This window comes from Chironomus tepperi, unplaced genomic scaffold, assembly GCF_022539635.2.
Source record: "Chironomus tepperi strain 1889 unplaced genomic scaffold, CSIRO-AGI_Ctep_v1 contig_363, whole genome shotgun sequence".
In the NCBI taxonomy this organism is placed as follows: Eukaryota; Metazoa; Arthropoda; class Insecta; order Diptera; family Chironomidae; genus Chironomus; species Chironomus tepperi.
In genome coordinates this window covers 300,528-444,706 of record NW_027226485.1, presented here as the reverse complement: position 1 = coordinate 444,706, position 144,179 = coordinate 300,528, and the positions used below count along the sequence as shown (strand labels likewise).

The 144,179-nt window shown below is 31.0% G+C and overlaps 1 protein-coding gene across 2 annotated transcripts; it reads right to left on the bottom strand.

Annotated features, from left to right (window-relative positions):
* Positions 1-39,082: 39,082 nt before the first annotated feature.
* Positions 39,083-106,501, bottom strand: LOC139095185 (tubulin beta-3 chain). 2 transcript variants are annotated; one of them, XM_070646460.1, is made up of 3 exons: positions 106,196-106,501; positions 41,398-41,506; positions 39,083-41,321 (listed from the first exon to the last, which is right to left on the bottom strand). In XM_070646460.1, exons 1-3 carry the CDS (start codon positions 106,250-106,252, stop codon positions 40,126-40,128), a joined length of 1,362 nt encoding a protein of 453 aa, XP_070502561.1. In that variant the 5' UTR covers positions 106,253-106,501; the 3' UTR covers positions 39,083-40,125. The 2 variants fall into 2 exon arrangements, with proteins under 2 accessions (XP_070502561.1, XP_070502560.1); XM_070646459.1 differs by having other exon boundaries at positions 39,084-41,324.
* Positions 106,502-144,179: the final 37,678 nt, after the last annotated feature.

The following is a 144,179-nucleotide window of genomic DNA, read 5'->3' as shown; positions in this document are numbered from 1 at the left end:
CAATACTGCTGAAAATTGCATGACTACAAACTTTTTTTGCTTCCTAAAAATAAATATTTGTGTCTTGTTTCATTTACTTCATGATATTTCTTGTGATAAGATAAGAAATGCTTTATTCTTAATTGAAGCGCTTTTTTGAGGAATTTGATTTCATTTGTAGATTGATGACTGGTCTGACGGACGGACTGTAGCAACTAATGATGTAAAATATTTAGGTTAATGCTGTTAATGCATCAAATGCCTGATGATTTATTAGATTCCATATAAAGAAATGCAATAGATGTAATTTTTCAATGCACAGACAGACTTAATTGATGAAGTGAACTGCTTGCATATAAGTTTTAATTGTTGAAGTCAATGTTGTGTAAGTTTTTGCAATAATTAAGGCAGTAAAATGTTTATTTATGAGTAATTGATTAGTCTGGTCCAAAATGAATAATAAACTCTGATTCAAATATTAGTTAGCCCTTGAAACGTGCTTGAGTCATTAAATTAATATCATAAAAATGTATCACATCATAAATCATCTTGTTTAAGTATACTATCTGCTACTATCTTATATGGATCTTAATTCGTCTGAAAAAAATTCATTTTCTGGATCCAAATATGCAAATGCGAGAAATGGCTCTTTTTCAACATTTCTAATTCCTAGTTACTCATTGTACAACCTAGAGGAAGCTTCTCATTCTTCTGTTCTTAAACCTCTTATCCCATATATTTAGTACCGATTCTAGTCATCCACACTGATTATAGGAGCGCTTATTAATCAAACAGTTTAGCAATTGTCTAAATATCCATTCCATCTACACGCATTTCCTAATATCCAAGCATGAATCAGGGTTCTATTGCTTCCAAATACAACCATAATGCACAGTTTGAGTGATTTCCAACGAAAAGCTTCAAAAGCGTCTTTTCTATTAACTTGAGACATTAATCTTACTGTATAATGTGCATACAACGAACGGAATCGTTGATTATTGTTAATAAAACTTTGTTTATAAAATCTCATGTCGTCATTTCGTACAAATACAGATAGCGTCGCTCATTATTTTAGCACTTGATGTACAAAATTACAAATAAAGCAAGAAAAAAAAAATTATGTCACTGCATCGTATAGACACATCTGTATGGAAAGTTTAACTGTATGACAAGTAATTTATTGCCGCTCATCAAGCCGGCAAGTGATGTAATCTGTATATGTGTCGTGCTTTATATATTTTTTGCACATACAATGTTGCAGCATTATACTATTGTACTTTAGCTATGACTGTATTGTTATGATATACTCACATTTTCTACTCGGAAAGCTCATACATCATCATTTTGTTATTTTTAGAAATCGAATCGAGCTTGTTTAGTAGAAATAAATGTTAAAATAACAATAACAATATGTATGTGACCACTACACGATTTCTGAGCATCTATGACGACCATTGAAGATGTATCAATGACAAATGATTAAAATCGTGTGCTATGTACAATTATTTAACTTTCACTGTAATTTGGATTTTAAAAGAAGTCTTAAACTTTCTACTTTCGTGTCGAAAAATTGTGTACTGTTTGGAGTTTTGAGTGGTATTAAAGTTTTTAATAAGCAATTAATTTTGAGTTAGGGGTTTTGTGCATTAAGCCTTTTCAAATTTGAGGGTTTTTTATTGAGAGATTAAAGCAATTATTTTTGGAATGTTGGTGGGAAAGTTCAGAGTCTAATGTGAATATTGATTATATCGACATAATGAACATCTGGAAAGTTATTGCTGTTCTTTAAGGATTGTTAGACACTGTGTCTGCTTTTGCGTGTTGCAACAGAGCGCGCATGAGTTGTTAGAACTAGACAAATTGTCCATTTAGACATGTATTCGAGAATCTGTGCTAAGCAACTGATCCTGTGAGTCGCCACACAGTTTATAATGACATAGCCCAAAATTCGTCTCATTTCACAACACATCCGTCATAAATAAAACAACAATCAACAATGATCTGCAAAAAAAATCAAAACTTATAATAATTTCACTGGCACACCCAAAACAATTCATATCTTTGTATCATATCTTCATAAAATCGCAGCCCGTATACAATCATCAAATCCTAAATTCCGTTACAAGACAATTTCATTGATTTCAGGTCAGAAAAACACGTTTTATGCACAATTTTGGGGAAACAATCTGTCGATTAATCTATAAAGCTATTAATTTAGTCGCTCCAACTGTATTTGACAGATCATTTTATCATAACTGACACCGCATCATGTGGGAGCAAATATCGAGAAAAGTTAATGAACAACTGGCTTGGTGTGACTTCTTTTTCTTGACTAAGTACCATAAGCTGAGTGTTTACAAACAGATACAGAAATTTCAAGACTTTCCATCCTACTTCAAAGATCTAAAAGGAACATTTAAGAAGACATGCAAATAGACGTTTGACAGTCAACAATTACCTCACAAAATAGTTTGTCATTTTTTGTGGGTCTTTTCACAATTTTTACAAACTTCATTTTCACTTCCAAAAATGGACATTTTTGGTCAAATTTAAAAATATAATTTCATTTGACTTTATGTCTTGTGCCTCATATTCTTCATCCGATCATGACTCACATTAAAGTGATCTCAAAGTCATTTATATTAGACATTTTTGAGAATATTAAGCAAAACGGAGACAAACAAAACAAAGCAATTTTCTCATATCTTATCAAAAATCATCGACATTATCATTAACCATAAAAGTCATGAATTAAATGCTGAACCCACGCTAATGGCTTCGACCGATGTTTACGAAAAACTTCATTCCATTCAATTTAAGTTTTTTTATAGTGCTGCGCTGATAAGTCGAAGATATTAAATGATTTTCTTCATTGTGACTTAATTCAATTTCGACACAATTGTTGGAATGGCTTTCGCTAATTCACTTTTTTTGGTAATGAAGTCATGGGTGGCTTGATGATTCTCATATAAAACTCGGAAGTTTATATCACATATTATCAGATATTAAAAGGATTATGATTTAGATAACTGATTAGACAAGAGACTTTGGAGCTTAGTTTTTTTTGGAATTAGGCTAATTGATGTCTTGTGATTAGAAAACAAGCGTGGGTAGATGACAATGCTCAAGGGTAGAAACATAGGAAGATGTAAATTTTATGTTCAAGAACAAGTTTTTATTAATATTGCTAAATTATATTACTTTATGATCTGTGTACAACTAGCTAACTTACCTGCTCAGCTCTTAGGCAGATTTTTTTATTGCATTATAACTTTATTACGATATCCGAGCAGCACAGTGCAGTCACTAGGGTGTCTTTAGGTAGCTACATTGACGGCAAGTCTGATTTGATCTAATGCCAACCGAATGCGACAGCTATAGATGCAGTATTTAACAATGTGGCGATTTTTACAACAATTATAGATATTCGGCACGTTGTGCTACTTGGGATAATCAAGTGCCATGTAATTATAAGAAGAAAGAATTTGTAAATAGGATAATTACTCTATTAATCCCTAACTTACTTGGATCTAGATCTAAGACTGATAATTGTTCGAATCATTACCATAGATCTAGCTCTGTGTTCTCTAAGGAGCTAAATCGACTGATATTAATTACAATGATCATCAACTTCATAAAAAATCATCAATTAACAGAATAATAAGCAAAAGACATGCTGTATCATAAATACAAACCGCCAAGCACTTCACGCCATGACAGAAATTTCTCCTCACATTACTAATGATGCCCCTAAGCAAAGTCAATTTTGATTGATCACATTAATTGCATCTCCAGGATTTAATTTCTCTCTACATTTTCTTTGTGCTTCTGATAAATTAAATTTGATAAATTGGCATCGTCTCTTGTTGTCATTTTGCCCTCCATTGTCATTCATTAACCTCGCAATTCTGTTTTTGTGATTTCTAACAAACAATTTTGACTGCTTTTTCTTCAAAATGCCTTCAATGCCTTGTAGTTTGAATTATTTAATTACATATAGCACAATAGTATGTGGGAGAGAAATTAAAGGCAATCAACCAGTCGCGAGCTAAAGTACATTTCTTTTCTTTTTTTGTCAATCAATAATTAATGATTGTCGTTTCTGTATTAAGAAACTTTTTTTTTTCGAGCACAAAATACACGAAATAATGATGAATTGATAGTTTTAGGTTGAGTGGCCTACACATGTAGGGGAAGTTTGGGGATTGTGTAGCCATTGTAAGTCTTACCTGACCTCTTCATCTTTACCCTTAACAAAATGAATATAAACAGTCAGAAAATGTTTTGTAAACATAATAAAGACCTAACTCCTCCTCTTAGTCAGTCATTAAATGCTACATAATATATAAATGACCCCCCTACGCGCTCATACATGAATTTATTATGACACGGCTTATTCGCTATCGATGTTTACGTTCATTACCATTATTTTTCATGACTATTATTAGTGGACATATATGATGGATTATTAAGACCATAATGATGATCATGATTGTCGTAAATGGATGTAAATATCGCACTGTTTGGCAGATGTTTGGAAGGTTTTGCGATATTAATCTTTAGAAACTAGAAAGCTTGATGGAAATTTCAATGATTTTGTCAGTTCATTCTTACAAAAACTGCTTAATCGACTCCAAAATCTCATCAAAGCTGCAGGATGACTGCAAAACAAAGGTTTAATTTGTAGAGAATAATATGGACAAATCCCGGGACATACTTAGGACACAAACCCGTGCAAATACTTTAATGACGAGTTATAATCCACCAATTAGTTCCAAAAGGAATTAATCATCATCATCTTGTATTAACCTCTCATTATGCCATATAATGTAAATTAATCCATCAAAAATATACTCCCATCACCCCTGCACATTAGCCAAAACATTTATTTTTAAGTGTAAATCATGACTTTATAAGGATGTTCCATAAAATTGGAAGGAATTAGCCAAACCTTTCTATCACTTAAATAATTGACGATTTTATCGATGCTATTGAACTTTCAAAGATAGTTTTATTGACAGAGAATAACAAAATCGTTCAAAAACATGCCGTGCAGCTATTTTTGGATGACCTTACCTTTCATTAAAAGTTCAACGACTTACTGAATGAATCAAAATGTCAAAAGTCGAAAATCTAAAGCCTCTTTTTAATTTAATTATATTATGAAAGTATGGAATGAGTGATAAGTCGTATGCAATTTCATTTGACCTTAAACTTTTTTGAATCATTCGTGTCTCACACTTCCAAATGATGATGATAATGAAGAGCTGACAAATAATGATAACCTTTGGGTAAATGGGTACGTAATGTCAGTTTACTCATCATTAGTGTGGTACAATTAATTAAAGTGGAATTTGGTTTAAAACTTTAGGATTTTTTAAGGCAAGTGATGCTTAGGATTGAGCAACTGGAAAGTCTCTTTAGAGTTTCTGATGGCGGATATTAATAATTCCACTTCCTTGACTGCACACAGGAATGTAACCCCAAAAACACATCTGTTGTCATACCTACATATTCTCCCATATAATGGTGCAACTTAAAATATTTACAGTTTTCAGCAATAAGCGCCAATGTACATTCCAGCACCACATGTCATTCTTCTTCAATCACATATCGATCATGTCTTATTTTTCAACCAAACCCTCACAACAAAAAAAATCAATTTAAACCAGCCGACATATTACCTTTCAGTGTGATGCAAATAAAGCATAATGATTGAATTTTGACAGTTTTTCGACATGTCCATCATTGCAATATATGTCCATTAATATCCATACACGCATACACAAAAGACCTTTCGCTTGTGAGATCATATCGCAAATGTTAAAAAGAAAGTCACTCATGACATGTTCATAAAACTGACAATAATTTTTTATTTGGTTATTGCACATGTTCATTTACATCATGTTATAAAAGTACTGTCTTCATTTCACGTGAATTATTTAATTAATTAAATTAAATTCCTTAAAAATAATTCAGAATGACTGAAAATAATTTGGAAAAATAAGGGTGTAACATACGTAACAAAAATGTGTGTATGTACGCATTTTGAAACTAAATCCATTAACATTAAAACATAGCGTGATGAATGGTAAAGTACTTAGGCTTAAAATAATTATGGCATGTGCCTTATAGTTACTGAATTGTCACCACGCATAACCTCGATTTCTTCTTGTATTACGAATACAGAAAATATATGGATGGGCTTAAATATGACGACTGAAATGGTGTGATATGAATGATTTATGGATGTTAGGATTGTAATGTTGATTGTTTTAAGGGATTTTGGAATGTGCTGTCGGTCTGAGGAGGAATTTGTTTGTAAATTCTTTCAGGACTCTTCAAAACTCATTAAATATTGAAGCTATATACAAAGTTCCTGATTTGTTTCTGCCATACCCAGCAGTACTTAGCAGTCACTACTAAACAAGTTAAATGCCTACTAAAAATTCAATTCAATGACATAAAAAATCCACATAAAAATTTCCTTCAAGGACTTTCAATATTTTCTTCAAATTTACGTCAGTTCAATAATTTACAGACAGTTTCACATGTGTGTCTCAAATTTTACAGTCGAGTAGCTTCACATAGCAACTAATAGCCACACTTGAATGTCAAAAAAGTGATTTTGTGAAAATCTTTTTTGGCCAATCCAATTAGAATATTATGAATGAGTATCATGTACGCACATTTACTCGTATGTGGATATGGCCGCACCTATGCTAATAAAAGTCATACCAAATTTGTGCCTTGTTTTTCTCCCCTGATGACTGAGACATAAAAACACACATAAGCAAATATAAAGTAAACAAGAAGGTGCATACAAATTGTAGCTTCAATACACTAATTAAGGCAAATGTCCATATGCGGAATCATTTATCGCTTATAGTGTCGGGAAAAACTAGAAATCGTGTGAGAATACCATATAGATTATCCATAAAAAGTAGGTCATAGTGACAGATGGAATAAGCGCACTTTATTTGCCATACAATCATAAATCACTTGATCAAGTAGACATATCAACTGTGCATAAAATGTGAGAGTTGCAACTGTATTATATTTTTATTGCGCCCACATGATATGTTGAGTCTTTAAAGCAGAGTTGTTTGATTTTGTTAAAAAAAGGTTGTAAATGTTATGAACATTGTTATTCATATTTGTATCAAGTCATTGTTAGGCTACAGATTTTGATTTTGGATTTTGAATCAGGATCTTGTAAGTCCTACATAAAGTAGTGTTTGGGGAGGAATTCGATACAATCAGGCCTCAAGTTAGAGCCACATCCTCCTCCAATTTCTTTTTTTCTATACCGTGTGCCTTCCCAAATAGATTCTGACGAGTCAAGAAGATGAAGCTTATAGTTTGATGATCAATTTACTATTATTTCCAACTTTCTCTGCGGTTGACGAGTCTCTGTTGACAAATGAACAAATTGGCTTACAAAACTAAACCATCAATATTTTATAGACCATTTGAAGCTATCAAACATAAAAATCCACCAGCACCACCTCTATCGTCCGCTCAATATTTATTTCAACCGTAGTGGACCAAAAAACTTTTTATTTTTTTCTTATTAAATTGAGTTTAATTGTTCACATCCAAATTGGGATGAATTTAGCTGTATTCAGCATGTACATTCGCACGAATCGAGTTTTTTTATGCTCAAAACATTTTTTGTTTAATGTGGATATAAATCTATAAGTTTATGTACATATATATATATGTGAATGAAATTCGTAGGCCGTATATGGAAATGGCGACAAGTAGACGTTGTTTGTGTTATTTCTTTTATATGATGTAATTTCATCACGATAGCTCGTCTCTCTCTTGACTTTGCCTTTCATGCTAAAAGCTTACACAAAAAAATATGGCATAATTCTCATGTGAATTCGACAGGATATACGAAACTTTTTCATATTTCTGCTTTATCGGTTGCCAATTTTTTTAAGATATGAGAAAAAAATATAAGATTAGGGATATTTACATAATGATCATTGGATGCAGTGAGAAAATTGACAGAAGATGGAAATTTGAAGCATAAAATTCTTTATTATATCTTGAAAGGAATCAAAATGAAGAAGCAATTTTTTGGCATCCAATAAGGAAAATGAAATAAATAAAATAAAATTTTTATTGCTATTTTGTACAGATTTTACCTTTTTGGAGGTGGAGATGCAATCGTTTTGTACATGCGTGCATATAAAGGCTAATATAAGAAGGCATATTTTATGGGTTCATAGTAATTTAAAATGGCAAGAAAAGGATCTCTTAAATGGGCAAAATGCAAGTTTTTAGAAAGATTAAATGTGCAGACAAACAATTTATACAATCTAGGCTACTGATTCAGCAACACTTTAAGATGAAAAGCGTTTTGTCTTAGTATTAGCACCACATATGACCCAGATAGCTATAAGCAATTAAGTAAGACAAGAAATCAAAAAATCTGACTAGAACTGTATCCTTAAGGGACAGAGGACCTAAACATGACTTACTGAGGCTGTTTCTAAGGAAATTCTGATTTGCAGCTTATTTTCAGCACTTAAAATTCTTCAAATACCAATACACCCCTAAATATGCGTCATAGTCCACAACATCCAATTCCATCTTTCATTCATTTTTCACATAAATAAAGTCTCCTCATACCAGCCCAAACAACATTTATATCCAATATCTAGGAAGGAAAAAATGGAATTCAAATTATTAAAAAATTCTTCTTTTATTGCGGAATTTATGTGACATAAGGAAAGCAGATAGGCCAAACAAATAAGAAGATGAAATGTCAATACCAAATAAAGTCAAATAAAAGACAAGCAGAAAATATTTGAACGACACACCAAAAAAATCAATAAATTTTTAGTTCTTTTGGGAGTAGCATGAGAAATATCATTTTTAATTAATTAAATTGATGAACGTCAATGCGGCAAATGAGATGACAACATGTTCATTAATTATGAATTTTTTACAATCGAAGATGTTTTATTTGTTACAGAAAATGTTGTTCATGGTAGTTATAGATAATGGGAACTGATAAGGACATGAATTTTAATTAATACATGAGAATTTTTTTAATTAATTATTTATTGGGTTACTTGGTGTTGATTATGGATGTATTCTGGATTGCTTGTAATGTTGCCCTGGATATTTTAATGGTTTGCAGCAATTTCTAGCTGAAATATGTGCTAGCAGGCAAAGAATGTGCTTTCAAGAGCAGAGTAAGCTGAGATCAACGCTCACGAGCATTTTCATCTAGTGTATTTAAGGTTAGCAAGCTCTTGAGAGTTTGATGACTTGAAATAGCTACAAATGTTCAAACAGAAATGAGAAAAATGCCTATATGTCTGCATCCAGTACAAATTACTCCTTCATTTGACCCCCAAACCTCCCAAAAAAACAGTCTCCTTGACAATCAGACCACCCAGTAGACATCATGAAAGTTTCACATTTCTTGAACTTCTCAATTATTTTTAATTCCATTTTTATTGGATTGTCGTGTAAAAAATAAGAAACTTTTGGCACAAAGAAAAGTAAAGTTGAAACAAAATAAAAAGAAATTCGAAACGACATGAAAGCTTTTATCCTTCATTTATTTTTGGTCTGAATTTCCTCACAACAAAATATATAAAAAAATAAGAAATTTCTTTCCCATTCTGTGTAATTTCCTTAAGCTATAAGCTTTCCTCCCTTCACCCGACCTTAATAGACCGACCGACATCATCTAATCGAAAAACTTTTCACCTTGTACTCGAATTACTGCCATTCCACTGATGTGGTTGGGTATGAGAAATGTGTATATGCGACGTTAATTCAATGAGAGTTAATGCTTGGATGGAAAAGTTCTCATTAAATTTATTATAATGTGAAACATTAATTTTGACTATGAGAATAAAATGTGAAGTCTCATGATTATCTATTGCCATGCGATAGATGGTCTGATATGAGGACATGATTGCTGATTTATGCAGAAATAAACGTTGGTATCTTCTGAAAATAGAATGTGTAGGACTTACGTAATTTTCAAAAGGTATAGAGAACACTCAGTTGGAAGACTATATCTAGCCTTGTACAATCCACAGTCAAGGATCTATAAGATAATTTTAGCTTCCAAAATGTGTCCAATATCAAGAAATTAATACCAAATTTGACTTATAATCTTCATATGTATTAGGCTAATTATTTGTAAATAAATTAAAATTCAATCAATTTGTAATAAATTCTAAATTCAAAAGGACTTACAACTTAAGGATTAATCAGTATAAAGTTTGTGGCCTTACATTTTAGTCCTCAAAATCAAAACTTATTGAAAAATTCATTTCAAAATGAAAAACTTACTTCTGTTAATTTTTATGAATCCTTTTATATTCGTAATAAGTCAAGTAAATGAATTAGAATTGATGGAAACTAAAAGAACTACAAATGAGAGCTGTGTGATTGTATCCTATTCGTTCAAGACTTGTGATGGAACGACATTCATTTACGAGATCGGTGAGAAATTCGTAATATCATTTCAACGAAAGATTTGCGTATCCAGCAATGCCTTTTGGTTGATTTTCGAATCAAAAGATCTTGGAAAATTGATAAAATCTAAAATAAACATTAATGGCAGATTGGAAACCGAACAGAACATTTTACTTCGTTTTAAACTTGATCAAGTCTTGTCGATCCTGTATAGCTGCTACTACGAAGTCTTCAATCAGATTTATCTGCAAATTCACATTATAAATGCATCTTTAAATCGAGAAATTGAACTCACAACTGATGAGAATACATCTGATAAATATTCACAGAAACTTTATGCTGATCACAAAACGGTTTTGAATAAGGATGACGAATACAGAGAGATCGATTCCGATGATATTGATAGATTTTTTGAAGACTGCTTTTATGAATCCAAAAATTATTTTTATGGAATTTTGGCATGTTTTGGTTTCGGTGTCTTGTACTTGATCATTTTGTATTCGTCTAGACGATTCGTTTCTGATGATAATTAGAATGTTTGCAAGTCTTTATATTTGTTGACTTTGATCACATTTTCTTAGAGTATATCTTAAGGTAGACTAGAGATTACTGTTAAGGATCACCTGTGGCACAGGATTTTCTGTGAAGCACAATGGATTGATGTTTGCAAATCACAATTTTAAATGTATAAATCGCAAGATTTAGTAAAAACTTAATGTTTCTAAATGTATTACTTACTTACTTACTGGAACCATGCTCCGACTTGGAGCCTAGGTTATTACAAAAGGCCTTCCATCTGACTCTGTTACTGGCCACATCACAAAGCTTGTATAAATTCTCTGTTTTGACATCTAATTGACATTCTTACTGTTCTACGCCAAGTTGCCTTTGGAAAGGGCGTCTCTTTCCTTGTGGATTCCAAAGAACCCATTTACGACACATTCTCTAGTGTTTCGTTTTCGTAGCGTGTGTCCTATCCATCCATACTTTCGTTTGAGGACTTCCCGATTAATGTCTTCCTGACCAGCTCTTTGCAGCAGTACTTGGTTTGACGGCCAATCATGGATCACCAGTCCACCATACTCTGAGTATATGTCTATAGCAGCGATTCACAAAAACCCGTAACTTTTGTTGTATGTTTGTAGTTACAAGCCACGTCTCGCATCCATAAAGCAGCACCGACTTGACACATGACTTCATCTTCAGTGACTGATGATGGTGGAATATGTTCGACATTGCACCTCTCGCCTTCTGTATCCTTTGGTCCACGTCCTTCTTCGACCGCCATCTGCTGAGATGTTACTGCCGAGATACGTAAAATGCTCAACTCGGTTTACGACTTGTCCGCCGATCAATGGGCTATTGTTCACTCGAATCTCTTCCGAAACAAGATTTTGCTGATTCTATTCAGATCAATGCCTTTTGGTTGATTTTCGAATCAAAAGATCTTGGAAAGTTAATAAAATCTAAAATAAACATTAATGGCAGATTGGAAACCGAACAGAACATTTTACTTCGTTTTAAACTAGATCAAGTCTTGTCGATCCTGTATAGCTGCTACTCGTTTCGATTGGTTCCACGAAGTCTTCTTAATCAGATTTACCTGCAAATTCACATTATAAATGCATCTTTAAATCGAGAAATTGAACTCACAACTGATGAGAATACATCTGATAAATATTCACAGAAACTTTATGCTGATCACAAAACAGTTTTGAATAAGGATGACGAGTACAGAGAGATTGATTCCGATGATATTGATAGATTCTTTGAAGACTGCTTCTATGAATCAAAAAATTATTTTTATGGAATTTTGGCATGTTTTGGTTTCGGTGTCCCGATTATTAGGTGGTGATTCCAACATGTACTTGATCATTTTGTATTCGTCTAGACGATTCGTTTCTGATGATAATTAAAATGTTTGCAAGTCTTTATATTTTCTGACTTTGCAACACATTTTCTTAGAGTATATCTTAAGGTAGACTAGACATTACTGTTAAGGATCACCTGTGGAGAATCCCAACTCCTCCACTGTGCTCGGTTTCCTTTCCAGATACACAGGATTTTCTGTGAAGCACAATGGATTGATGTTTGCAAATCACAATTTTAAATGTATAAATCGCAAGATTTAGTCAAAACTTAATGTTTAAAGTTTCAGTAATAAATACCAAATTTTGTCAAATTTGAATCGTTTTTAACAAGTTTTTAATGCGTTGTTGTAAGTGTTTACTATTAAGGGTTTTAAGGCATTGAAATTATTTTGTGTGGAATTCCAGGATATTCCTTCATATTCAATTATTGCATTTTGATTGAATTTCTCTGGAATGTCTAAATGTGAATTTAATTTGATTTAGTTCTAATTCTGTCAACTTCAATATTGAAATCTTAATAAAAAGTGCCGAAAACTTAACTGCAGACATCAGTGTGCAAGAAGTGAAGTAATAAATAAGAAGAAAATAATGTTTGTTAAATTCTCAACAATAATCTTAACAGTTTCAATTCTACTAGATCCTGCAAATGGAAACAGCATGAATATGTTTTTCAACTATTCATCTACTGAATATGAAGGACGACATGTTATCGATACATTCAAAATTAATTTTATTAATCTAACATTTCCACTTAATTTTAGTCATAATGATTACATGTATATGCAACAAATCTCTAATCAAAACACTTCTGGTATGAAGTTCAGTCGTTCTCGATATTTAGTAATCAAAATTGATGAAAAAAGATGGAATAAGTCAATGATATTAGCCAAACCAGTGCATTATATTTGCGATGACAAAATGCTTTATCTTGAAGTTGATATTGATGATGTCCTTAATGAAGTTTATAAATGTAAACATCGAGTTTCAGGATATGTAAGCCGATTTAGCTATTGCCAGGCACCTGAAGGAATCGATAGTTACAATAAAATGTTTATTCACTGGTCACTTCTGAACAAGAGAGATACTTTGTTCAATAATGAAAGAAATTATCAAAAGTTCTTAATGGAATGCAACTCAATTTCAAGTATTTTGTACTTTATGGTAACTGGAGGAATTTTTACTTTGTTCTTTGTTGTTATGATGATCACCTTTTGGTACTTGGAAAGAATTAAAGCAGATCAAGTTGTTCCAGATAATATTAATAAGAATTCCATAACCATGGTCGCACCAGTTAACTAAATGATCATCGCTTTTGTGGAGTTTTTTGAGGATTTATAGAAATTTATAGAAATTTTGATGTTGACAATTTCTACCCGAGTGATACAAATGAAGGATCTGCCATGAAGCTTTTAAGACTTCATTAATCCTCTTTCATTATCATTCAATCGATAGAATGGACTTCAATTAAGAGTTATTAAAAGAGTTTTAGTTTAGTCCATGGCGAATGCTTCTTCATTTGTGCCGCTCGGGCTATAAAAGCTTGATTAAAATTAAGGTTAATGATTGTCGTGTTATTGTCTTTTGATTGACGTAATAAAGCAAAATTCGATTATAATTCTGTTTACTAATCACAAACGCTTCATTACAGTATAAAAATAATTTAGACTTCAAGAATCAAACCATTTTCAAGTAATATTTTAAGCAGGAATAAGAACAGAATGTTCCTTAGCAAAATCTTAATAATTTTCCTTTCATATTTTAAATCAACATTTGGAATTGAAGCAAATATGTTTCTAAATTTATCAGAAATCAAAAATGAAGGACATATAACAATTGCCGTCTACGAAACAAACATTATAGATAAAATTTTTCCATTACTTTCAGGAATTGATGAAAATTACATTATATTAAATGTTTTTGGACCAGATTCAAAAAATCATTCTTTTAGGAAATTTTTAATCTTAAAAATTGGTAACAATCTCTGGAATTTGAAAATGGATAAATTCCATCCTAAAACTAAAATGTGCATAGACGAAGGCGTATATGAACTTAACATAGATACAGTCCTTAATGAAGTTTTTCAATGCGAAAATCAAGTCAAAGGATACGTAAGCCGCTTCTACTTTGTTGAAAAAGGAAAAAGTGATTTATTTAATTCATCAATGCCTGGACTATTTGAATTTGATTTATATTTTTATAACTATTGGCTCATTACTCATAAAGATTTCATTTTTCTTAAAAATGATAAAAATTACAAAGTTTTTTTAAAAGATTGTCATTCCATGCCTTTTAAGGTTTACTTTTTCATACTTGTTGGTACTTGGTTGTTGGTTATTATATTGATGCATGTGGTATTGTTATTGATTAGTAAGACTAACCTTTGCAATCGTAGAGGAACAAACACAATAATAATGGTTAGACCTGCCCAATTTCGTGAAACGAATTAATTTCCAGATTCTTAAATGTTAATTCCGAGAGGACAAAAATACGTTAGAACTAGTGAAATCCATAGTTGACTCAACACAGTTGATATACAAGTAAAGTTCGCTAAACAACTACAGGCTTGCATTTTAGGTTAGTCCATAACTGTAATCCTGCAATTTAGGAAAAATCATATACACACCCTGTATTACCCAGAGCCTTGTTTGACTCCGCCCACTTTGTGACTTGAATTGACGGCGTTCACCACGTGAGGGTGAGATTGGAGTTAAGCTATGAGCGGATAAAGTCACATGTATTACGCATTTACCACAAATTAACCCGAAATAATCTTAAATATTCTCAAATACCTACCTAAATTTATGTAAGAAACAGTATCTGATTTTAAATTAAATGTGATTAATGGATATTTAATAATGATTGTGCTTATGAAATGTTCAAATAAATAAAAAAGGATCATTAGTTTTTTAAAGGGAATTCAATTTATTTATAGTAAATTATTCCTGCTTAACATTTCAGTTTGTGCAGAGTTGTTGAGTTTTGAACTTCATTTTGAATTAGTTCTTTGAAACTTTCACAATGAAAAGCTTCGTAAAACTATTTCCAATTTATCTCATGATTCATAATATATTAGGATTTAGTCCAAATGTATTGCTGAACATGTCGAAAATTGAGATGGATTATAAGAAAAATATTTTGGCTGTCGTCTATGACTTGATATTTTTAGATAAAACTTTTAAAATGTCAATTGGATCAAAAAGTCGTGTGACTCTTCAAGAATATTTTATACTTAGAGAAGGTTCATTGTACAAGTATCAAAATATAACTTTTAATACTGAAAATGGTTATCATTGGAGTCACAAATTTAATATTGTCTACAGAACTGTTCCTTGTTCTAAAATTGCAATTTATCAATTCAACATGAGTGATGTTTTAAACGACATATTTAAGTGTTCATCACAAGTTACAGGATATATTAGTCGATTTTATAGTAATAAAACTAACTACCGTAAAGTTACAGAAAGAATATTTAATATAAGCATTCAAATAATCACAGAATATCCAATATATTGGTTGATCACCAAGAAGGATTTATTTCTTCACAACAATAAGAGAAATAATGAAAAATTTCTACTAGAATGTAATCAACAGCCAGAATTTATAACTTATTTATCAGTTTTTGGAATCTTTTGCATTATAATGTTTGTTCTAAACTGTGTCTTAATATGCTATACAAATTAATTTGATACAATCAAACTTGTTCATTTTGCTTAAGCATTTATGTAACCACTAAAATTTATTTTTAGATTGAAACATTTCAAAACATCTGTAAGATAAGGTTTTAATCGGTAGATATTTAGAATTAAATTGAATAAAGTGTGTAAAAGGAACAAAAAAGGATTAATTTTTGGTCAAGAATTATGATTATTCATGATTATGATTATAAGACCTGTATTTGCTCATTTTTAGATCCGCAGGATTGCTGTTTTCGGCTGTACTTTATTTTAGTTGGCTGCAGGCCAGCAATTTTTGTCTGGATTTTTGGCCTAACCCTATAAGAATGTCTCAATCTGTGCAACTAATGATTTAATCTTTATTGAATGTTGCTATGTCTTTTTCAATTTCATAGAAAACCATTCAATCGATTCAATAGAATGAGCTTATTAAAAAACACTTATGAACGAAAGCTTATCAAATTTGATTTTAATTGAACAATTTTCTTAACTTCAACTTCTTAAGTTTTAATCTTTCCTTCATTATCAATCTTTTCAACTTTAGCTTAACACGGTTTTCTTCTAAAACTGATCATTTCAAAAAAATGCTGTCAAGAATCATCAAAATTGCAATATTTTGCTCAGTTGCAGTTCATACAGTCTGTTTTGAAGCAAACACTTTGATTACCTTTAATTCAATTAATAAAAGCCCAACATTAGTATGTGCAACTTATAATATTTATCAGCTAAAGGAAATTCCATTCAAACTTTTAAATTATGTGACAATGACTTTAACTGAATCAGTCAATCCAAAAAACCATTCAGAAACTCAGTTCAATTTAGTGATAAATTTTAACGATCAAGTTTTTAATAAAACATCACCAAATAAAGATTTTGAAGCCTATCCTGCAACAGATCAACACTTTTTTGTTTTAAAGTTTGATATCGGGGATGTATTAAGCACGGTTCATAAATGCCATAAAATTTCCAACTCATATGAAAGCAAGTTTTACTATTTAGATAATGAATATAATGAAGATCCTGATTTAGATCCAAATAACGTTCCATTTATGAATAAGAGTTACATTCTCTGGGTCATAGCTAAAAAGGATACTTTACAATTTGACAATGAAATCAATTTTGAAGAATTTATTAAGGATTGTCATCAAAAACCAAGAAATGTTATTTTAATTCCACTTGCTTTGATACTTGCTATGGTTGCGTTGGGAGTTGGAGTGTCGTACTTTTATAAAATTGTAGCCAAACCCAAAGTTTCCCCGAAATAATTATCAATAATTGATTAAGTTTCATCTAATTGGAGATAATCAAAGCTTGAAGTCTCAAATCGAGTTTCCCTAACAGCCAAAGAGCATAATTGATGGGATAGAAATACCTTTGCAGTATCTAAAAGTGGTCTCTTTGTCTGTTTGGGTTTGCATACAAAATCTGAGCCTACTTTGAGCACTGGATTTGATAAAATATTGATAAATTATTTCTATGGAATGTCATTAATTTTTTTTTTGAATTTTTCGTCAAATTCGAGTGAAATTTGTAGTAATTTAGATTAAAGAAGGGTAAAAGACATAATTAATTGTATCATTAAATGTAATGCACACTTGAATTAAGTTTGTCTTGTAGTTGTGTTCACTTAAATTACCTTATTACATTGTAATTGATGTCTAGATTTGAAATTCCTAAAGATTAGATTTAAATTACATTTATTTGAATAAATTACATTTATTATGTTAGAATTATTTGATTCAATTGAAACAAAAACAACGAAACTTATTGAAAAGAATCATTTGAAGACATAACATCAAGTGAAATGGATATACTGTTGAGTAAAATTGTCTTTTTGATTGTAATTTTAATGTATTTTGAAAGTGTTGATGGAAATTTAATAAATATGATTCTAAATCTATCAAAAACTGAAGTAAATGGAGATACATTTATTGGCACTTATGAAACGATCATCATAGATGACCACTTTCCATAGCTTCTTGGAATATATGATTACATCGAATTAGAAGAAATTTATGAAGCAAAAGCAGACTTTCCCGAAATTTTGGTAAGATTTAAAATTGGAGATAATGTCTGGAATAAATCAATGGATTATTATCGGAGTAATTCTATATGTCTACTATATGGATTCGAAGTCAATATTGACGAAATTCTAACCGACGTCTATCAATGCAAAAATCAAATCACAGGATACAAAACTCGATTTTACTACTCAAACCAATTGTACAATAATTTGTATAAATTTAAAGTAGATAATCAAGTTATAGTAGAATTTTCCAGGAAAATCAATGTTTATTTCCTAATCACCCATGAAGATTACGTTTTGTTCAACAACCTTTATAATTATAAACGGTTTATAAAAGAGTGTCATTTTGTGTCTTATCAAGTTTATTGGTTCAACACTCTATGTTTCTTTATGTTATTAATAATGTTAGTGCAGATCATGTTAGTTTTTGTAACAACTGCTAAAAATTCAAAAAACTTTATTGGAAGAGCTTCAAATAGAGTTATCAAAGTGAGACCAGCTAGATCTTGTTAGTTTAAGCCATCAGAATTGTAATCTGGTCAATATAAGTTGATTTGATAAATGTTTTGATTTAGTGTTTATGTAGAGTTGCCTAATTTATATTATAGCTTGTAAAATTAAGTTAAGGACACTTGCAATCAAGAATTACTTTTTAGTTAGTCATCAAACGATGAAATTTGAATGTAATTGATCGTTTTCTGTGATTAAACTTAGACATTTGCAAGATTTCTGACACAATCCTGAGTGGATAAAAACCGAAGTAGTAATCATTGACTAGACTTTATTTCCACTTAGGAATGTTAAATCAAGTCAATTCCGAGTTCCTACTTGACCTAATACCACCCCATCTCCTCCTAAATAATTATAAATACGTTAAACCTCCCCATTTTCACCTACTTATTACAATAGTTATCATTAATAAAATGTACAATTATATTGAAATTGTTCATGTACTTTGTCAATGTCAATGTGCATTAGTATTCTGCATAATTGTATTAATAAATAATTCAAATCTAAAAATTTCCTCCTTTTTTGCAATTTTCCATCGACAATCAACAGTTCTTTTTTTCATGATTTTCATTCGTTTACATGAACAGTCATTGGATTGTAATGTGGAACCACTTGAAGGAATGAAACAAGAAAGAACAAAGAAAAAATCGATAATTTTATTAGAGCAATTTTTATGTAGTGAATGTGCGTAATGCATGAAGATTTCTCCTCTTTTTCTGCTTCACATTTTCGTTCCTCTACACATAACCAACATCTTTCTCATTGTCGCTTTCAATCCTCATGAAGGGTTCAACTTTTCCTTATTTATATTTCATTTATATGTAAGTGAGAAGAACATATTCAGCAGCAATGGCAGTACCATAGAACTAAAGCCCCTTTGTCAAGTTTTATTACCTTCCTGTTCATGTACACGAATAGATATATACAGTATGAAGTTTCTTTCCGTTTTTCATGTCGTTGATGACTCATCGTTACAACAAAAGTAAAGCGAAGAAGAGAATGTGAATGTACAAGAGCACAGGATTCTTTTTGAATATCGTACGATTGTATGTACAGTGGATGCGGATGGAATTTTTATGGGGGTTTATAAGGTATGGATTTTTTTTGGGGTTTAATCTTTTGATTTGATGAAAATTCTTAAATTAAGGAAAGGGATTGTTTCATTTTTCATAGTCAGAGGCATGTCAGGTGCTGATTTCTTGAGTAAACAATGGATATTGTCATTACTGTAGCAATGATATACATAAGCAAGTATCAAGCTATTGTGTATGGTAAGGAGGAGTTTGGAAATAGTAGAAACAATTGTAGAATCAAGAATCAAGCCGAAAAACCGATTTCGGAGTTATAAGCCTTCCGGTCTATCAGTTATAAGTTGAATTTGCTGTCTGACATTTTAGATACTTCTTAAATTAGATCCCAAAAGTGAACCGTCTGATAAATATTTCAAATAAAATTCACAACATGCCAGAATGTCACGACCTTTTTCACCTTGCCTGCAGCTATCTATAAATAAAATTCACCGGCCATAGCTGCAAAGGATACAATTTCATCAACGACATCCTACTGCATCTACACAAATCACCGTCTATCAAATTTCATCGCTTTTTCCGGTTCGACATTTATCGATTTACTGCTAAATATGTTCTTTATTGGCATCGCTAGGTGACGTAGCCTTTTCCGATCCTCAATATTTTTCTGTAATTTACTTCCTTTTACTCTCTATAAAATCAATTTCTAGTCAATAAAGTATTAAAAGGCAAAATTTATTGTTTTTATTACTGCGAGAGAGGAGAATTTATTGTTACTGCATGATTATCCTTGAAAGGTTCGGCTGAATTCTTATTTTACTTCTGCGGTATATGTGAGAACTTTTAAAGGACATAAGGAAGAAGATTATAGGCTTCGAAAGTTAAATGATATAATGGAAAGTAATAAAATATTTATATTTACATGAAGTTCTAATTTTTCAGTTGCTAAGTATGGGAGGTGTATTTATGGTCAAAGCTTTACACGTAGACACATTGAATTGTGGTTTTTCTATGGAGAGTCATGTCGTGCTGGATGAAAAAGCTAGCCATTGTGTCTGGAATCGGTTGAATTTTTATGGATTAATTTTTTTCACCAGGAGTTCGTTGGAGGTCCATTTATAAATGATGTCTGGCTGAAAATAAGATTCTTTAGAAGTACAGCCTGTACAAAGCTATATGGAAGATAATAGTTGTCAAAAATGGTGAAAATGACAAGACTATTGCAATTTCTACGATTCTCACGACAGTCTATGACCATAAATATTATATAAATTTTGCCAATCCACTCTTCACTTAACATCAATTCTCAGCCTGATAATCAAATTTAAAATCCATTAAAATTCCTTCAGTCCAAATACTAGACAAATACACAGAAAATTCAACCCAAAAATATTTGTGCTTTTCATTAATCTACTATCATTTTATTATTCCATCATGCAAAAAAGGATTATGACTCATGAATAATAAATAGTGTGCCACAACTCGTTCATGTACCCTCTTTATGTCTTCTTCTTCAAATGACATAATAAACAACGTAAATGGAAAAAGTTTAGTAAATATATTTGGTATTTTTTTGGGGAGTCGAGCGAGTTGTGAGTTGGGTGACTATATAAGGGAGGTATTTTGGGTACAGCATTAGCATATTCAGGGATTCTTCTCATAGACTGCTCAGAAATGCATGGCATGTGCTTAAAAACCCTAAATATTGTCACCCTAGCCACAAAGATAAAGCAAAAAAAAGTTCTTAAAAGCATCCGCACAGAAAAAGGATGAAATGAAAAATCTGTGATAATTCCATGTGGATCAATATCTCCAGCCTCACATTTTCATACATTTATTCTTTTAGAACATTTGTTGCTGGCAACTAAGTGCCATAATTTTTTTTCTGCCTCAATTTTTCTTTTTTCATACTCACTCTATTTTTAGGATATCAACTGCGCAAAAACTGTTCATTCTTCTTGTTGTTCTTTTTTTTGTGCTGTGCAAACAGCAGCAGCATAGCAAAAATGGAACTTGTGTATTTCCCGATGACTCATCGCCCCGTCGCGTTTCAAAAATAATCATGCTCGGTGTATATGTATAACATATAACATTATATGCTATAATAAAGGAATCAGGGAATGGGAAAATGGATGGGAAAATTGGGAAAGCTAATATAATATTGGATAGACCGTGCATGACCTGTTGTTTGACTCCATTCTTAGGCTAAATTCATGGATAATTGCAGTTTTGAGAGGTGATTGTACATTTTATTGTATGCCTTTCTATTTCATATCCTCTGCTGTATTTATTTTATTGTAATTATTGCTACTGATGATGATGATGATTTAGGTGGCAATGGCTTGGGAAAGAAACTTTATGTTGGGTCAAATATGTCGTGCCTGTAATGAAATTTATTTTACTTGTGTTCTAGATATGGAAAGTGTGAAGGGGTTAGGGATCAAGTTAGAGGATAATTCCTGACACTTAAATTTTTATGAAGCTTTTTAGTGGCTTGAAATGGAATTTTTAATGGATTTTGAAGTAGTTCCTGAATATTTTGAGTTGTATGGTTGATTTACTAGCAAAACATGTAAAAATTGTGTGGAATTCAGTCGATTATGCATTAATTTAGCAGTTTTAATGCCAATTCTTACCAAGTCTAGTATCATAAAGTCCTTACTCTATTCTTTAAACTATACCAGCCAGCTTTACTACTCATTAGCATAATTATTCCAATAACTCATACACCAGACATGGTATTAACATATACAACATATTCCTTTACAGCAACTAAGTCTCTATCCAAATGAGGCGAATAATTTTGCTTATGATTAAAATCTTTTCAGTTATTATGAAATATTTGGGTCAATTGATTGTCCAGTCATTAGCGTAACACGTCGAATCCATTCTATGTTCGTGAATTTGATTGATCAGAATCAGGTGATATAGACTTAATAAAGAGTAATTTTGTATAAAGGAAATTAAAATATTTTTTCCTCAATTTCCATCGGCCGAAAGTAATTACTGTTGGGGATAGTGGACAGCCTTTCATGTTGATTGAATAATCATATTTATCATGATTCCGTGACTTTACATAGAAATTTATTAGTAGCAATATATTTTATGACATGGGAAAATATTGGCGGAAGGTGAAAATCTTAAGGAAAAACCATTTGTCACGTAAAAGCTTCAACATTAAGTACAGAAATTCAAAAAATTCGAAAAATTTTGCTTCTTTTTCCCCTGAAAATTATTTTTTGTGTCTCTCTCAAAATTTTCTCTCAGAGAGAAATCAGCAAGGAATGAAAAGCTCATGAACCACTCCTTGTGGAAGCAACTACGTGTTAAACAGTGGCGTAGAATGTAGCATGCTTGAAAAATGATGATTTTGTTGTTATTGCTGACACGTGGCAAGGAAAAAAATTCTTTTGAGAAGATTTATTTGTTGGGGTTTTTGATGTTATTTTTTATTCATGAAATTCGGGTGAAATTTTAAGAAAGAACAAAAGTCACTTAAGGATATTAAAGATTGATGCTTTAATGTGCTGCAGATATATCTTAAAGGGGAGCTAATATCAATTTTTTATTAATTTTCCAACTTCAAAAATGATAATTTTCAATTCAGTGATCATCCAATAAGAAAACCTGCTCCATTTTCCATCAATCACAAGCTCCACAATCTCAAGGATATTGCTTAATGAATTGGATAAATATTATTGAAAATATCCTCATCTTTTACTACCCCCAAAGCTTTCTTATATTGCTTTTGAATGCGGAAAAACGATTTTCCTTCTTATTACATTTCCTGAAAAAATCTTCTTTTCTTGCAGGCTGAAAATAAACATATTATGTATAAGCTTTCTTCTCACATACTTGAGAATACTCTTCAGTTTAACGATTTTCTCGTGCTTATAATTGCACTCTTGTTGATATTGTTCTTTCATGTTCTTTTTTGTTTAAATATCATTAAGGGAGTGTCATAATAGCTGAAATTAGATATGTAGTTGAAAAGTATTTTTAATGGGTTATTGTTGACTAGCTTTTTAGGCTTAAAATGTATTTTTCTAACCATACGCACCAGAGACACGGTTTACAGCCATTTTTCTTGAAAAAGTGATTCACATACTAATATAAATTGATGGGTTTGGGTGTAGTGATTAAGTGAAACCTTCTTGTTGGACTATTAGCAGCAGCGAATCAGTTATGAGCAGATAGAGCTCGAAGTCGACTCGAATTTTGTATGGAATAGTCGACTCCATACAGAATTCTAGTCGACTTCAAGCTCTGTGCGCAGATATGGATCCAAAAGATTCAAAATTCCATAATTTCATCGACAATCCTAAGTGTGAAACTTATTTAGAATACTTTATTCTATACATCAATTCTATAAAGTCAACTAACAGCAATCCATTTAACTAAATGACACGATGTAATCAAATATGCTTATCACATTCAAGATCAATGACCAAATTTACATAATGTTGATAAATAATCTCCAAAAATTATTAAGAGTGACAGCAAAGCAGTAATAAGATGATATCATAGACAGTCAAATCTAAATATGTATTATTTTCATGTGATATCAAAAACTGACCTTTTTGTTCATACCACATGCTAAGAATACATCAGCAGCATTTTAGAAATGAGTTTCAAGATGCTATAAAGCAAGCATGATTAATAAATTTCCAAGTATTGAAGATATTTTTAGAAATTTTTTAAGTATCATCATGAACTTTGGTCAAAGAATGCAGAAACTTCATTTAATCAAAATCAAATTTAGAGTCTAAGACTCAAAACAAAAATTCATAAAAGAACAAATTATTCCCACAACAGAAGCATTAAAAATTGACGTCCAAAGAATTTAATTCACCTGCAAGAGAATTTCTCATTTTTTCTCATTCTCATAAACTTTATTGCACAGCAACACTAAAAATAAAATTGTGAAAGAATGGACAATACATAAAAAATCAAGCATAAAATTCAAGAACATGTAATTCAAGAGTCTTACGAAATCACACATGAATGAAGAGAAAAAAACTTGAAAATTTTAAAGAAAATTAAAAAAGAATCGAATATAAAATTTAAGAGCTGTACTCAAGTATCGATTGAGTTTCTATTACAGTCATAGACGAATGAGATGAATTTCATCAGTTAATTATGTGTTGAGTAAACTAACGGAAATGATCAAGAAACGCTTCTTTCAAGAAATGAAAAAAAATTTCATATTCCAAATGATTTAAGCTCTACTAAGACGTAGTGGATTACAACTGTCTGCATTGTTTCTTTTCTTCTTCGTATTGAGTATGCTTGTGATGTTGTTAATCTTCTGAGTGATTTCTCAGTTTGTGCTGTAAATTCACAGAAAATCTGAAAATTTCTTTAATATTTTTACAAAATATCATTTTAAATTTGAATAAAGCTTGTGATTCACGATGGAAAGAGAATGTATGGAAATTTATGTAAACACATGGATTTTCAATCAAGCTTTAAATTCATGTGCATACATTATTATTGTCAATAACGATACAAATTAATAATGAGATGGAAAATTATGTCGATGATTTCAATTTTATTAGTCTAAATATGGACTGAAATCCATTGACAGTCAAATATTTCATGTGAAATTGAGTTTGATGACATTTGTAGGATCATAAATATATTCATTGTATTTACAACTTTATTTTGTGACTTTAATATTTTATCTAAGTAATTAATAACATTTCACTGTTGTTAAAATAAAGAAGAAGAAGTGGAACTGCTGTGTAAGAAGAAATGACGTTTGTCAAATGACTTTTCAAAGTCAAACTAATTTTCTTGTCGTTCTCAATACACAATGGTGGTTGATATTTAAAAAAAATTATGATTGTGATTTGGCTTTTGATATTAACAAATTAGAAGAAAACGAGTTATTCTTTTTTAGGGAATAAGACTTTATCAAAACAAAATAGAAGTCGGTTTACAAATTGATGGCATAACTGTAAGATTTACGTATTTGGGAGTTATTGATTTATTGATCTGGATTAATATTTCATTTTGGATTATGATACTGGAATGTTGGATATTTTATACGATTTTTAATGAATTAATTGTGAGAAATATTCATGAAAATTAATTAAAGTCTCTCTTATTGACAGAGACAGTATTGGACTAAAGACTGGCATTTGGCAAGATATGGCCAGCAACAGAGCCAGTTTTAGGTGACTTCTAAGTGACGTCACGAAGCACAATTGAATTTCAAAGTCCGCAAACTATGTACTCAATAGATTTTCACATTTTTTAAAGATTTTTAACAATTTTAAATCTAGTTTAAAAATTAACATGCAATTCTACAATAACAGGCAACTTTGGAGACTACAGAAAGGCCACTACGGTACCTAAAAGTTGTCTCATTGCCTGTTAGTTATATTGGAATGATAACTAATGTTAGCTAAATGTTTCAAACTTTCTATCCGTGATAAAACATTTTAGAATTTAAAATAAACATTTAGAACAAGCTTAAAGTTTTCTATTTGCTCCCTCAATTAAGTTTTGTTCTTTTTTTGTAGACAGCTTTCAAAACTTTTCTTTTCATTTTAATTTTAATTTTATTTTAAGGCTCTTCTGAATTTTGCCTTGTCATTCCTCTTATCATCTATAATTTCACACCTTGTTGAGTATTCTTTTTATTTTGTACATGAAGAAGTGTCAGATTTGTAGGTAAAATGACAGAGTTGGTAGACTTGGCTGATTTTGTGTGGGTTGTAAACAGTGAAAAGCTATTCGAATCTGATTTGATGGATACTAAGTCGGAATGCTTGGAAAAATGCAAATTTTGTCAAATTTCGATTGATTCATTCAAGGAATTTTCATGAAATTGAGCTAACTTTAGTCGACAAGTCCATTCAAAATCAACCTCAGCTTCAAGCTTTAAATACAATTTCTAATATTTTTTCTAACACCTTATCCAGCACCTCTGCACATGAATAAATGTTTCTATCAACAATTAGTTCAAGCAAGTGACATCATGTCCGTGAAGATGACGAATTTTCGAATTAAGAAATTTCGGTTGTGAGCACTAAATTGTGTGTAATAAGAACTGCTTCTCATCGCATTACTTTGGGGCTACAATTTTTTGTTAAGGTAGATGGCAAAACAATGGTGTAGAATTTCATCATTTTTTAAAAATTGAAAGTGAGATAAAATGGAAGTGATATAATAAGGAAATGATGATCTGGAACCATGGGGAATTGAGTATTGAATATTTGGAATTTGATACTTATGCTGGAAGTTTGGATTTAGATTATTTTTATTGGTGTGTTTTATGTTTTTTGCTTATCAATAACAGTAAATTGACTGTAAATTGAGCTTTGATGTGGTTTCTATGTTTGGTCATATAGTTAAATAGAGCTCGAAACCGACTCAAGTTGACCTCATGGAAAAGTCAACTGAAGTCGACTCGGATCCAAACAAAATTTGGGTCGACTTAGAGTTCAGTAATCAATATTTAAAGCCTTAGCCTTAAAACTGAATTAAAATCATGCAAAAAATCAAATGAGCTAATTTTGGATATAAAAAGGCGATACCTCATCTCACACGTATTACAATTAACACAAAGCATCTAACCATCAATTCTTCCTTCATATCTCAAAATACATTATAAAAAGTTATTTAATTGTTGAGTCATTTCATTTATAGATTTCTCAATTAAACATCATTTAGGTATATACACAAAATAAAATAAAAATTGTGTGCACAAAAAAGTGCCTTAATGATCGTCAGACGCGATGCGATAGTCATGCGGCATTGACCAAAAAAAGAGAGAACATGCTTCAGTAAACATTAAAATTGTGCCTCCATCATGACCATATTTTGACATAAGAACACTCACAATTCACCTACACAAACGCGCTCGCGACGCTAGCAGAATTAAAATGAGAATTTGTTGTTGTGCTAAACATGGTTCAATATAATTTTGGGAAGTTGGTATGAAAAGTGAGGGAACTGATTTGAGCAGTTTGGGTGTGTATTCTAGATTTTGTAAAATGTCTTGTGAAGTTCGTCTGATGCGCTCAATGCTCTTTAATGTCTTATCAAGCTCACATCGTTTAGATCTTATTTTATTCTATTAAATGCGCTTACTGCACAGACACAGTGCAAGTCCTACTTGTTTGCAAACAAGAAAAAAGCGACATATGATTTTTATTTATGGTCACGAAGAAGTCTCGCAAGTTTTAATGCACATTTTCGGTCAAGAACTTCCAAAACGATTTATTGATCAATTGAGTTTTTGGAATTGACGTAGATTATTCAATTTAAAAATAGAAAAGAAATTAAAATCCAATTTTCTATTTTTATAGTCGAATAAAATTGCCGAAAATAAATTATCCAATTTTCCGACTCATCCAAAAAGCCACAAAAATTCTTTAAAAATTTAATTTGATTCTAAAATTTTCTTCTTTTATTTTCCTGTCCGTACTTAAAATAGCTCTAAGTATTGCAAGCAGCTAGGGCAATTTTCGTTTTTCTTTTGCACCAAACCTCATAGAAGTGGATTTATGTGATTTGAGTACAACGTAAAAAAATTAATCAGCACAGTGTAGTACAATTCGTGTGGTTCTTAATAGCTTTAAAGGAAAACACATTTAAAATTTCCCACTGATGTCGTGACACAAGCTAATGCATTTATATGGAAATGAATCGATTTTGCCGATTAGAACCATATTGAGTTTCAGGTGGAGATCGGTCTGGTCGAATGATATGACTAAGCAGCGATGAATATGGTAAAATGTGAGGACAAATTAATTTTTGGATATTCTTGCTTGATTTATTGGAATTAATTTTTTTTGAATGTAGATTAGTTCCAATTTGTAGAGATTATTGGACAATTTATTGGATTTAAATGATCGTTAAGCAGTCGAAGTCCCTAAAATATGACTTTTAATCAAGTCTGGGGACTAAGTAACACTAAAATTCATTCAATTTTGTAGACAACACGCCAAATGCAACTATGTGCCTCAAATCTGCGTCATACAAACCTCATCTAGCTACCCAATACAACAACATGCAATAAACAGGCTAGCTACCCGAGAATATTCAAAAAAAATTTATAGACAGTCAAGATCACAGCAGTAAATGATTTATTTCTGTTAATTTCCATATTTCTTCTGATGCATGCTACTGTAAGTATTAATATTCTGTAGTAATGACATCATGTGTCTTTCGATTCCATAATAAAATGAAAAGTGGCTGCTTTGGTGATCACACATGCAGTCAATCACGTGAGAAATATTGCAGGTTTGAGCAGGTTGAGGTTTCATACGATTTGGATAAGTTCTCTCAAATCTCATTAGATACACAACATTCTAAACAATTTCTAATGATAAATCTACAATCACAGCCAACTCCAATCAAGACATCACATTCACAGAAGCGTAAAAAGCAAATAAATTATAATTATCATTAATTCAAATAATAGATGTATGCGTGTTTCACATTAATAGCTTTGTTCATTCTATTAGCATTAACTAATGTCATACAGAGACAATCAGTAAAGTTTTTGTGGATGAAAGAAGAAAATTTTAGAACAATCGTGCAGGTTCAGATTTAAATCGTATTATGTTTGTTTTTTGATATTCATTGATATATATATTTACAGACTGTCAGCACATACGTCGACTTGTTCACAATATAATACATATAATACATTTTTCGTACAGTCACTCAGCACAGATTGTTTGTCATTTTGATGAAAATTCGCTCATTTTAATGTCTAATTTACTTGGTCATGCTTGGCAAGCTTTTCACTTGATGTTTTTGGATGAAAAATGAACTATACATGTGCCAAATTATTTTCAATGGAAATGAAAGTCTAAAGACAAGCAATTCTGGATAGTTTGTTAATTATCTTGAGAGCATTGATGTTTATGAGGTTTAAGTGGATTCTGTCAACGAAATTAAGCTTTATGGGAGTAGAGACTGGATTAGGAAATGTTTTTGATGTTGACAGAATCGATAACTTTGGGAATATCGTTCGGATGTTAATTATTTAGAAGACATTTATAGTAAAATCATTAAAATTGAATGAGCCTACCTTAATTTCCGAATCCTTGACGAACTTCTTAAAATAATTAATTCATATAAATTATTTTGACACATTTAATATTCTCAATAAAAAAAAGTCAAATTCAATATTGAATAGGTTAATAACCCTTAACAAAACATACATAAGGACACCATCTTTAACATATTGCACGTATGACTCATTATTATTAACATGAGAATAACAAACACAATGAAATATTTAGTATGTACAGTAAGTTTACTAACATTACTATTTTGTGAATGGAATATAATAATTGCTTGCGTGCCTTAATACTTTTACCTATATCTATACTATTATTATCAACAGAGGTAGACAAGGGGAGGTTTGGGGTCAAAACCTTTAACTTGACTACAATTTGCTGTGATTTTTCTAAAACAATCCCTAATTACCTTCATTTCTCGCCTCAATACGTCCCTGATGACAATATTTCAATTTCATTCGTCCTACATTTGCATGAAAATTGACATACAAAATATATGTTTCTATTATTTTAGTGAAGGATTTGAAGAAAGATTTCTTATTTCATTCACACTATAACGATTGACGTTTATTACATCATATCGATATATTTACGACCATAATTTCAATTTCCAAATATAGACAGCAATTACTTCAACTGCTTATTAGTAAAAGTTCATTGAAAACTAAAAGTTATTATCTAATTTGTATCATCTGAAATGTATTATTACAGAATTTCTCATGGGTGGATGTCTGACAACGAGTTTAAAATAAGTAGGCTCAAATACTTCTGGCTTACAATGTTGTAACCGATACATGACACAGAAATATACTGCCCGTTTAAGAAAAAAAAATCAATTTTCAACCTTGAGTGTGCCTAATAAATCTTTACATTTGCTATTCAGTATTGATAAATTCTTTATAATGCATTCAGCAATTTTTTTATGCGACTTTTTCTTGGAAATGAGTAAGAGAGAGTTTGCTATTGGATCTATGATGAATTGAGCGCTGATTCAAGTGGAGATAACATTTTTGGATGTAGATTTCGTGTCGAATAAATCTGATTTAGAGATTATTCATAGATCGCGTCGATGACAATAACATTTACAGACACTTAAATGACTCTAAAATTGCCTTGAACGAATTTGCCATTGTTTAGAAGCACATCTGACTTATAATCCATAAACCAGCCATATTTTCCAGCTTATCAACTAGTGGCTGGCCATTCACCAACCAATCTTCTGGTTTTATTCAAAAATCAAGCGCAATCATTCCTTCCAATACCAAAAGAAACCATCCATAAAGCAAAAAGCCTTCAACATTGTAAGACAAATTACCAAAACTGAATAAAATGTTTCCAAAACATAAATAACAAAAAACATAATAATTCAAGAAGCCGCACACGATCATCAATGGTAGAAAGTATTCTAGAGATGTCTCTTCATGTTACCGTCGATTGATAATAACAAAATACTTCCATCAAAACAAGAAGAAAGAAGTTAATAGAAAAAAAAATAAAAAGAAGAAACCTGACTTGACAGTGTAGAAATTGTTTATGTCAATAAAAGGCGATGAAGTCATGTATGTAAATTAGAATGAAGAAGAAAATGAGTTAAAGCAATTGCTAAGACACTCAACTGTCGTTATTATGGAAAAAAGATTAGAATTGAGTACCCTTGAGGAGATTTTGGAGACATTTTGGATGTACAAATGGAAAATTGACTTAAAATTCATTAAAAAATTCAAATTTTTAATGTCAATTTCCCTAAAATTCTACCCAAAATCCCCACAAGGACGTAATTTCCTTTACATCCCACAGAGGAAATAATCTAAACTAATGTGAGTGCGCACCTTATGAGATAATACGGAAACTATATACGCACACATATATTTGCATACATTTATTGTTTACAACTGAATATGACCAAACTTCCACACAAAAAAAAACTTATTTTCCTCCCTCATTTCAAATAATTTAAATTAATGAGGAAAGAATTGCTGTTTTCGATCAAATCAACCGTGAATATAGTAAAAGAATCAATAAAACACACTCTATATGGCAGGTGTAAGTTCGATGACGTCACACATGATGAAGTTCGCGATTGAATGAGTTTTTGAAGTTTAAAATATTGTGTGGAAAGAAGAAAAATGAAAGGAATTTGAATAAATTTGCTGAATGATTGTAGAATATTTGTTTTAAAATTTGATGTTTATTTGAGGTTAGAATAGTTCATTTTGTGTTATAATCGATGAAATTTCGTTTATTTCCAGTTAGTATTCTTCAATTTCAACTAAAGGCTCGTCGTATTTACCCAAAAAATTCGACCCAATCTCTCACATCGACCATCAAACAAATAAAGCCGGCAAATATTCTCATAACTGCTCCTCAATTTATCACTAAATACATCTTATCATGCACACAAAAGACGTGATAATGAACAAAAATCATCCAATGATTCTCTAACAACATCCGATGCTAATAATAAGAACTGCTAAATTTTTATAAAATTAATGAAATCGACCCTTCATTCTTGCCATGCTGTACAATTTATTATTGTTTTTTTGTGAAAATATTTATTCTTTTTGTTCAGCACGAAAATGGGTTTTTTCAAGGGCAAAATAATGATTTATGAAGGGGTGTTCAGTGACTCAATGCTACTCAGAAGTCGTAAACAACCCTTATAATTTTTATTTCTTTTTATTTTGCACATGCTGCGGGCATCAGACAGTGTAATTATTGCAAAATGATATTTTATTTCTAGAATTTACATAGAAAATAGAAATGGGAATAGGAACCGATCAAAAATGGATTTGGAACATGCAGGAACATGCTAGAACTGACTGAGAATGTTAAATAGGTTATGTAGATGAAAATGAAGGGTCTTGGAAGTGACGGTAATCGGAGATTTACTTCGTGATTCAAATTTTGTTGATTTTTGAGCATTTTATAAAATAAGGGTGACATTGAATTTTTGGGTGTGATGAATTGAAATTATTCGGCTTAAAGACATGAATGTGTGAAATGATTTGAAGTCAATAATTCGATAAGTTGAAGTGAATGAACTTCTATTTATTCAAAAAATAGGAATGAACCCCTTTAATACGTGTTTTGTCAAAAATATTTATTTTAAAAATCATTGAGTATTGCTGTTCGACCAAAAGACATTCAAAGACTGAAGATAATGTATACACAGTTTCATTTAAGCAGTGGAAGACTTCAAACTGCAATTTTTAATTAATTTTGCTCTAAAGTTTACAAAACTAATAATAGGAAATTTTGTTAATTAACCTATTTTTGTGTAAAATATCAATAAGATATCCAATCCAAGAATTATACGTGATATTATATACAAAATATTAAAAACTTACCTTAACGAAACATTCAAAAATAAATTTAACGTTTTCAAAAAATTCAAACAATTTTAAACGAAGAATTCTCATGCTTTTCAACGAAAAAGCTTCAAAAAAGCTCATCTAAAAATTCAAATTCCAAAAATCCGTTAAACTAAATTCATCTAAAATCAATTATTAACGCACACATAAAATGTTAAAACGAAAGACATTAGAAAAAGATTTTCCACGACGATTTTTCCTTTTTCCCTTTCCTTCTTCCTACCTCTTATATACAAAACGTGACGACTTCAGACTCATAAAATGCGAAAGCAAAACTAAAGCAGGAAAAGCTTTAGCAGGCAAAAGTCATAGAGTCATAAGAATTTATGTCTACAATAAAGTTTCATAAAAGCACTGAAAATCTGAAGCATTCTTTTCTCAGGATGCTATATTAAGGATGAGATGGAAAAAGTGAATATTTGGATAAAAGTAAAAAGAACCATCACGCACATATATTTTTTTATTTATTCTTTTATTAAGCTTTTTACTCCCATATTGTTTAAATACAAAATAAATTACAAAGTAAAAGACAAAAAAATAATAATAATAATGTTAAAAAAAGTTAAATGAAAGACATTTGAGGGAAGAAAAGACTGTTATTTTTATAAATATTATTATTTTGAATATAAATTGAAAATTGACTGCTGAATCTTGTGCACTTTTAGCTTTATATTCAAATTTTTAATGTCAATTTCCCTAAAATTCTACCCAAAATCCCCACAAGGACGTAATTTCCTTTACATCCCACAGAGGAAATAATCTAAACTAATGTGAGTGCGCACCTTATGAGATAATACGGAAACTATATACGCACACATATATTAGCATACATTTATTGTTTACAACTAGACATGACCAAACTTCCACACAAAAAAAAAAAACTTATTTTCCTCCCTCATTTCAAATAATTTAAATTAATGAGGAAAGAATTGCTGTTTTCGATCAAATCAACCGTGAATATAGTAAAAGAATCAATAAAACACACTCTATATGGCAGGTGTAAGTTCGATGACGTCACACATGATGAAGTTCGCGATTGAATGAGTTTTTGAAGTTTAAAATATTGTGTGGAAAGAAGAAAAATGAAAGGAATTTGAATAAATTTGCTGAATGATTGTAGAATATTTGTTTTAAAATTTGATGTTTATTTGAGGTTAGAATAGTTCATTTTGTGTTATAATCGATGAAATTTCGTTTATTTCCAGTTAGTATTCTTCAATTTCAACTAAAGGCTCGTCGTATTTACCCAAAAAATTCGACCCAATCTCTCACATCGACCATCAAACAAATAAAGCCGGCAAATATTCTCATAACTGCTCCTCAATTTATCACTAAATACATCTTATCATGCACACAAAAGACGTGATAATGAACAAAAATCATCCAATGATTCTCTAACAACATCCGATGCTAATAATAAGAACTGCTAAATTTTTATAAAATTAATGAAATCGACCCTTCATTCTTGCCATGCTGTACAATTTATTATTGTTTTTTTTTTGCGAAAAAATTTCTTCTTTTTGTGCAGCACGAAAATGGGTTTTTTCAAGGGCAAAATAATGATTTATGAAGGGGTGTTCAGTGACTCAATGCTACTCAGAAGTCGTAAACAACCCTTATAATTTTTATTTCTTTTTATTTTGCACATGCTGCGGGCATCAGACAGTGTAATTATTGCAAAATGATATTTTATTTCTAGAATTTACATAGAAAATAGAAATGGGAATAGGAACCGATCAAAAATGGATTTGGAACATGCAGGAACATGCTAGAACTGACTGAGAATGTTAAATAGGTTATGTAGATGAAAATGAAGGGTCTTGGAAGTGACGGTAATCGGAGATTTACTTCGTGATTCAAATTTTGTTGATTTTTGAGCATTTTATAAAATAAGGGTGACATTGAATTTTTGGGTGTGATGAATTGAAATTATTCGGCTTAAAGACATGAATGTGTGAAATGATTTGAAGTCAATAATTCGATAAGTTGAAGTGAATGAACTTCTATTTATTCAAAAAATAGGAATGAACCCCTTTAATACGTGTTTTGTCAAAAATATTTATTTTAAAAATCATTGAGTATTGCTGTTCGACCAAAAGACATTCAAAGACTGAAGATAATGTATACACAGTTTCATTTAAGCAGTGGAAGACTTCAAACTGCAATTTTTAATTAATTTTGCTCTAAAGTTTACAAAACTAATAATAGGAAATTTTGTTAATTAACCTATTTTTGTGTAAAATATCAATAAGATATCCAATCCAAGAATTATACGTGATATTTTCACAAAATAATAAAAATCACCTTAACGAAACATTCGAAAATAAATTTAACGTTTTAGAAAAATTCAAAAAATTTTAAACGAAGAATTCTCAAACTTTTCAACGAAAAAGCTTCAAAAAAGCTCATCTAAAAATTCAAATTCCAAAAATCCGTTAAACTAAATTCATCTAAAATCAATTATTAACGCACACATAAAATGTTAAAACGAAAGACATTAGAAAAAGATTTTCCACGACGATTTTTCCTTTTTCCCTTTCCTTCTTCCTACCTCTTATATACAAAACGTGACGACTTCAGACTCATAAAATGCGAAAGCAAAACTAAAGCAGGAAAAGCTTTAGCAGGCAAAAGTCATAGAGTCATAAGAATTTATGTCTACAGTAAAGTTTCATAAAAGCACTGAAAATCTGAAGCATTCTTTTCTCAGGATGCTATATTAAGGATGAGATGGAGAAAGTGAATATTTGGATAAAAGTAAAAAGAACCATCAAGCACATATATTTTTTTATTTATTCTTTTATTAAGCTTTTTACTCCCATATTGTTTAAATACAAAATAAATTACAAAGTAAAAGACAAAAAAATAATAATAATAATGTTAAAAAAAGTTAAATGAAAGACGTTTGAGGGAAGAAAAGACTGTTATTTTTATAAATATTATTATTTTGAATATAAATTGAAAATTGACTGCTGAATCTTGTGCACTTTTAGCTTTATATTCTTGTATTTTGAACTGAGGAGATGGTGAAAAATTGAGGGGGAGGTTGGATGATGCAAGGATGAGTTTTTGATGATTTTTTGGATCTTTTCAACTGATTGAATGATTAAATTGCATTTGAGATAGATTTGACAGCTCGAAATTCGGTCAATACTGCCGTATTGTCTCCTAATATTGTCACTCTCTCCCCGAGTAAAACGATGAAACGAATTACATTTGTTCTGTTCGGGCTCTTAATTTACAAATGGTCTTGCAAAAATAATATCAAACGCAATTAGAATCGAAAATCATGAGAACTAAACTCCAATAATTAGCTATGTTCTGTTGAAAGGATGATCAATCTACTCTAACTGAAGTGCAGCTAGAACAGGTGTTTTTTTGAGGGCCTTGTTAACCCTCAGCTTTACACATGCCTTTCAATGTTTAATCAGTTTCGAAGTTGACAAGAATCTTAGATGCAGTCGAGTAGACTTTTTCATGAGTCATCCGAGTCGACTTGAAGCCGTGCTTGAATCTCGACCATAAGCTAATGCTCGACCATAAGCTCATCCTACATTCCAAATACCCTCTCTTCAAACTCCTCAGCACTAAATGCTTTTGAAAAGTTGTTGAAAAAATTAAACTATTTTTAAAAATTATAATGATAAACTAAATACAAACGAATAAAAAATGTTTTTAATCTGATTTCTGACAAATGCTACTATTCATAGAAAGCAGTTATGTATTATGGGAAAAAAAGAAAACTTTTTCAATATTTCATTCCGAATTCAAGAATAAAATTTATTTTCTTGATAATTAAAAGTTGTTTTACCTTTCGACTCTTTGGACTTTGCTGTTTTTACTTCTTTTTTTATTTCATAATAATTCTTTTCTGTATGCGGTCGATGAGTAAAATTATGAACTGGGTGTGAAATTCAAATTTTGGTTTTTTCTCCTTCCATTTCTCTACTGTATATGTGCGAAAATTAAATAAAGAATTCTTTTTTATATAAATTCTGAAAAAATCTATTATTCAGTCTTTTCACTTAAAAAAGAACGTCTAACTGTTCGTCCAAAAGTTGAAAAAAAGAAACGTGCCCTTCCCTCTAATCCAATGTTTTATGTCAGTATCAATTAGTTTATTAATTAAATTTTCTCCTCTTCATTGAATACAAAAATTTAGTTTTTGTCAAAAAAGAAACTTTTTTTCTGTCATCTTAATTAATAAAAATATTCTCTAGATCCAGATATAAAATAACTACTATTCTATAATCTAGTTTTAAAGGCGGGGATATATGACGAGATTTTGCAAATTAGTAAACGGCAAAGTGCGAGTAGGAATGGAAATTGAATGAAATGCAGTGCAATAGATTTTTGAGATTTGGATTTGAAATGATTTTTGAGAATAAATTTGAAATTAATTCAAAATTTGATTTCTTGAAATTTAAATTTGATGTTCTAATTTTGATTCTTGATCAATTTGTCAGAAATCTTGAAGTCGACTTAGATTTTGAATTAAAAGGTCGATTCGACTTCAGATGAAATTCAAGTCGACTTCAACTCCAGATTTGTCAACAAGAAATTGTTGAAATTCCTTCTAAAATCAAATTATTCATTCCTTAAAGTGCTTTTAGACTCAAATTTCAAACAAAGTCTCAAAAAATATTATTCATAATCTTAAAATCTACTTCATTTGAAAATTCATATTATTTTCTTAGATATCTACTTAAGGCAAACATTCTAGATGCTCTAAAATGTACTTTCGAAAATAGAAAATTCTTCAGAAAATTCAAAAGAGGGTTAAAAGCATTTTCCAAATAAAATTAAATTTCTAACGAAAATGTTTATCAAAACATTTCTATTTTAAATTCTTTTTATTATGAAATCTACTCTCAAATTTTATTACATCCATCAAAATGCGTTAAAATTTCTTCGCTTCCTCTTTCCATTTGCATTTAAATTGATAGAACTTTCAGTAAAGATCCATTAAGCTTTCTCCATTAGGAAAATTTACTTTTTAAATTCCATAAAAAATTTTATTTTATTTTCTGAAATAATCCTTTTGTAAAAGTAGCACCATATACATATATATCTCATTGTCTCTTATTTCTGTTGGCACTAAGCCTCGAAAAATATTTTTAAATGAAACTTTCGCTTAAATAAGCTTATCCTTTCTCTCCCACCTCAGCTCTTTTCCAAGTGGGCGAGTTAAAAAGTGTTTTTAATAACAAAAAAAAAGTTTCAAGTTTTTCCATTAAGCTTTTTTGTTTTATTTCTTTTCTCTATAGCACTTTGCCATTTTTGCCATTGCTTTATAGTGCACTTGGAATTATTTTTTATTTCCTCTTTTCAAGTTTTTTTTTTTATTTGAATTCTTATCCTCAACTAGGTAAGATACATTATTTGTGCCAAAAATGTATAGTGTTATGCAATTCAATTAATTCTACGTACAAAAAAAATGTCTAGACTTTTATGGGAAAAATGAAGAAAAGATCTTGAATATATAATGATAATTATATAAAAATATTGTTTGTGAAGATTTTGTTGGAATTTTTGCTGTTGAAAATTAGTAAGTTTTTAAAATTTCAAATTTAAAACATATTTTTAATTTTAATATTTCAATTCCTAAAAATTTTAAAATTTCAAAATTTAAATCATTAAAAATTTCAAATTTTAATTATTTTTTTTAAGTTTTTATTTCAAAAGATCTAAATCTAGAAGTACAAAATTTAAAAAAAAATTATAAAATGTTTACAAATTCTCATTTTGAAATACAAAGACAAAAACTTATTTTTAAATGTTAATTGTTTCAAAGATTTCATTTATTAATTTTAAATTTTAGTTAATGTTTCATAAATCTAAATTTGAAAGACAATTCCATAATTTTAAATATTAATGAATTAAATTTAATTCAGATTTTCAAATGTCATTTTATAATTCAAATTTTATTTCGAATTAGAGTTTTCAAATTTCATTCAGAAATTTGAATTTTTAAAGTTGTTTCAATTTCAAATTCAAACTCTAAATTATTTAAAAGAATTGAAAATTCAAATATTTCAAATATTTTTTGTTAAAATTTTTAACTTCAAGAATTCTTCTAAAATTTAAAAAGTTGGTTTAATTTAAACATTTTGATATTTAAAAATTTAGATTTTTCCCAAACTTTTCATTTGATTTTCATTCTTTACTTAACTTTTAACATCAAATTTTCAAAATAATTTAATCAAATATATTTTAAAAAGTATACCAAAAGTCCAACAATACCTTCCCAAACAATCAATATGCTTATTGCTTCTACATATTATAAATGTAAATATTTAAGATGTAAATCATCACGTGGCTGACTTCAAACAATATCAACCAAACGTGACTTTCTTACTTGCTCGCTTATGATAATTGATGTTAATGATGCTAAAAAAACGATGAACCGTGATTTTTATTTCTCTTTAAAATTAATTTTTCAATACTGAAAACTAGAAAAAAAGAAAAAAATCTGACGGGGCGAAATTCTTACTGTCGGGCAATGAAATTAATCATTAATTTTATATAAAATTGTATTGAAAAATTTAAAAAAAAATTAATTCAAGGATTGGACACTTAAAATTCAAAAATCCAAAAAAGTTTGCATTAATTTCAATTTTCATTTAAATTTCTTCAAATGTGTCCAACCCTTGAAGCTTTATAAAAGGTTTTTAAAAAAAATTGAGAACACTCGATTTAAAATAAATTTTTTTTTTTGCCTAAAGGATTCTCTTTATGTCTGTTTATTTTATCTGTTTCTGTTTCGAAAAAAAAAAACGTGAGAAGTGATAAACATGCTTTACGTGATTTGAGTGAGAGAATATTTTATATATTTATCTCGTAGGAGGAGCAGTAAAGTAAATGAAAATGGATTTAAATTAGAAGTAAAATAAATGTATTGTATTAATGTTGTGCTGATTGTTATTGATATTTATGATACGATATGATTCAATTTATCATTTTTGTGTGTGTACATTTATAGACGCTATATTTATATCCCTGAAGGGGACGTCAGCGTGCACTTGAAATTGACTTTCTTTTTCTTGATAATAAATAATATCCTCCTACCATTGATTCTCTCGTCTCAAATCACAACGCATATTTTATACATACACACACATACATAAATATGATATAATAAAATTTATGAAAAAAATATTTATCGAATTTACACGCATTCACCATCATGTTCAGTATCGTCAACTTCGGCATCAAACTCATCATCAGCTGTTGCTTCTTGATATTGTTGATATTCACTGACAAGATCGTTCATGTTGCTTTCGGCTTCTGTGAATTCCATTTCGTCCATACCTTCACCAGTGTACCAATGTAAGAAAGCCTTACGACGGAACATAGCTGAGAATTGTTCGCTGATACGTTTGAAGAGTTCTTGAATAGCAGTAGTGTTTCCAATAAATGTTGATGACATCTTCAATCCCTTTGGTGGAATGTCACAAACGGCTGTCTTGACATTATTTGGAATCCATTCGACGAAGTAGCTGCTGTTCTTATTTTGTACAGCAAGCATCTGTTCATCAACTTCTTTCATTGACATACGTCCACGGAAGACAGCAGCAACTGTAAGATAACGACCATGTCTGGGATCGCATGCAGTCATCATGTTCTTTGCATCGAACATTTGTTGTGTCAATTCTGGAACAGTTAATGCGCGGTATTGTTGTGAGCCACGTGATGTTAATGGTGCAAAGCCAGGCATGAAGAAGTGAAGACGTGGGAATGGAACCATATTGACAGCCAATTTACGTAAATCGGCATTAAGTTGACCAGGGAAACGAAGGCAGGTGGTGACGCCAGACATTGTCAATGATACTAAATGATTCAAGTCACCGTAGCTTGGATTTGGCACCTTTAATGTGCGGAAGCAGATGTCATAAAGTGCTTCATTATCAATGCAATATGTCTCATCGGTATTTTCAACCAATTGATGAATACTCAATGTTGCGTTGTATGGTTCAACGACTGTGTCTGATACTTTTGGTGATGGAAGTACCGAATAAGTATTCATGATACGATCTGGATATTCTTCACGAATCTTTGAGATGAGTAATGTTCCCATACCAGATCCAGTTCCACCACCAAGTGAGTGTGTCAATTGGAATCCTTGCAAGCAGTCACAATTCTCGCATTCCTTACGGACAACATCGAGAACGGCGTCAACAAGCTCAGCACCTTCGGTATAATGTCCCTTTGCCCAATTATTTCCAGCACCAGATTGTCCAAAGACAAAGTTATCAGGGCGGAAGAGTTTACCATAAGCACCACAACGAACGGCTTCCATCGTGCCTGGCTCTAAATCCAAAAGGATTGCACGTGGCACATACTTTCCACCTGAGGTACGAGAAGCTGCTGAAAACCAGAAAAGTAAATTGTTCCACTGTTAAAAAAGATCTTTTTTTATATAAATGCATTAATAATCCACCTGATGCCTCATTGTAGTAAACGCTGACGCGTTCCAATTGCAAATCGCTTTCGCCTTTATAAATGCCAGTCGCATCAATTCCATGTTCTTCGGAAATGATTTCCCAAAACTATAAAGACATAAAAAAATGTTTTTAAAATTAATAATGATTCCAGTATTGAATATAAAAAATGTCATAAAAGAGGATGTTGTCAATATTCGCTGTGGGGGAAATAAAAATGACTAAATATTACATTTGTAGTAATTTATGCGATGGAGATGGGTAAGGCGTTGATGACGGTTTGTCTGGTATGCCTTGATATTCCTGTTAATATTCAAAATGTTCAAAAAATTGGCTAAAAATTGATAAAACTCAATAAAATTCAATAAAATCCAAATTCAAAGGACCAAGTAATAATTCTCAAAAAATGCGCCTTATGCACCTACCATCAATCCACTTCCATACCATATTTTCATAAGAAACTGAAAGTGTCATTGATGTGCCTTTTCCTCAAAGCTACAATATTATGAATTTCATATAAATTCTAAATAATTCATTTTATGCACATGTTTATGGTTGTTACCATGCATGTGGCTTCATGCCAAAAACATTTCTTTGCCATACACAGAATACAAAATAATATCAAATGCAATGTGTGCATTTGACAAATTATTTTATAAAAGCTCCTTTTTAAAATAATTATTCTATTTTTTGACCTAAATTTTAATTTATAATGAGCTATAAGTGTGAAAAGTGCTAGAGTCCGCCAATGTTAAACACATTTAATTTATAGTTATTGTCTTGATTTTTATATTTATTTCACTCTCATTTTTTTTGGGTGAGAAAAATAACTTGCCATTTTTTATTTCCTCATTGAAAAGAAGAAGAAGAAGAAGAAGAAGTAAGGAGGAAAGATGGGAATAGACACTAAATTATAGTCTTGTGAGATTTAATGTATAGATACTTCAGGATGAAATATAGTTTATTGGGGTAGTTTGTGTTGAAAATAGAATTTGAGGGTTTCTTGTGGGAAGTATTATGGGAAATAAGGTCGATTTTTGGGAAATATTTTGTGATTTTTCCATGAATTTTGATTCAATTTGCTATTATTTTGAGGTTTTACATGGAAAAACTGTTCTAATCTAAATGAGCTTGATTAAGTATGTTTGAATGTGGTCAATTGCGCTTAGCATGAGCATCCTCTTGGTCATAGACATGCTCTTAGAACAGGGGTATGATTGTAGATCTTCTTAGAATTCTTCGGGTACACAACCTTCATTTCGAAGATTTAGGAGACATTATTGAGCATTGGGGACAATAGGCTAAGATTTATAGCCTATAAGGCATCAAATTGAGTCAAAATGCCTCCTCTACCTCTGTGTAGCTTCAATTTCTCCTAACATGTTCCACAATCTTCAGATTATTCCCCATAAACCACTATAAAATTCTCACCACATAAAGTACCAATATTTTACAGCTTTAATTCATTCCAAAGTGGGTCAAGGAGTTTAGCAACAAAAAAATAAACATTTTACTTCCTCATAAACTCTTTTACTAGTTTTGTCTCGACAATTTCATATCTCAATTTACAATAACTTTTAAACTTGGTATTATTATTTACTTGTCTTGAGAACTTTTCCATCCATAACAAAAACAGTTGCGATAATCAAGAGATATAAGAGATTGCTGAATAAATTTCTGATTTTTCAGCTACGAAAAAGTTAAGCAAATTTTTTAGAGAAAATTGTGAAAAACTCAAGAAAATTAAATTTTCCATTTCTTTGAGTAGCAAAATCAATTACAAAGATTTTTCCACAAAATAGACTTGGGGATGAAAAGTTTTTTTTCGTAACAAACTTTTGGTGAAAATTCCTTTTCGATTTGGTCAGTTGATGATGTGCTTCAAGCTTTATATTTTTGTGTGGTAAATTTTATTTTTTCCATTTCAAATTTAATAAAATTATTCATCAATTTTCAAACTTTTCTTACAATTTTTCATGGATGGAAAATATATTTTCTTATCAAAACATGACAAATTTCATCAACGAAACATTGGGAATCAGAGCGAATGATTTTGATAACGAGATTAGTTACAATATGGATACTTATTTACATTATAAATTTTTTGTGTCTATAGGCAATGGATGGAGGGATAATGAAGGGAAATTGATTGCTAAAATCCAGCAAAAATGAATTCAGTCTTTTTGATTCTGGAGCTTTAAATATTGCTTTTAAGACACAATATGGTATTGACCGTAGTCACCTGAGTGACGCATGACATTTCATTTCGGATTCGATTCAATGTCAGTCTCGCCGGATTTCGGATCAATTAGCTGACTTTTTCTGTTCAAAATTACTCAATACTTAAAGAATAATTCCAAGAATCTAAGAACATTCTGAATCCAAAACATCTTTAAAACACAATAATTGCCAATATCATCCCTCGATACAATCCCAATTTGATGTTAATTTAATTGAGAAACTTGATATTCTCCAAGTATTTTACCCCAAAGGAAATTTAAGCTCTTAATATGATCAATATTTCGGTAATCATAGAGACCGCTGTGAGTATTTTATAAGCATGACTTTGTCACGTTCAAAAAGATATTTTCAATTGAAAATATTTAATGGTACATCAGATCGAATAGCTTGATTAAGTTGCTTGCAGTGTGAAATTTTATAGAAGAAGGAAATCAATTTGAGTTGCCATGAGATACTTTTAAAGCTATTCTCACAAACTTAAAAATGTGCTTTTAAGAATTGTCATTAATTAGACTGCTGTTGGTGATTAAAAAACCTTTATCGCTTAAAACTGACTAAGATTATAGCTTGAATAAGGAATTTCTTAATTTTCACAATGCAAAAGCTCTCATTTAAGCATTTTTGTCCCTCTAGGAAGTAGTAATCTTAAAAATACTTTGAAGGTTTAGAAATAAGAGCAATCTCATTAAATTAATTGAAGCTTTAATGCTCTTCTGAGAAAAAAATACGGATTAAATGAATTATAACCTTAACAATCCTTAAAGTTCCACTCGAATGTTTGAATTTTAAAGCACAAGCTTCAATATTGACTCAAGACACACTCGAGTTATAATTACCACTTATCCTTGTACCGGTTTCATAACTTATTTCCATAATGGACATTTGAATGACCATTAAGAAACATTGAATAGTCAAATAAACTTTTTTCTACATTTCATTAATATTTATTTTAGTGAATCACAAAAAAAAAGTCATTTCAGAACTTTATGTAGCAAAAAAATACATATACAAGACCAAATAGAGCATGGAAATGAAAACAATTTTAGATTTTTAATTATTCATTTTCAATTTTAATTAGAAAATAGAAATAAAAGACAAGAAAAATGGTTAAATTTTCTGCTACCAGTCTTGACTCGAATTGAGAAACTTTAAATTGTTCCACAGTTGATTGCATCCTGTAATTATGTCATTGTGCTGCTATTGTAAGAGCAAGAGTGCCAATTAAAGTTCTTGATTTGCTTCTTCTTTCTCTTATTGTTTTGCAGACAATTTTAAATATTTTTTTCCTTTCATATGTTTTTCTGTAAGTTTGGAATGAGTTTGGTAGAAGATCCGGAGCGTATTTTTGAGAATTTTGGTCGTTTAGTGGCTTATTGGTTTTGATGATTTCTATAAAACACGTGTTTTAAGGTTAGATTGTTAAAAATTGTCATATCTTTTGATTTGAATGTCTAAATTTGCTTAATCTCGAAGCAATTGATCGTTACCACTTTTTTCTATTGCAAAATTAACAGTTCCTTACCAAAATCTAAATATAACCTCTCTAAAAACTTGAAAAAACTTTCCAGGTGAGAAAAAAATCATAAATTTTCAAAAACTCATAGAAATAATTAATAAATAAATTACGTAAGTTAAAAACTAGAACTCAACAACAACTCTTATTCCTTAAAGAGTTTAAAATCCCTTACAGACAATCTGTCTCATCGAGAACAACCAAGGAAGATTAATTTTTATAAAATTACAAAAATGCATGGAGCAGATAATTGGAACTAGAGACTCATTTGCAATTTAATTGGGAATTATAGCATAAAGTTTGTTGATGGAATTTTCAGATAAGAAAAAACTTGAACCTTTTTTTTCTATCCTCTCACCCAATATTGCAGCTCTTCGCTATATGGTTTGAAATCTCATATCACAAAACTTTAATATAAAATTTTGTAAAATAAAAAAGGGATAGAAAAACTTATCAATTGACACAATTTGTTTCTCTCTTCTTCGATAGAACTTTCGATTGGCTTTTTTTTGTGTGTCGAGGAGAGAAAAAGAAAAGTTTTTTTTTAGGGAAAAGTGTGCGGTTTTTTGAAGAACCATAAAAAATTGCTTTTAAATTCAGAATAAAAAGACTTTTCATCTCATAAGAAAAGTTTTACGATGAGGATTTGTTGGTTTACAGTAAACTTCCATTGGAAATTATTTGAGCAATGAGGGAGAAAAAAAAATGTTGGGGATAAATTTTCCTTAAGCAGAATGAGGTTGGAGAGATATGAGAATCTTGACATGATTGAATTTTGAATCAATTAAAATTCAAAACATGCAAAAGTTTTAATGAGAAGAAAAATATTTCTGAATAGTTGACAAGTAACTGAAATTTGGTAGAAAAAAGCGTTTATTTTGTCCAAAACCACGTGTTTTTATCCACCTCAAAAAGTTTATTGGTTATTAAGACAAGATTAGTTAATAATTCCAAAAGATTAAATGAATATCTCTTCAAAAAAGATGGCAAGGATGAAATAGATGTAGTTCTGAAAGAATTAACCAATCTGATATCTGATTAAAAGCATTTATATCATCATAACCAACAAAATGTTCTTGTGTCATTGAAATTCTCAATTTGATGGCCTTTAGCAACCAGTCGATAAGAAAAACCAAAAACAAACAACAATCTCATCACAAAAATTCTTTTAAAAGAATCTATAAGATTAGAAATAGGCGTATAACAGAAAAATGTTAGAAAATTTTGATAAAATTCCTATTAATCGTTTGGAATTTCAATAAAATCATTTTGTAACAAATTTTTCATGTCAAGTTTTTGAATAAATCCACAAGAAAAAAAAAACTTTTATGCATGACAGAAAAGGAAACTTTTTCACAGCAGCTTATTGAATAAAATTGAATTTTCCATCCCCCAACATCAGCATAATCTAGAAAAATTCATATTGGTTTAAATATAAAAAAAAAAACATTTCTCGCTATAAATTTTCCATAAAAAAATTGATATAATAAGAAGAAAAATCGAAAGCATAGCAAGAAAATTTTCAACTTTTCTCATTTAATTTCATTCATCCCCCAACAAGACTTGACTGTCGACGCTTACAATAATGTTATTTGAATGTAGAATGAGTAAGAAGCAACATATTATAATAATTTTAGTGAATGACAAATTGTAATAAATTATTATCAACTTTTTTTTGCTTTTGTTTCAAATCTGAGTCTGTCGTCAGAATCATTGTCGTCGGATATTCAACAGGAAGTAAGAGAGAAAAAAGAAGACAAAATCTCACTGTGCTTGTATTCATCTATATTTCATATCTCCTGACTATGGGCGAGTTCTAAATATATAAAAAGAAATTTATATCCATAACACATTTTTTTAAAGTTACTGAATAGTCAGTTAATGTAACAAACGTAGAAAATTTATTCATATGTCCTCAGGCATAACTGTAACATGATGACGATGATGGAAAAATCATTTCCAACATATTGTGACTGAATGGTGGACGAGAAAATTGAAAATAAAAAAAAAGGAAAATGTAATGAAAAGTTTCATTTCATAAATATTCAAATCTCGTGGTCTCTCTCGGTACGATGAATAGCTGGAAGTGAAGGTGCAAACAGCACGACATTCATGCTATAAATTACATTACAACATCAACTTTGTCGGAGAGCTTTAATATTTCCACGATAGGGGTTCTTGAGTGTCGTGGGAAATTTCATGTATTGGCGCTAAGCACAGAGATCAAAAGGAACTGAAGCTGTTGGAGATTCCAAGTATAACACCAAACAGTTCAAACAGACATTTTGCCATGGTTTTAATCATCCTTGGATAACCCAGTGACAAGATCATACAATCTACAGTCAATCAACCAAATAGAATGTCCTACGCTGAAAGATTTCATCATTTTCCTACTAAACACCCAAGTTGAAGTTTATTGTCCTCAACAACAACAACAGCAATAAAACATCAATGAACCGAAACCCATAGAAAATTCCTCACAACTCTTTCGGTCACTTTAGTAAATAATCTCAAAAAATGCCATCAATACTTCCAAAAATTCCTCAACCGAGATTGTTTATTTGTATATCACACAGAACCCCCAACCCACGTGGATATCACATCTAAGACTGTGGGATGGAAGGAGAAAAAATAATTTTTCTAAAGAGTAGAATTACATTCAGATTTACATGGAGAAAAACACTGGCAATGGAATGTGACCTTAAGGCACTTTTACGACCATTTCTACTTTCTTATTATATTCGGATACTTCTTTTTTACGATGTCTTTACATGATGAAATTTCTCCCTTTTTTATTATCATTTTCATTTTCGACTTTTTTTCTCTCTTTTCGTGCTATTTTTTTCCACGTAGAAATGCTGGAAAAAATGCGATTATTTTGCTCTTCTTTTAGTGAAATTTAATCTTCATCGATGAGATTCCTACTTCTTATTTACGTGTGCCACGTTCCTTAACTTTATACTAACAAAATACACAAACCAGAAAAGAAATAAAAAATTGAAAATGAAATTTTATTTCAATTCACTTTTAGAATATCTTCTTCTTCTTCTCGTCATGCAAAAAGCATTAACATCAGCAGCAGTAGCAAATAAACATCAGAAATTGTCTCCCGCTTGGATATTCAAGCTTGCATGTGCTACATGATGCATTACAAAAGATATTTTTAGAATTTACGCGAATAACAGCAACAGAGGAGCATAAGATACATTTTCTTGTGGATGGAATGAAGAGAAAATTTTTCTTCTTGCTTTTAAGACAAGAAGTTCATGCGAATGTGCAATGAAAATTATCTCTGACACTTGAAAATATAAAAAGGGAAGAAATGTTTTTAGTGTCGACTTTTTTATAGTGCGGATGTGTTAATGTCTATATTATGTCATTGTGAAAGGGGAGACAATTTATTGCTATGGCATGAAAGGACGAAGTTCGGTTCATTATTCGATTATTGGGCTATCAATTAGCTTGAAACTTGTTGCTTTTAAAGGCTTGTCATGTTTTTGGGGAGAGTCAATGAGGGGGGATTTTGGTAAATTTATCATTATTTTTTTCATCAGAATTGTTAACATATGATGCTTGAGGTTTGCAATTAATTAACCAAAAGATTTATATCTTAAATTTGATTGTGTTTCTTGATTTCTAATACAGAAATTTTTAAATTTTTATTGAATTCCATTTGTAAATCATTTTAGAAGACATTGAACTATGTTTTTGCCATCTTTTTCTATTAAAATTACCTAAAATCACTTAAATCTATCCATTAATTAATGAATAAATCAATAAAAACATTTCGAAGTGGACAACGTTTTACTCTACAAATTTTAAATTTCAAAAGTTCGTTAAAATTCAAACTCATTCCTAAATGCGTCCAATCTCAACATTTTCCAAACTTTTTCTCTTCCTCTTCATAGTTTTTCTTCTTTTTTGACAGCACAAAAAATTTCTTTTCTTCCCATCCAAGTGAAAAGATGAAGAAAAGTGAAGTAGAAGAGACATGACGATAAATAGATTGCAGGATCAGTATAAGATGATGATGATGAAGAAAAATAAAATGGAGAAGAATTTTTTTTTCTTTAATTTTAAAAATAGTTTACGCTGTTGCTATTGCTGGTTGTAAATGCACACAAAGTAAATCATTGTGACATGAACGTTAATGTAGTTAATGAACATGTCAACAGTTTATGTTTCTTCCTCATCTTAGATAAATTTATTAAAAGTATAATGTTATTATGCTCGTAACAATTGTGTAAAAGTGTAATAATGTCAAGTTTTAATTAGCGAAAGGAGTAAGAAGGAAGAAGCTAGTTTAGAGTTTATTAAAACAATTAAGTGTGAGGCATTTTAGCGAAAGAAAAGGAATTTATTTTTGTTTATTTAGCAAATTTTGTTGTGACTACGTGTTAAGCATCAGATGTTCACAGACAGAACTGTACTTTCAGTAGCAGGGAAGCCAAAGTCCTGACAACATAAACAAGCAAATGACCCAAACCTCACTTTAGGCCATGATAATTAGCAACAAAATTAATCGACTTTAAACACAAAATCAGTATAGGACCTTGAACTTTATCAATCACCTTTGACTATAAACCATAATAATTAGTCCTCGAATATTCAGTTCATAGTCAATTTGGTACAAAACATTCTAAAAATAAACTTCTGAAACTTTCTCATCAATGTTGAGCACAATTGAGTAAGAATTTTCATAAGCAAATTATCGGAGCAAACAATTCTCTTTAAGAGTCAACATCCTTCAATTTGGCAAGTAGCAGCAAGTAGTAAAAAACAGAAAATTTATTTACCCAAGTTGAGAAATTTTCTTGTCTTCTTTTTTGATGCAAAAAAGGTAGCAGAGATTTATTCATGCATACATTGAAGGTTCTATCTATGATAGAAAATCTGTTTTCAATTGAGGTTATGTAGCATTAAGCTCCTGCATGAATGCATCTATACAGTACAGTACAGGTATCTGCAGAACTTTATGTCAACCAATTTTAACGCATATATTCATATTATAGTATTTTATATGCTTTAAACCTCAATTGTTCCACTTTTCTGAGCATGCATGAAATTTTTATGGCTTCTATGGAATATTCACATCCTTTTCATCCACACAAATGGAGTTTCTTCATCATCTTACCATGCAATACCTTTTATGGAAAAATTCCATTTTTTAAATATTCAATCTTGAATGTAAAAACTTTTCTCTTTTAACCTTTTACACCAAAAAATTCTCCTTTTTTTAAAAAGAAAATCTTTTAAAGAATTTTTCCTCAATTTTCAAACGACAGTAAAAATTTCCCTAAGATAAAGCATCTCGAGTAAGGAAGAAGTAGATGAAGTGAAGTCAAAACTTTTCATCGTTATGCAACAGTGAAAGTGTAAATTGTGTTGAAAGCATTCCCGTCATCTACTTTAGAACAGTTTTAAGATTAGGACGATGAGTATGTATCACAAGTTACAAGTGAGGGATAGGCAGGGGATGGTAACTTGTTTATAGAGAGGTAGAAATAAGGTTATAGATTTTAATTACATTCAAATAAGGGATTAAGACTGCTTAGTGGTAACTTACGCGCTGATCAGGGCTATACTGTCATGTTAAGGCAAATTTTAGCAAAATACAAGGAAAAATCTGGAATTTCGAGATATTTTGTGATTCAATGATCAAAAATCGAAGTCAATTGATTGACAATCTTTAACGGCTCCCAACTAAACCAGTCTGAAATCAGATTGAAGCTAGAATCCATTGCACAAAATACTGTGTAAATTACTACATTCTTCTCCTTCACTCACACAACATTCTATCGAAAAAGTAAAATCTAATCTCCATAGAATATTACACAAATTCTCAATTTTGCACAGAAAAAGCAAATTCCTTTCAGTTTCACGGTGGAAAAATTCCTCCTTCAACGCTCATAAAAGTCCATTTATTTTGCCATTTATTTTTTTTTTTGCAACAATCGTAAAATGCAGGAGAGAGGAATGAGATAGAAAACATTCATTTAAATTGTTGAAAAATGGAAGTTGAAGAGAAAATTTTCCCCACCGGAACACTTAAGCCTTGTAAAGCATACAGCGAGAGCAACTTCACATTGCCATTTCTCACTTCAAATGCACGAGCAAAAAAGTTCCTTAAAATTAATTTTTGTAAATGCGCGAGAGCAAATGCAAGAACGAAAAATGAAAATAATAATTTTTTTTTCTTTATTTTCTTGCACACTAAAGTGCATTTTATGCTGTTTATATCTTCGTTCTTCTTGCTTACTTCTTGAAGTTTTAAGAAAAATATCTTTTTTACGCTCACATAATGAAATTTTGTATAATTTTCATTGTTTGTTCTAGTTTTGAAGATTCTTTTGTGTTGGGAATGCGAAATTTTGAAATAGCTTTTCGCAACTTTTAGAGTTTTGCATCTATGGCATCTTAAGTTGTGTCTTTGCGTCATTTGATTAGCTTTTGAATCATTTTTTGAGTGTTTGCATCATTTAATGAATGTGTGCGTCACTTGATTAGTTTTTGCAACATTTTATGAAATTTTGCATCAGTTTTTAAATGTTCGCATCTTTTTGTGCCTTAAATGCTTCAATTTAACATTTACTCAAACAAAGTCCACCAATTCAAACAAAATTCCAACAAACTTCCTCTTTAATCCCCAGAAGATTCCACCAAATTTCAACGTCCCACCATCCTTAGTATCATCCATAAAGAACCAATTCAAAAAAAAAAAGACAGCGTAAGAAGAACAAAAACTTTTGCTTTTAGCTACATATTTATCTAAATGTAGCACAAGAATCCATTAAAATTTATCTTTTGGAAAAAGTGTCTCTCATGGCAAAATGAGCAGCAGTCTATTGAGGAGGCAGAAAGGGGTGAACAAAAAAAAATCACTGTGTGTTTTGTGTCGTGAAACAAAAAAGGGCATGTCAAGGACTGAAAAACAAGTAAAATTGTAGTTTTAATTCTTATGTTGTGTTTACATGTCTCCTCTCATCATTATGCTGAATGATAATGATTGTAATAATGACGAGAAAAAAATATATAAGAATGAAAACTTTCTAAGTGGATATTTTCATAGTATTTTAGTAAGTTGATGATGATGTAGTACAATGGATCTCGTTTTATGATTCATTGTGGCTTCTGTAGCCTTCCAGCTATAATATATAATGTGTTATCATTAAGATAATTTCAACAATTATACTTCCGACTGTTATAGTGAGATGAAAGGAATGATGTAGTCATGAGAATGTCTGTTGAAAGAATGAAGTGATGTAGTTTATGAAGTAAGGAAGAAAAATGAGGAATTTTAGAAATGTCGGCAGTTTCAGGGAATTTAAATTTACCCAAAGAATCCTTTCTAGGTCAGAACATGTAAGTTTATTAAAAGCTTTAAATTTGCTGATTCCAGCCAAATTCTACCTCCATCCGGAAAATAAATGCAATTCCCAATGACGACAGCAAAAAGATCCCCAATACGGAAATGAATGGATGACTTCACAACAGAAATAAAATTAGTCGAAAAGGCAGCATGAATGTTACAAGATATATGAGCAAATACACATACAAGCTGTCTTTTATGTTTCATTTCAACCGTAATATCTTAACTCTAAAAACCAAGTCATCTTTTACAGCAATTCCTTTCATTTTTATTCTACTTCTTCTTATAAAACTTCTCGGTATATTTCATGTACATAAATAAATAAAAAATATACACAAAATGAAATATATTTTAATGTGTTACACATGAAAGAAAATTGTTACACTTGCAGGCAACATGACACAAGCATTTGCAGGTCATAAAAGAGAGATGTGAGAGCACCAACAGAATAGATTCAGGCGATCGCTATCTTCGAGCATCAACATGCCACAACTTATAGCACGAGAATGTATGTAGAGAGTTTTGAGTGAGGAAGACAAAAAAAAAAGAATATAAAAAGCAAGTGAAAATAGCAACAACAAAAAAAAATGGCAATTCATCTCTGTCTCGACGCACATACTGCGAGATATGAGATGAGAAATGTAATTACTCTACCAACAGCCACAACGTTTTGTAACTTTATACATTGTACATCGACCATAAATGATATAATTCTTCACCATGTTCAGTCTATTGTTCAAGTGATTCTTTTGTTGATGAATTAAATATTCGGAGAATACCGTTAGGTGAAGGTTGTCTCTAATGAACCAAAATTTGCGTTGTAATTGTAGTTTTTGCATGGCTTTTATTGTGGATTGGAGAGAACAAAGAGAAATTATGGGTTTTATCACATAGAGGATGAGATGTGTGATATTTTTAGAGGCTTTTGATGACGTTTTGGATTTTGTGAATGGTACGAAAGTATCAGTTACATGATACATTATTAAGAAGTATCTTAGTAGCATGGTTTTACCGATATAAGCAGTTTGAACTGCTAGAAATTGTTTGAGGATGCAAAATGATTCAGATCTGATGCAAAACTTTAAAAAAATTGTTAAAATGAAGCAAAAATTATCAAAAAGATGCAAAAATTTGAAAATGATTCAAACTTCATTTCAAAAAGATGCAGAAATTTCAAAAATCATATTTTGAAAATGACGCAAACCTTTCAAAAAAGATGCAAAGGCATTGAAGCTAAGCACAGTAGTAAATCAGAAGTTCCACCAAGTAAAACCACAACGCGCACAGCTCCTAGTACACAGCACACTTTTTTCTATATTTTCAATTTTATATTCCAAAAATAGTCGCAAATGCAACACGAGTCAATACAGGAACATGAAAAATGCGTGCCATAAAGTGAATAATGCGACACAAACAGCATTTTTTTCAACTAGAATGGAGATATAGAAAGAGGAAAAAAATCCCATTTCTTTCTTTTGATGTTGACTTGTAACTTAAGAGCTGTCTTGTCATGCTGCTTAACAGCAAATGTATTGTATATAAAAATTAATGACAATTGGAATTAACGAGTAAAGTAGATAAAATAAATGAAGCGGTGATTTATTTTCTTCAAAAGAAGAAAAATTCCTCACTTTGAGTCGTTCTTAATGGCACTAATGACTTTATTGCTATGGCAACAATTTTACCACTTTTTTTTATTTGCAGTTTAAGAATAGCAATAGGAGGAATACCAACCGAGAGAAAATATTAAACAATAAACTCATTGATGGAATATCAAAAAAGGAGGATTGAAACATTGCAATAAAGCCAGTTAGTGCCACTTGTAAAGCAATACAATTTAATTGTATCAGCTTTTATTCATTCTTTGAACTTTACAATGTTGTTAATGTTTCCCCTTTGTTGCTTATGAAGCACAATTGTTAAGCGGTACGGAAAAAAAATCTTCACATTCAGATTGAAACTCATCGATATGGAATGAAGATTTATTTTGCTTTCAGATGTTTGAGATGGAAATTTAATCGAGAATCGATGGTGCAGGCGCATTTGTATGGAATTGCTAGACTGTAGCTTCATGCTGCACTCTGTATAACCTCTCACCACTTAAAAGAACCACTTTCAACATCCACACCAAAAAATCTGCACCTGACAACTCCAAACAACAATCATGACCCATTTTCCTTAGACACAGTCAACAAATTCAACTTAAAATCTCAAACTGAGCACGAAAACCCCCACGAAGTCTATAAAAATCAAGCTTTAAGAATATTTTTTCCCTTCCAGTTCACAATGGATGAATATGTGAATGTATACATATTGCAGTGGCTGTAGATTAGGCTGATATTTATTGAATATGGTTTTGTATACTTTTTTTTGCTTCCTTTCTTTATTCCAACTCTATAAAAAGAAATTTCTATAGACTACAAGTAGAATTATGGAACTGTAAAGCTGCATTGTTATCTTCATAAGCGATGGATTTAAAGAGTTTATTATGTGAAAGAGCATGAATGAAATTAAAATATTAAGGAAGTGGCAATTGATTATTATTCGCTGAATTGAGTATTTTTGGGGATTTGTGGGAACAGGTTGGAGATGATTTTGATGAATTTTGGTCCAAGCCAATCGTAGAGACGCAAATGAGACACAGCATGATGATTAGAACCTCATTTGTCTCCTTCATCCTCAAATTGGCTGCTATTGTCAATTGTCCTCAATTTTTGATCTCATTCTAGCAATTTTCTAACATTTTCCTAATTTAGTTCCACAAATTCCTTCACTTCAACATGATATCAATCAGAAATCATATTAAGCACACGACTTAATGACCCAAATTCCAACCACATCCAATCATATCAAAATCGCATTGTAAAATTTCCACTCTATCAGTTTTTAATCTGACCAAGCGAATTGCAACTTAAAAACTTTTTTTTCTTCCTCAATCAACGTCGAGAACTGCAAAATTTTCTCATCGTAAATCCACTTTGAAAGTAATTTTTCAAAGCTCAGTCAGGACTTAACGGTTCAACTACTTGATATCACTGACATAATTTTCATAGTTGAAAAAAAAATCATTTGGAAATAAAAAATCAGCACGTACAAAATTGTTTTCAAATCGATTTGCACAGTGAAGTTTTCTTGTGCTTGGCAACAAAATTCTCTCACAAGTTTTTAAATCTACTGCTGGAATGTAACTGGAAACAATTTATCGCTTTTAATTTGCTTTCAACAATTGAAATAAATATTGCAAAAGAGAATTCAGATATACCAAATTGTGATCGAGTAGAAAACAAAAAGGAATTCATGAGTTTCATCTTTGATGCACACAGCATGATGCTGTAGAGGAACGATTAGAAAATTATCTTTAAATTTGCTTTTAATGCCATTTTCATGATCTTTGAACCATGTAACTTTAAATATGCTTTATTGAGGCTGATGTTGGTTTGGAAAGATTGAGGAAATGATTAAATGGAGATGATGCAAATTAAGTAAGTTGAGAGATATTTAGTAAGGAATGTACCAATTGCATTTAAACTATATTGCAACTAAATTGTTGGTTTCTGATGGATGAGTGCTCAGCAGCCAAGTTGTAAAAGGAAGCCACAACGAGTTTGGACTCTTCTTCCTTTTTTGTGCTGCTTGGACGGAATGCCTGGGATAGCTTAGATGTTCTAAACTTAGGAAATGCTAGTCTATATCCAGGCGTATCTCAGTTAAATACCTAATCTGACATGTTCTGCCACAGACGGCCATCACTCAAATTGACAGAACAAACTCCACATCAACTTCTACAAAATTCCAATCTAGTTCAAAATTCCCATAAATAGCATTATAAATGCTCATCTTACAAGACCTCCCATCCCACTCGTTGTAAATCATTCAGCGCCAAACTGCATTTTTTCACTTCCCTCAATTTTTCTTCTTCTTTTTTTTTCATTTAAATTAAAATTGACTGATAATCCATTGGATCAGAGAAAGGTTAATTTAACATGACAAAAAGGAAACGTTTAAATGATTAAGATTAAGTTGTGCTTGTGAAAAAAAAATATAATTTTCCACAAAAAAGAGTCTCTTGCTGCATAGCTAAATTGCTTTCATTCTCACGCGAGCAAAAAAGTTGAAAAAATGAAGAAAAAAAAGGCAGAATGGAAATATAAAAAAAACCGCAATGTGTTGAACTCTTGACTTGAGTCGATAATTTACGACCTGTGTGCTTGGTGTATAGCCACATTCAATATATAGCTGTGTAAGAAAGTGGAATCAACTGACTTTTCAAAGTCATTAATTGATGAATGAAATATTGACTCAACGTCAACGTCAGCAATGGAAAATACAATTTGCAGTGGTTGGTCGTGTGCCTCACTTTATACCGTACATGTATATCCCCCCATACAGTCATTCAGAAAAAGCTCTAGTCAATTATTCAATTTCCTCTACTGCCATATTAAGGAAAAGTGTGAGGTGAATTTGCAATTAATTTTCATTACACTTACATACACACACACAATATCACATATACATGCACATATTTATTCCAACATTTACAATTCATCGTGTCGTAATTAGAAACAAATTTTCTATTTACCTTTTATGTCTATTAGCATCCATGATAAAATTCAGAACGTGTTTAATTGTACTTAATGTACTTTTGTGGGTGTTTTTGCCTAGAGACACATAAAAATTTTCTTATGGGATTATGTTTAGTTACTTCCATAGAATGGCTTAAAAGATTACATCCAAAATAGCTGAAAGGAATGGAATTGATGCGATGAAAATTTCTACGAAGTGTTCTGTGCTATGTGGTGTTGTGAATGCAAACTGTTCTATGAATTTGGGGCAAATCTGAATTTTTGGGACATCACTCGAGGGGATATCCATTAAAAATGATTTCTAGACGCTTATTCAAGCTTGTGCTTCTCTTCTACCCTGAAGAAATGAGGCTAGTTCATGTGAAGCTATCTCTTTTGTAAAATTTGACTTATTTTAGGGAATTGAAGCTAGTTTACCATCAAACAAGCTTTTAAAGCTCTACAAAATTGTCAATTTCAGCCTTAAGGGTCATACACTCATAATGACGTACTTTTTATGCTCCATAATAACTCAATATCCCTTTAGTATATTTTTAAACATGTATTTTAAAAAATTCATTCAAAATTCATCCTAATGTACTCGGTACTTGCTCTGTACTCATCCAAATTACACTTTGCAGCAACCTTCAATTCACAAATGAAAATAAAAATATATCAACCACAAAATAAATGTGTTCAAACCCCACAGCACCATCTCTCCATAAAAAAATCTTCTACCCCAGTTAACCTTTATATCCAAAAATAGGAGAAAATTTACAGAATATTTTAACCTACATAATATGGTATATGAGATACATCGGCATTGTTGCATAACAATAGCAAGCAAATAAATTTATTTATATGTTGTGTGTGCTTATATCAAAGCTCATAAAAATATACTACGAGTTAGAATATTAAGAGGAGGGTTAAATGAGAAAAAAGCCTTAAGGAAGATGAAAATGCCTTGAAGCTCATTGCATTAGTAGCAACAAATAAGAATATAAGAAGTGAAAGGGAAAGGTTCAATTTACACCACAGTAAGAACAATAATATTACAGCACATAAGGCATACATAACACATTGAGTGAATATTCACTCGATTACCATAATCAATTCGATAACAGCAGCATTGCAAATTGTGTATATACAATTTCAAATTGAAAAAAAAAAAAAATTGAGTGGAAGTGTGGGAAGGAAGAAAATTGGAAATGAGAAGCCGCAACAGCGCGGCAATGGCACACAGCTTTCCCATTTGATATTTCTTATTTTTTGTCAAGAATGAACGGAGAGATTATTCTTCGATTTCCACATTTCGCATTGCGCTAATCAATTTGCTTCTTTATTTTTGTGGATATTATTTTGTTGGAGTTGATATTATGCTGTGTTTTGGGTGACTAGGGTGGCTATTAACTAGGTGTGCATTTTTAGGGGGTTAATTGAGCAATTTGAAGAATCACAACTCAAAAATTGAACAAAAATCTACAGAATTAATCAAATTAGGGTATGAAATCCAAGCTTAGGACCTCCTAAACTTGTGCATCTGCCCTCAACATCCAAATACATCTCGACATCATACCGCACATCCAAAAAAATGAGATAAAATATATTTTTTTATTGTAAATCGACTATGAAGGAATAAAAAGAAAATATCTAATATCATTGCATGCAGCACTCTTATCGTATATGCTCACATAGTATAAGACGATGTGTAACAATATCTTACATCGTATGGAATATAAAAAATTGATGTCGAATGTCAAATGTAATCAGACAATTTTTTTTCCTTTTTTTTTGTATTCGGGAGGAGGTTTTCTATCAATTTTCGAACGGAAGGAATTTCATTTGATCCGCATTGAATGGCACGAAAAAGATTTGAATATATTGAGGAAATTGAAAACTGTGTCAAGGAATTGCCATTTGCTTGGTGACTTCATGATAAGGAAAAATGTCTTTTTTTTGCTCTATCTCAGCCTTTCGATCAATATGTAGCATTGATGATGCAAATTTCCTTAATTCTTTTACCGCAGGATGAAAAAAAATTTAAAATTTAATTTAGTAAAAAATAAAAATTAATTTAAAATAAAAAAGGCATTGGGTGGGATGACATGGCAATCGTCATTAATTATGATTATTGAGGCAAATTGTCATGTCAATTAATGTGAATGGTTTAAGAACGAAACAGCTTATTGAATGGTTTTTGTGGATAAAATAAATTAATGTGACTCACAATAAAATTTTAATGAGGTTTTTGAGTATTTTTTAATGAGAGATTAATTAAAATATTCTGAAAAAAATTAAAATTAATTTTCCAGCTTTAAGAAAAACTCACAAAAAATATTTTCCAGCCACATCAAACAATTGAAAATTAACCTCAAAAAACTTGAAAAATTTCTAAAAAAATTTCACAAAACATTCACGTTGCTTTTTTGCATTCTGGTATGGAAAAAATGTTTCTCTTGTTGAGTTTATTGAAATTCAATTTAAAAAAAACTCTTTCCACATCCTTCTATCAATAGCTCGACATAATAAAAATAATAAAACATGAGAAAAAAAGTTTCTCATCATGAATGCATACATGGAAATATTATTCAACCGCACATTACATTTTCTTGACTTTTATATGTGATGAAGTCCTTGTGGAGGGTTTTGTCAGAGTTTTGATGAGAGATGGAGTGGGTTGAGTGAGTTTTTGAACTGGTAGGAGTTGGATTTTGCATGAGTTTTGGTATGGTTAGTTTGGGTTTGATTCTGAAGCCTTGTTTTAGCGATCTAACCTTTAAAATAGGTTCAAGAAGTTGATAAGGTCCTGAATTTGCATCTTTGATGTCTTTTATACTTTAGTGTAACGCAATGTAAGCTTAAGTCCAGAAAACGACAATGAATAGCTATGTATTGAGCATGCAACCCATAGGACACTCGATACAAACTGAAAACTAGTCCAAATTTATCATTAATTTAAAAAGTACTCAACATTGACTTCCCAAAACTATAACCAACTAAATCTATTTTCAAATCCTGACATCCACAATATTAGCAACATAAACAGCATCTAGCAAGCACTAAGCAAAAACACAAAACAGAAATTCATCATTGGAACACTTAACATTTTCCGCAATTCATCTTTTAATTTTCATTTCGAGTTAACGAAGCATCTGCAACCACAAGTTAATTCTTCTTATTACCACTCTTTTTTCTTTCACAAGAAATTGTTCGTCGTAGGTTCTTTCCAACATCACCTCTCGACGTTTTTTACTCTTATTCTAGTTAGTTGCGTAAATTTACGATGATGAAAATTGCGGTTGTCTGTTACCATCATAAAAAACCTCAAAACGTTTCTTTTTTCTCGTGTAACTTTATTCAGCTCATGCTAAACTCCAAAAGCTATTTAAATATGGAAGAAATGATAGAACACAACCGTACTTTTAGGCTTTATGTACGCATACATTTTGAGTATCGTATGATAATTTTTTGTTATTCTTTTACATCACCATACATTCCTCCCTCATTTTGCCACTTGAACATGATCATCAAATGTATGATTCAATTTTATTGTCGATACATTAAGCTATAAAACAAAATAAGAAACGCATACATGACGTAAGGCTCTACTAAATTGCATATTGATCGTAAATTTTCATTTCTTTTCTTTTTTTGGATTCAATTCCGTAAAAGGAATGGCAAAAAATTGAAGTTCTTGAACGTTTTATCGCTTTTGACTGATTGCGTTTCATAAATCGCTGTATGAATTTTTAATAGAAAAATTTCTTCGGAAATTGATGTCGTCGTGTGAGTCATGGCGAGACTTGATGACAATAACAAAGAGTGTGGATGGAATGTTCATTGACTGAGTGAAATTTTAGCCGGATTTTTGTTTAATGAGTGAAAAGTTTATGTGAAGGATGTCCGGTTTTGCTGATTTTGAATTATTGAAAATAGAAATTTGAGATTATGTCATGTATTTTGGCAATAACTCAATAAAGAGTTGAATGAGTTTTTGCATGGCTCTTGCCACTTTTTTATACTCAAATATCAAAAATTTCATTGAAATTTTATGTCTAAATCCATTTTATAAGCCATTAACTTTTCGAAGTGGAAATTTTTTAGTAAAAATCCTTTCTAAGGTTTCAAATTTATAAATTTTTTTCAAATTTCTTAAAATATATTTTAAACATCATTCAATAGAACTTATTTAATCAAATCTAAAATATTACATCAAAATCGAATGGAAAATGCGCTTCTGTCACCTTCACTCATCTGAAATTTCCCTACTTATTTTTTCATTCAATTGCTGATTGCACATCAACAAATTAATCAATAACTAATTTATCAAACACATGTCTTTAACAGCGCAACCACAGACTTAAAGTTAAATTCCAATTCGTCCGAACGCCGATGATTTTTTTCTGTAATTAATTTTATTTTTTTTTCCTTTAACCATAATGCGCGTATCATGGAGCACCACGAATTGCAATTAAAATTCTTTCAGTTATTCTTCTTTTTATTGTTCCACTTGATGATGCTTTTAATTTGACCACATGATTGGTGTTCATTTGTAAGCTCTAATAGTCTACTCGTCTTACATTAAAATAGAGAATAAAAAAAAATTAAATTAAACCAAATTCTTTCCATCCAGTCAATGCACTCTCGTTTCATTCACTTCATTTAATGGATTTTTATTGCTTTATGGATCTGAGAAAATCCATTCAAAAAAATGATATTAAGTAAAATTATTGAAAATTACGATCTTTAAGTAAGTAATAAATTCATATGAGGTGATTTACAAGCTATTGAGCATCCAGGTGAAATAAAAAAAAAAATTATCGGATTCAATAAAAAAATTTTTATTCAAAGGTCAATTGAGATCAGACGATAAAAAAAATCAATTTTAGCGCTGCAGTGAGTTAAAGGTGAGATGGATTATTGAAATTTAAAGGTATTATTTTATCAGAATTCAATTTGAATCAATTTATGGTGAACATTGTTGTTGATGGGATGCAAAGCATGAGGTTGATATTGGAATTATTGACTGGATTTTCAGAGTTTATTAACCGGATTTGTAGAGTAATTTATGAGAAAATTGCAATTGTTGGCAGATGATGAGGAAACATTTAAATTATGCTTAATTATTGGAAATTGTTGAAGCTTATTGAGTAGATAATCCGTTAATTAATTAGCTGACTGCCTCTACTAATAACTTGATGTTAGTATCTATTGCTAGAAATAGAATAACCGACATTATACAGACATCATCCCAGACTTGATGCCTTAATACAAATTTTAAAGCATTTACAATGAAAATCATCATAAAAACCATGAACAGCTTCAAGCTTAAAGGTTCTTGTTAAATTCAATTTTCTTCACATTCTGATTCCATTAGGTACATCACAATGAGTCATAGCAACATCTATATAGAAGCGGTGGCGTATTGAAATTGAGTTATATAGAAGATACTTCAATAGCTCGGGGAAATTCATAACTCAAATTTCAACATACTTGTTGCTTTTGTGTAACTGTGATATGTAGGCATACTTTTTTTCGGTACAATGTAAAGTTACATGTTCAATGGGGAAAAAATGAATGAATGAATGAATGAAAAAAAGCTTGTTTCAGACTGAATGTGTAGCGGAGGATTAATATGACTTTTCTATGGAATTGGCTGCAAAAGCATCCTAGAAATTTTAATCAAATGACTAGATTTGGAATTTGAAGTATGAGTTGCTGAACCATGCTTTTATTCATAGAGTTGGGTATCTAATATCTCAGACTATAATGTCGATGCTGATGCTATTAGTCTGATAGCATTAGATTAATGCAGAAGATTCTTAGAATTCCCACAAATTCACCATAATTCAATACAAAATGCATTAGTTCTAGACTTCTACTTCCTCATCGCACATAAAATCTCCTCAAATTCCCTTCAATCTCTTCACGAAGCATCAATATTGAATGCGAACACGACAGATGAAAATCCTTCCATTTTTAATAGAATTTCTTGTACACACAGAGACAATTGATAGATGTATCAACATTTATCTTTACGACAGCAACATTATGAGGGATAAGCGAATAAAAATTTGAATCAAGGCACAGATATAAATTTCATATTGCTCTTTCGTGGTGTACACATAATACATGTGCTTAGGAGTCTTCACATTCTCATTGCGTTTATGGCATCGTAATAAATATAAAGATCTGCACATACATGAGGTATTAGGAGGTACAGAAAAAAAGAAAGAAATAAGCGGATTGTCTTATGAGTAAAATGGAATGTTTGAGAAATTTTTACGGAGGATGTCAACAGGGACGCATGTTTATGATTTATGAGGAGATTAAATCAAATTTTCGATTCAGTTAGTTTATAGGATATTGAGCTAGTTATACAAATACTAGGAAATATACTAAGTTGATTAATAAACTGTTTGATCTGCTACTAAGTCTCATTGAGCCACTGAACCTGTAACCCAAAATGAAACCTCTAATCCCTCATAAAAATGCACCAGTATGTCAACGAATTTTATTGCCTTTTTGCAGTTCCTTTTTTACAAAAAAAAATATATCAAATTGCGTAATAAAAATTTATCTCATGATTGAAATAAATAACTCAAGATTAATGTTGTCACATGAATATGCAGCACGTGGAATTTTTATTAAAAAATATTTCCCATTCCTCAAAATCTCACTTCTTACTTTTATACGGAATTGGTTTTACTTCTCTTTTCGTGCATGTCTTATATCATTTCGTTCTTTATTTCCTCTTAGTCATTTAGTGAGATTATGTTTCGTAATTAAAAGATTTTATATGCTTAAATGTTTTCATTAAGATTCTTTTGAAATTAAAAAAAGGAAATAAAAAAGAGCAATTTTACTCGCATTTTAAGTATAAATGAGAGGTATTAAAGAAGAATTTAATTATGTATAGTTTTTTACAGACAATTTAATTATTGGGAATAGAAATAGATGCTAATTAAGTGTGTTGAATGAAATATGATGAATTTGGAGTGCTAATAAGAGCAGTTTTCTAATAACTTTGTCTATGATTGAGTCAAAACATCTTAACTCAATTGTTTTAGTGGTAAAAATGGAATCAAACACTTTGTGGTACAAAAATTATAACGAACTTTGGAAATTTGAATTAAAATTTTTCCTCACTTCGAGTTTTATTTTTGATTTTTCAGAGTTTCTCGAGCATTTTATTCAACTATTTTGATGCCATTAGACGTAAAAATATGGCAAGCCTTCAGTAAACATAAATATTCTCTAATTTTGTCAAATTTATGCATTTATAACTAAAAATTTCTCCCAATTCACGAATATATTGTAAATTTTCTAAAATTTCTCTCAAATTATCAAACAATTTGATCGTCAGCCAAAAACAAAAAGAAAGCAAAAGCACAATAACACAAAATTCATGAATTAAATATGAATAGTTTATGAGACATTCCAAAAGTAATTTATCACCAAGTCAAAGCGTGTAAAAATCATATTTTTTCTCGACAATAAACGCTTATTTTGCTATGTTACTGTCATTTATCATATTTCACTTTATGGCAAGTACACAATACGGTAATCTAAAATGACAAAACATTAGCATCAGCATGAAATATTGTGTAAAGTTGATAATCATTGTGACTTGCAATTAAGTGCGAATAATTTAAATATTAGTTAACCGTTAAATTATCATTGTTATGAGTCGAGTCACAAGTCGCTTTCATGAGACCTAAAATAACTCAATTCCTGTCAGAGATACAATCAAACTTGTGTTTTATCGCGTCATATGAGCGGAAAATTTTACGACTTTGCCCCCGCATTGTCTTTTCCTATTCAATGAATTATTGATCAAATTATGTAAGTGCTCTGTCAATTGAATTATGATTCCTTATTTTAAATGCTTCAATAATTTTCTCGATTATGGCCTTGACTGAGAGACTTCTTCCAATTTTTTTTATGCATAAAAATAATTTTTTGAATTTTATGTTTCTTTATATTTTTGTGGCACACCTTAGATCGATTAAATCTAGATTCTTCTCTTTATGCATTAAATCTGCGCACAATGGATTCACATAATAATAGCAATAATAATGTAATCTACCGTAAGTAAGCTGATAAAGTTTAATTAAGTTTTTTTTTATAGTCCATCATTTGGTTTCATTAAAGCAAAAATTAAAAAAAGATATATTTTGTTATTTCAAACAAAAAATCTTAGATATGAATACCGGTATTAAGATCGCTATGTGTACTCATTTGGAAAACACAACAAATGCCAATTTGTAACCATTAGATTGCTCACTTATATCGAGATAGAAATGCTAATAGAAGAAGAAAGATGAAAACTGATTTTTTTAAACGTGGCTTCAATTTCACTCGACAATTTTTTAACTTAAATGAAAATGAAAAGTCAGAGCAATTAAGCTTCAATTTCAATTAACTTTTATAGCAGATGAGAGGTGAAAAATATTTAGATTGTTTTTGTGTGTTACTGTCTGAATTGGAGATAGTTTTTTGTTGTTAATATAGCAGACAATTCAAATATTTATTGCTTTAAAGAAGCACAATTTATAAAATAAAAAATGATGCAGAGCTTTAATAAAATTTAGGCAAATTGACGCAAAATTATGGAAAAATTGAGCAAATTGATGCACGATTCGACATAAAATTGAGCAAAATGATGCAAAATCTGAGTAATTTGAAATAACACTAAACAAAATGATGCTTAATTAGATAAATTAATGCATAGTTGAGAATATTGATGACAAATTCAAGCCAACCTTCTTCTAAAGCTTCAAATACCACCTCATTAAACTCTAAAAAAGTCATTTAAAAACGTGAAATTCAAAGAAAACGTAGAAATTCATTCTCTAAAACAAAACAAATTTCCCGTGTCAATTTAACATAATTTTCTACAAAAATGCATCAATCTTGTCAAAATGAAAATTTCCACCACATTAAAATTGATTGAGAAGCAGTTACTGTGACAATTTTTCATCTAAATAAGACTATAATTTCTGTGCAATATATATATTTTCTAACAAAACACTTATTTTGAATAAGTCATTATGTCATTCACCCTACACTTCATGCATATTAACTTACTTATGTCATTCACATTTAATAAGTTCTCGACACAAGAAAAAAAATGATGGTTGAGAAGTAAGAAGAAGTAGAAGTGAGCGGAAAAAAAGTCAGGAAGAAGTTTTTGAAGAACATACACATGTCATGCAGTTACGACAGAGTTGAATTTCATACACACATAATATCACATCTGGCAAACCGCAGCTAGTTATATTTTTGTCACATAAAGTTCTAAGTTTCTCTCATTTCTGCTTCGCTTTAGCGATTTTCTACAATTTTTTTTTATTTCGCCCTATAATTACCGTCATGTACATATCCACATGTTTATACATATAAAGTTCTAAAGAAATTGTCGAGAAGTAACAAATTTTAATTTAATATTTTCGGGTAATTGACTTTATGTTACATGTTCTTGTTCAGCTCGCTGTGACTCAAAAAATGTGTTCGAGTTATATTATTAAAAATAGAAGAACTGCATGTATGAACAATTCCCGTCCGCATCGCCTTTCATGTTTCCTTCATTCTTCATCTTCTATCTCGCTTCTTTCTGTTTTTTTAATAATGTATGTAGTACGAACTTCTTGCTAATGTCAACTTTCACATAACTAATGGATTTAGGTATGTAAATCAAAACGGATCAAGCAATGAGAGAAAAACTTCTCGTTCGTCGTCTTTGTGCATTTAGAGTCATAAGATTAGGTAAAAGGATGAACATAAAAATGAAATAGCATTTTAAACTGTGGCATGAATACTATTAAAGATTTAAATTTTAAAATTGATATTGGCATGAAATGTGGAAGCATTATGCTGTAATCTAGAGCTTCTGATAATTGCAAAACGTTCTTTTTTATAACAAATTATATGAAACGTTCTCGAGTTTTTATCTCAATTTTTCTGTTTGCATATTTGCGAGGAATAAGAATGTGAATTCCTAATCGGTTTGAATGAGAGGATTATGAGAGATATTGCAAGTTTGATGAATTATATGAAGGGATTTGGTTCGTTTTTCTTGATATGCTTGAGTGAACTGATTTTGCCACTTTTTTGAGCATATAGGAGCTGAAAAGCTATGAAAATATAGCTTCATTGCAGAGAAATATGCAAAATACTTTTGGAAGTGGATGATTATTTAGTTTAAATTTTAAAAAACCGTTAAATTTATGAAAAAGAATTATAAAGCCGTTACAAAGTCATAATAACCAGTATCATGACTTTAGTTATAACAACACAATAACTTCTTGATCGTAAAGCACCAATCAGCATAATCGACTCACATAATAGCATCTATAATCAGCAAGTATTAATATTTTGACCTGAACTGTATAATTTTTTAATGTGTTTTACATCATTAATTTTCCAATTATATGAGCAATCTATTTCTCTATATTTTTTTACAACTTAATTGCTGCAGATTTATGGATATGAAAGATCCCGCTGCCTGCACTTTACTTCATCAATCTCTTTTAATATCCAAGAAATATTCTTGTATTATTTTTGGATATTATTCGTGGAATAAACATGATTTTAAAGAATAAAGATCTTTTTACTACCACAACGGCGCAACGAATATCTAATTAGATTGCTTCAAGTACAGCATACATTAAAATAATTTTTTTCTCCTCTAATTCTAATCTCAAAAAGGCATTTAGCCGCCCCGTTTAAAAAAAAGTATTTATTTTCATCATAGCATCGATAGTAAAGAATAATTTCCACTGTATGTCGTAAAATTAACAGCACCAAACGTCGAAAGACATGAAACACATGTGATTTCTCATCATCATCATCATTTCATGTTGAAAAAGAAAAAAAAAGAAAGAATTGAAGGAATGTTTCACATTCACAAATAGCGAGAAGCATTTGCAGCAGGAGGAAGTGCTTGAGATGCTCATAAATGTATTATATGTTTGTGAGAACTACAAAATTGCTGTTGATATGTGTAATTGATAGCAATCCGGCGCAAACAACAAAAAAACAGCAAACATTTTTCATGTAACTGTTGTTGCAGATTTTTCCATTCATTTTACAAACTTAACAGAAAGGCAATTGCAATTGACTGACTTGTTTCATGAATGCAGACATAATATAAAATTTATTTTATATGTTTTAGTTGTTAAATGTTATAAATTGCACTTGACATCAAGTCAATTGAATGGATTGATTGAATGAGCTCTCTCGCTCTATGTTGAGCTCTTGAGCATAAAACAAATAGAAAAATTCAACAAAAAAATCACTTTTGACAATGAAAATTTTTTGTTTTTCAAATGTTGAGCTGAATTTTATGCATCAAATGAAGTCTGTCTGCAAAAATATTTTCTAGAAATTTTATTGATGCGATAAATTAAAATTGAGTATTTCGGAGCATATTGGTATGGATTTTAATATTGAATGGATTAGCTTTCAATTGATGGTTGTCTGATGCAATGATTAGAATGATGTTGGATAGCTTTAAGGTTTCCCGAGCGACACAAATGCTTTTAAGGACTCTGATAAACCTCTTTTCTTAAAATTCTATATTTGGCAGCCATATGGACGATTTCATCGGAAATTGGCAAAAGGTAGCAAGTGATAGAGTTGGTTTTAGACATCTGAGGGAGGTCATGGATCATAACTGATCTGTACGGCCAGCGAAATAAGTAAGCAAATATACGAACGGCTTCATTTGTGTCCCTCGGGTTTGTTACAATGTTCAAATTAATTAAAATTTCAAAATTAAGCATTTAAAACTTGAATTTAAAATTATCGCTAGAGGCAGACTCGTAATGCGATAATTATCAATTTCATACACTACATTTACCTCTAAAAATCCATAAACAATTGCATCAACAAACAAAACACACAATTTGATCCCAAAATAAAACAAAAAAAAATTAGTTACATTTCAATTAATTAGCATAAACTACTTAAAATGTACATAATAATTCATTAAAACACCATCATCAGGTGCCACCCACGCAGCTATCCCAATGCAAATAGTATATTATGCGGTGTCAAAAAACATTTCCGACAGCAACATAATTGAAAATTCATCAAATTCACATCCATGTACGCACAAACTCATTATCGCATACTATAATTTTGCACAAACATGCACATTGACAATCCGCTGAAGCTAGTTCTGCATGAATGAATTTATTCTATGTGAATTATTTTAATTCATTCTTTATTTTTGGGTGATATGAAAAAATGACCAAACATAAATTTTTTATGTTACTCGACGAAATGCAAACAAAATTGTATGTACTGTACATTGCATGTGTGATACTGTAAACAATCCGCTCACAAACAACACCAATTTTTTTCGTCATTTATAATTAAACAAAATATATCATTACATGAATGCATAATGTGCAAATGAGAGTTGAAGATATGGATATATATAGGAACACAATGTGTGTGGCGATTGATGGGTATGAAAATTGTTATTGTGCCATATGTAATTGTTATCGAGTACAAGTTCATTAAAATCTCATTGCATGTGGGCATACAATTTTTTATTATGTTTACGATTTTGATTATAAAAATAGAGAAGAACTTGGACTACTTGGCGTCAGACAGGCAATAAAAATAATTTTTTACTTCTTTATGTGCACTGTGAGTTCGTCAAACTTTTAATTAGAATTAAATGAGAAACGTGTGAGAGACTTTAAATTAGATGAAATACGGATGTGAGGATGAGGTAATTTACTTTAATGTTTGGGAGGTTTGAGGCATGTGTGGATGATAGTATAATGGATTCTGACACTAGGTATGATGAGAAGTGATGGATAATTGATCGGAATTAATGTTTTGTGGTCAGTACAGTCCGTTCTAGGTCGAAACTTTGAGGATTTTTCGCAAATTGTACTACATACTTGTCTTTTCCTTAAGGCTTAGTCTTTGATTATTCTTTAACAAATCTATCTAAGACAGCCAATAAATTCCTATTATGCGTCCTTAGTACCCTCAATCCCCTAATAAGCATGCAAAATCTTCACAAACTCTTCATCCTTAAAAAACAAATAAAAACAAAAAGTAATCAAAATTGTTTATGTCGCGATAAAATTTTCACATCGAATTTACTCAAAATGATGAGCTCATTATGTCGTTAAACTGATTCACGACCTCCATCTACGATAAAACAGTCGATAGTCTCGTAAACTTTATCATATCTATACCATTCAATCATCATATACTTATAGTTATAGATACCTTAACATTAATCGAGTTGAATTTCTAATTCAATTACCAAAAACTTTCATATAACTAACCGTATAGATATCGATCATTCTCATCATCAACATAAAACATCATAATCACCATAGACTTCGTAGTTATGTAGACGTAAAAAGTTTGTTCTTTCACTAGCTTAAATAAAAATCCATTCATTGGGTAAATAGACCAAAAAACTATCAAGAAATTGTAATTGAACGACATGAACCGGTTGAGATTTATTGACAGATAATCAGAGTCCACCTTTCAACGAACGGTCAAGTGAATGGAAGTAATGCAAAAAAGAGTGGAGAGATGGTAGATTTGGATGTGCTACATGCCGGTTTTGCTTTAACTATTGAAACATTTTTCTACCTTTTTTCTTCTTGATTCTTTCACGAATATGTCAATGTGTCAGATGCAGGTGGAATTGGAGATATACAGGGCAAACATGAATAAAAAGGAGGGGGAAATGAATGAGATAATGAGAAAGTCGAGTCACAAAGAGAAAGAATTTTTTTCGTTGCTGTTCTTTCACCTTTTGGTATTTTAGGTGAATTTTGTCAGATTTTACAAGGCAGTTGCTGTAATTGCTTCCAAAATAGTCAAAAAGAATTCCAAAACTTTCAAATGAAATCTTCAAAGAATCTACCGAAATATCCCTAAAATCGAATCGTGATTTACATTCCTCGTATTTCAATTTTATCTTCTATTTCTTTATCATCTTCATCTCAATTCATTGTACAGCAATTACCGATTGAAATGAAAAACTTCCGATTTCGACGTGAAATTAGTAAGTAAATCGATTGATGTCGATTCTCTTCATTTCTTTTGCTTATGCTTTTACATCGTCGAATTTAATTTATTTTGTTGTAGAGATGATTATATAGGGCATGTTGAGGTACTGAATGAAAGCTGCTGTATATGCTTTTTTTGTGAATGAAGATAATCGTTCAATTTCGTTGTTGGAGTGTTGATTTTTTCGGAAGAGAATGCTGTCAAGTGATATTAAATATTGATTTAATGATACATTTAATAAGAAATTTTGTGATATGAATCAACGATTTGTTGAAATTAGTTGGATTTATGTGCTGAGATTTTTGGATGATTGATTTGGAATTCAATGTGAGTCTTCAGTGAGTATTTAAGATGGGAATATTTTAAGAGAAAATTGATTGCTTGAATTTAGGAATTTTAAAAATTCCCATTATTGACATTGGATTGAACTTTCATTTTCTTTCGGATTTCCCACATCGCATTTTTCATCATCGATTTCTCATAAGTAAATCTATAATTACATTCAATGCTTGTAGCATAATGCAATTCAGGTCGGAGCATAATTAATTACATACTTTCAGCTTTATAACTCCATTTTAAAGCACCAGAAAAATCGATTTCAAAATTTCACCAATACAAACAATCAAACAAAAGACGGTAAATAATAGCATGTAAGATATTTATGACCTCCATTAACACGATATTAAATCTTTTGATCTCACTTTAAATTGATTTATTGAAAGGTGCATCGATACATTCAATTTTAATGAAGTACGAAAGTTCATTCAATGCTCTTTTCATACAATAAATAGTCATTAACGACATCAAAAATCCATCATTATCACAAACAACTTTCCCCTAAAAAAGATTGATCAAAATCATTTAATGAGTACATAGAGCGGAGATTGAAAGGGAAAATAGTAATAATAAAAATTATAGTGCATTGAATTGTTTGACTTTCTCATCATTTATTGTCGATTTATTGAATTAATGTATGAAAAATGTATATTTCGTGTCGAAAACTTCACATTTCTTTCATATCTAGCGGAAATCTAAATGTAAATGGTAATAAAAAAGGCAAATGAAACTAAACAAATAATAATTAGGAAAAGGTAGAAGCGCATTTTAGCACATAAGCATTTTTCAGTTGATAATTATGTGTTTAACGACTTTTTAAAATTCAAAATCATAAAATGTGTTAATTTCCTCCACCTCAAAAAGTTTTTTATGAATATTATTGCTAATTCTGTAATTTTATGCTTGTTTTTGAGTTTGCTTCATAGAAAAAAGTGGCAAGAACTCAACAACACATAAATCTTGAAGAAATTCCTTTGTTTATACAAAAAATATCAATAAAATCTAATAGAAAATCCCGAAAACACGTGGACAAAAGGTGTTTGACCCTTTTTATAAACAGCAATTCGACAAACTGATAAAATCTACAAATTTTTTCTACTCCAATAAACAACACAAGAAATTTATATGCAAATCAATGGCCCCAAATCTCAAAAAAATTCGTCATTATATGCTTAATAATTGCCGAGTAAAAATGAGAAAGAACAATTGTTAATAGCCGTTAATCACCACGTATTTCGTGTGAACATTAACTTTCCTCCTCTCTTCCTTTTTCTTGCTCCAAAAAAAATGGTCTGAATAACTTGCAAATTGATTTTTATTCCTTTTGTTTGCCTTTAACTTTTTCACTCTTTTATTTCATTCCGGTTAAAGGTCTTTTATAGCCTTAAGTAATTTCATAGATTCATTGCCTAAATGATTTCCTATCATGCCTCATTTTCATTTTTATTTGTATTTCTTGTTCCTACTCATTGAAGGGGTTCGTGCTTGAATTTTTTGATAGTTATCGTACAGAATCTCGATTTAATGTAGTTTCTGCTGTATCGTGTTGGTGCTGTTTGGATGTTTTGTAGCAATTTTAGAGAAATAATTCAAAATCTTCTAAACTTTGCATATTTTGCAGCCTGAAAACTTGTCCTGATTGAATAAATTATTCTAGACATCACATCACATCCGAACGTCCCCAACTAGAACAAAAAAAACTTCTTCTCAATGCTTTTTATGCATGAAAATTACCATCATGCTAAACTTTGTTTTTAATTAGCTTTCGGGGCTCTTGAAGATGTGAAAAGAATTTTTAACTCTCTTATTTCGGTCAATAAAAGAAGCAAAAAAATTAATCGTAGAATGAATGAAGTGGTTAATGAGGAAACTCTTATTCTTCTTATGCTTACTATAGATGATGAAACTGCAAATAAATTCAGACATTCGAGGTCGTGTTGAGATTTCTTTTTAATTAAAAATTTGCATGAAATTTACTTTTTTAATCCTTAAAAGACATAGCAGTAAGGAAGGAGTTCTTTATGGTAATTTTAAATGTTTCAATTTGTATGCGGCAGTAGCTGCTAATTACTCAACTAATTTAATATGATTGAGATGATGATGATGAGAAATTCTTTTTGTCTGTGGAATTTTTTATCATTAAGTTCTTTGAGGTCTCGTGAATGATGATGCGATTAAATTTAGGTTAAGGTCTACTTTATTTAGCTTTGATAAAGAAGAAATTTTGATGCTCATGCGACATGAAGGAATCTGAATAGAATTCTTGTGAAATTCACGTGAACATCAAGCTGCATGAGGCATGCAAAAGGCTATCTAATGAAGCATTCTGCCGTCCTGATTCACGACTTGTGATAACAGTCAGCATCATCTTCAATTCTATCTATAGAAAATGACATAAGACTTCGATGAAAAGCAATTGCTAGAGCCAGCATGTTATTCTTGATTTCTGTGCTATTTTTCCATCCACGACCCAAATATCTACCCCATCAAAATCACACCTACTAAAAATACATAAAATTTTTCATTAAAATTCACCAAAAACTAATTCAAAATTCCTCCAACCTCAAAAACTGACAAGGACTAAAAACAGCACACAGCAAAAGTTTCCTCCCAGTGAATACATTCCTTGCCTCTCCCATCGCATTCCGTCATGTAAATGTACACAACAAAATAACATTCTTTTCTTCTTTTTTTGAAATCGTCAATCATTTACATAAAAATTATGCAAATCAAATTGTCGTGAAACATTAGGCATGGGATGGAATAGTAAAAAAAAATATTCAGCAATTTTTAGAAGCTAGAAATGAATCGTGGAAATTACTCACGGTTGCATGGCGAGAGATGGAAAGGAATGCTTGAAATAATAATGGAAAGGAAGAAGAATTTGGATTATTTTTTGTAGCTGGATTTTTTTGGAATTTTGTGGGGAGATTTGGAAGGTGTTGAGGCATTTTGGTGATGGCTAGCATGAAATTGACAATTTTTGATAGTATCGTGACTAGAATCATGGGTTTAGACATGATCCTGACTAGAATAAATCAAGATTTCATTTCTATAGCCCAATAGTTTGCAATATAATCCAAGCCTCAGACATCCTCATCCAAATCCCAAAAACAGCGCTCTAATCCTCCAAAAACTCATTCCAAACTCCACAAACCCAACAATTTCTATTTCTATCATTGAATGGAAATGAAATCAACTCTCAGTCTCGTCATTTCTTATTCTTCCTCATCTCTTTCTCTTCCATCTTATCTTTCATGTTCATAACTGTAAGCTATTATGCGTAATGATTGCAAATTACACACGAATGGAAATGTAACTTTAAAAAAATTAGATATATCGAAAAATTGTAGACGAAATGAGGCATCAGAAGGTGTACGAAGAAAAGAACATAAGCCAAGTGATGTGAACTGAGAAGAAATTTTACAAAAAATTTAACACGCAATGGTGATTCTTTCATTCGAACGTCATTAGATTCTATGTGTGTTGCTATTGAAGTAGCTAGTGAATGGAAAGTACGCTTTTTTCTTTATTATTATTACTCCTCGCGAGAGTTAATTCGCTTCGTGATGATATTTTTAATTGAATTAAATGAATTCAGGTGGAGATGAAGAAAACAAAGCTACGAGACCGTTAAAAGACTGCTTTTACTATCTGGAGTTTTTTGGAAATTGAATTTTTTAATTGTTGGTAGCTTTAAGATGGTTGTGGAATTTTTGTGGGAATTTTGAATGCTTTAATGAATGAATGAGATTGAAATTGAGAGTATTTTGGGGAATTTTTAGTCAACTGTCAATTTATATTTGAAATTGTTGTAAAATTCTGAATTTTTTGCTTTAAATTTTGAACTTTTTGTTAATTTTTTTGACAAATTTTGAAATTCATTGTAATTTTTTGAAATATTTCCGTTAAATTTTGAATTTTTAGTTAATTTATGAATTGTTTTCATTCTAAATTCAGCATAAATTTTAAGCAATTCTTCAAAACCTTTTCCGCTAAGAATTTTTAACAATTAAATCCATCAACCGAGAATTTTTACGATCCGAATATCAAAAACCATAAAAATCCCTACCAAAAATCTCTCAGTTCCAATGATAATCCATTCTCAACTATCCGTAAAATTAAATCTGAAATTAAATCTTGCGAAATAATCCATTTAAGCTTCTTTTAATTAAGATTCATCATAATTTTCTGATTATTCACCCAATTTTATCCACTAAAATCCCCCAAAAGATCACTTTCGTATAATTACATAACAAATTTTGCGAGACACAAAAAGAAGAGAAATAGAAATAGAATACAGGCAACATAGAATCGCAATGGAATTAAAGAAGAATAGAAATAATGAAGATAAGATTTTTTTTTGTGTTGTTCCTCGTCCAAAATTAACTCAAACTCAATCTACGCAACTTTATCGTCTTCATTCTTCAAACATAGTAATTGTGAATTCTTCTCTGCGATTCCAATTTAAATTCTGAAAATGAGAATGAAGATTTCTATTTGTAGAGAGCCAGCAAAAAATAAACTTTCTCCATCCGAATTTCTGTTTCCCTTTCATTTCCATGAGATTGACAACTAATTTCCATATTCTTGACTTGGGTATCTTTTTTTGTGATGAGGTGCCGTTCGTTTTGTCGTAAATTGAAGAGTCTTTGTGGTTGAAATGGGATGAAAAAGCATATTTGGGATTAACGGCTTCTTGAATTTTAAAATCTCATATTTATTGTTTGATTTTTGAATTTATGATGACCGTTATTCTTTAATTTTCTATTATTTGATTTAATTCTGTATCTTTGAATTATTTTGATGATTTTTCAATTTTCAAGAATATTTCTCATAGAGTCAAGTCCAGTCCCTCAATTTCCAACCAAAAATGCGCCTCAAACCCCCATAAATCCACACCAACACCATCTTTTTCAGTGAATCTATTCATCTCACAACTTATATCCACCATCATTCGTTCGTTTTCCAAAGAACGCACAAGAAAATTGCCGCACACCCAACTAGATGTACCATCAAGAATAAGAATGACAAGAAATTTCAGAGATGAAAAGCAAAGTCAAGAATAATTATATCTATTTAACCCAATTTATCTTCATTATTATATTCAAAGTGTCTCATTTCTATCTCTATACATCATTAAATTATACATATACATGTTATATTTATTCATATAAATACAGAGCACGCAATAAGGAAGAAGACAATTGTTCTTCATTTCATTTCATCACCATCTCTCATTGCTTTATTTTCATTTCATGTGAATTAAAATCATTGAAACATGTACGTAAAAAAAGATATACATTTGAAAGACTTGGACTTGATACAGTTCAAGGATGAAGAAGAAGAAACAACGAATGGTCGAGATAGCTTCTGTTGATGACGATTGTTGGGTTATAAAATGAAATTTTCGACATCAAAGATGAAGATCGTAAATTTTGAGTGAATTTTTCAGCAGTGCTTTTACGCTCTGTAATTGACTTGTTCAAGATTAGAGTTTAAATTGGAAGAGTAATGTCCTTGGAAATTGGATATAAAGAATCTTGATACACCCAAAATTAACATCGGAACATCAAACATTCAATCGAATATTCTTGAAAATTAACAAATTAATTGGTTTGTGCATGAATGATTCATTGGACACAGCGGATAGGTTTCAGACAATCGGTGATTATTTAATAAATGATTTTGAATTTTGGAGTTATGATGATGAAATAGGTGGATGAATTTGATTATATGTTGTTATAGACTGCTGCGCTAGGGTACAAATTACTTCAAGCTATGTCTTAAGGTTTCAAATGAAACGTAACAGTCAATTTCGGGTTCCTCTTATCTTTTTCTTATAATTTCCAGGATTTGATTAAGAAACTGGCTCTAAGACTATTACTTAAGGGAATGTCGAGCAACAGCCACCTTTAATCAATTGCCAGAGACATTCAGAGGCAACTTAATCTGTTGACAGAAACGAGAAGTTCCCAAATCCTTCAACTTCCATTTCAAAACATCCTTTCTTCCATGTCCGCAACTTGCATTATTATAACAACCTCCTTATCATTATTCCTACTAAATCTCGATACCCCATTATACTCAGCATCATCAATAAGAACGCCGACTAAATAGTGATAAACGCAAATGATATGAACATTCAACCGAGTGAAATGTTGACAGACTGAAATAATAGCTTTGCACTATTCTAGTCTAATGAATTGCGTTTCCATGACAAAATCACCAACAAGACAGAAGTACAAGACATAAAAAAAATTATTTTTCGGCAAATGTCTACACATTTAGTCAAGTATCTAATTTCCATTAGTGTCACAATGATACACAATGGATGTGCACATAACTCACCGCAGATACCGATAGTCGGGCACAATGTTGCACAATATAGATACAGAGAATATGCACACGCATCACGTATTCTCATGTCTAACTCACCATGTCGCCCTGTCAACTTTTGTGGCAAATTAATTATCAATTCATTTTCAATACCTCAGCATGTATGTGCGTAGAGTTTATTTGTATGAAACGTGTCCGTCCCAAGTCATGAATATTCTGTCGATATTTATAAAAATAAATTAGTTTCGCGCATATACATACCCTATGGGAATCTAACTGACACAATACTGTAATTGGCATTGTGAATAATTTTTTTTATTACTTTTTCTTTCATTCATCCATCAATTCCTCGGATTTAAGCTCAAAGCAGTGACAATTTAATTAATTTGCATGAGTTGATTCCTAACGGACCTCTTCTTTAACTCTCTGCTTTACACCGGATATAATTTTTTTTTTTCGGCATATTCTTCTTATTCTCAATTCAAGCTGTTACTATAATAAGAAACATCGATGAAATCATTAAGTGGACATTAATGCTTATTTTTTTAAGGGGAATTTGCAAACTTTTTTTTTGTGTATATTTTCATCGCTAATTGAATAGCTTGATTTGATTTCTTAATGATTTGAGATCGTTATAATGGGGAGGGAGACGTCTCATTAGTTATGATTTAATGATGTCTCATGTTGATATAATCGAATTAATTTGAATGATAAGTCAAGTCAGATGGCAATGAAATGATGGCAAAATTATTTGGAGCAGTTGAATTTTAGAAAGTAATTGATGGAATTAATGGAATTGAATTTGGGTTTTGGTTTAAGTGGATTGTTCTGGTTATGAGGTGATTTTGTTGTTTTTTGAGAATAATTTGGTGTAGAATGTTAGTTTTTAGATATGAAAATATGAAATGCAGTGTAGTAAATGAAGATATGCAGACTCTGGGCATCAATTAGCTACATTAGATCCAAAAATCAGAGCAATTATCAATCTCAGATCTTGATTTTTATAGATTAAACATTCAAAGTTTTAAATCATGTTAAAATTTAAGTAAAATAGCGAAAATAAGCATGCATTTCCAATCTTTGAAGCAAGTTTGTAGTTCAATGACACAAAATCTCTCAAATTTCATGACAAAACTCCTCAGAATTCAATTTCCTGAACATCAAAGAATTTCTCCTCAACAACTTAATCTGCTTAGCATCTCAAAAAGCCAAAACTATTTCTTAACCATAAAAACTTGTGCATTTACATCATATCTTGTTTGGCTGCTGTGCATGCTACATAAAAATTTTCATGAATTTCCTTTTCATATCAAAGAACTCTTTTTGAATGACTTAAGTAATTGATGTTCGGTAGAACCTCTTTTATGAAGATGAAGTTTTTGAAATTTTCCATATACGATTAAAATCTTTTTTTAATTGATCATTTGAGTGGTTTCCCAGCTTGAAGTTTTCATTTGGGTTTGTGGATTTAAAGTTTTCGAGTTTGAATTACTTTAATCGATATGAGAAACTTGATGGGGGAAGTTTTTGAGGTTAGAAGAAGTTTTGAAGGGACAATCTCATATGTTGGTTGGATTTTGGGAGTTTTGAGTCTTCTTAACTCCATTAGATGCTCATTTTATATGAACAAGTACAAAAAATCTAAAAAATTCTTCAATAATTCACCAACTCTTCCTCAAATTTAATTTCTTCTAATTTCTCAGCCATCTATGAACCCCAAAAGCAAGAAAACTCTTTACAAGATTAATCCTCTTGAAAACTTCAACCTGAGAATGTTTATCGTCAATTCCAAAACTTCATCCTACGATCGGAAAATTTTGAGAGTTTTTAGATGACTTACAAGTTTTATTTATATTAAAATGTTTATATTGAAAATTCTTTACCATATGCATTTAAATTTCGGTGCATTATCTGCTTTAAAGAAGATTTATTGTGCCTTGATGATTTTGTTAATTGATTTTTACTAAAATTATTCTACTGGAAATTTTCAAGAGTTTTTTGATAAAATTTAAAGTATTTAATGCTGAATGAGGTGGAGAATTGGAAATATTTGAATTTTTGTGGCATAAATGAATCATCTTTGTGGATTAGAATGAGTGCTGTACAGCCATTATGAAAATGTTATCGTAATTTATGAAAATATTTACAAAAATGTCTCTAATCTAAAAGTAACAAAAGACACGCTTCTTGTTGAATTAAGTAAATAATTATGGAAACATAATTCATGATTTTAAAAGTAGGAGCTGTGCTGTACAAATATTTGACTTAATTTTTGTTTTGAATTGAAATGACGGAGTGGAGTTCGGCGGACTTGAAAGAAATGTTTTACAGAGCCACGCTCGCAAGCAGCTATGATAACAAGTATGAATGAATTAAAATTGAAAAAAATTTGATAATTTTCAAAATTCTAAAATTCATAATTGCTGTCTTTAATGTTGCCCGCCTATCCAAAATAACTCTAACAGCTCATAAAACACCAAAAGTCATACTAAGCTACGACTTGTCAAAGACATCAATTTAGACACTTTTTAGCCATAAAAATCAAGCTCATTTAAATGCATTGCTTTTTATTATTATGTATCAAAATATATATGAGAATTTTATGATGCGTCGTTAATGCATTTATGTATGGAATTTTTTTATATCCTCAGATTATAATTCTGTTTAAATTAAATTGTCGTTCTATGATTTTCAATTTATTTGTTAGAAATTCCAATCTAGAAACTTCCATTTTCGCACAATGCACCAAAATATTTCCATTTCAAAAAATAAATTTTCAAATTTATTTCCATTAAATTAATCTAGAAAAATTTCAATTATTTAAATTTTCTGTCTTTGTTTCTTCCAATTTTCGTCTCTTACTCAATTAAAAGAACTATTTTTCGTTATGTATTTCGGTAGCAAGCACTAAAATTTCACTCACGTCATTGCATTGATTAGAAACATTCATTTTAATAATGAAAATAAAGTCTTTCTACATGCATGAATATGTTTCATAATTTTTAGGGCAAGTCTTGGAGTTGAGAGGGATTTTTAGAATGATTTTGTAGGCTTTAATTAGGTAAAAACGAGGGCTAGGATAGTGAGCTGTAATCATTAGAGTCTTAGCATGGGAGATAAATCATATGGTCTAGACATTAAGCTTTTAGACCACCTTATAGAATTGATTGTCTTGGTTTAACTGATGCTGCTTGTTGAGCTCTACATTTGCTATCACTAGCTACACAATTCAGTTGTGGATCTTTCAGAACTGAGCAGCTTAAACATTTTTCATGACCTTAGCCAAGGTAGGGGTTTAAAGGGATCCAGAGCCATCAGTCCAGCATGCTTTTGCTTCAAGAGTCCCCAAATGACAAACAAGCTCACAATCCCATACATTCCCCTCTGCTGCGGCCTAAACTTCACATAAAAAAATTGAATTCCTTTGTTATTTTAATCCAAAAAGAATTCCTTTCATTTAAGTTTCTAAACATGTTTTGACGGAATGATTTAGTGCTTCATTCTTTAATTTTTTATAGTATTTTTAGAGTTTTATAGTTCTACATACCAGATATTGATGTATTAGTCATTTTTATTTCCCTTTCGCGGTAATTTGCTTTACATCGTTTAATTAAAAAATAAGAAATTTACCTGTAAATAGAAAATAAAGAATTTTATTAGTGAAATTGTTAGGATTTTATTGAATTTTATGGAAAATTGTGGAATAGATTCATAGCTAAAATTGTTAGTTTTGTAGATTTCCCCAAATTTGCATTCATTTATGCATCTCAACTATTAGAAAACGTGTTTAATATTTTCTCACTATATACATTTATGCTCCATTCTATCCCCTACAAACAATCATTCTTCAACAATTTCATTGTTGCTGCTATTCATTTCATATTGTTATTGCTGCTTACAATTCTCTTATTTTTTCTTTATTTGACGTGCAAGACATAAACCATATGAGAGATATTCAAAATAGAGAAGTTGAAAAATATAAAACGAGAAAGCAAAAGAAGCATGGAAAAAAATAGAAGTAGATGTGAAAACGAAGAAGACGAGAAACATCTCACGAAATATTAAAAAAAAAAAGAAGAAAAGAATGGGAAACAAGGAGCAATAATAATAATAATAACAACATCACCGAAATGAATTGTAAAATGAAACGATGTGTTGATAGACGGAAATAAATGATAAATGTTCCATTCGGTATTTAAAGTATACGTACGTAACTTTTTTTTTTTGTGTTCATTGTTGGAGACGTAAAATGAGAAGAGCTATAATAAGTGCATCAGAGTGTTTCAAGAATGAAATATAAAATATCGTATAGCATTGGTCTTTCCATTTCACTCACACAGTCCCTGACATGTCATTTAACATAATCATCGTCATTTGTACGAAAGATTTATCTAAAGACTACTTCCATCCGATGCGATCATGAGAAACGATGCATTGTTTTTAAGTAAAGTGCAGTGGCCCTTGTGGGGAAATTGTGGATGGAAATTGTGAATGAAGTCATTTGATCTGTTTAAAGTCAATTCCGTTTACTTATAGAAATGCTATTATCTGACCTTAAATGACCCAAAAAAGCCATAAATCTTCCTCAGACAATCTCACAAATCCAAAATCAAACTTCAAATTTCTGACAAAATCCTCACATTTTCAATCTCATTTCATGCCTCCCGCACAGCCAAATGCACTTGTTAAGTACAAAATCTACATCATGTCATGTGCACAAAAAAAGAATTTCAATTTTTCGTACCAAACGTCCCTCTGTGTACTATCATTAAATCCATACTTATATGCTAATGCAGACAGAGAAATTTTCAATTAAATCGATTACAAATCACAATAATGTTCTCACAATGTCATCGCTTATGCACATATACACATTTATAAATTTTACATTTAAACAGTCGCAAAAAAAATATGCAAAAATAATTGAAAATTCAGCAACAAAAATGGAAATTTAATGCAAGAAAATAAAAAGCGAGAATTTATTTTCGTTAAGAGGGAATTGAAGCGAAAATCAACACATTTTAAATGCACGGCTTGGTGGAACTGTAAAAAAATATGGGTTTAAATATAATTTTTCAGCAGAAATACAAAAAGATTAATGTGGAATGAGAACAATACTTTTGCGAATCTTAAAGTCAGTTGAGCGTGGATTGTTGACTTGGGTTTCTAGACTCAGACTTGGATTTTATGTCTGGAATGGCTTTAAGACAGTCAAAAATGAGAAATCCCTAATTATCATCCAAAAATCCATCTCAAAAATCCACAATCAAATTTCATCCATCAAGTCACTTAATTCCAACTTTTCACACTCATGAGGAACAACTTTTTCACTTCCAGTTCGCTTTTTCTTAACTTTTTGAAAGAAAAATTTTTTAATTGAATTTAATTAATTAACAAACTTATCCAATGATCTACTTTTTCCATCAATATAGTAAGCTAGCAATGCACATGTGAGAACTTAAATAATCAAATTAGCAATGCATAAACCATTCATGAATGAAGTAAAAAAAAACTTTTCAATTCAGATCGTTAAAAGTCATGCAGTATCAGTAAAGAAAAAGTTTCAAAATCAAGTAAGTTGTGATATCGATAAGGTCCTTGTGGTTGGTGTTGGATTGATTTTGTAATGGGGTTTTTGGAGAAGGTTTGAATCTTATTGATGTGTTGATTGTCATTAGAGAGGGTCCAATGAGGTCTATTTGTGATTATTGAAGATTGAAAAAGTCTGGAATGAATCAAAAGTAATCAAAATGAAGACTCGAGCTTCTATGTGGATTCAAAGTCTTGTGACCCTACCCAAACCCATCAGTTGTCAACAATTCAGATCAATATCCACCAAAGGGACTGACAAACTTTCAGTTTGAACTGAATCTGAATGTTTTTTTCACTCTATTTTCTCCTCAATATTTACATTGTTGTTCAGCTAATGAGAATTATTTCTTGAATTAATTTTACATCTATAAATGAATACTTTGTAGATTGCAAATAGAAGTGAGTTTTGATTGTTTGTTCTGCACTCTAGTTGAGCTTATTAAAAATCGCACAATGCAATGAAATTGCTTTATAGACAAAGTTTTGGATGGAATTTTTACAGAATTTAATTGAGTTGTAAACTTGTCTTCAAGCAGGAAGTAGATGTTGAGCTATGGCTCTTATGTTAAATGGATTTTTTGAATTTTTCCGAATTTTTCACTTAAATTAATTTACAAAAATTCCATTTTAAATGCATAAAAGTTCATAAAAAATTACAAAACTCCATAAACAACTGTGAATGAAATTTTTCAAAAAAACACACATGAAAAAGTATTTTTTTGATAAATCATCTCCCATAAATTCTGTTCCTTAATGCATTAGGCAATAAATCTTTTAAAAAGTCTTCATAAAAATATTGACATTAAATTTTCATTTTTGTATATTTTTATTTCCTTTCACTACACAATTTTTCATCACATCATAAATTCACCACCAACTGATGATTAATACATTTATATATGGATGCAGTCGTGAGCTAGCAAATAGCCTTAAACAATCGGAATTGAAAAAAATTGTAGAAAAATACAAATCGACTATTTATTTTGAATATATCCATTTTGAGTATTTGAATAATTGTGTGTTCACGATTGATAGATTTAGTGTTTTTGATGTTTTGATAACATAATCGCCTCGAGCAGGAATAACCATTATGAATAATTATCGATTATAATCGTGACTTGGAGCGAGAATTTTCAAATTTTGAATGGAAATTATGTGGTTAGTTATTGTTTATTTTAGCTGCTTTTCTGTTTGCTTTCAATGTTGCTAATCTGGTTTGCATCGTGCTATGATTTAAATACTGTTTTTGAATACTTTATGCTGCATGGAACAACATTGAAGTATGGTTTGAGTTAAATTTATTAAAATTTTGAATTCAACACAATTTTTGCTTCAATAAAGCAGATGTCTGGATTATTGAAGCAAAGTTTTGCATTGCAATCCACTTAAATCATATTCAATAATTGATTTTTTGCATCAATGAAGCAAATTAGGGTATCAGTAAGTAAATTGTAGCATCTTTGATCCAAAATGTAGCATCAACGATCAAATTTTAGGATAATTGACGCAGAATTTACTTCAACGCTACAAAGGCAACGCTTCACAAAAGAGACAATTTTCGCATCAGTGAAGCAAACTTTTAGCATCAATCAATTTTGAATTGTCTCAATAAATCACAGATTTTTCGAATATTTTTGATTTTATTTTCATAAATCAATAACAAAAACAGGTACCAAAAAAAGATGCAAATAAAATTCAAATGTATGCTGTTTAAATTCGTAGATTTACGGTATAAATCACGAAAAAATTTAAAAATTCTTATTTTCATATGCTGAATTTATATAGCATGTATTAAATACCTTCTAGCTTCATTCGAAAAATCTAATTCCGTCATGCATAAACAAAATCAACTCCCGCTATCTAACAAAAAAATATATGCAAAATATTCACAAGCATTGCATGCTTATCTTCTTAACTGCCAAAATAAATGATCATCTCTAGAAAATTCATGGAACAATAAACACCACAAACTGAGTTGCTCATAAAATCCATAATTAGTAAGTAACCGAGTAGATGAGAAGAAGCATAATTTTCTATATTTTTTGTTCCTACATCTCATCTTTTTCTATCTAATTATATTTTATTTTGCTAAAAATAACGTGCGCCGAGTTCAATAAACTTGCATCTAGTTGTATGAGGAACAGAAAAAAAGATTTCAGTTTTTAATTGCGTGATCTTCTTATTATCTCCCGCCGCGTGCTCCAAACTTCTTTTTTTATTTTTTCAATTTTTTGTTTTATTTTATTCTATTTTTCATATTTTTCTAGAATTTCAAGTTTGAGCCAAATGAGAGAAATTTAATCCATAAATCAATTTGATCTATGGGATATGATTCTCGACTCGAAAATAGAACTGTGAAAAAAAGGTTTAATTCTTTCTGTTTTTTGCATTGCAAGTTGTAATGAGATTACTTATTGAATTAATTTTTTGTATGAAACTGTGAAGAGGAAGAGAAATTGAAAAGAAATGAAAAGTCTTTGAAAAATTGACTCAAAAGATTATTGAATTTAGCTTTTTTTGATTCAATTCTTAATTAAAGATGGAAAATGAAATGAGATTAGCAGAAAGCGAGTTGAATGGAATTTAATTAATGAGATTTTGAGGGTTGATCTCATGAATGATGGTGTGATTTGCCAATTGTATTATAAAGTAATTGACTTTTGATTTTTCTGCATCTTTGAAGCAGAAATTTGGATTATTGAATTAAAAATTTGCTTCTTTGATGCAGAAATTGATATTTTTGCATCTTTATGACAAACATTACCGTCATTGAAGCAGAAATGTACATTTTAGAGTAAAAATTGCATCTTTGAAGCAGAACTGTACATATTTCAAACAAATACCAGGAATATTGAAGCAGAAACCAAAACTCATTTTGTAATACCTAGAAAACCACTTAATACCCAGTCTTCCACTCCATCACACTCATCATTATCTTCCATCAATATCTACAAATACCAAACAATTCAAAAGACCACTAATTTTCCCAAAGTTCGCACACTCCAAACGATTCAAACATCATACATCTTTAAAATCCTATTAAAATCAATTTTCTCATCTCAACGTACTCGTCCATTCTTTCTTTATGTTCAATTCTCTCATGGGTAGACAGCATTATAAAAAAAGAAATTTAATTTACACAGTGTGATTTTAATTTATGTAAAAGGGATTTTCATATAAGCTAAATTTGGCACCCGACAGAAATGAAATTAATCATAATATAGAGACCATAAGAGAGGAGGAAATTAGTGAGGAAGTAGGAGTTTTAGAGGTTGTGGCGCATTTTTAATTTATTTGGTTTTTTGGATCTTCACCTCAGCATTTTGGATGTTAATTGCGAGATTAAAAGGAGGTTAAAAACATAAAAATGGTTTTAGTGTTATTTTTCAGGTTGGAGCACATAAAAAACTGAATTTTGAATGCTTCCAAAAGGTACAGATTAATCATTATTTCAAAAATTGAAAAACCACGTGGTTTTCTAGTTTTGTACTTTAGTGATTTATTCATCCATTAGTTAATGGATATTTTTTTGGTTTTTCATAGCCAGCTACCTAATCGTCCAAAATGACCACTCAGTATTTTAATTCTAACCTCAAAAATATGCTTTAAATCCTCAATTACTTATGAGACTCACCGACATGAGAACTTTTTTTTCCTTTAGTCATACTTTCTTTGCCAATTTCTCGATGCAGAAGAAAGGCAAAAAAAGCAAAAAAAAAAAAATTGAAACTTTTGCGACTCTATTTCTCATGCGAATAAAACAGAGAGAGAGTAGCAAGAGGCAAGTCGAGGCAATGGCAAGAATAGGAAGAAGAAAAGAGTTTTGCTGATATAATCAGGGTGAATAGCACATAGTCGTATATATTAATTAATTAATTAATTCCCTCTTTCGCTCTACTTTCGCAATATTGCTACTCTTTCTCTCCTCATTGCTGTTCGTTCTTCTTTTCTATCAGCAAATTGTCATCAAGCCAATTAATAAAAATTTTTCTTTCTCATTTCATTTGATTATCCACAAAATAAGCAGTTCTATAGTTCCTAGTCACTTCTCTTGGTTATTTTTTTCATGCTAGTTAATGACGAACGTAATAAGAATTCCAGCTACTGTTGCTGCTGTCTCTATACAAACTCTATGTCAAAATGAGAGCAACAAAAAAGGCAGTAAATTGAAATGAAGCAATGAAGATGAAAAAATATTATTTTTTGGCACAATATGATATGACATGTTCAATGATTGCCGTAAATTTGACATTCAAGAGCCTCACTGTTATTTTGCTTTTCTTTTTATGAGATCGCAAATATGATGATGACTTGAATTAGTACAATATGTATTTGGACGATGTTTTCATTCATGATTGATTTTTTTTCACACAATATGATGCATTCTGTACGCACGCGGTGGCTTGATTGAGTGGCAATTCAATGAAAATTGATTTTTTTGAGATGAGTGTTGTTCTTTTAGCTCCTACATTGATTTGATTGAAGTAAATTTGCTCTTTGTATGATTTGATTAACTTTTAAATGGGATGTGCGAGGATTGGATACTTATGGGAACTGATTTTATCATTTTTAAATCTGTTTATGAAACATCATTAACGTTGGATTAGAACTCTCCATATCAGTATTTTGAAATCAATTTTTGAGCCTATAATGGCACTTAATTTAGAAATTTAAGCATTACTCAATTATTCAGCTCGGAGCACAGCAAATAATAAACTCCAAATCTAACAAAACAAAAGCATTTATTGCAAAAATAACATTTAAATTTATGAAAAAACACATGGTTCGAATTTCTCCTAAGTAAACACAATTTTCTTTCTCAAGTAGCAATGCTTGAAGCAAACAATGTTTTGAATTGCAAAGTTCTTAAATAAATAAAGCATCAAAATGAAATTCTGCTATTAAATTTCTATTCAGCTTTCCCACAGCTTTATAATTCGCGACTCTTTTGTAAAAGTAAGTGAGAATTTAACCTTTTAAAATCAGCAGCCACGATTGATGTAACAAACAAATCTTTTGAATTCAGACGTTTACTTCCAATCTAAAATTATCTTCATTTTACTTCATCCCCTAAACTTTTGTGTTGTTTTCAAACACCAATCACGCAAACCACACCTTGGCATTCTAATCTCGTTCACTATAGAGAAACTTTTCGCTGCTTCTGATTTCTTAACATTTCAACATTGACAATATTTTCATGTCAATGACATTGAGAGTAATTTGAAAAGGAGCTTCAAATTAATGAAAGATTAGGGATGATTTGTTAATGACGTCCATCTTAAATTGGTAGTTTTGGAACCTCTGACACTAAATTTGACGTCTTTTGGAGGTCTACATGAGATAGAACATGAATATTCTGCCTATAAATTAGTGACCTTAATTGCTAACAACCCTTTAGATGTAGATGGATATCGAGATGAGCATAAAGCGCCCATTCAAGTCAAAAAAGAGATAAGAAGAGGAAAATTTTCTTCCTAACTTTTATCCGCACCGAAAAAGAAACTTCCTTCCTTTTCATTTCACATGAAAGACGATGAAAAATCCCCGCAAAACCAGGTTAAAATCGCAATTAAAAAACTTTTCTTCTTTACTTACAATGATGACTTTTTATTGGAATCTTTATAGTCTTAATTGCGAATTAGTGATGCTTCAAAGATTTCCTCACCGCGCAATAAACAGTACAAAATATTTATTTTATTTCGGCAAAAGAAAAAGAACTTTCTTTTCAGCATCAAAATCAAAGTCAAAGCAATTAATCTGCTCATCTTTACTTCCCCTTGATTCTTTGTAACAACAAAAGTCTTTTTTGACAATACATTGTTGTTGAATTGATGAAATTTAAACCGGGTGAGGAAATCAATGTAGGATTTTGTTGCGGATTTAAAGATTGGAGTGAAATTTCCTTTGAATTTTTTGTTGTCTGATTGGGAATTGTTGTATTATGGTTAATGGGAAAGTTTGAATTGATGGAATTTTTAGTAAATTTTTTTGACATCTATTCTTAAAGATTTGACCAATTTCCAAAATTTCAACTCATTTTTAAACATTTGCATCAAATTCGCTTTGATTCTTAAATTTCGCATCATTTTTAGATCAATTTGCGTCAACTTTAATTCAAATCTTTCATTTTTGCGTCAATTTGCGAATCAGTTTTGAAAGTTTGCATCAAATTTGAATCAATTTATGAATTTTTGCATCAATTTTCAAATTTAACTTAAGAATAATGTCTCAATTTCTAAGAAATCTACTTAAATTTACTCATTTCAGCTCTATTAGAATAATCATTATCTTTACAAAATTGCTAAATTTTCCAATTTATTTAAAATCATCAGAGCGAATTATGTCATGTCCCCCCAAAAAAAATTCCAACCCCGCAAAAACTTTCTCATGACAATTCATGGAATTCTTCAGACCACATTTGCTACTCAAAACCACAAGCGATAATTTTCTCTCATCTTGTATTGTCGTAGCAAACACACAAAAAAAGGCGAAAAACTTCTCCTAAGTAGTACGAGATAAAACGTTTTATAAGTATATTAGCGGAAAAATGAGAGACATACAAAAAAAGGAACTTTTTTTTTGTGAAAAACTTTAGATTTATTTCCTTTAAGCATATTATAACCCGTTGTTGGGTTGGCCTCATGGAGACACAAAAGCTTGATAATAAAGACACAAAATTTAATTTTGCGGAATTTTTTTTTTGCTCTTTTCTTTATGCAAAAAGCAACTCCGGTTTTCTGCTTTATGTACGAAAAAAAGCCTTTTTATATTTTTTGGTGAAAAAAAAGGAAAATTTTATACGAAAACTTTTTCATCTCGTCTTTAAATTAAGTTAGCATGTCTTATGATGTTGGTGATGAAGGTTTTGTTGATGATGATTACGGTAGTGCATGAAAATGGTCTTTATGAATTTGTGCAAAGTTTTCTGAATAGAATTATGTATATGACTTTTAAAGTTGGGTTAAAAGGTTGAGGAACAAGCTGAGAGTGTCATTAAAATTGTGAGGAAGAAGTAGGTAGGGTCAGTTATGGGGAAATGAGTGTTATGAGTGGAATGATTAAGAAATTTAGTAAATTTAGCTACAATTTGAAAGCTTTTTAAGAATTTTAGCAATTGTTGATGTCAGAGAGTTTCTCTAGACTCAATAACCGAATGTCCCCATCTTAATTATCAACTCAAACTCAAAAATACCAAAAAAGCTATCAAATTCCATTCCAATTCAAAGCATTTTCATTGCAAAACTTTGTCAATGTTTCTTCAAAAGATAAAAAGTTTCAGATAAAGAAGAACTGACATTTTTTTGTGTGCAAATAGATGACCCAAAGGCATGACTATAGTAAAAATTAATAAAATAACTTTGCATCTCATCCATTCATATCTCCAAACAATTGATTCCCATTTCACGATTTTATTTATTATTAATTTAACCTTTTTCTCATCAGCAAAAGAGAAGAAAAAAGTTTTTGTTACAAAAGAGAAACTTCTTCATCTAAATACAACTAATGAAGGAAAAGATCAAGTTCATTTGAGAGTTTAGAGTTCATTGCATGCATTTACTATGAAATTACAAAAGCATCATGTATTTTTCAATAAATAATAATGAGTGAAAGCACCACAAAAATGTGAACTAATTTTCTATGAATTTTTAATTTTTAATTACATTTTTTCTTAATCTTTTATGCTTCTATTGTTGATCGTTAACATGATTGATCTAAAAAGTGATTAATGCATGTGTATGAGCTATTCAGCACTTGAATAAAATGTTTTCCTGCTAATTACAAATCAATTTTCATGCTGCGAGTCACTTAACTATTCATTCGATGAATCATCGGCAGATACGAAGAATAATTTGATTACTAAGTTTCCTCTACTCGCATGTACGTGTGTGCTTAGTGCGCAAATTGAATTAGTAATTTTCATTAAAAATTTTTTACTCTTTTTTATGATGATTATAATTGCTTTAGATATGCGTGAAACTGACGCCACAAATTACTCTATCCAATTCATATCAAGATGCTTTAAAACATGACTGGAAGTCAAATTGATATTAATTCACATATACACGATTACTATCATGTTAATTTCTTTTGTTGTCAACAATTGGCAAACAATGAACAACAACTTGAATTCGCATTTTCAACTGCGACAATCGTTTATTTTATTCCAGCCTTTTTTTTGTTATCGCCAAACAGAAAATAAAAAAACTTTTTTTATGTTCTTCTTTTTGTGAATTTTGCATATCATATCACTATATATGTGCATGTCCAGCAGCGGAAAAAAGAGTATATTTTTTTGGCTGTCAAGTTTAATGATTCATTGTGACCCGTTCAGTTTCAATGTTGGGTTGATGGACTCCACGTTGCTTAAAAAAATTGACAATCGGAAAACGAGACAAGTTGGAAATTTTTGGATAAGAGGTGAGGATTTCGGCGCTTTTGATGAATTGGAGTTGGATTTATAGAGTTTGGATTAAATGGAAGTGAAAATTTCAAAAAAAATCTCCACCTCGAAAAGTTTTTTGTAAAAAATTTGCACTTAATTGCTTCAATTGTTAAAGAACTTGAGTTATTTCATTGAAAAAAATGGCAAGCTAAGAATGCAAAATATTTTAAGCCAATTAATTGCTATTTAGAAAAAATTTTGAATTTTTTCGTCATTTTAATTCTCATTATTTTATTGACACAATTCCACATCAAAAACGTGTCTAGACAATTCGATCTAAGTTGCTCATTATATTGTCACAAACAATCTTCCCCACACCAAATTTGTCACCATATTCGTCGTTGCCAATTATTTCCATGCAATTGAGTCTCATGGAGATTGAACGGTTTTTATCAATTTGCACAGTTCGACATTCAAAATATTAATGGATATAATTTTTTTATACCCGAAATTATTTACATTAAAAATTCTGTACACGATTAAAAAATTTTACTTTGCTCAGTTCTTCTTCAAACTATTTTAGGTTGTAAAATTAACACAGCAATGAAAAAAAAATATTTTGGTGACAGAGCATTGACTCGATGTGTTAACGATGTCAATTGAAGGTGCTTAGAATTTATAATATTGTCACGAGATTTCCGCTCTATCTCGTCATTTTTATGCTTGAGTTAATGTCTTTCTCACTTGCGTGATAACTCAAGACGAGACAAATGCATGAAACTATCAAACTAGAAAAATACTTCGTAATTATTTTGGACTAGATTAAGACTTTAATCTGCTTCTGTTTCTTTTTAATCACGCCATGTGGCTGAATATCAAGTGATTATAATAAAAATTTAAGAAGAAATTTGATCTAAATTGCAATAATTGAGGTGAAATTTTAAGCAATAATTTTAACAGTTAGAAAATTAAAACAGTTAGCAGTGATTTTACTGTTTTTTCGGATAATCCAACTGACGTGATTTGCTCTGTAATCATGTTTATTTTACAGAAAACACGAAATGATTGCAAAAAAAAAAGAATAAATTATTAATTTTTATTATTTCCACTTGGGTTGAGTTGGCTTTCATGCAGAGCAATAAAGACTTGTAAATATGTCATCAAAACTTTTATTTTATCGTGTGGATAGTTATCAATTTGATGAGCTATTTTTGTCATCATTCATAATAAACATTTGCACAGTCGCTAAATTGCGTTTGTCAATTAAAAATAAGGCAGAGTTGATGATCTCACTTGGCGATGGATTTAATTGGTTTTAAAGCTTGTCTGGGGTTTTAATTTTGTTGCTTTAATGAATTTAAGTCAGTAATTGGTTTGAACCAGTTCACTACATGATTTTGAACTATGGAAGCAATTTGTCAACAAATTCTAAAGTTGAGTCACCCTTGCATTGCCTCCAAAAATCCAAAATCTTCAGTACATTCCAAAATAATCTCCTTTAGCTACTCTAAACTCAAACCTCAATGCATTGCTCATCATAATACCACATCCTACATCAAAACTAATCCTCAGCTGCAAAGCTAATCATCAAAAATCTCCTCATTAACCGCAGCACATCCAAATCTTGATTAAAAACCACGAATATATAAAAAAAATTAATTTTCAATCTCATGACTATGTATGCATGATTCATATGAATTGTTTACAAAAGATGTGAGTGCCTTAGTATTTTATGAATTTCATTAGAATCGTTTTGCGATAATTTATATGTTCGTGCCTGAGTCTCAAAAACAACAAAAGTTTTTCTTGCCTCGTCTTCTTATTCTTTACCCATTTTTGCTTATTTAAGAAGTTGAAAAGGAAATGACTAAGTTCATAATGTGAATGAATAATATATGGAGATAGCGGCAGAGAGGGTTTCTTTGCGGTTGCTAATAAATCACATACAATAGGAAACTTTAATTCCACCGGCATTGAATGACACATATGTGTGTATAAGTGTGTTTGTGTCTTCTTTTTTTGTTCATTTATGTGTCTCCAAGCACTCAGATAATGGCAGTAAATTACAAGATTAGAGCGATTATAATATTCATATATGTGAAATTCGAGAAAAACTATTATGAAAATAGGAAAGTTCTTAAGACGATTTGATACTGTTGGAGGAGAATTATGTGATACTAGAATGGGTGCTCGTTAATATTTGGATGGTGATGAATATTTGATTTGGTAAAGAAATGGAATCAAATTTGGTTACAAGTTAAATGGTCATGAGAAAGGTTCGGTTAAGACACCCGGGTTTGATGTTTCCTACTGTACCTTATAGTTGGTCCGAAGCTATAGGATTGCAATTTTGATTCCCTGAAGTTATGGACGTAGCCTATTTATTACCTTAGTTCAATGTCACAATAATGTGCCACCGTACACCACTGCCTTAGTTAGAACTAATTAAAGACTCGTCTATAAAATATCCAAAAATTCCCAAATGACAGACAATCCCCAAAAACTATATAATCCCATCCAAAATTTTTAAGAGACGTAGTTCACAGCAGACTAAGACATATCATTGAAAATTATTTAAATTTTTCCTTCTTCTTCATTAATTTCTCTTTTTAATCCTATCTTTACTACATATTCATTCATCGTAGAACTAAAAATTATTATTCCCATTATTACTGTTACCGAAAACAAGCTTTGACTCAAAAAAATACCAAACTCAGAGCAGATAACAAATAATTCTTAAAAATACAGCAATAATTTTCCATTTACAAGCCATTTAGAAATAGGCAACGACAAATTCTGCAATTTTTTTATATTCTTATTTTCACCTCATTCCATCATGTTCTATGATTGCGTCAATGTATCTAACGACGACAAAACAACAAGCGTTTCTTCTTACATCACTAAGGGATATTTACTTATCTTAAATTACCCGATCATAAGGCATAAAAATGGATGAATGGTGGGGTAGATTATGAGGGCAAACAATAATAATAAAAATAAAACTTTCTGCTTTTATTTTGATTTCGACAATGATGCGATGCAGGGATTTTTGCGAAATGCAAAGACACCCTGAAGGCCTTAAATCCAACTTAGTTATTATTCGACCATAAATATTTTTTGCTGTCGTTTACTTTGGGATACATTCGTATTAATTACAGTACAAATATTCTAATGACTATTTTCATAATTATAAATCAACTTTGAATGTTCCTATTTACATTTAGTTGTGCTTAGTAATTTTTTAAGCTGTTTTGAGGGCTCTTTTTGTGGAGACTCTGATTGTTGTGATGAGGGACATGCTTAATAGGGTTCAGGAGTGTGACCAGTCAAGCAGAAGTAATGACAAATTGGACAACGAAACCTGATTCGAAATATGAGGTTGCTGAGCTATGGGACATAGAATATAGTGCACTAGTGTGACTGTTGTGACATAAAAAGTGACTCATTGTTACTTCTCTAGTGTCAAGCTTCAATTTTTCGTTTTTAAGTAAATCAATGAGTGTAATACACTTGATACCTAGAAGCACCCAGTTAGCAATTATAATCAAAAGAAACTTCATCCTGTTACCCCACCTATAAATACAATCCACATAAACTCAAACTCCTAAAAAACTCAAACACCCCAAAAATACAGGAACTCCAACAAACTTTCTCAAAACTACAAACCGCGCTACAATAAATCGTCCACAAAATCATTACAGCATTATTTTGCCCTCTGTTTGCATCAGATTCTGTAATAATACAACATAGCATTGTTTTTGGTGCGGTACTCCTGCGTGTAATTATTACCCATAAACAAAAGTTTTATTGCCTTTTGCCGCCTCCTCCCCGAAAAAAATGTACAAACTCAAGCAGTAGAAAAAGAGCGACGAGAAGGAAAAAAAAATATTTCTCGTAACGAGAGACAGAATTAAATGGAACAGTGATTTGCTGGCCTAAGACAAAGTCTGAGGGGTCTCATTAAAGCCAGCAGCATAAAAAAAACAGTCAGACTTTAACTATGTAATCTTGAATTCTTGTTTTTGTAGGTTATCCATGTGGAACCCATAAGTGCGCTGTGTATATATCTGATAGTACTATGCTCTGTATTTATTTCTTCTTTCCACTCCTTTTTGGTTAACTGTTCATTCCATCCAAGCGAGATCAGGGCAATCGCTCAATCTTGCAATTTCTTTTCATACTCAATTCCTTTATGCTGCTCTTATTATTTTTCAATATATTTAAGATTTTTTTTTAAAACAGCACTTACAGCACCATTCAGCATTTATAATATCTCTTTCTCTTCAGTTCATGATTGTGACTAAAGGAATTAAAGTTTTCTTTTATTTGAGTTTAGCACATTTCGTTTTGGAATTTCTTTTGTGAAGCGGTTTTAACTGATATATTTATGTCTTTCTATAGACCTGAATTTTTGCAATAAAACAAAATCTTTTACTGATCTGAATCTTTCAATTTTTCTTTAGTGATTTGTAAGCGTTTTGTTTAACATGACAAGTTGGCTGGCTTTTGGAAGAAGAAAAATATTTAAATTGAAATTGAAATTTCTTTTTGATGGACATAAAAAAAACGGTCGTGAAAGCTCTGTTTTTTTGACCAAGAGACAAGATGAAGAAATGTCTTGATGGACAATAGTGACGGAAATCTAATTAAAGATTCGAGAATTTGCTATGAAATGCAATTTGCTATTTTGGGTTACATCTCAATTTAATTTGTTCATAAATGACTTTCATGGGGAATTGAGGTTAGGTCTAGATTCAGTCCTTCTATCTGAATATCGCACAAACAGTAGTGCACTACTAGAATTGGTAATTGACTACCAATACCCAGTAATGGAACCAGTATCAGTCGCAATGAATCACAATTGCTCTACAAATCCACCGAAGTAACATTGATCCATAATGTGTTAATCATTCAGCAACATTCTCATCTCCCATCCATCGAGCTATACAGTTTTAAAAATTCCTCAACAGCCTCACTCATCAAACCACTCCGCAATAATCTTCAATAATTTTTCATCATGAAAAATTGCATGCAAAAATCCAATTGAGTAATTCACATTTAACATCATTAAGTGCCGGCACAAGAAGATACTTTTAAAGCCTTTATTCAGTAAATATGTTCATTTTTATGTAGAGTTAAGTAGAGAAAAAGTGAGTAATAGGCTGTATGAGCACGCACATCTATTGAATATGGAGATGGAGTGATTTGAAGCGTGTTTATAATGTGATTAGGTTGGGAATGCTGAAGATAGAGATGTTGCCCGGTGGGATTTTGAAGTTGAACTGCTAACTGGATGTCAAACTCAAAAAGTTGGATTTTTGGCAAATATTTGAGATAATTCCGGAGAATTTTAAGCATAACGAACCGATATGGAACAGAAAATCAGCTCCAGCTCACTCAGTCTACGCAACCACCCAAACTGCATCCCAACCATTCCACAATTCCAACTGCAAAACGTTTACAGTTTGAAGAAAAATTAGTTTTACAACCTCATCAATTTATCTGAATGTCTGAAATTTGATATGCAACGCTGATGACGTACGAGATCGCCGTACATTGAAAATTACTGCTTTTAAATATTCATGTACATGTAAATAACATAACAGAACGGAGCGGAATAAAGAAAGCAACAAGATGAAGAATGAGAAGTTGAATGGCATGCTGATGGAAAGGAATGTAAATAAATTTATTAATCTCAATCTTTGTTGTTGTCTGTGCACTTTGTGCCTTTATTTCTTCTTCTTTTCCGTTCGCCTCTAGGTCATGAATAGGTTCTTCGTACAGACAAGATGAACATTGCGACCGATCATATGATTATGCTTATTGTTATGAATATTTTTTTATTTTTGGCTTTTATAAAACGATGAAAATATTAAAAAAATTGAAGATGATGATGATGATCATGATGATTAAGCCTTTTGTATTGATGGAACCATTCTATTATTGTTTGTTTTCTTAATTCCTCTTGAATGAGTGATTATTATGGATTATGAGGGAGATTTCTTGTTGCATTTTAAGAGACTTTTATTTGGATAATTTATGAATAAATTCCACTTGATGTCTCTGCTTAGTATTGTCATTAAGAATGTTTTGGAGATGAGACATGTGTTGGGTATGCTCGGAACAATGGCTTAGCAATGGATTCTGATGTTCAAGATCTTAATTGATGCTATATTATGCATAAATCTAACAAATCCCAAAAAATCCAGAAAATATGTTCAGTATGCATTTAAATCTCCATAAACCACCAATTTCCAGCCTATAATATCCCCTAAAACCTCTAATGTCAATATTTTCATCAATTCCGTTAGAAATTCATCCATTATTCCTTCTCAATGTCATGAAGTCTTTTAAAGTACATCATAATAAAGCCCTTTAATGACCACATCAAATCGACTAACTTTAATGAACATATGGAGTTCATAAGATATGAATGGGAAGCCAAACAATATCAAAAGGGAAATTCCATTCTTCAATCTTCCTCTCTTTTAATTCAGTCTCACTTGAACTGTTTGCTTTATATTTAATTAACTATTTTTATTTTTATGCTTCTCTCTCAGACATTCTACACACCACAGATCTTCCGATACCTGCATGTTATATGAGTACATATAGTATGCCGCTATATGATGACAACAATGCGACAATGATAATTACATGCACAATCGTATGACGCATCGTTCAAGAAACATAAGAGGAAAAATACGAGAGAATTCCAAAGAAGCTTATTTATGAGTAATTCGATGCAGCTGACTGTGGAAAATAAATATTTGTATTTTATGCTATGGTAAGTATGTGTATAGTCGAGAGAGATAAGATAAGAATATTGTTATAGCATTGTCGACAGACAGAAAGAAATGAAGATAATTGCTGAGGAAGTGATTTGTATTGTGAGAGACGACATCAATTTTCCTTCGATCGATTATCTTATGGATGTTTATATCCGATGTATCGATATGCTTTTGTTATGCATTTAATGGCACGAGGGAAATTTGAGTGTTGATGGAATTTTCTTTGAATTATTCAACGGTATGAAGTGTGATTGAATTGAGGTTTTTTAAGCTTGGGGATTTGATTTTGTGCTGCTTATTAGAATATTTTATGAAATTTTATTAGAATTACTAGATTCAATGGTAATGATTCGGGGTTTGAATAATTCAGTAGAATACGGGATATGAGCATGCACTAATGTGATTTATTGCCAATAGTTTGTAGATTCTTTCAAACCTTATTGCAATATTCTGATGAAGTCAGCTTTAAGGAAGCTAAAATTCAAGTTTAAATCATGTATATTAGCTTAGAGTTTGCTTAAGGTTAATATTTGAATGATCTACAATAATTACTAAAGAAAGATTTAATCAGAAATTAAGGAAATACAGTATCAAATCCATTCAATTCTACCCCAAAATCCAATTTAATCTACCCATATCTCATTAAAACAGAGCAGATAGCACCTCAACCCAGTATATGAGTTACATAGCTCCACAAAGAATTTAAAAGTTCAACTTCAAATTGCCCTCAATCCAAACCATATTCAACAAAATGATTTAACAAGCTTCAGTGCAATTTGTCATGATCTAATATTAATTCAGTGATTACATCTACAACTCACATCCGATTCTCATTAAAATTAATTCCATATTTTTCTCATCATAAATCTCTCAAAAAAATTTTTTTAATCTCGTATTATTTCATAGACTTGCAGAAATTAGAAGAAGTTGTTGAATCAGAAAAGAAATAAGCAAACAGCCATTTCCTGATGTTTTAGTAGACGTTAGATGAACACAAAGAAAAAAAAGAAATAATTCAGCTCTAAATGCGCATCGAATTCATCCACACCGTGTAGCAATTTCTTCACGTTTCTGATTTAATTTCACGATCAATTTTTTTTTATTTTTATTTTAGTTGTTTTACATCCAATTGCAATATACAAAGCAATTTGAATGTATGAAAAACGAAATCAGCCTCACTTATTTTTTCGGTTTTTCATGGTAAATTTTTAGTTTAATTCAAAACAAAAAAACTGAATTTCATCAATGGTCTATTAGCTCAGATGAGATGCATTCAATGAATTGTAATGAATAAGAAATTAACTTTCATTTGTGGCTCTTTTTTCAATCGATATTGTGGAGATAATAATTGATGAAATTTTATCGTAATCAAGGTGTGATAACTTTCGATTATTGTCGGGCAATTGATGTGTATTTGAGTAAATTTAATGGAATTCATGTGGATTTTCAGTTAGTTAATGCAGTAGTAACTGTCTATATCAGTAGTATCGAGGTAATTTTGACTTTTTAAAAGCGCACGTTAGTTGCCGACTATTCTTGAAGCATTGAATAGCTCAAGTCATACCTTAACCAGGGAATGCCGTGAATTGAAATCAATCTTCATAAAAAAAGCTCATTTTTGGTACCAGGAGACTTATAGTGAGATATTATCTACTGTATAATCGAGGTACTGACTACAGAGGTGGTTAAGCATCAAAAATACAAAAGGGTTGGACAAGACATGCCTGAGTGTCCGACTTGAGTCGCCTTTTCCATTCAAAATTCAAATCAACTTCAAACAATTCTACAAACCCAATTAAACAAAATTCAAATAGATTTCAACAAGTTAACCATCCCCAACTACAAGCTACCATGACAATTCCATCCCAACATCACACCAATCAACAATTTCATGTCCCATGTATCATCAAACCTTTTTTTTTCTGTAAAAAACTTTTTAATTTTCACAATAAAAATGAGAAGAGGAAAAACCTTGGCAAAGTTCAATGATGCTGAAAAACAGTACAGACGAGGAACCGAGGCGAGTAACAAGAGAAATAATAATAAAAAAGAAATTAATGTAGATGCACGGTTGATTTCTCGAAACAACAGGAAAAAAAAAGATTGTACAATTCGAGTTAGAGGCAGCTCAATTGCTATTAGATGAAAGGGAATATAAAGGCATAGAAGAATAAAAATTAAAGAAAGCCGCTCAGGTGGAATTGTGAACGTCATCTCTTTGTTGTTATTTATTCGGGGTCAAAAACAAAAAATTTTATGCTTTAAAATTTTCAATTTAAATTAAAAGTTTTCATTCCAAAATGGAAAAATTCTTTCATCCGTTGATGATGAAAATTACGAGAAAAATTGCCGGCAGGCTGTGGATTTTAATTCATTCTCATTTTACTGGTTCGAGTAATTAGTTTTAAGCTCTAGAGAAAATCCATCAAATTCTGAGACTTAATCTTTGGGAAAATTTCATCATTTTTTATGGAAAATGTAATTGAGAGTTAGACTAATTAGACTGTATTTTTGTGATCCATGCGCTCTTTGACATTTTATTGTGAATTTTAAAAATATCGACTTAATGCTGTGATATTAAGATTCAATTTCTTGGAAGGAAGGATTTTTGGCATTTGTGAGAATTAATTAGGTATGAAACTGGATTGCTTTGTCTTCTTTTGGATGATTGTGCATCTTTTTAAGGTTTCGTGCTTCATATTTTGCATTTATAGTTTTAAAATATTCAATATGATTTGAATTTCAGGTTTTAAATTGCTCAATTTAGAAGTTTTCGAAATTATTTAAACTAAACTTTTTTCCTCAAATTCATAGTCTTCAAAGTTTGAAAATTTAAAATTTGTATCTTTTTAAAGTTTAAGAATTTTAAAAAATTAAATTTTTTAATTTAGAAAAATTTTAAATTTTCAAATTTTTGATTTTTTAAAATTTCTTAAAATTGAAAAATTAAAATTTAAACTCTTTCAAAGTTTCAAAGTTTAAATTTTTGAATCAAAAAAATTGAAATTTGACTTGAATTTTTAAAATTTTCAAGAAAAAACTAAATTTTTGAATCAAAATTGAAATCGAGTTTTGAATTTTGAATTTCAAGAATCAATCAATTAAAATCAATAAATCTAAACTCTTTAAAAATGAATATTCAATTTAAAATTCCACCAAAATCAACTAAAACAAACACAATATTCCCCATTAATGAAGCAGCATCGATTTTCATGAATTATAGATAATTAGCACTTGTTTCAGAGAAATTTTTAATTCTACGTATTTTTCATTAAATGTAAAAGTCAATGGCACATGTTTTGATGGTGAAAAAGATTATCACATTCACTAATTTATGAGTTTTGCGAAATAATTTACAATCGTACAATTTAGTAATAAAAAGTACAAACAAAAATGTTAAACAGAACTCTTTTTTTTCGCGTATTTGTCTGTAATTTTTCCTCATTATTTTAATTTTTTCTTGCTATTCTGTTTTGCATCAGTGATGCAAAAAGTTGATAATAACTAGTGTGTGGTGCTACAAGCGAGAATGAGTCTTGTAGAATGGATTTAAAAATAATTACAGCATTTAATGCAATTTAGATTTCCGGATTTTTAAAAATCCTTTATCAATACAAAAGAATGTCGGTCCTGAAGTCCCAACAAACAAGACATAACATCGACTATTTAAATTTGTTTCTGAATTAATTGCCTCTTAATATTCACATTTAAATTTATATTTTTTATCAGATCACACTACTAAAAAACCGTTCTAATTGGATGGGTTAGCAAAGCATTATCATAATGTCTTCTTCTTCCAGTTTATCAATCTGGATTCTCGATTTCTTTTAAAATTAGAAATCGAGTTATTGATTTTAGGGTGACTATAGGGGTCATTTTGGTAAGGGAGATTATAGCGTAATGGAATCGGTTAAATTATGTCTTTTAAATAGTCTAGGTAGTCATTTAGTGTCATTATAGGATGACTAGCTAATCAATAGGATGATTTTTGTGACAATTTAGCTTCTGTCAACTTGAATCGTAAAGATTGAACCCTTTACCACATCTTTTCTAAACCATAATCTTTTATTTGACTAGAATATGCCCAAAAACCTAACTTTTCAGCCATTCCAGCTCAAAATTCCAAAAGATCAATGAAAATATCATCAAAATCCCTAATCTGGTCACCCAAAAATATTTTAATTGCTTTAAAAAACATCGCAAAAGTCAAATGACTGCTCTAAAAAAATATTCCTTGATTGTATTTTACTGTCAATGACCTTAAGCATTTTGAAACTTTGTATTGAGTTTGTTTCTGTCCATTTAGCAAACATCAAATGTTTAAAATTTGCGCTGATTTAATTTTTTATCAAAATTCAAGTACAATATTTACTTGTGATAAGTTAAATGCAAGTGAAATATTCCATGACTGTAAAATTTCATGTCTTCATGCCTTTTTAAACCTCATACATACGACAAATTATACAAACAAATTGAGACTCGTGCTGATAAGGGGTTTTTTGACAACAATTAAACTGAAATTCATATGTAAATACTTTTCAGACTAATCGTGAGTAATACACAGTTGTCGTTTAAATTATGAGTAATTTCTGTTTCGGGAGCGCAAAGACTCTTTTTCAGAGCAGCTGAATTGAATTAAATTTAATAACTTCTAGCATTGAGAATATATATATGCAAAGTTTTGAGCAGTTTATGAGTAATTTTTTTTGGTAGTAAATCTGAGTAATTGGAAATGACTAAAAAAATAAATTCAACTTTATTTCATGAGAACTTATCTAGAACAAATAGTCATGAATAATTCTTAGCGCGTGGTTCTAAAAATAATTTTTTGGAATTTTCTGGGATTTTTTGTGTGTATTTTGAGATTTCATGTTTTGGGTATTGTACTTGGTATTTGAAATTTACAGACGGAAGTCAGCGATAGAGTCTGCTTTAGGGACCATTTGAGGGAGGCCATAGATTACGATTGATCTGTACGGTCAGCGAAGTAAGGAAGGAAGTATGGTCAAATTAGACTCTGTACTATAAACTACAACCCATCCATACCATTCTGCATTTAAACATTTCAGTTCACACCCCTTAACCTTTGTTTCAGACACCATAAGTCAACAATCATCTAACAGAATTCATCAAAAATGTTTCCCTCAAGCACCTCAACACTAATATAAACAAAATCAGAAATATAATCACGAAAATCTGCTTCTAATTTCCACTTTCATTTCAAATGCCAAAAAAAAATATTTTTAATTTACAACAAAAATCTTTCATTTCTGTCGCTCAAATTTACGCAAAAACTTTCTTTTCTTAACAAATACGAAAGAAATTATTCTCATTCATTAAAATCAATTTAATTCATTAAAGAAGTTGAGAAAAGTTTGGTCTTGATGGGGTTGTTAGCTAGTGATGTGAAAGTTTGACTTGTTAAGTTTTGAGATTTTTCATAAAGGTTGAATGTTTGAGCGATGTTTGTCAAATATGGATTCTAGTGTACCTTTGCTCTAGTCAAGTATGTGTCAAGTATTCCTTAGGGGCTGATATCTGTGTGAATAGTTTGGTACGGTGCAATGAAGCAACATCACAGAAGTTGCACTTAATATGGAAAAGTGATGCAAATGTAACGCACCGTAGAAGTATCTGCTCTAGGCTATTTAAGCAATTTGTTGCATTTATTGCTATCTAAACATGAACTATCTGTGACAAACTAGATTTGCTGTCGTTTTGAATTTCATATGAGATCGAGTCAACTATCACATACAATCTGAACAGCTGAATAAACTAAAAACTTCATTTCAAAAGGAACAAAACTTAAGAATGGACCGATATTTTAATTTTGTGAGACTTTGTGAATAATAATCAATTTACTTCAATGAAATTAGTTTAGAAAAGTTGAAGATTAATAGAATTAATGAGGGTGGATATTTTTTGATGAATTGAAAGTTTCCTTTCGTTTAATTATGAGATGGGATTGAATGGGATTTCAATGTTATTTTGTGATTTAAGAGGATGGAGGTACTGAGTTTGCTTGATAAGCAGGAAATTTTTAAAGAATTTTTCAATTTTAATTTTGAAGATTTAAAATTAAATTTTCAAATTTTAACTAAAAATCCTCATTAAATAACCACAAATTATCAATTTAGCAATCTCCTAAAAATATTTCATCATATTCCAAAATTTATCAAAATTAAATTACCACAAAACCTCACTCATTCCAGGATATTATTCATGTCATGTCATGTATTACTTTTTCTCACATTATTACTCATCTAAAACAATATTGCAACCTCAATTTCATTAAATTTACATTAAAATCCTCACCCAAAGCACACCTCTTGACCTTTTCACATTTCATTCAATTACAGCAAATGCAATTTCACTTTATAATTTAAATTATATTTTTATTTAGCAAAAATATTTTAGAAATCTAGTAATAATGATCTCGGCAATCCCTGATGCTTCCATGGCGCATACATTTGTACAACAATTGATGATAATAATCAAATATTATTTTATTTCATATATTCGACAAATTGTACTACAAGATGTTTTTACTGTCATGTTCAACCTCTTTTTTGTCGATTTTTTAACTATAGTGATTCATGTAAATTCTCATTAGATTTTTTTAATAAAAATGAATATGTGAATTTTTGTATTGTTTGAATTTCTTGTGAATTTTTCATATTTTTGCAAGTCAATGAACGATTTCAAAATGTTGTGAAAAATTAAGAATTTAATTTGAATTTTTAGAAATTATGAAGATTTTTTGAAGAAATTAGATTGAAAATATTGAAATTTTGTTCTAGATTTCAATTCAAATAAATCAAATTTCTACCAAAAAATCTTCAAATTCTGAAATTTCATTAAATTAAATTTTTCAGATTGAATGTTAAATTTGTGAATGTTCTCAAAGAAGTCAAAAGAATTCTCATTACACGTGTTCACATTTCTCATTATTCTAAATTCTAAATAAATTTCAATCTTTTTTGCACTCCACATGCTTTTCACAATTTTTGACATTTTCGTGCATAATTGATCAACGCTCGTTTGCCTTTATCTCAAAAAATCTCTTTGTCTACAATCAAAAAAATCTCACAAAATTTATTATAAAATCCCTAGGAGCTCAAAAACATGATGAATTTGACATTTTATCGCTTCTTCATCACGATTTTAAATTTTTTTACCCTTTAGGCATTTGAATAAGTGCTCCCTACTAAGTTATGCTAGGAATTGTTCAACATTGAATATTTATCTCGAAAATATTTTTGTTATGTCTACAAATTGGACGATAAGAGAATTTTAACAAAAATTTCCGGTTTCTTGCGATAAATTCCATGTTGAACTGGTAAGTTCTTATCGTTCTCTTCCGATCTTGTTCGTTTTGTTCTGTTTCAGTTCGTCTTAATTTCTTGGAATTTTTGATTTTTATTGGTTTGTGATTTTTGAAGTTTTAAGAATTTTTCGAAGTTTTTCCAATTTAAATTTCTTAGAAATTTAAAAATTGAAATTTTCTCAAAAAAATTCAACGTTTTAAGATTTTTAAATTTGAAATTTTTTTCCTAAATTTTAGTTGAAAATTTCCACAATTTTCCCGATTTCATAAAATATCAATTCCAACTCACCTTAGCACCAATTTGGTTTCCGCATTGACCAGCTTGTAAATGAACGATTTCACGCATGTTGAATTAAAATTTGAAGTTTAAAATTTGCACACAAAAGAAACTTTGATTATTTTTTTTGATAAAATTTAGCAAAAGTTTGCTTGGTTTTGTTTTAAAAAACTTTTTTTTTGGTCACCAAAAAAAATTGAAATTTTCACAGAAAAAATTTTTTGTTGATTAACTGAATTTAATCACTTTAATAAGTAATCCACACAAGAGAATTGTTGCTTTACGAGAGCTAAAGAAGACTTCCAACTGATCGGTTGCACGACGGTTGAAGAACTGAAGTATTTTTTAAAGTGAATCAAAAATATGATTTTTCAATTTTTTTTGTGTTTTCTTTATCTTCTCTCTGTTGTTGTTGCTGTTCTTTCTTTCATTCCTCACATATGGAATCGGGGGATTTAAGTGTGTTGATCACAAAAAAAATGAGAATATGTACAGTGTGGTGTATTTAAAGCATACTTTAAAAAAATATGAAATGAACTAACATAAGCGCATATTTAAGTGCTACGCTCTGCTCTATAGAACATTTCTCTTCTTTTTCACTTCTTCTTTTTATTCATTCATTGCCGCCGCTGCTTACTTACTTACTTATGTCTTCTTCTTTCTCACTCCGGTTCGCTTTCCTCTCTCTCACCGCTCGATTTATAATTTTTTATGTTGATGTGATAAAGAAGCAAGAGTTTAGTGTTGAAATTGATCGCGATCGTCGGTGATTTAAGGCGCTTAATTTAGTTTGATGTATGCTGATTATTAATTAGATATTGGATTTATCTAAATGCGACAAATGTGATCCGAGGCCTTCCTTAAATAGCTTCACTGCTTGTTGAAGTTATTTTGAGGATTGTCAGCATCAAAAACTGTTTAAGCTCCAAAATCATGATCGCTGACTGTCTTATCATTACATTGCAACTTAACAGCTACACAAAAATGCTTAAAATTCAGCTTAATTACTCAAAATTGCTCAAAAACCCCAAAAACATCAAAAACTGAAAAACAGCATACAGCCAGCGACTTAATGAGTATCAAAAAAAGCTAAAATAAAGCAACACTTATCCCCAATTACATTTCTGCCTCATTTGCTATGTAGATGTGCGAGGCAGTTGTATATAGATATAAGTATGTGATATGTATAGATGCACATACATAGACAAAAGGAAAATTTTCTTCCACATTTAAAATTCTAACTTTTTTCTTCACTTCTTTTTTCTCTCTCTCTCTCTTGTCTCGATTCTCGTTCTGACTGCTTGTTCGGTATCGTACATTCATGAGTTCTGTATGGGATTATGTGATCGAATTTTTAATTTTTGTTTCTGATCGTTGCATTTTCTTTTCTTTTTGCTGTTTTTATGAGTTGACAGAGGTGGGTTTTGAGTTGGTGATGAAGAATGGATTTGAATCATGGACGGCAAGAGATCTTGTCTAAGTGAGCAGAATCGCTTTTTATTAAACAATGTCTAGACGATGTCTAGTTCCTACGTACATTTGGTTACTCGGCATAAAGACACATTAGTTCTGAATATTTTCAATTGCCAGAATGTTTCACAATTTGAGCAGGTTCTAAGCATTCACTTAAAACTGCGACAAGCCTACGAGAGCCTTAGAAAAGGAACCAAGTAGATTTCATGATTTCTTAGAATTTTAAAACTATTAAAATAGAAGAAAATTGTAGAAAAATTTCACAATCAAATCCCAACTCTGTAAACTCAAAATTCTCTATCATTCAATAATCATTTTCTTCATTCATTTAATGAATCGAATGGATTTTTAGTTATTTTCAAATCTGACTGCATAGATGAATATTAAATATAACTTGCTGGATTTGTTTGCAAATATTTTATGAATTCTTAATATTTTAATTTCATTCTATATCATTATTTTTTAGAATTATAATAAAAAGAGGACGAGTTTGAATGAAATTAATATGCTGAGTTAGAATATGAGTGTGCTTCTGCAAATTGGTTGAGGTGATTTGCATATATATGCAATCACACTTCTTAGATTTGGGGTTGTTGATTAATTGTGAGTTATTGGATTTTTTAATGATTTCAATAGGTTTTTTGGACATTTTTGGTGGAATTGCTTGATTATGATGTTGGACTTAGTTAGATTTTAAAGAATTTAGGAACTAATTTCAATTTAAAGCTTCAATATTCAATTCTAAATCAAAAATCTTCAAAACTCCATGACTCAACCGTCTCAAAACCCAAAGAAACCCTCAACAAATATCATTAAAATTTGTTCATTCTAATAAGAATCCCTCGACATTTCTGACGGATTGGAACACTTGAGATGTATTTGTAACTATAATCATATGGTTCCCATATGACAATTTGATGTGAATCACATGTACTTTTGTTTATTATTTTTTGACCGTATGGAATTTATCTTGTGTAAGAATTTCATGTCACGCACATACATTCCGTGTATTTATGTACATTTGTAAAGGCATGAAAAGTATTAATAGTTCATTTACATCGTGGAAATTGTTGAAGAGTTAATGATGAAAATGGTGGAAATTGTTGCATAAATTTGTGAAATTCCAATAATTTTTATAAAATCTTTGCAAGCCGATAATTAATTAATTACTTTCCGCATTCTATCCAAACTTTCTATCCGACTGACTTCATCTCCGATAACATAACTCAGATTCTTCACAGAATCATGTCTTAACTCAATTTTATTCCTAATATCATGCAATATTCTTCTCATGTTAAGCAATGAATTTTATTTTACTTCTTATGCTCTTCAATTACTGCTAATTGCTCAATAAAAAAGAAGGCAATGATCTTAAGTGCCATTGAATGTTTAGCCTTTGGAAATAAATTAATGAGAATTTGGGTTTTTATTTGGATTTTAATTCAAAAATCTTTTGTGAATCCAGCTTAACATCCTTCAATTAATAAGAAAATACTAAAATTGTCAAATTCAAGGTCAAATTGAAATTTTGAATCAACCTTCAAAAGTATTCTTAACTCAAATGAGAGATTTAAAACGTAATTTGATTGCTTCTTGTTTGTTCTCATATCACATATCAAATACATATTCATCCTACATAAATATGAGTAATTTAGCTTTGTTTTGGAAGAAAATGAAGCCAAAAGAATCAAAAAATTTGAAAATTAAATTTTCTTGTTTTTTGCATATAAAAATAAAATTGAAAAAACATGATGAATTTTCAAACTTTGTAGACTGATGATTCTGACATTTTATTAAAAAATATTTGAATTATTTCCTACCCATTTAAAACTGTGTGTAGGATTAGATGTGCTTATCCGAGCGACACATTAAGACGATGTGCCAGTTATTTGATTGTCATCAAGGCTACATGATGGATGCATTTAGAACGTCATTTTAGCTATAATCAGAAATAAAGTCCAACGTCAGGGTTAAATGTGCCTGTGACTGAGTGTCTATCAAGGTCGTCTTTACGCCTGCTAATTAAAATTAAAACAATCCATATTCAGCCTCACCAGAAATCAAATAATAGCAAAACTCACAACTTAACAGTCATTCACAACTTAACAATCTCATTTCTAACCCTAAAATGCTCAAAACAGCTCGAACGAAGAACAAGAAAAAATTAAGAAAGTTTCATGCATGAAAATAACGGACTTAATTAATTAATTAGTAACCCAATTTGTGTTTTGAATATGAATATTCAGTATTAATATTGAGCAGTTATTAAAATAATAATTACTAAGTATGCATTAACATTAGCTTTGTTGGTTTTACTCTGTAATCTTCTTTTTCTGTGTCTTCATGGGTTTTTGTTGGGAAATTGATACATTATTGTGAAATTTGAGTTTAATATCAAGTGACATGAATATTTGTAGTCTTATTTGGGTCTATCTCATCTTCTCATCCGTTTTGAAGGTTTTGGAAGAGTTTTGAGATGTTAATCGAACCTGATCCTTGATGCTAACTGTAGCTTCGATTGGAATTTACGATTAATAGTTTTACATGCATGAATGAGCTATTTTCCGCAAGGATTTGTTTCTAAGATTGATTATCGGATGATACTGAGCATATAACAGGCAAAAAATACGGTTTGGGCTTCTTGTTTCCTAATGGATGCTATACAATAAGAAACTTTCATGGAAATTCACAGACAAACTTCAAAAACTCTTATAATTTGATTAATTTCCTGAAAACGTCATCATGCTACTTCATTCAAGAAGCAAATTCAATCAAAAATCCCAACAAAATTTTTCCAAACAAGCAAAAATCCATTAAAAATTTTCAAGAAGTTGTGAAACTGAAAATCGAAAAAAAAAAGTCTCATCAGACGAGACACAAAAAAAATCTTCCACTTCATAAAAATTTTTTACTGCTTCGTCATTCTATGATTTCCACTAATTTTTTGTGCACATGTAACCATGCACATACGTCTCCTCATCTTTCACATATGCAAATATATGTATATTTGCGAAAAAAGAACAAAAAAACGACGTTGTTGACGATGATGATATTTAAATAAATGAATGTGTATGTAAACGACTATTCGCAGAATTAATCACGAGCATTTTCAACATATTCTCATTTTACCCAGCTCTTTTGGTGTTCATTATACATGCGAACACAAATTTTCTGTATGATTCTTTATGATATGATGAGTCACATTTCATTTCATTTGCAACTACCAGTGTTTTTTGTTCCTTCCTTTTACTTCTTCCTGCTGAATTTTATGGGACGAGCAATTTTAATATTCGGGAATTCATGTTATTGTTTAGACTATAAATAGGATGAGAAGGGATGTGATTGCATTTTGGGATTTTTTTTTGTGTATTTTAGGCATGATTTAATGAACTCAAGGGTGGTACACAACGAACGTTGATTAGAAATATTTGAATATTTAGGACCTCCTCTGGTGTTATTCTTGTTGGCTTCATGGGATGCATGAAATTGGATGTTAGCAAATGATGTGAAGCATAGTCAAGGAATTATTAGGAATTTATCATAAATGTAAATCGAACCTGCATCTTTACGATATCCATTCAAATAAACTCGCGGAAGATTATCTAGGGTTGCTTGGAAGCTTGAAATAGTTCCAAATTAAGCTAATATCTGGTCGAAACAGTTTCATCGTTGATGCAGCTATATTTAAAAACAGGATCTGGCATCAAACCAGAGTCACATCGACCTGATTCAGTTTTTTAACCGATTCATGATATTCTGGCTATCAACTTCAGGTCTAGATCGCCATCAGGACTCAAAATTGCGCAATTTTTATCAATTTATTTGCCATTTTCCTCATAGAAGGTCTCAAAAATCATCCGTTCAACATATTTTAATTAAATATTCATGAAAAACTCAACATTTTAATTGCAAAATTTCCTCAAAGAAGAATAAAAAAGAAAATTTTAATTTCCATATCATCGACTTCATTTGCTGTGCAAAAAAAACCTACTTTTATGTTCTAATTATTCAACAGTATAACAGCATCACACACATGAATGAATCCTCTTCAGCTTTGCACACGATAGCAAAAAAAAAGTTCTCATTTACTTCCTCAATCTTGTTTATATGTTTGATTTTCACGATGGAAAATGATGCAACAACTCATCTGCAATTCATTTCTTTTTCTATTTACTCTTAGACTTGATGCAATAATGTAAAGGATTATGCACGCTCAGCACAAGTATCGTTCATTACTTTACAAATGCAAATAATAGATAAGTTGCGGAGCGAAAAAGATGGGGAAATTTGTTGAACATTGAGAGATGATGTAGATGGGGTTAGTAGACTTTTGGGTGAAATGTTGAGCATGTAGGCAGTTGGAATTACCTTCGAAAGACTGTATGGTATGTAGAAATACTCTCAAAATTTAATGAATTGCTTCAAATGTCTTAAAGAATCTGTAGAATATTTTAGAGTCCAAAATTTGCAACTTTAAATCATATACAGCACATATACATCTCAAAACTATTCAAAGCACCTCCATTTAACCTACAAGACTCAAATTACCATATCCAGCTAATAAAATGCACACATTACAAGTCCATAATCCGTTAAAAAATGCATCTTTTAGCCACGAAAATCATAAAGCCATTCAAACTCATTTCCTCGTTTCTTGTTTGTACTCCACGTTTCGCTGATTTAATGAGTCTTGTGATTACTGTTAATTCATAATGTTTTTTTGCAGAAAATGAGGAAAAAAAGATTTTTTTTATTCTCTTTTCACTTCAATTGAATTTGTTTAACACTTCGTGTTTCGCTCAAAATTGCCAATCATTAAGCTGCTTTTGAAAATGAAATATTAAAGAAACTGTTTTGTTAGCAACTTTTAATGCCTTTTTTTTCGAGAGAGAGCAAAAAAGAATTTTTGCAAATTGAAATTTTTTATTAGATGAGAAAAAAAACTTTTTACGATTCATTAACGAATTGAAATTGAATATTTATTGATTATGATTCATGTGTGTGATTATGAGCATGATGTTGATGAGATAAATGTATAATTTACATGTTGCTATGAGCTTACTAATTGTTGATTTAAGAAATTAATGAAGAATATGAAATTTGTGAAATTGTTTCAGTTTATTCAGATGTTTATGGCTTTGTTGCTTGATTATTGACAATGAAAATCCCGAAAAATACAAGCCGGCTTATCGATCCAAAATCCGGCATCATACCACAGTCACGTCGGCTTGGAGTCGACTTTAAATTAATTTGGGCACCATGCCAGAGTCACGACGATCTGGTGAAGGATTTAACCGACTTGCGCTATTCGAGAACTTTAGTTATTCAAACTGAATGTGAACCATAGCTGCTCTAAGGCATTTGTCTGCTGATAGTTTTGATTCGGAATCTTATTACACTTACAGTTCAAAGTGGCATCCTGACAATTCATTTGGTGAAATAACTGCCTGTTGCAATGGAAAAAATTCAGGGTTTTGTCTCCGATATGGAGCCTTCATCATTTTAATCGCTAGGGCTATGTTTTATAATCTCTTTCTTTACATGAGTGTCTTGGAGTCGTGGCCTTTGATGTCCGTTACTATTTCTTACTATCATACAGTTTAAGCTACTTGCATAGTGATTTCTAAGCTATTCGATTGACAAAATCAAGAATTCACGATTCAATCAATGCTAAGAAGAATGCCAAATTCCCAAAAATATAGAATTCCCCAATCATTCAAAAATTCAAAAAATGCCGAAGTGCTAAAATGAAGCAGAACACAAAAAACTTAATTAACATAATTTTATTTCACTTTCAAGATGAAGACACAACGAAAATTTTCTCCATTTTTCCAGCGTACAATGAAAAGTGAAAAGTGCAAAAAAAAATATTTTATCACCATTCAGTCAAGAGATATACAGAAAGAAGATGAAATAAAGAAGAAGTGAGGCAACGAAATACCATAAAGAACAATGCCATTATTTCATAGGAGCATACTATCGCTCAAGCACAATGAATTGCTTCAATTCTTCCAACTGTATTTTTCAATCAAAAAGAAAAGAGTTAAAAGTAAAAAGAATCAAGTCGAGAAAGGAGGAATAAGAAATAATAATAAAAAAAAAAGTATCAAAATGTAAAGACGGTAGATAGAGACGAACAGAAACAACAAGAAATGCTTGAACGAATTTAATTCATTTTGAGCTTGAAGCAAAAATTTCTTTCTAATTAAAAAAAAATATTCTCTTTTTTAGTTGCTTACTTGCTATATACTATTCTATTCGTCTCATAGCATCGTTCTCTCAATTACCACCCGAACATCTTGAAGGAACTAGAATAAACGTAATAAAAATTTTCTAGATAAATATTCTTATTAGTTTGTAGATGAATATTATTTTACTAGAATGAAGTTGTTCAGGTTGGCTAATTAGCGATTATGATGAGAGGTTCTTTGTCCGAATGAGAGGGTTGAAGGTAGAATGTTGAGGTATTATTGAATGCAACTTAAGAAGGCAACTAAAATTAGAAACTTTTATAATTTTGTTGTGAATTTTTAAAGTTTTAATCCTATTAGACTCTTCTGGATGGCATCTTGCTAGGTCAATGCACCCAGTAATGACCAGAGCTTCGTTTGACTCCGCTCTAATATGTGGTTTGGATTGATAGACTTCACCGCGAGAAGGTGAGGTTGGTATATGATGGAGTTAAGTAGGAAGCAGCTAGAGCGACATGCAATACGCTTTCACCACTTAAAGAGTAGCCTGATAATGTGACTCGTACATTGGATCGGATTTTATCGAGTCTAACTCAGGGTCTAACTTCACTGCGGATTAACGACGGCTTATGATTACTTTTTCTAGCTATTTTCATCCCATGTGGATAGGAAAGACTGCTGTAAATCATTAAATCATCTAATGCACATACTATCAGAGTCTCAATCGCAGTCTGAACTGAAAATTCGTTTCGTCTTTGATTTTGTCAGATATTCAGGAAACCATTCTGCTAAGTGCTTTACAATAATTCCAGAAAGTGAACATTAAAGTCTCCAAAATGCAAACGATCATAAAAATTTCCAAAAATCTATCAAATTGCACAAACAATTCCAACAATCATGCAACAGTCTTTAAATATCATCAGGTAATTTCACCCAATCACATCAGCATATATCACAACAAAAATATAGTCATCGAAATTCTTCCGATTCATTTTCCTCTGACAAACAGAAAATTCCTTAGAAACAAGATCCGAAAAATAAATAGAAAACACGATGAAAATTCACTGACTCGCGTCTTTTTATATGCAAAAGATCGAGGAGATTAAAGCGTCTGGAAAATGAACAGTAAAAAAAAGCATGAAAATTTCTTCCTTCTTTTTGTTATTTCACACGAATCGTTCGTCTCATGTCACTGTTGAAAAATATTTTAATTTTTGCATGTACAGTGACTTTGTGGAATTACTCATTCACCGACTTTTTTTGATGATGATTTTAACTTTATATCGTAAAATTTACTCTACGGACTATGTGAATCAGCACGTTGTTTTTTATATTTTAATGAATGCAATTAGTAGTGCTCGTTAATAGTTAACAAGTAATGAAGAAAGAAGTATCGTATCTTTTTAAGTCGTAAACATGAAGAAGTTCAAAGGCGGATTTGATGGGGAGAGCCGCGTAAAAAAAGTAAAAAATTTACGGATGAGTGCGTGGTTGGAGAGTTTATGGATATGATTAGAAACGCAGTTTATTTAAGAATGATTGGACGACTTCAGGCATTCATTAAGCTTAGTAATGAACCTATGCGCACGTCAGCAAAGATATAACTTAGATTGACTCGTAAAACTGTCTGTATTCTTCCTTTTATGCAGCAAATAGCTTCAGACAGAGGGAAAAACCAAGCTTAACTGTCTATAATCAACTAAAAACCATTCGGCATCGCCCTCTGGCTTCAGTCGCGTTTCCTACCTTCTTAGATCCTCAAATCATCAAAGTGATCAGATTATGGACAAATTTCCAGCTTAAATCCTACAAAACAATTCGGTCAGCTAGCCAAAATTCCACCAAATCACATCCATTTCTAATAATTCACCATCATAGACAACAAAACGCAAAAAAATCATGCTCAGCACGCCAAATTAAACATCTTTTTTTATTATTTGCTTTTCTCCTTCTTTCTTCTTCTCTAAATTGAAGCATCAATCAAACGTTGAACTTATTGTTAATGATTAATTTGTCTAAAATTAGAACAAAATAATTTTCATTCAGAGGAAATTGATTCACAAAAAAATGAGACTGATTGAAGAAAAAAATGCGACAAAAAAAAGAATAATTTTTTTTTTGTGTGTCATGGCAATGAAAATGTTTCGGTATTTTGAGAAAACTGTGAGTTTCATTATTTATTTTTAGATGATAATGGCAGTTGTGGCCGTGAATGTTGTGGCGTTTGCGAATTATTTTCTCGGTCAAGTGAGGTTTTTGACTTTTTGATTGATTTTTTTGTGTGTTTTTAGACATGAAATTGGGCTTTGCTGATTTAATAGAATTTCATTAGTGAACTGTAGTCATGTCAGCGGTATGGAACTAGATTACACTTGCTAAAAGTCTCTATACAATCAGCAGAACTTTATTATTCTCATTCGTAGCCTAAATTCACTCAAAAATTGGCAATTTCAAAAAGTAATCAGCTAGTCCATAACATTCGATTTCTAATCCAATTAGCTGTACATCCAGTCATTCAATCCAATCATATTTCCTTCGATTGAGCCAAAGCAACATTGTAGTATTCAATCCCATTAAGAACTACTGCAAAATCATCTCATCCATTAACTTAACTGTAGACAAAAATCACATTCAAAAATTGCATTAATGCCTTTATATTCCTTTACTCTCATAACCCCCATCGTAACCTCAAATTACAGAAATCTCATATTTACATTCAAAACGTTATAAGCTTTACTGGAAATAAAAAGCAAGTCACCGAGACTTGCTCTCTCATTTTCCCACCGTATTTCGTATCAAAATATGTAAACCGTTTAAGCTTCCCCCCAGATATTGAGTTCCAGATTTAACAGCAGCACCAAGTATCAAGCAAGCAAGCAAAAGAAGAAAAAAAAGCTCTATAAAATGAATTTCGTTACATTTCATCAGCTCCTGCTGTGTGTTGTTGCTACACTACATAAAATGTATCAACAATGAATCGAAAGCAAATGCAGCATACATAAAAAGAAGCAAACAAAATAGTTCCGTTCGGTTTGCTGTAAGCTGTATGATTACGATGATGCCAAGTCGATTGAAAGTGCACAACTGAAGTGAATAAAAATAATAAAAGAAAGAATTCCGTAACTTTCTGTCTGTGCTATTTTTGATGCTGGGTTTTAATCCCAGAAATTATAATCCCAGATACAAAATTAATACACAACCAAAATATAAGTCCAGAACATAATGCCAGGAGTAATTGTATGTGGCATTATAATCTGCACGTGTAAATCATAAGGCCACATACATTTACTCCTGGACTTATGTTTGTTCAGTGCAATTATAAGTCCAGGTACAATTACTCCTGGGATTATTATCTCTTCGTGCAATATTAGCCCAGAAATTTTTTCAATTCTGGACTTATTATCCTGATGTGTATTTGAAGCTTTTGATTTTTTTCCATGAAAAATCTTATTAAAATTTACGAAAAGAGTTATTTTTTAAATCTTAACACTTTTTAATTGTCTAATTTTAGATTTCGATTAACTAATATAATGGATTAATTAATTTAGGGGTCGTTCCTTTGTCACTTAACGCTTTTAAGGCGAGTTGTGCCTGTGGATAGGTGCCTAACTGTATCATGGTAGAATTTGACTTTGTCTACGCATTACCTATGCAAAGGTAAACAAATCTTCAAAGGTAGGCTTACTTAGCCAAATGAAATCTCGTATACTTCACAAGAGTAAAATTTCATTTTTGCCGATTGTAGTCGCGGCTTTAGAGACGCGCACTACGAGCGATTTATGGTCCTGTGAAGGATCTGCTATTCCAGGAGGAGATATAGTGACAGTTTTACGTGCTAATCGAGATGGACAGGTCATGCATGCAGAAGTCCAAATGATGCCCCAGCTCTTAAAGTAACAACTGCATACATTGTGGATGGCAAGAACCCCGAAAAATTCCTGAATTGGATGTGTTGAAAAGGACGCTAAAGTACTTAATATCTCGAACTGGCAGAAGGATTCGAAGGATAGAGTTGTCTTCAGACATTCCCTATGCCCAATCGCAAACTGCAAATATACGTCTATAGCTGCTATAGAAGGATTCTCATGATTTGGTGGAACGGGAATCCAAATGATTGGCCTTCGAATGATAAGGTTCTGCAAAAAGCAGGTCAACAAGGAGATACAGATGAGGAAGTACGGCTGGAAAAGGCATACGCTTCGGAAGAAAAATGTAATTGCTGGGACAGAATTTGGGTAATTGCTGGGAAAATTTGTTCCACAGCCCTTGGATGAAATCCACAAGGGAAAAAGCGACCAGGAGCTCCAAAAGCTACTTGCCGCAGAACAGTAATGAAAGAATGTCAGCTCAACGTGCGAACAGAGAATTTGTACAAACTAGGTGACAGAGCCAGTAACAGAGTCAGACATAGGAACATGGTTGCAGTAAGTAAGTAAGCAATTCCCTATTCCCGGCAATGGGCCCTCGTGCACCCCAGCCAAGGAAGTAAGAAGGAAAAACTCAATTAAAAAGTGTTAAGATTTAAAAAATAACTCTTTTTGTAAATTTTAATAAGATTTTTCATGGAAAAAAATCAAAAGCTTCAAATACACATCAGGATAATAAGTCCAGAATGGAAAAAATTTCTGGACTTAAATTGCACGAAGAGATAATAATCCAAGGAGTAATTGTACCTGGACTTATAATTGCACTGAACAAACATAAGTCCAGGAGTAAATGTATGTGGCCTTATGAACTACACGTGCAGATTATAATGCCACATACAATTACTCCTGGCATTATGTTCTGGACTTATATTTTGAAGTGACGTCTGGGATTATATTTTCTGGGATTAAAACCTAGCACCCTATTTTTAGGCACCAGCGGAGTTGAAGGAAGAAGAAAGCAATGAGATTGGAGAATAATTGCTTTGACATATGCACAACAAATGCTGTTCAAATAAAAATTTTCTTCATGAATATTCATAATTTTTTTATTATTGCTCTTATGAAGCTTGTCTTCCTTCTTGTAGAGGTTTTTCTCTAGAATGTATCATGCCGTTGAGGCTTTAACTTTTAGTTTTATGGGATGTATTTAAAGAAACATTGGTGAAATTTTGTGGGTTGGAAGTTTTTGAGTTGTTTAGTGCTTTGAGATAGTTTTAGTTTGTTAGAGCTTGTTGTCGACTCAATTGTAGACGACTTTCAGTCAATTTAGCAAGCATTATGTATGAAAAAATCAATTTTGAATCGGCTTCAAGTCGGATGGACTTAAAAAATTCAAATATGTACATGAGACAGGCAGCAAATCGGTATTATTCCAGATTCTTTTTGAATTCGACAGAAAACCGTTACGACGCTGTCACCTGACCATAATCATGCCATCCAGTTAAAGATTCTGTAGAAAAATCGAATAAATTCATCCCAACTGATTGCCAATTTCACAGGAGCGACACGACCTTCTTCAACCATAACACAGCATCCCAAAACAAGAATGTCACATCCCTTATAACCCAAAATCATTCCTACATATCCCATTGATATTCCTAACCAACATCAAGGATCGTATTGTATGATATCAAATAAATCTCGAGAGTGTATGACCCCTATTCCCATCTCATCTCATTGCCTATGCCTCTGCCACTAATTTTAATAGTTTCATCTTCATGAAATGACATGCACATCCACATACATATTCTTATGTATACAGGACAGAAAAAAAATATAAATATATTATAAATGACAGTGAACAATGATTTGGGTCATTTGTGACATTTATGCTGCTTTTTTATCAACCAACTTCAGATCTTCCTACATATATACATATAATATCTCCATCTTTCTCACTCATCTTCATCTCTTTCGTTGTATAAGAAAGGAAATTATAAATAAATGGGGTTAATGGTTGTAGTAACAAGGGTTGAATTAATAAAAATGACAAAAGGGACTTCTGTCCATGCACAACATTAAGAAGAATTATTATTTTATGTCCTAAAGGCTGATGCCGACAGCAGGACAACACGAATACAAAAAAAAACGAGAGAGGAAAATTAAGGAGGAAGAAAAATGTGTCTGAAGGTGAAAATTTTTCCTTCCTCCTACTTTCTTTTGTCTTTTTCCTTCTGGTTATCTTTTATGGATCAGTGATAATCATTTCGCTTCCACTTCCAGTTATTGTTTGTTGCTGTTGTTGTTGTCTTTGGGAAGTAGGAGGAAATATGAATGAGAAATGTGAGGCGCAGTTTTTTGGAGGATTATGATCAGCAGTTGTGTATGTTTGTGGATATAGATAGGACTTTTTGGATTTAGAAGGAGATGTGCGTCTGATGAGAATCGAACTTGTCCTGGCTTTAAGTCAACCTTGAGTACAGGAGATATTTTGAATTTGAGATATACTGCTTTACTGCTTGACCTTGTGCTTGACCAACGAGACCTTAATAAGACTCCAAATGGCACAAGAAGCTCAAACTACAAAAAATTCTGGAATTATCATTAAAACTTGTCTAAATCCCCTTATGAATGGAATAAAACACTCCTATCCCGAGCGGCACCAACCGTCCCTGTGGTAGCCAAATGGCAGTCATGCGGCGCTGCCGGCTGCCGACTGCCTTGAATCAAGGCAGAACGATATTCGCCATACGACTGCCTTTCTGCCTTGGTGGCGCTCCCAGATGTCGATTTATCCGCTTGAGCGGCTGCCACACAACCGCCATTGCCGTTAGATTGCCTTGCCTTTTAATCGCCGTGGCGGTGACATAAAGGCGCTTATGCGGCGGTCATCAAGGTAATATAAAGGCAATGCCTTGAAATTGCCTTCTGGCTGCCTTCTTACTGCCTTCTGAAATCTGTAATAAAACTGTTATAATTAAACATAATTTAAATTTTATTTTTCAGTTAATTCTCTTTATTTCATCAAAAATATAAATTTAAAATTTTATTATTTTTGTCCTCATGAATTCTCCAGATTGATGTATGCATGTAATTGCTCTCGTCATCCAACTATTCGTACACTCCTTGAATATGATAATTAGCAGCATCGTGAAACAAACAAAGATGACTAGAATAATTTTTCACATGAATTCGACCTGAAATGATAATTAACATTAAGTTTAATATTTTTTATGCATAAAGTGAAAAAAAAAAACTAAATACAAACCATCAAAATTTGTCCATCCAATCTCTTTATTATTAAAATGTTGCATCTCAATCGGAAAACACGTGGAAAGGTTCTTTTGTTATTAACGGTGTTCACATGGCGATCATTGATTTTCCTAAATCAAAAGAAAAATCATTAAAAATTTGATTTTTACCTGTAAGTCCTTTCTCTAATGAGGTGATTGGTTTTTGTATAATATACTCTCGTCACAAATTGTCTTCAATCTCACTTTTCACTGTTTACTGAAAAATCACACATTTATTATCTTATTTTTTACATTATCACATAATTTTATTTAAGTTATTTTACTTACATCAATTTCCTGCTCTATTCCAAATTTTTTTGAGTCCTGTTAAGTCCAACTAACGCTCCAGATTTATTATTTTACCAATTTTTTTCATCAACGATGTTGACACTTGAAAAATTAAAACTCAAATGAAGAACACACGAAAAAACGAACACACGGGACTGACTCAAAACGATTTTTATTCTATCCTATTGTTTTTGTTTGTTCATTTTTTTTATTGTTACCCAAATTCTGAAAGGAAACTAATTTGATTATCTCGGGTTAAATATGGACTTTTGTGTGTCTGCTGAGAGTTAAGGAACTGATAAGTAACAGTATTAAAGTTGAATTTATTGAGAACTTTTTAGTTTACGTCAGGGATTTTGGCAATTTTTGATGTCGATGCCTAAACTTTAATTTAAGTTAATTGACCCAAATATTGACAGATTTATGTCTACAAAGCCTATATTAAGCTACAATCCACATAATGTGTTGAATTTAAGCTAATTTAAAACACTAAGAACTTCCTTTTAAAGTTTCACACTTATGTGATTAAATATTTCCATTCAGGAACAGATCAATCATTGTTTCCATATTAAGCAAAATCAATTCCGTTAATTTGCATCTTCCTCATAAATTCACTTCTTATTCTGTTTACTTCCATCAATCTCGCTTTATATTCAATTTCCATCGAACAGTTTATAGTAATAAGCATGAAATAAGCAAATTATCACCTTTTTTGCAATAAAATGAAGCATTTTCTTATGAGCGAGACGTTGTGAGTTCCACAAAAAATGAGTAAGAAAGTCATTGGAGGAAGTGAAGTGAATAAGGCGCATTTGAAGTTTGATTCAATGTTTTTTGAAAGATATCAATGGATTTATCAATATCGTTGTATATGCTTAGAGTTGACTGAGTTTAGGGTGACAATAGAACTGGCTATGTAGTCAAGGCTGCCAGCAAGTGTGTGTTGACTGTACTCAAAGCTACACAAATTATGCAAGTGACTCATACGATCAACAGAATTGCACCGGTTGTTCTTTAGTAATTCAATCGATCCTATACATAAGTCTCAATCCCAACCAATTCCCCATCCCGACCACTTTAACTCCTTCATTCAAGAATCGCTGCACACCTAAATGTTAAACGAGATAAACACACGAAGAAGAAACGTGAAACATAAAGTTGACTTTAATTGAAGCGCATGCAATAAATTAAAACCAATATATGCGAATCGAATTGCATGTGAGAAAGTAAGATGAAGTCACAAAAAAAATATGAATTTTTTTTATGTTCCGTTTTCGATCGTCACATCGCGTATATGAACAAACACATTGAGGTATTGCAGTGTGCTGCTGCTGATGAAAGAAAAACATGCCAAGCGATTCGTTGGAAATTTACTTTTTTTATTATTTCAAAATGCCTCTTATACATCCATTGTAGTCTGTAGTTTTGAATTCGTTAGACACTCTTTTTTTGTGGTTGTATATTTCTATAGATTATATTTTGTGGAAACACGGTGAATTTCCGCTCAGTTTGGGGATGATAATGGGAATTGTTTGTATTGATGATGGAAGTTATTGTTTAGTAAAATTGATATTTTGTTTATCGACATTTGAGTTTTGGATTGTTGGTTGTGTGTACAATAAGCATACAGGCTCTTTAGAGTGGATTCTATTGAAACTAAGGGTGATCTGAAAATGAGTTTTTAGTCATATTTTGCGAAATTGTTAACAAATTTTGGTCTAAATCTATTTTGATGGATTGCTGCCACTTTTTTTCATCAAATTCTATTGCTAATTCATATTTATCATGCTTTACAAGCAAATTATTCCAAATTTTTATCTCGAAGTGAGAAAACCTTACAAATGTCAATAAATCATTTATATGATTCTGAAATTCAAAAGTATTTGAACTGTTAAAAGTGATTCATTCCAAAATACTAATTTATATGCAATATAAGCTGTGGAGTTTCTGTTAAATTGATTCTCTTTTTCGGTAACTAGGACAATCCAGACCAAGGATTTTCTTATAAATACCCAAAAAATCATTAATCTTCTCCAACTTATCCTTACATAAGCTCCAATCATCAAATCCCAATGCGCAAATAAAAATTCATCCAACAAAACTTGCAAACTCATTTATCATAGTCCGTTGTTTAGTAGTGCAATCGAGGCACAGTAATTGAAGGCAAAGAATGCCTCTCACGGCAAATTCTCTTCCCTCACGGGCCTTTACGTGTTATTCGAATCTGTTGTATTTTATTTTTTTTGTGAATACACCACAGCATGTCTTTAATAAATAGAGGAAGGCAAAAAAAAAATATGTGAAAATCAACCGATGCAGTCAGCCGCTCTGTGCCTTCTCAATATGCTTAATAGATTTGTGGCAATACGATGTGAGCAACTGCTTTTTATTATGAATTGTACATTTTCTATTTCAATTACTTTGTCTAGCTTTTTTTATCCATTGTACTTTCTCTGTTGCTGCTGCATTTCTATGCTGTATACTTAAATTTTCTGTTTTATCATGTTTGTTATATGTTCAACAGCAAAATCCATTAAGGTTGGGCTCAATCTCAATATTTTTTTTTCTCTCTGTGTACACTTATTTATTTATAATTTTTTTTTGGAATTGTTTTTAGTTGAATTGCATTGGATATAATGGCTGTTTTGGTTCCAACAATACAGCTTCCTTCAATTCTTCTATTCCCTTCATAACGATGAAAGTTTTTCTGCTTACTTTTTTGAATTTTATATGTTTAAGTGCATAAAAGACAACTTCCGATATTTTACTTTTGTTCTGCTTTTATTAGTCCTCGGAAATGTTGTTTCAAGTACTTCTGTTTCTGTGGCTCATAATGTATTTATGCTATTAAGTACAGTCGCTTCTTCTTGTTGAAAACTTAAATAAAAAGTTGTTTCTTTTTTCAATAAATTGTTTTTCTTTTCTGGAAAATTAAATTTGTCTTTTTTTTTGGTAGATTTACTTAGCATTTTTTGGAATGGTTTGAACGGATGTAAGATATCTTTTTTTGAGGAGATACAAAGTCAGGCAAAAGGAAGCAGTACTGTCATGAGCATTGTACGGTCCTTTGTCATAATGACAACCCTTTATATTGTTGATTTGAGAATCGGCTTTTATTGGACTTTGAATTCACTTACTTACTTCGCTGGCCATAGCCTGGACTGATCAATTGTGATTCATAACTCACCTCAGATGCCGCCTGATACTGGCTCTATCTATAGCTTCCGCTTGGAAATTTCTAATATCGAATGAATTCCTGTCTCTGCCAACAGTTTATCTCCATGAACCCTTTGCACGTCCTCCTTGTCCTTTGAACCCGCATCTTTACTAAACAAAAACCGTGCCCTTTTTTAGCAATGACACATTCGTATGAAGTTGTCCTGCAAATTCTACTAGACTCCTTATTGACTTCCAAATTGAACTTTATGTCGCTTAGAAAGTATGTAGACAAATAGTAAAGCTCAGCATTCTTATGCGTCATCAAAGCACACAAAACGCTTACAACAACATCAAAGATCAAACTATGCAGCTACAAAGCATATTTTCACAATCAAATTTTGGAAAATTCTTTCGCTAATAAAACGTGACGAGACATCGTAATTGCCAAAGATTCCTAACAAATTTGTACTTTAATTACTTTTCATTCTTGGAATTTCGTCTGGATATTTCCATTATCGTAAAATTTAATTCATTTTATAATTCAAGTATCTCAAGGTAGCAGCAAAAAAAGTTGAAATGGCTCTCATCTGTTCAGATTAACTTTTATTTTCTGTAAACTTTTCCTTTTACCAGATGAAACTCATGTCAATTTATATGTTGTCTCATGTCTGAAAACAATAAAGTCTGGTCTTTAACTTTTGTTTACTTGATAGAATCAAATTCACCTAAAAAAAATGCTCAACTTTTCCGTTTGTGCATTTGAAAGCTTTTCTGTTCAAATTCAATTCAAATCGTTGTTCTGAAAAAAAAAAAATTGGTTCCGAGATCATGAAGACTCATGGTAATCTGTTCTAATGTCAATCTACTGACTAGCAGAAAGGAAAAATGCCATAGAGAAAGTCATTCATTTATTCTGTAGATTGTTTGAATGACTCTCAAATATTTTTTTAAAAACTGAACGATCCTTAAGGATGATTTTGTTAGATTTGTGGTTGGACTAGCTTGAAACAAAGCTTTGACATCCTTTTAGGAATTTTATTTGTTCATTTAAAAAGTCTAAGGTTGGAAAAACTCTAAAAATCGTGATGTATTCAGGAAAAATGGTATTTTTCTTAATCTGGAAGGAGATCAAGCATGTCAAGCATAGTTCTGGAAGGTACATGGCGTAGACAAAGCTGAGAATCCAGCCCCAGGCCAGCTACGCTCTTGCACTATTTATTCAAGCTGTAAAGATCAATTGTGATCCCTTAATTGCCATGGATGGCACCTTAAGCTTCTTCTACTACTGTCTATCGCTTACAAATTGCCAATACCAAGTGCAATGAAGTGCAATGTCACTAGAATACCGGAAATCATAGTTTAAGGAGCAACATACTATCCCCATAAAAACATCCCAGTTTCCCATAACAAACAACTTGTTCTAAAGCTCACAGAAAACTTTCAAAAAGCTCAACCTTTAAAATTCTGACAAAAAGTGCCCTAAAGGCTTCATTTACGCTTTTGCAACATTGAAAATCAGAACAAAAAAAGTTGCTACAAACACAATTGCAATGAAAGTTTGCAGAACAAACAGCAAGAAAGATTGATGACTGTATATTTTTTTGTGCTTATTTTAATCAAAGTTTGTTGGATATAAATAATAATTTTTCGTTCTGTTTTTGTGACTTTGAGGCATTCTTGTTTCATTTCATTTTAAAATATTTACTCTGGGACAAAATTTTATAGTTAAGCATACAGAACAAAAAAAATGTATGGGATGAGAAATTGGAGAACTTTTCTCATCAATGTCATACAATGGAACTAATTTTCGAGAAGTCATTAAAACTGCAATATGAGAGCATGGAATATGCACATGAGAGACATAAATATATTGACAATACATAAAAATTGAACAGAAAAAGTTCAGCACTCATTCTATACTGAACAGGAAAAGTTTCTCGCATCATGTAGGGGTAAATATTTAAGGTGAGAACTTGATGCTCAGTTTTGGAGCGCATTTTTTGGGTTTGTGCCTTTTTTGGAATGATACTTTTGTGTTTATTCGCACTTAAATTGCCTTAATCAAGCAGAATTGATAAGTTTCTATTTAAGGCTCTTTTAGTTGAGTCTGAACATTCATAAAAATAGTGAACGAACCTTTTGTGACGTATGTAGTCTGAACTCAACCTAGTCATAGTATTCTTATCCTAAATCTTGGATAGCACAAGTTAAAAAATATATGGTAACAGCCTGACGTCCCTGAGTGGATTTGATTGCATGATAGCTTGTTCATGGCATGAAAATGTCCCGTCGATGTCTAGTTCTAAAGTAGCATTGCCTCTTTAGGGTCAAGTCAATTAAAAATCGGATTAAGCATAGAATTGCCATAAAAAAGGAACGATCTCGTCGTCTAGTAACAGTTTTCGGTATTTTTGTATGCTATGTGTCAATCTATGGATCTATCACTACCTAACTATCTAAAGTTATACCATAAATCAGGTTTCTACCCAAACTCCATCCTCAAAAGCTTCCTTCATCCAACAATTTAACACAAAAATCCCCCAAAACGCATTTCCTATTCCAAAAAAGTAAACTGCATACAAAAAGCTTAAAAAAAGCAATTGCACGTTGAATCATGGCACCATAAAGTTCACATATAACTTGCACCAATGTTCCTCAATTTCTTATTTTTTTATACCAAACAATAAGAAAAAGAAATCCTTTTTATACATGTGAAAAGAAGTAAGAAGTTTCATGAGCAACACAAAACTTTTAGTTCTTTTAAGTGGAAAATTATCAGTATGAAAAAGAGCAGTAACATCAGTAGCACATGAGCTTTTAAAGTTGAGAATTTTTCCCTTGTGAATTTTTGATGCGGTTTAGTTTTCCTTTTTTTATGTAGGAACTGAAATGCAATTGAAAAGTTAGTATGGGAAAAGGATTAAAATGTGGAAAAAGACATTTTAATTTTTTATTGGGTTTTTGAGGTTTAAAGATGGAATTTAGGAGTAATATTACTTATTGTAGAATTTTAAGTAATGTTGGAAGGATGTGGGGATATAATCCGGTTATAGACTGTAAATTGCACTTTTATCTTGATTTCTGTCTGCAAAATAAATTGTTCTTTAGTTGCTGGTGTTTGTAGGGGTCATTTGGTAGTGATATCTAGTGGAATGTCCAGTTTTTCACAGTCGGAGACATCAAAGAGAGCTCAATTGTTAATGATGAGCCGTGGTAAGGCTATTTCCGATGTTCAATCGGTAAACATTAGTGATTTTCATGCTTTATTCAGCCATACACTCGGATACCCTCAAAACCTTCAGATAGAGACACCTTATCAATGCCTTACTGTGCCGTATTCAATAAAGGACAAAAAACACTGATTAACATAGCTGGAGCTCGCCAAATTGACCATCATTTTGACTAGGAACTCAATTGCCCACTTATCTGTTCCGCTTTTAATCTTCTCTTTTCTTGGACATCATTAGTAAATGATACCCAAGCCAAGTTCCTACTTTTTCTCTATTTCTTCTTTCTATTTTCCATTATAAGTCATTGCAATGACCAAAAAAGAAAAGGAAAAGAAAACAAGAAACCAAAATGGAAAAATCATTCATCAATTGAACAAAAGTGGAACTTGGAAGTCATCGACAAATTCTCTTTTTTCTGACATTTTCTTTCTCTCTCTTTTTCTCAATTGCAATTAGATGAACATGAAATAGAATTGAATGTGTGACATAAAAGAATTGGTTTGAAGTACGAGAGTTGCTGCCTCAGGTGATAAGTACTTTATTGATTTGATTCTTTTATAGTAACACAAAAAGAACAAAAAAAAAGTGCAATGAATTTCGAGAATGAAATGGATTGCAACAAATTCGAAGACAATTCATTTAATGCAGTGACTTTTGTTAGAGGATATGGAGGAAAAGTGTAAATTGATTTATTTGGTGACTTTAAGCTGTTAGGAAATTGAAAATGTAGTTGTTGATGTTGATTTATGTAGCTTTTCGTGTTATGGATCAACAACTTTTTTACAATCGTAAAACGATAGTGTTTGATGTTTGCTGAAGGCTGTTAAGTTGGTGTTAATTGATTCTTATCCAGAACGATACAAACGACTCGTTTAAGGGCATATTATAGACACATTAATGCCTAATTTACTCCAATTTTGAGAATTCGATTGTTCATTTTTGTTCCAAAGTTCCTTTATTTGTGACACAAAAAGTGAACGGTCCCAGAAGTCACTAATCATCAATGCCATAAAATATCTCACACGTGTACAATTCACCATAAATTCTTATTGCATAATTGACTGGAAACCCACCAAACATAACACTATCCTATTTACTGTACATAGTAAGTATATTTACCACAACAACACAACCCACAGCATAAAAATCAAAGCATGCAGACTCTCTATACACATCAAAATTGCAATTTCTGTTGCTAACGTAACAAAAATTAATTACATGTAAGTTATTATTAGTAAAACATAAATTAATTAGCTTTATTTACTATAAATAAAGTCAATTACCTGTGTAACCTCTGACGTATGTACTTAGAAATCCCATATTGTAGTAGTTTCATAATAATTCACCCAAAATATGTTACAGCTCTGCTATAGATGAGCTGAATTTATATTATTTTCATTGTAATCTGTTGATAATCTCTAATTAATGTTTAATATTTTTGACTTGATATTACATGATGGTAGCATATTGCATTAGATGTGAATTCAATGGATTTTGATTTAATTAATTAGCTTTCGAATGTACATTAATTTAGCCATTAAGGTTCTTCATTTTAATGCAGTTCATAGAAGGTCAAAGAGGGTAAATGTTCCAGATGTCTGGACGGAGATTTATCGAGAAAGTACAAGTCTCGATTCGAATTTCTCAGAAACTTTCAGAACCGAGACTTCCGAAAAGCTAACCAGGGGCTGGCATGTGTTTCTTATTATACTTGTTGCTTACTCTAGGGTATACCTTATGGTTGATACAACGTTAGGTGTAAATGTATACCTTGAATTGAAGCAGGTGTAAGTGTTTACCGAGAAACCAGTCTCAGAGGCTGCTTGCTCTCTCAAAATTGATTATTCATCAATAAATCCCCGGAAAAAGTCTCAGCAGTTCTTCATAGACCAAGCATAGTGTTTAAATGTAGTTGAACATAATTATTGAATTATTCTGAATACAGAATTACTAACTTCCAACAAAATAATTAATGATGACTGACAGTATGGTCCAATACGCAAAATAGTCACATATTCTCCAAGCACAGCATCACGAAACACATGCTGCATGTTGATTAAAATTCCTAAAAATTCTCTCATTCAGAAAAAGTTATTAACATTTGAGCTTTAGACGCATTATTTCCCAGAACTCTTTCATTCAATACCCATAACGTGCCATGCTTCTTCTATTTCCCAAACAGCATCAATTTCTGAGAAATTTATTTTCAATTTAGATTGTCCCCAGGCACTACAATGCAACGCACTTGTGTCATAAATTCTTTTTATCAATAAAAATTTATAATTTTATCGTAAATCAATAATTTTTCCGTAGAATATCAATGGTTTTGTGACTTTATAAAGCACTTTAGTGACGACATTTGTCTATTTTTGGACTCGCCATCAAGGCAACAAAATAGGAATTTTTCCCATTGTCTAGCACACAAAAAAAGTTGACGACTTTTTTAAAACATTTCAGAGTCGCTCACCATAAAGTCATTCACGGTTACTTCTTCTTCCTTTCCTCAATTTTCTTCAAGCCTCATCCATCTTTTACGTCATCAGAAATCATAAAAGGCAAAGGCAAGAAAAGAAGCGAAAGGGAACAGATGAAAAATTGAGTGATGAATGGACCTTTGACTGACTTTGAGGCAGAATAAATGGACGACTAGAAGGAACTGAAAGAGAAAAGACGGAAAAAGGGTCATGAATGTAAATTCAAGCTTTATGACTGAGGAGGAAAAGAAGAAAGAACATCGAAATGATCAATAGCTAGGTATTCATTGCGAAATGTTTTGGGAATTTTTGTTTAAATGGATTTCCTCTTGTTCCATTAGTTTTTTCGGCGAAGGGGGAAAATCTAGTGGACTTTTCTACTTCGATTGTGATTTATTGATGGACGGACAGAAGGATTTTTAAGCTGAAAAATGAACTAGCATAGCACGCAAATGAAATTGAATGAGGGAAATTTAGTAAAGACTCTTTTAGAGCGTATTGAAATGAATTAATGTCATCTTGACATTTTGTTCGGAAATGAAACGGTGAGAAAGTTATGAGTGGAGGTGATGTGGTGGTTGGAACGTACTTTGGATGTGCTATGTAAAGCTTTTATCAGCTTAAATGCTATATTTTGAGCCGCTTTTAGAAATTTCATCATTCGGAGTCGAAATTGACCAAAAATGGCTGTTATGGTGTCATCAGAGCTTGCTGTTAATGCAGAGATGTAGTGACTACACTGTGCTGCTCGAAAAATGACATATTGTCAGAATTTTGACATTCAAACTTGAAATTCTTGTAACTTGCTATAAAATCTCATTTTAACAACAAGACACTAGTTGTACCATTCGAGATAGGTAACCATAGTAAAGCATAATCTGCATTATTTCTTCCAATTCCAAGAAAACCTGAATATCCAGCATCCCATGACCAACAATTTTCAGTAAAGTCCTTCTAAAGCTTTAAATGTCCTTAACAATAATTTCGTGCTCCAATTATCATTTCTCATTTTCCCTCCATAATTTAATAAAGAACAAATTTTCTTAGGACGGTTCCAATAATTTTCTGCCTAAATGTATGCGCATTTGTGGAGTAAAAAAAAGAATTTCTTATTTATACCATTAAAAAGGTCAAAAAATAAAATTTGTTGCATAATTTACAGACAATTTTTTCAATTATATTTTCTATTCCGAGTCCCCTTAAAGTTATGCAGCTGTGAAAGGCATCCGCAAAGTAAAAAATTATTTTTTATCAGATTTCTTCTTCATTCATTAGGTGTTCAAATGAGGTTATCAGCATTTTCAGCCTCTATTTCCTTTCCTTTTAAATTGAATTTCTTGGGTTTGTCAATTATTTAGTGATTTTACTTTCCGTATCCGTAAATGGAATGGGAATATTGAATTTGGGGTGAGGAAGGTTGTGTTCTATTAATTTAATACATATAGAATTGATTGGGACCTAATCAAATTTGGTAAATAAATATTTAAAGGTATGTCTCATTAAAATTCGATATCGTATTCTCGGAAGTATGGAATGAATTTTTAACAGGAAGTTTAAAGTGTGTTTTGACGTGAAAATTTTAAATTAGAAGTAATTTTTGTCACAAGTTCTGATTGCAGACAATTTTAGAAATTCACAACAACTTTATAACTTAAATTTATTCAAAAAATATCTTTAAAGCTTTTCTTAAAGTCATCAAAATCATTTCCACGTAATCAAATTACATCATAACTTCCTATTAGATAATAAAATTCATAAAACAAACTTGATAAATTAGTGATAACAATTTTCATCATAAACAGATTAATTGCTGTATTCATGAAAAGTTTTCTGTAACAATTTCTTCTTATTTTAGCAATTTTGAAGCGATTTGTGGTTTTACTTTTATTATGACATGAAAGCTGATTAAATAGCTTTTTTTGAAATTGAGTACTAAAGTTGTGAAAGTTATTGATTTATAATGCTTTAAATTAAGCAGATACGATCAGGTAAAATGATGAAGAAAGTGAAAAGGAAGACTCAAGGAATGCGCTTAAATTATTCAACAAATTATAAAGTTTTGGAAGTAATTCAATGTCTTCTACACATTCATATCTCTGTCTTCTTATTGTGAGCTGTCTTCTGCTTCCACTTTTAATTAACAATTTACAAAATGGAAAAAGGGTTGTTTGGAAATTAAGTCACAGTATGAATTGGATGAGTTTTGAGTCTATTTTAACAAATTGTCCCTATTCAGGGTGTGCGACAGCAATGACTTCTAAGAGATAATGAGCATACTCACCTAAATGAACGTAATTATGGGTATCCTCAATGTTTCTCAGTCCATATTACTATGTATGGTCAATTTTGTGATTATGATCACGAGAATGTTCCTTGTCTGCTCGTAAACCTTATAAATTACCCAGGAGGCATCCTTCTGTCACCGAATCAACACAATTCAGTCTTTGACATGACCATTCACTATCATAGACAAGATAACTTAATGTTGAAGACCTAATACCAAGAATATCCCAGTTTTAAAAGAATTCAAGCATCAAAAAACACCGAAAAATTCTCATTTCTAAAGAAAATTTCAAAATAATGAACTTCTTCCGATCCTTTTAATGAGCTAATTAGAAATAATTTAACAGGAATTCATCGTCAATGAATATTCAAACAATAAGAAGCTCCAATGAGAATAGCAACAGCCCAAAAAGAATAAATTCAATAAATTATACTGAAAAATAATTTAAATAAAAATTCAAAAGGTGATTAAGTGTGATTTATGGCAGTGATATTGAAGGAGCAAAAAGCTTTGGCGTTTAAAAATATTTTTTTATATCAAACAACGCACGTGCTTTTCTCTTAGCAAGAAACGATGTAAAATGTTTTATTAACTAAGGAATATAATAAAAAATTCTATTTGCGTAGATGAATGTGTTGTACATGTAAAATGATGTTGACATTACTGTTGATACTTTTCCGTGTTTTGTTATTTTTCCCTCCGACAATAAATGTAGTTAACATTTTTTATTGTGATGAAAGTGTTTAGATTAAATTAAGAGCATTAAGAGCATTAACAGGAAAAGTGTTGAGCTTTTTTGATGAGAAACACTTTAAATTTAAATTTTCATGATTGTTTGTTAATGCTGGGTATTTATTTGAATTGTTAAGGATCGAGAGGAGCATAGAATAGGAAATTGTGTCTGCAGAGGCCATGACTGTAGACATGTTGTACAAAGAGGGGACTAGTAACAATGTAGGGAGCTATAGACGCCAAAAATTAGGTCTACATTACAGTAATACCTGTGTTATTGAAGTAATTAATAAAGCTTATTGTGAGGCAAAATATTATAAGGATAAGGGATCGGAAGAAGCTTCAAGTAATGGTAAAGGAAGTCAAAAGCACGAATATTCATTAAAGTCGGATCCTCAGAGATAAGGGCGTATTCAGAATAGAGAGAGAAAGAGTTCTAAGCACTTACTTACTTCGCTCGCCATACAAATCATCTGTGATCCATAGCCGCACCCAAACGTACTAAGGATTAACTTTCAGTCCAGAGGAATATCTCAATGGAGTATTTGAGAACAACAACCCTCCACTCCTCATTCTTATCGCACCTTACACCTTTTTAGACATAATTCATCAATTTGATACAATTTTTCAAGACAAAATTCCAAAAAAAAACCCTTCCTACATTTGCTTCATATCATTCTAAGCTCTAAGTCAACCACCTACATACATCATATCACATTATTATAATTTACAATTATTAAAACTCATAACAAGCTTCTCATTTTCTTTACAAATAATAAACATTTAAAATTATTTTGACTCAATATTTCCTCTAATTTCCTTGCAGGCATAACAAGCTTCTCATTTTATTATTCGCTTTCATTAAAAATCATTTAACAAAATTTTTGCTCTTCAAGCTAAACTCCGTAGTAACAAGAATACATATTTTTTGTCTGTTAAAGACATAAAGGAAGCTATAATTAGAAATTATTGCAATTTAAGAAGAAGACACACAACAGCTTCAATGTAAATTGTTTACATACTTGTGAGAGAATATAAAAATATCAATGAAATTTAATCCCTTGCAATTATTTTGAATAGAGGTTTTTGTGAATTTGATCGTTTTGTTTACTCGTAGCTTGATTTTTGGGTGGTAGAGTCTACCCAGCTTTAATCAGAGTTTGGTAGTTGTTTGCAGAAAGTTGGTTGCAGTTGAGTTAGTTCACTGAATAAATCCGAGCAAATAAGGCCTATCCGCCTTTAAAATTAGTTATTAACTAACTTCTCTGGTCGTACAGATCAATTAAGATCTATACCAAAGCGACACAAATGAAGAAAGCTCGTTTGACGTCCATATGTGTACCAAAACTAGACAGCATCCATTTGATGTTGTCAAAACGGATATAACGAAGCCTTAAAAGCTCTGAGAAGTAGTCTTTTTCATTTGTTTCGACTCGATCTCCTTGTGACCTCCCTAAGCTGACGCCTAAAGCTGATTTTATCGTCGGCTTCAAAATTACACCAAAATTCAGCCCAAAACTCACTACAAGAGTCACGAACCAACGCTCACTTCAACAAATCTTTCCCATTTCCTCCTCGTAATAGAAAATTACAATTTTAACGGAGCCTACGCAATTTGCTCACATAAAATATTGTTTATTCTTCTTCCTTAAAATGTATATTGTAATAGATTTATTTAACAGCTCTACACAAATAATTAAAAGCAACAAAAGCATTCGCTTCTCAATAAAATGAAAATAAATTTCTTGTGATAAATCACGTTATGTAATTTGAGTGAAGAAGAATGGCAACTGTTTTGTGCTGAATGGAAATTTTATTTTGAAAATAAAAATTGTTTCAAAATGAATTGGAATCAATAAAAGTGAGTTATTGAATAGCGGGTATGGAAAACAATTGTGGATGAATATTGTCAATGCTATCATTGTGTCCATTGCTAATTTATATTGTTTTTACAGCATATAATCAGAACTATGAGTCATTACAATTGAACTAGACAATTAATATTAATTAAATATCACATCAGTCGCCCAAAGTGCCTATCATATTCCATTCAAACATCCACAAAAATCACAACACCCTTTTAAAGTCATCATTAATGTCTGAAACATTAAAAAAAGGAATTATAATGAAGAGAAATAAAAATTATATTTCAATGGGTGCGAGAAATAAAATTATATATTACAGTATAGCAATAATCATCAAAAACAAATGAAGCTCATAATAACCACACACAACAAGTCCCTATCATATACACATGGTTGGAGGTTTTCATATCATGTAACATATTTGAACGTAGACCACAAAAAAATATTGTAATTTTAATGGAAAAACTCTCTTTTTTTTTGTTGTTGTTCAACCTAGTGATTCACTAGTTGTGAATGATTTTATGTTAATGGAAAATTTGGTTTTGGTTATTTGATGTGGAAATGAGATTTTTTGGGGGATGGATGTAATTTGAGAATGATTTTCTATTTTTGATAAATTTTTTAATGAAAAAGTTACTATTTCTAATGGATCATTAGTAAGTTTACAGAGGTTAGTTCATTTTCCTGGTATTATTAAAAATAGTTCATGGCAGCAGTTACTAAGTCGGGAGTTGGTTGAGGCTAAATTGAGAATTTTTAAGTTGCCAATGATCAGAAGTAAAGCCTTGATAAACAAATTACGTTCTAAGCAAATGATTAAGTACCTAATTTGGCTTGGGTTGAGCTAGGGGTTCCTTAAGTGTCAATTTCGACAAATTCTCCTGACCAGCATCAAGATCAGGACCGAAACTATAAGAAAATCTCTAGGAAGTCTTGGTATCGGTATCCAGGAGCCTAAGATGTTTCCAGATTGCTTAAAATTCAATAAACATGTGCCATTAATAATTCAAAGCTTCAATAACATTTTATTGATTTTCATTCTTAAAGACTAGTCAACTGTGCATCAATATTAAGTAGATTACAGCCACCTACTCATAAAAACAGCAAGAATTCACAACATCCCCCAAGGATTTCAATTTTTCGCACATATTCTGTGAATAATCTTCTTCTTAACTTTAAGACAAAAGATCTTGTTTGAAAAAATATCCTGACATAAAAGCTCAGATCTGTTGCAAAAGTAAAATATTTGTATTACATCAAGCATTACCTCCCACACAATGTTCTCACGAATTACAGAGCATAACAATCCCAAACTTTGTTTAATTTTTACGATCCGAACATTATCCATCAGACTCAATGAAATCTATACGAAGCCCCAAAAAATAAAAACTTTTTAAATTAAACAGGAAAAGTCATGAAATGGAAATATTCCTCTTTTTTTTGTGTGAAATCGAAATCCACCAACTCATTAAATTTTTTTAAAATATCCACTGCCACATTGTTTCGATGATAAGTAAGATTATCATTTTAATGATGAAAGCATGTACAACATTATTCGACTTTTTTACTAGGAACTGATAAAATTACTGAAAAATTCTGTCTGTAATAATAATTATTATTGACTTATCGATAAGAAGAGCTGATCGGCATTAAGCTGAAACTTGATAATTCGATATGAAAGTTGAACCAATTTGACCTTAAAGTAGCTTCATGTCATGATTTTGGCCTTTTTGCGGTATGAGATCTAAGTGCACTACAAAAACTGAATGACACGAGCGTAAAGCCACAAAGGAGGGGATTTGGGGTCAACCCTTACACTCCCTACCCCCAATTTGCCACGGCGTACAGGTTGTTCAACATTGAACCTGCTAATCATCCTCTAAATCGGCCTTATAAATCCATAAAAAATTCTAAAAACAGAAAATTTTTCATCATGCAATAACCATGCTTAACCATATGTGTGGTTGCATCATGCAATAAAATTGCATTAAAAAGCCTTTGTTCATAAACATCAGCGAGAACACAACACAAACTCCAGTCCTTCCCTCCACCACAAAATTAAATTAAAATTTTATCAGGAATTATTTAACTAATTATAATGATACAATTAGGTTTATGTTCGAAGAAATAATAAGAACAATTAAGCACTTAACATACCTTCAAATTATTTCAATCATCTACTATGGCTCTCTGTATAGACTCTATGCTCCATTAAAAGGTATAATTATAATTATTATGTATTCATGTTCCTGACATTGTAATTAAAATGTTAAATAAAATGATAACAAAAAAATTGTTGCTGTGTAGGAAGTGAAAGAGAAACTTTAGAACTGGAAAGTTTTAATTCGTGGAATGGATTCTGTTAGTGATTTTTACGGAAATTAGAGGGTAGTTGAAAATTGCTAAATTAACTTCAATGGGATAATTAGGTAAGTAGTGGTTAGTTAAGAAGGTATATCAGTTAATGAAGGAGCTAATTATGGTTTTTGAGTCACGGCATGCGAAATTGTGATTATGTGTTTTGATTTCTGGGATTTCTGAATGACACAAATGAAGCAGGGTCAGCAATGGAGCTTTTAAGGCTCTGATAAACCTCCTTTATTGACACTAAATGGAAGCTACCTCCATTTGCCGTCCACATTGACTTCAATCTACTGAGGCTAATTTCTTAAGGATGGCTAAGCTGTAGTAGTCAGTATAAGGACATTCTCATGATATTTACCCACAAGACCACAACACTGTCCATTATGTAAACGAAAACCGAATCCCATACATTGTATCCCAACACAAAAGTGCATGATGCACCAACATATTTTCCTAAAACGTGCTGAAATTCTATAAATTCAGCTTCACTGTTTCATCACACATCAATGTGTTAAGTACATGTGTTCATTCAATTCAAAAAGCTTTTTTTCTTCTCTGTGTTGCTTGTTTTTTAAGGTTTTAAAATAGAATTTTCTATTTTGTTAACATTCTCATCCATAGCTAACAAATTGACTTACATGAAGCAATTACTGTCTCATAAAATATGCACAATTGACCTCGTGTTGTATGTTTTTTTCTGGTATCTTTTTCCATATGAATCTGCCAATGAATGTTATTTCCATTTCTTTTAAATAAAAATAAACTTTTGCCAATTTAAAATAAAAAAACAAAATGAGATTCAATTCCGACCGCTGTGAGAATTTCGCTTACCACAAAAAAAAAATATTTTCATGTTCACATAAAACGATTTTCATTATTTTTATTGTTATTTTACCGATGGGTGAGTCAGAGACATGGATGGACATGAGAACATATATACGAAATACTATAACTTTGATCATTTTACATCAACAGCATGAAACGGCGCTGGATGGAAGATGAAATTTCCATTTTCGTTCAAGCTGTGTTAATGACATCTGATGCTATATGCTGAAATAATTGCTGAAAGGGTTTTTTCTCATCTCATTCTATGAAAACTGACCAATTTTTTTACAGTACAAGCTTTCTCTAGTCATCATCATCGTCATCAGTACCGTTCGGTCACTTCCTGATGTTCTTTCTTTCTAAAATACTTGTTTTTCATGCAGATACGAATATGTGTGTGTGCTCATGTGGAGAATTCTTCTTGATTTTTTTTTTTCGGAGGGGATACTCATTGCTAATGGGTAAAAGTTTGAATGAGTTTCATTCTTTTATTGCTGTAGAAAGCGAGAAAGCTGTAAAATAAATTTGATAGACATTCATGTGGAAATCATTAAAATTAAAATGAATATTTACATAAAAAGACGATTCGTGGTCGGTTCAAGTTTTCGTGCATGATAATTTGTAGTGAAAGAGTCGTCTGGTTTGATAATGTTTGTTTGGAGGGGTTTGAAAGGGTTTGTTATTATATTCATGAATTTGGAGGTGATGGGTATGCGTTGCGTCCAAAGTTATGCGACAGAATATTAATTGGTAATTATTTTAGTGCAATATATCCACAAGATACTCAATATTACAAGGAAATTCAAATTATTTGCAATTTTGTGTTCTGTGGGAAATTCCAAGGCAAAACTGCAGATCTATTTGGTCATTTCTGGCATTTTGATCAATTTCACATCCCTGCTTGATATTAAGACGCAAAAACTCAATTAAAATTCATGAAAGTTGCAGAATTGACCAAAATTGACTCAAATTTCATACAAACTCAAATAGACTTCATCTCACATTTCCATACAAACTCCTAATCAACTTTGAGCTCTTGACAACACCAACAAAAAAGCCAAATTCCCTAAATGGAAATGAAATTCAACTTCATTTAATTATTATTCATGACTCTCAATCATATATCACGTCTATTTCATATAAAACAAATTGAAATGAATCCAACAATCATTCAAATAACACATAAAGGCAACGTGATGGGCTCTTGAATCTCAAAAAAGGAAATAGAAGAAGCACACTTAAATTAAAATTCGAACATGGCCATTTAATAGCATCTTTCGATGATTTTGCTCAATTTTTCATTTACACATCATTGAGCATTCAGTATACATTAAAATGGAAGGAAAAGAAAGGAAATTGTTGATGACAGAATGAAGTGAATTTAACTACATTTTTTGGATTATTGTTATGCTGTATATTCCTGCTCATTCTCGCTTTTCTCTTTTTCACATTTGATTTGAGCTTGTTTATGATGAAAAAAACTTCTTTTGTAGGCTGCATGATGATTGATGGATGAAAAGGAAAATCATTTTCGCTTCAATTCATTTCAATTACTAAAGTGCACTTGAGAAAATTAAGTGAGAGTGGAATGAATGTGAATGTGATACGACTAATGAATGAAGTGGAATTTAAATTAATTTTTCGAGTTTTTGTGACATGAAAAACGGCATTGAAAATTGAGACTTTTTTGTGTTTGTGAGTTTGTCGCCTTTTTAACGGCAGTGTTGCTAGCTTTATCAAGTATCGCATCAAAAATTGTTGGTTCGGTTAAGGATGGCTATAAGTATCCAAAAGGCTCTTGGATGAAGCTTTGAGTAGTTTGAGATTTATACTGACTTACTAATGCAATAAAAGCATCGCCTGGTCTTCATTCCATTAATTTGAACTTCTCTGCTGGCTAGTTCCTTAGAATCTCATAATGCCAATATTGCCAGCATCCTCACATCCCCAATATTTCTCATAATTTATAATAAATATTTTTTATATCACACTTCCGTCTCCTTTTTTTTCCTCGAATGTTTATTTGATTATAAAGCACTAGACGTCCTAAAACAACTTTATGATATTTTTTGTGCTTCCCATTTCCACTTCCACTTCATTGACGATAAAAAGAGAATTTCATAAAAATGACAGCATTTTTTTTGTATTCTATTGAGTACCAAAAAGAGAAATTTTAATCTGAGATGAATTTTGTTTATTTTCATTTTATTTCAGGCATGCAAAAAGGCATGAATAATTTTCTAGTCTGCATGTTTTGATAAGTTATCAAAATATTAGAGAGATTTTATTGAATATTCGTATATATTCGTAAATAAATTGATTTAAGTCATATTTCTATGAAATTTATCAATAGATCCTCAAATAGAATTTGGAAGTATGAAGTCAGGTTTGTCAATTTTCAATAAAAATTTTATTTTTTGTCAATCCTGTTTTCAATTCAATAGCTTTATTTCGATTGAGAATTTAATAAAATCAATTTAATTCTAGTTTTTGAGAACAATCTGTTATCAAAATTCTGTTGCTGAAATATTTGATGAAGTCATGGACATGAAATGGATAGTTTCGGAAATAATGTAACGCTTTCTTCCAAGTCTACACAGTTGCATGGCCCAAGGTATACCATTACAATGTATCTATTCACAATTGTGTTGCGAATACACAATATCAGTTGTTGTGACTTAAAACTGTGAATATGCACCCGAATCCGACCAGACTTTACTTTTAATCGAATCCGAGTCATTTGAGTCGTTGGCCGACGTTCAAACCATTACGCCGCTGCAGCTGTTTCACTTCCCAAATCTTTTCTAACCGACGAAAAGTCGGCCTCAGGTCAATATGACTCTATCCTAATACCGAATTTCACCAAATCTGCCCTGAAGTCAGAATAATGCTGGCCCGTCGTGAATCGTTCAGATTTTCAGCCATTTCTGCTTCATGTACCTCCCAAAATTGGACTCTGAACAGGATCTAATATATCAAATTTATTGAAAATAGTTTCAAAATTTCTTCATTTAAAATTACCTAGAAATTCTTCAAGCAAAAATAAATATCAAATTCATTGATGTCGTAAAGCTCATAAAAGTTATAGGAATAAGAAAAACTTTATGAGAAAATTTTCATTATCCGCATTTTTATCCTTAACTAAAAAGAAGGAAGGAATGAAATGTTTCTTTTATTGAAAAGAAATAATTCCTTTTGTTAAATAAAATGCAAACTTTTTTTTCTTGATAGGAATTTTTTTGGGAAAAAAGTTGCTGTTTATTTTTTTTCAAGTTCCGTAGAAAAATAATAAATTTATATCCTTGCTGCTATAATTCATATTCTCTTTCTCTATGCTTTACTCAGTTTTTTGTATGGAATATACTGTTCTCTTAGCACTTTGTAGCACTAATTGCAATTTTATTACACTCGGTTTGTTATATCTGGTTTGGATGAGTATTATGTATTATCTGCAGTTGGTTGCTTTGGTATACCTTAATCATGATAAAGACAATCGGCTTATTTAACAGACTAGGCAAAAGGAGAGCCAATTTAATGGATTAGTTGACCAAATTTGAGTCTTTTTAATGTAAAAGTCGACTCAACTTCTAAGTATGGTTTTAAACAAGCTTACAACTAAGTAAAATACCCATAGACTAGCTTATTGTTAGTTCAATGATGAACCTGGGTTAAACAAGTCATAGGTGATCTAAATGGCACTCTTCTATTCAATTTTTGAATTACTGTATCCAATTTTATTGATTTTGTAGGTGGCAAAATAGTACGAGGGCGGTCAATGAATTCTTGGAAGGAATTTTTTGACAAAGACAGTGTAGCACTTGGTATTGAAAATTGGCAAAGCCCAGCCAGCAATAGAGTCAGTTTTAGACGCTAACTGAGAGAGGATATAGATAACAGTGGATCTGTATGAAGACACAATGCGTCTCATAACCCCAAAAATCTCAGGAAATCCTCTCCAACTTGCTTTCATATAGCAATCTAATAATAAGAAAGTAATTAAAAACATTGTGCTATTGTAAAAACAATTTTTATTACATTTATTTTTTTCTATCATTGTTATTTTCCCATTTTCCCTCTCTCATTCTTTGTAATTTTCCTCGCTTTTTCATCCTTTTTTTTCATTTGTGCCGTTTTTCTGTGCTACCCTCTTCACTATTCGAATGAATGAGTTGTGCTTTTTTATTTTATTGCATGGTTTTCCACCATTCATTCGATTACTATTACTTTTGTTGGATTGCTCTGTTATAAAGTTATACACAAAAGGAAGGAGGAAAAGTCTTTAATTGTTCACAAGACATGGAAAAGAAATGAACAAAAAAAGGTAAGAGAGGATTTGCCTTTACTTTTTGTTGTATATTTGAATGAATGAAAAACGAGACGCGCCTTTATTCGCCAACGCCAAACACATTAAATAATGGTAAATATACAAAAGGTATTTTCCACCTTTCCTTATTTTATTTCGAGTGCTTATTGATGTTGATAGTGATGGGATTTAAGTAAATATTTTGCGCTGTTGTCTGCTGTTAGTGGTGAGATGGGGTTGGTTAGAACCTTCAACGTCCTTTTGTCTTGACGCAAGTTGAGATTTACTTAAAATCATGCAATCCCAGCCAGGTTTGTTAAGTCTGAAATAATATCTCTAGCCTTAAATACCATCCAGAAAAACAAAATACTGATAAGTAGTTGAAAGGTCGTCTTGAGTGTATTATTAATTTCATACAGTATTGTGACTGCATGTCGACACGACAAAAAGTTTGAATTGATACACAACATGCTCTTGGTTAACACTTAACCTTAGCACGAAATGTCTTGAGCTCGACTAAGATTTAATATGACTTAATCAACTAAATTCAACTTGATTTTCATAATATAGAAGCTGAATTGGACAAGATGATTACCTTCATCCTATATTCTACCCTACCAACACCCTTAATCTTCTTCACAATTTTAAAAACAGCCCTGATTGCAATTCACATAGCTTTCATCTAAAATAATCATTTTGAATGCTTTTAATCCCCAATAAACCTCAGCATTTCATACTTAATATTCCATTTTGAATGATATCGTTAAAGTTAATGAAGTACTTTGCATCAATTAACATGAAAAGACACTGAAGATAACAGAAACGTTTTGAATATTCAGTCAATATTTTTTTAATAATCCCTAAGAGCTTTTTCATGTTCAAATTACCGCAAACACTCCGTGGTCATCCTTTGAAAAGCGAAAATGATTATCTTTTGTATAGACATAATACTCAATGTTTATGTGACAAAATTCTTGCTTCACTGTACACACCTTACAACTTTCATTATCTGACATCTATTCATGAAAGAATTTCTGTCTTTTTTTTCCCGCTTCTTATGTTATCTTAATGAAATCTCGGTACTTTAGAGATTTTATCTCCAATTGAATCTTGTTGCTCACAAGGCAGTCTACTACTCATACATTACAATAAATATTGACATAAAAATTCCTTTTTCTTCCTTCCATTAAAAATAATAGGGGGTATGCTGCTTGGATGGAGATTGGAGATTGAATGGTCATCTGTAAGAGGTTAAGTTGTTGACGACAATTATAATACAATAAAGTGCAGTTCATGACTAACGGTAGTTTGACATTCAAAACAAGAGTTTGGATGGATGATTAGCTGCATAGTTTCGAACTTTTCCATTGACAACAATTGGATGTCGTGACAAAAGTCTTTTGGATATTTGTGTCTATAGTCTCTAAAGAGAGTTCGTCTAAATGTTCAGCACAAAGGTATCAAATTGACCTTCTTGAGTCTCAAAGACATGATCATAATGTGAATTGAATTACAGAGGCATTGCTCAGTCAATGCAATTTATATGTCCTCATGGCAACTTAATAATTGTAGCTATATTCTTTCATGATTCCTTGGTCTTCGATATTTTACTAGAATAATAGCAATTTCTCGTCCATTTCTCCGTACTT

What these genes read in the sequence shown, in the direction of transcription:
- LOC139095185 (XM_070646459.1), bottom strand. Translation starts at nt 106,252, where the DNA reads ATGCGTGAAATCGTTCATTTACAAGCTGGTCAATGCGGAAACCAAATT. An exon ending in GAAACCAAATTGGTGCTAAG is followed by an intron (nt 41,507 to 106,195) that starts GTGAGTTGGAAT and finishes ATGTCTTTATAG; the next exon opens with TTTTGGGAAATCATTTCCGA. An exon ending in TTACTACAATGAGGCATCAG is followed by an intron (nt 41,325 to 41,397) that starts GTGGATTATTAA and finishes TCTGGTTTTCAG; the next exon opens with CAGCTTCTCGTACCTCAGGT.